The following is a 104776-nucleotide window of genomic DNA, read 5'->3' on the forward strand; positions in this document are numbered from 1 at the left end:
CATGCTATTTTAACTGATGTCAATTGCATAGCAAACTGCTTCCGGGTATGCCCCGGCTCCCTCCAGCGGCGATCAATGGAGTCGGGGCTTGTATTCAGCAGCCCCTGTCATGACAGGAGGCTACTGCATAGTGTTTCCTGTGGAGCCCATGCCTGTAGCAGGTCTCCATAGGAAACTAGTACATTTCTCATAGACTCCAATGCTAATTCATTGGGATCTATGAGAATAGCAATCTAATATCCAATAAAAAGTACAGATCTCCCCACAATAATTTCACACAGCTCTGTACACATAACTACAAAAAAGGTATAGGGGTCAGAATATGGCGATGAAAAAAATATAACAGATTTTTTTCTAAAGGTTTTTATTATTTTATCACTATCAAAATGCAAGAAAAACTATACATATAAGGTATCACCGGACTTGGACTGACCTTTAGAATGAAATTAACTGGTCAGTTTTATCGCACATTGAACGTCGTAAGTAAAAAAAACTGTGGCGGAATTTTTTATTTTTTTTTCAAATTCCACCCCATTTGGAAATATTTTCCTGCTTCCCACTACCTCATATGCAATATTAAATGGTGGCGTTGGAAAGTACAGCTTATCCAGCAAAAAACAAGCCCTCATTCAGCTATGTAAACGGAAAAATAAAAAAAGTTATGGCTCTGGGAATGCACGAAAACACAAAAATGAAAAAAATCGCCGGGGTAAAAAGGGTTAAAGGGGTATTCCGGTTACAGAAAGTTATCCACTATCCACAGGATAGGGGATAACTATTAGATTGGTTATTTCCACATCTCCCCAACTCCTGTATAAATGAATGGAGCGGTGAGGCGCATTTCCAACCAGCTGCTCCCCCCCCATTTCAGTGGGCTCCACAGGTTACAGGTGATCGGTGGGGGTCCCACCAATCTAATAGTTAACCCCTATCGACAGGATACTGCAACCGGAATACCCCTTTAATACTTTTTCTCCTATTATCATCCACTCCTGATTTTGGCTTCCAAAACTGCACCAGGAAACCTGACTGTGTGGCCGTACCCTTAATCTACTTTCACACTGGCGTTTAGGCTTTCCCTTTGTGAGATCCGTTCAGGGCTCTCACAAGCGGTCCAAAACAGATCAGTTTTGCCCTAATGGATTCTGAATGGAAAAGGATCCGCTCAGAATGCATCAGTTTGGTCGCCATTCCACTCAGGAAGCGGACACCAAAACGCTACCTGCAGCTTTTTGCTGTCCGCCTGACGAAACGAAGCCAAACGGATCCGTCCTAGCACACAATTTAAGTCAATGGGAGATGGATCCGTCATGGCTACAGAAGACATAATACAACTGGATCCGTTCATGACGGATGCATGCGATTGTATTATTGTAACAGAAGTGTTTTTGAAGATCCATGACGGATCCGGAAAAAACGCTAGTGTGAAATTAGCCTTAGTTCTGTTTTAAGCAATCAGTAAAAACAGCTACTGTATCTTAGGTTACGGGAAGCGAGTGAATGTACAACATTTGTGCTAGTTTTGTAGTTATATTTTTTAGTAAATACATATTATATTTCTGCCTTTGTATGTGGTCGCTGGCTCATTACCAAATGCTAATTCTATTCATCTCGGCCGGAGGAACCAGACTGGGGTCCCCCAATATAAAATGCTGCTCTTACTGTTAGGTGCACAGGTATTGAATGCTGCAGAGTGGAAGGACGCAAGCACACTAATGTGTTTAGGTACTCCCATAGATACGCTTTGCAATCTGTTTGATTCTTGACTGGGCAGCTTGTTCTCCAGGCAGAGGAGGAGATTAGGTAACAGAAGGGCAGGTAAAGCCAGACAGTCCACTCGTCAGCCCTGTGATACCGTACACACATTCACTCGCAGCTCAGGCTTCTCAGAAGATGGAGAAACTCAGGCTCCTCTATTTCCTGCTTGGTGTCATAGGCCCTGGTAAGGTGGCAATAAATGTCTTAATATAATTATCTTTTAATGATACATGATAATGGTATTTTTGTTTTATAAAAAAAAAAAAAAGACTCCTGTCAAAAATTGATGCAGAGTAACAAGAAAAAGTGAGCTCTTTAAGGACTTGTTCACACGACGGTGGTTTTGGTCTGCATTCGAGCCACATTTTTTTGTGCCGTTTTGCGGACAAGAATTGGCATTTCTATAATGGGCCTCTGGCTCCTTTCTGCAAATTGCGGAAGGCACACGGGGGCAACATCCGTGTTTTGCAGATCCGCATTTTGCGGACCGCAAAAAATGGCACGGTCGTGTGAACAAGCCCTAACATTGTTTCTAATACCACAGTAATCAAGATTTATTTTCTATACAGGTGAAACTCGAAAAATTTGAATATCGTGCAAAGTTCATTTATTTCAGTAATGCAAATTAAAAGGTGAAACTAACATACGAGATAGGCTCAGTACATGCAAAGGGAGATATTTCAAGCCTTTATTTGTTATAATTTGGATGATTATGGCTTACAGCTTATGGAACCCCAAAGTCACAATCTCAGGTGCCCTTTGCTCAGGGGGTATGGAGTTATTAGCTGACTAGAGAGTGATACTTTCAGCCTAGAATAGTGAACCTTTTCACAAAATTCTAATTTTAAGTTGCTTTACTGGAATAAATAACTTTTGCACTGCACGATATTCAAATTTTTTGAGTTTCACCTGTGTGTGTGTGTGTGTATGTATATATATGTATGTATGTATGTATATATATGTATATATATATATATATATATATATATATATATATATAGTATGAAGAAAAGAAGGCAGCACTCCAATAGGTAGTGAAAAGTGGACGATTTATTCACTCATCAGCTCAGCGACGTTTCGGCTCTCACTATGGAGCCTTTTTCCAGCCTTTTGGAAAAAGGCTCCATAGTGAGAGCCGAAACGTCGCTGAGCTGATGAGTGAATAAATCGTCCACTTTTCACTACCTATTGGAGTGCTGCCTTCTTTTCTTCATACTATCTACATTTGGGATCTTGGTCACAGGTCTCGTTGGAGGATTTTTTGCACCCACATACATTTTTTTGTGTGCTGCTTTCCTTTCTTCTATTTTTTATATATATATATATATATATATATATATATATATATATATATATATATATATATGTGCCTCTTTTCATTAATTTGACTGGTTTACATAATTTTTATAGAACCAGAATAATTTTTTCCCTTGTGTCGCTATATCTTGCCTGCTGATTTACAGTGACTCTGCTCTAGTTCTATGACTCTCTGGACTTTGTAAGTGTTCAGTTTCTACTTTTTAAGGCTACATGCACACAAACGTATTTTCTTTCCGTGTCCATTCCAGTTTGTTTGCGGGCCGTATGTGGAACCATTCATTTCAAAGTGTGCACTCCGTTTCCGTATGTCCGTATTTCCTTTCCGCAAAAAAATAGAACATGTCCTATTATTGTCAGTATTACGGACAAGGATAGTACTGTTCTATTAGGGGCCAGCTGTTCCGTTCTGCAAAATACGGAATGCATGCGGACGTCACCCGTATTTTTTGCAGATCCGTTTTTTGCGGACCGCAAAATACATACGGTCTTGTGCATGAGCCCTTAGTCGTCAGCTTCTGGAGAAGAGTTGTCGATCCAGGGAGTGAGGCCTAGTTCACATGACCGTATGGCTTTTATTGTTTTTTGCGGTCCGTTTTTCACGGATCCGTTGTTCCGTTTTTGAGTTCCATTGTGTTTCCGTTTCCTTTCCGTTCCGTTTTTCTGTATGCCATGTACAGTATACAGTAATTACATAGAAAAAATTGGGCTGGCCATAAAATTTTCAATAGATGGTTTAGAAAAAACGGAACGGAAACGGAAGACATACGGATGCATTTCCGTATGTGTTCTGTTTTTTTTGCGGACCCATTGACTTGAATGGAGCCACGAACCGTGATTTACGGCCAAATATAGGACAAGCTCTATCTTTCAACGGAACGGAAAAACGGAAATACGGAAACGGAATGCATACACATTCCGTTTTTTTTGCAGAACCATTGAAATGAATGGTTCCGTATACGGAACACAAAAAATGGCCCGTACACTCGCCAAAAAAACGTTCGTGTGAATGTTTTTCCCCTAAAGTGGGGAAAATTGGCTTCTACCTCAGTTTTCTTTTTTTTTTTACCTTCCTCTGGATCCACTTGCAGGATGACAGGCCGAACTGGATGGACAGATGTATTTTTTCAGCCTTATAAACTATGTTACTATATTATGTTACTTAATGAGCATTTAGTGTGTAGATAATCATTTAGGCGATTAATGACAGCAACGATTTACCTAAAATTCACCTGTTTTACATGGAAAGATCACAATTCTACTACAATTCTATAACGACAGTGTTTGTTCACATAAACGTGTCAGGATCTGTTCAGGGAAAAACTGATTGTTTGGCACGTATGTCTGCGATTGCGTTCAGTGTTTCGCCCGGATGTAATCAGGGCGTTTTTCATGATTGTTTAGGAAAACTGAAAAATAACTCAATATTACATCTGGATGTCTTCTGTTTTTAACGCAAGCCCTATTAATTTCTAAGGGGCTAGAGCTGAAAAATGCACAATATAGAACATGATGTGATTTTTCCTGAACACAAAGAGGATGTGTGAAAAACGCTCATGTACACAGATCCATTGAGATGAATGGGTCAGGATTTCGTCATTTGCTACACACATTGCATCCGGATGGAACACTTGCTTGTATGAAAGAAGTCCAATCAGCATTTAATATAAATCATTGAAATACCAGATATGGCTAAGGCTTAATTCAGACAGACATCCTGTCAGCGTGTTTAACTGTATCCCAGTGTAAAACCCATAACCTTTCCTCGCTACTGAATCGAACTTTCAGCACCACAGAATTTCACATGTGACTTTCTTTTGCAGCCTGATTATTACATCCTTATTCATTATTTGTATTGTACTGTATACTTATTGTGGTATACTGTATCTACTATATCAAATGAAATATAGATACATATGTGTAATATTGAGCTGGTTTCATTTTATTTCTGTATTTTACTCATGTTAAACTCTATACCTTAAATGCTAATAGTATATATATATATATATATATATATATATATATATATATATATATATATTCAGTATTAAACCATGAAAAAGAATTTTGCTGAGAGTGAAGTCTAATAAAAAGACATCGGAGGCCATTTATCAAAGACCGTCATTTTATGCCAGTCTTTGATCGCCCCTGCGCTGCCGGAGGCGTGCTCCTCTTTTTAAATTAGACGCATCCCCTGGCAGTCTGTGCACCTAGTTTAAAGTCTGCTCCAGTCCCTGAGTGAAGTAGATTACAGACGTTATTTACGCTTGGAAACAGGCGTAAATATTAGTGAATTTGCCGGGACTGATGGTCTGGCCCCCTGCCACTCCCAAGTGGTGAGGATGGTGTAAAAACGCCCGTGCAACAAAACTGGGGCCTGGTGACTTTATTTAAGCAAAAAACTGGCATAGTGATCTTAGTAAATGACCCCCTTTTTTCTCTGACCGTTTTAGAGTACAATGTTCTATGTTGTGGCTGTCTTAGTACCTCTCTGACATTTAGGACACTAATGTATTATGTGACTTATGAGTACTGTATTTAAACACTATTGGGGTCATTTACTTTCCCTGAAATACGCCTATATTAGACATATTTCAGGCGCAGATTGTGGCGCAGTGGTTAGTTGCGCTGCATTCTGCGACTTTTCCACATTCACGCCAGGTTTAGGCGTAGAAAATGGTCTAAATGTAAGCCAGCTAGGAAGCTGGCTTACGTTTAGACTGGCAGTGGATGAGCCGAAGTAATGTAGAGGGCTGCGCCTCTTCATAATTTCGACTGATCCACCGCCAAATATAGGGGTTGTTAAGACCAGCATCTTAATAAATGACCTGCTATAACTTGCTAAATCACATATTGCGCTTGGTCAGCACTGTAAAAAATTCCATAGGGGACTTTTGATGAAAATAGCTGGACATGAGGTTTAACTGATAATGTAAGTTAATTATGGTGGTAATTTGTATATATTATGGAACTATCTCCATGGAGCGATGTGTACTGAAAATTTTAGCTATTTTTTATTATATCTTGAAAACATATCTCGAATTACTCATTTTGCTTTTAATATGAAAGAATTACAGTGGGCTGCTCATAAATATGTTCTAGGCAAACAGCATTCGTTTCAGCTATTTATACCCATGTTAAACAAATAGAGAAAAGTCCCCTAATACCACATACATCATTAATTTTACAATTGGTCTAAATGATAAAGCAAGGCAGACACCCCATACAAAAACTGATGATGTAGGCAACTAGTTTTGATAACTATTAGGCTCCTTTCACACGGGCAAGTATTCCGCGCGGGTGCGATGTGTGAGTTCTATAGTCTGCATTTTTCACGTAACGCAGGCCCCATAGAAATGAATGGGGTTGCGTGAAAATCGCAAGCATCCGCAAGCAAGTGCGGATGCGGTGCAATTTTCACGCATGCTTTCTAGGTGACAGTCTATTCACTGTATTATTTTCCCTTATAACATGGTTATAAGGGAAAATAATAGCATTCTGAATACAGAATGCATAGTATAATCGTGCTGGAGGGGTTAAAAAAATATATAAAAATTTACTCACCTTCTCCTCTTGATCGCGTAGTTCCCGGTCTCTTTACTTCTTTAATGATGAGCTGTGGGCTAAAGGACCTGTGGTGACGTCAGATCACATGCTCCATCACCACGGTGATGGACCATGTGATTGGAGCATGTGATCTGACTGTCACCACAGGTCATTTAGCCCACAGCTAGTAAAGTAGAGACCGTGAACTACTCGATCAAGAGAAGGTGAGTTAATTTTTTTATTTTTTTTTAACCCCTCCAGCACTATTATACTATGCATTCTGTATTCAGAATGCTATTATTTTCCCTTATAACCATGTTATAAGGGAAAATAATACAATCTTAAGAACATCAATCCCAAGCAAGTTCGGGTTTGGGTGCCAAACATGCATGATTTTTTTCACGCGAGTGCAAAACGCATTACAGTGTCCGCACCCGCCTCTTATCCGGGCCAAAAATATGATGACGCCCGTGTGAAAGAGGCCTTAAAGCGGTTGTCCACTTTTTACTATTGATGATCTATCCTAAGGCCTCTTTAACACAAGAGTGGCAGATTGGCTCCGGATGCGTTCAGGGTACGTTCAGTGAAACTCGCACCATTTTGCAAGCAAGTTCAGTTGTTCAGTTTTTTCCGCGCTGGTGCAATGCATTTTGATGCGTTTTTCATGCACATGATAAAAAACTGAAGGTTTACAAACAACATCTCTTAGCAACCATCAGTGAAAAACGCATTGCATCCGCACTTGCTTCCAGATGCAATGCGTTTTTCACTGAAGCTCCATTCACTTCTATGGGGCCAGAGCTGCGTGAAAAACGCAGAATATAGAACATGCTGCGTTTTTCACTGAACTGATGAGTGAAAAAAACGCTCATGTACACAGACCCATTGAAATGAATGGGTCAGGATTCAGTGCGGGTGCTATGCGTTCATATCACGCATTGCACCGGTGTGGAAAACTCGTTTGTGTGAAAGGGCCCTAAGTATAGGTAATCAAAATCAGATTGGCAGAGCTCTGACTTCCAGCACCTGTCACGACCCCTGGTCATGGTCGTGACTCCTTGGGAGCCGCATGCAGTTATCCGCGGTTTGGTGTTGTCGCAACCGCAGCTGGGGGCACTTAGTGGTTTGCCTCAGGTGCGGTTGCCGCGAATAACAGGCATGCGTGCGGTTGCCCTTGGCAACGTGTTTTGGTGTGCACGTCCTTCGTAAGAGGGTGAAGCATGCATCCATTGACCGTTGGGGTGCATGCGCGTTCTCCGGAGGGAGAGCGTTACGGGGTTCACCGTTAACGGCGCGGTTGGTGGCTTTTCCCCGCCACCTTGCTAACCGTGTCCGTGTTGGTGACCCCTCGTCCCTCTCAGGGTTCCTATCTCTGGTCGTCTGCTGGCAGCATTCCTTCGGTGTTCCGGCAGGTGTGCTGGTTGGGGAGTGTCTGCTGGCAGCGACCTGGAGTAGGAACGTCCTCCTGAGTTGGACGCGGTGTCCTGTTTTCCTCCTCCAGACTGCTTTGTTGGCTGGCGACCTGGGGACTGTTGTGTACGGTCGAGGTCTGTTGGCGGCAGTTCTGGGGGGAGATACGGGCATCGGTCTGGTGTCCTGTGTTCCTCCTCCGGACTGCTTTGTTGGCTGGCGACCTGGGGACTGTTGTGTACGGTCCAGGTCTGTTGGCGGCAGTTCCGGGGGGAGATACGGGCATCTATCTGGCAGTGCCTCCAGTGTTCTCTCTTCCAGTCTGCTCTGTTGGCTGGCGACCTGGGACTGTTGTGTACGGTCCAGGTCCGTTGGCGGCAGCTCTGGAGGGAGACACTGGTGGTTATCAGGCATTGCCCCTCCCCCCCTCCTTGTTGTTTGGTCCCACCAGCTTCCCTTTTCGGTTGGGGGGGGCTTTGAGGGGAGGGAGTGTCACGACCCCTGGTCATGGTCGTGACTCCTTGGGAGCCGCATGCAGTTATCCGCGGTTTGGTGTTGTCGCAACCGCAGCTGGGGGCACTTAGTGGTTTGCCTCAGGTGCGGTTGCCGCGAATAACAGGCATGCGTGCGGTTGCCCTTGGCAACGTGTTTTGGTGTGCACGTCCTTCGTCTGTGTTTGTGTGCACTTCCTGGTCTGTTTGTTGTGCACGAGGTTGTATGCACTTGGACACCTCCCTTCACCTGCGGTTGTCCGCGGCAACGTCTGGTGTTGTGCATGTGGTGGCAGGGTCTCTGCCTGCTGGTTGTTCTGCAGGACACGGTGGCCACGCATGCCGTTGCCAGCGGTGACAGGTGAGTGAGTGTGTGTGCTATTCCCCTTTAAGTTGGTGTTTTCCCTTCTGTGGTGTAGGAAGGGTTAACTCCCTTCCCAGTGTGTGTGTTGTCACTGGGTGTGTCTGGCCGTTTGGGTGTGGCCACTTGGCCTATATAGCCTGAGTCTCTTGCAGGCTTCAGTAGGTTGCTCTCAGCCATGCTGGCTGGAGCAGCCTCCTGTCTCCTCCATCTGCCTGGTGAGGACCATCCTTCTGGTCATAAAACCTTGTTCATAAAACCTTTGTCAGTAAATTCTATGTTTCACGGTGTTATTTAGGTGTGTATGGGATTGTGTTATTGCAGCCTATGGTCCAGGGTTCCTGTGTGATGTCTGGTGTGTGCTGTGTCCGTTGTTGTCTTGTACTTACAGCACCTGCACATGGGTTCCTGGTTGTGTTGTCTGTGGCAGGTGAGTGATTAGTTGCCTGCCACTGCCATAGCTGTTTTTGTATCCCCCGGTGTTGCTTGGCCGTTGAGACTCCTGCTCCTCCGTGTCTAGGAGGAGCAGGTCGTCTTACTCTGTCCCCTAGTTCAGGGCCGACTTGAGGGCTTGTAGGGACTTTTAGGTTCCGGCATATGAGCCCTCCTACCACCAAGGTCGGCTCATACAGACAGGAGACAGGGTCAGCGTTAGGGATGCTATAGGAGGTGACCTGCTCCCTAACTCTGTGGTCCCGGCCAAGGGGTAACCCTACCATCTCCTGGCACCGCACGGCTGGGGGTTTCCCCCACCGCCCGCCGTGACAGCACCCCCACTGATCAGCTGTTTGAAGAGAAGGCAGTGCTCATATGCATTGGTGATCAGGTGTAATTAGAAGTATGGTGTCCCCATTTACTACAGCAGTAATGTCCTCCTCACTGCCCCACAGTAGTAATGTACAGTGCCCCCCCAAATTGTAATGTCCCCCTCACTGCCATACAGTAGTAATCTACAGGGCCCCTCCAGTAATAAACCTCACAGTACTCTTCTTTCTTCTCAGTAATATCCCCCACATTGCCCCCAGTAATATCCCTCATAGTAGTGCTCACCCCCTCTTGCGTAATGTCCCCCAAAGTACCCCTTCAGAATTATGTCCCCCAAGTGGGCCCTGAAAAATAGGTAAAAAACTAATACTCATCTATGTTCCATTCACCGGCGTTCACGATGAAGACTGCAACCTCTTCTGGTCTACAGCCTGGGATGGTGGTCTGCAGGTGTGCAACCACATCACTTCTCCGTGTCCCAGGACAGAGAGCGTGATGACATTACTAAGCCTGAGGCCAATAAGGGTGATCAACAGGGCAGGGAACTGTTGGCTCCTGTGCCCCGCCACAGTATTCAACTGCAGAGTGGCAACGGGTCTAGTCGCGAATGACGCAAGACTAAAAAGTCTTCCCGCCATTTTGGTCGCCATCTGGAGCATTCCTGTATCTTGGCCAATCACATTTTTTAGATATTGGAAAAGTACAAATAGCAGGCCCATCCTCTATGATTTGCAAACATTTAAGAAAATGTAACATTATCACAGAATGCAAAATGATGTTTACTGTGCCTGATAAGTGTTCACAGAAACAAAAGATAACAAAAGCTCAAATATATAAGAGGTGAAATGTTGTAGGTGGTTGTTAGGCTGTTGATCTTCTTTAGAATTCTTCCACTTCCACATATACAAATGGCCTCCTCTACCAGTAGGTAGATCTAGTATGTTTTACAGCACAGGGACACATGATCTGAGGTCACAGATGAACTTCCCATTGTCAGTCTTCAAACAAGTGATTCATGCTTTGAAAGGACATTTGTAGAAGATTTCAAAGACTGACACACTTGTTTGCTTTGCTAGTTTACACAGTGCTTGGTACACAAGGAGATGTCTTTGTATGAAGCAGCTATGTGCTATTTGATGTATTACTTCTCAGTTATAGTTCACACATCATTTCACATGAATATATTACACATGTAAAATGTTAAGAGCAGAAGTGCTCCTACTTGTTATAAACTCTCAAACAATAAAGCCTCTGCAGCTAAGTTACCATGAGCTTTTTAGCCACTTCCAGACCAAGCTATTTACCCCCCTTCCTGAACGAGCCTAAATTTGTGAATCTGAGTGTCACTTTATGTGGTAATGACTTTGGAATGCCTTTACTTATTGGTAAATTAATGACGATATGTTTTACTTTTATTTATAAAAATTAAATTTGAATCCCTCTGCTTTTAAGACAGATAGTAATGCCTCATTAAATACTTATTATTTAACATTCATCATATGACTATGTTGCCATCATTTTGTAAATGTATTTTTTTTTTATAGGATGTTAGAAGTCTTAGAATTTGAAAAGCAATTTTTAAAATTTTCACTAAAATGTCCAAAAATCTACTTTTTTGAGGCCCAGTTTAGTTTTTAAGTCACTATGAGAGGCTTACATAGTATAAACCACCCATAAATTACCCCATTTTAGAAACTACACCTCTCAATTTATTCAAAACAGATTTTATAAATGTTGTTAACCATTTTAATCATTTTTTCCTGTAAAACAGCAAGTTTACATAAAACAAACCTGCAGTTTACATAAACACCCCATACATGGTTGTAAAGTGCTGTATGGGCACATGGCAGGACACAGAAAGGAAGGAGTGCCATATTGATTTTGAAGGGCAGATTTTGCTGAAAGTCTTTGGGTGCCATATTGTATTTGAAGAGACCAGAGTTACCCCTACAGTGGAAACCCCCAAAAATGACCACATTTTGGAAACTACACCTCCCAAGGAATTTTTATGGGGTGTAGTGAGCACTTTGACCCCATAGGCATTTCATAGTATTTAGAAACTTGGCTGTGAAAATAATTTTATTTTTATTTTTTAACCTGAAAATGGTGCTTTAGGCTCAAACTTTCTTTTTCACAAAGGATAACAGGAGAGTATCACCCCACACTTTGCTACCCATTTATGGTCGCAAAATGCCATTTGTGGATATGTCTGGGCTCAAAAGGGAAGGAGCAGCATCTGGATTTTCTAACTTGGAACTTGCTGAAATAGTTTTTAAGGGCCATAACTGTTTTATTTTTTTGTTGAAAGAGCTGTGTGAATGGGCACTATTTTGGGGTACATTTGACTTTCTGATAGCTTTATGTCTCATTTTTGGGAGGTGAGGTGGGCAAAAATTCAAATTCTGTCAGTATTTTTTATTTTTATTTTTTTATGGGATTTACCATGCGGTATATATGATATAATAACTTGATTCTGCAGGTTTATACAATTATGGCAATACCACATTTTTATATATTTTTTTTCATGTGTTTGTACTTTTGCAAAATAAAATCACTTTCTATAAAAAAATTGTAATATTTTGCATTGCCATATACTAACATCCATAAAAAAAATCTGCTAACATAGATGTCTGAGAGCTTGCCTTTTGCAGGACAAGCTGTACTTTTTATCTGTACCATTTTGGGGTACATAACACTTTTTGTTGCTTGATATTTTTTTTGGGAAGCAAGGTGACAAAAAAATACAGCAGTTCTGGCATCATTTATATTTATTAATTTTTTATGGCGTTAACCTGATGGGTTGGTTCATGTGATATTGTTATAGAGACGGTTGTTACAGACACGGTGATACCTAATATGTCAATTTTTTATTTATTTTTTCAGTTTTAAATAGTAAGAACATTTTTGAATTTTGAGGGCTCTTTTTGTGAGATGAGATGTCATTTTTATTGGTACCATTTGTAAATACGACTATTTGATCATTTGATATGTTTTTTGGGAGGTGAGGTGACTTCAAAATGGTTGTTTAGGCCAAATTTATTTATGGTGTTCACCTGATGTGGTAGGTCATGTGATATTTTTACACAGCCAGTCATTATGGAAACGGTTATACCAAATATGTATATTTCTTAATTTTTCTATTAAGTGCCGGAAAGAGGCACTTTTGTTTTTACACCTGAAACTTTTTTTTATTTTTCTTTAGAAACTTTTTGCCCTCCGTAAAGTCATAGAAGACTTCTGATGGACATTTAACATTATATTTATTTTTTATTTGCTGATCTGTCCTGTAAGTGAGGCTGATATAGTAGTCCCAGTGTCACCAATATCAAACATAAAACGAAAGAGAAAACACAGCCGACTGTTCTCCTGCCTTACCCTCCTATCCTTGCTGTATGTGCACACTGGATTAAATAAAGGAAGATTTTTATGGTGAGTGCCATGCTTTGGATCTATTTTGTTCTGGACTCATCAATATCAGATTGGCAGGAGTCCTACACCATGCACCTTCTTGTTTTAGGCCCCTTTCACACGAGCGAGTTTTCAGCGCCGCTGTAATGTGTGAAGTGAACGCATAGCACCCGCACTGAATCCTGACCCTTTCATTTCAATGGGTCTGTGCACATGGGTCTGTTTCACTTATCTTTTTTGCATTGCGTGAGAATCGCAGCATGTTCTATATTCTGCATTTTTCACGCAGCCCTGGTCCCATAGAAGTGAAAGGGGCTTCAGTGAAAAACGCATTGAATGAGGCTTCAGTGAAAAACGCATTAGTGCAATGCGTTTTCCACTGATGGTTGCTAGGAGATGTTGTTTGTAAACCTTCAGTTTTTGTTTTACCCGCATAAAAAATGAATTGCACTCGTTTGTAAAAAACTGAACAACTGAATGCAATCGCAGACAAAACTGAATTTGGTTGCGAAATGGTGCCAGTTTCACTGAACGCACCCAGACACAATCCGTAGTTTGTGTGAAAGATGCCTTAGAGTAGCTCAGGTGCCAAAATTCAGCAGTGGAACTACAAAGCACTATCCATGTTGTGGTGGGCAGAGATGGTAACTGCAGCTCTGCTCCCAATAAAATTAATGGGAATGGCACTAGAGTTACAAACTCCATCCACTGCAAAATGGACAGAGCTGTATAGTTTTTACTTTTGGTACTGGAGCTACTCTGAAACAGCCTGGTCTTGTTTGAAAGATGGCATTCCAGGCTTTCATATAAGCCCAGGATAAACAGAAGATATCACTGTTAGAAATCGAGTCAGGAATAACTTGGTAAAACCTGCTTTTACTTTCACGTCCTGAATTCTAACAGTGATATCTTCTCATGTAGTGAAGGTAATGCTGTCACTCTGGTAGTGTTTGAAAGCTTGGAATGTCCATATCTCTAGCTGAGAAAGAAGCTGCCCCCCTTCAGTCTTAGGAGCTGACAGCATGCAGGAGGAAAGGAAAAATAAAAAATATATAGAAATGTGGCATTATCATCATTGTACTGACCCACATAGTAGAATTGTTATTTTTACCACACAGTGAATGCCGTAAACACATTTCACTAAATGCCAAAATTGCTGTTTTTTTTAATCTTTCCCCCTAAAATTAAAGTAATACAAGTTATTTACTAATATATTCCCTAAAATAATTCCTAAAAAACTTACAACTAATCCCGTAAAATAAAAAAAGAATATAGAAGAAATATATTAAAAAGTTATGACTGCTGGAACACAATGGGGGGAAATATTGGTCCTCAAAGGGAACCTGTCATGTGGATATTTGATTATAATCTAACTAATTATATACAATCATTAACTACTAAAAAGTGCCTTAGATGTATTCACTTACTAGTGTGACAGATGGTTACCTCATAATATACACACAAAGATGCTGCATGCCACATGCTAATGAGCTGATTTGAGTCCAGCGTGATGTCACTGAGTCCAGCGTTTTTTAAATTCAGAGCCAAAGCCACTCCCCGCCCACCTGCTGCTGATTCATATGGAAAATAACTGTCAATCAGCAGCAGGGGGGCGGGGAGAGTCAGGAGCTCATAAATATTCATGACTCATCATTATCAGCTGGAGCTTTTCAATACAAGATGTTGGCAGATTGACTGGGTCAATTAAAGAAAGTGACCCAGCATTTTGCTAAGTCACTTATTTATGTTGCCCATAGTTAGGACACCATAAAACTGGTGACAGGTGCCCTTTAAGTCTAAAATTAATTATGTCATTAAAGGGTTAATAAATTCAATAACGAGTTGTACGCCAACAAGATTTACTGCAGACACATTAAAAAATCTACAATTAAAACACTGACATTTTTGGGAGGGTTTTTCCAATTTTAATGTGACTTTTAGGATGTTGAGGAGAAAAATCAAGTTAGTAAAAGCCTATTTTTCTCATGAACTTGCATGCTTTCATCAATTTGACAATACCCTAATTGATTACATGGCACTGGTCCATTTGACATGTAACCCAACAGAAGTGTGAAAAATAAATTTTCTCCCTATTGCATATTTTTCACTAGTGCAGGGATCAGAAACCTTCGGCACTCCTGCTTTGAAACTACAACTCCCAGCATGCACAAAGCAAAACGAGTGCTGTAGGTTGCTGATCCCTGTTCTAGTGGTTTTAAAAAAAACTAATTATCAGACAAATAATGGACCTTATTATATATATCTAATTAACCATATTGTTTTGATTATTGAGTTTACTTGCTGTTAAGTTTTACAGATATTCCCCTTAAGTACCAGGCTCATTTTCATTTGCCATATGAGGGCTTATTTTTCGCGCGATAAGTAGCACCACTAATTTACCATGTCTTGTAACTTTTAGTCCCTAGAGGTCTAGAGCCTGGGATCTTTTGATCCCTTGTTCTATTTACCATATTAGAGAACTATAATAGAGAACTATTATGGTAAATGTAATTCTTCCACTCTGCCTGTCCAGCTTTGGAGGCAGACTACCATAAAAGGCCTGGGAACTTTCAGCAGGCCTCAGGCTTCCCTGGCAACTGACCGAAGCCTCCTAAAATCAAATGATCTCTGCAGGACTTCCAGTAATCAGCTGTTATTGCCAATGATACCCTGCACACCACATGTTCCACCATTATAGTGCACTTACTCAAGTGAATGTGTGATTATGTGATAAACTGTCACAACAAGTCTGCCAGAGAGGAAGCCACTCTTCAGTGCAGCACTCCAATCTGGTTTAAGGCCTCATGCACATGGCCGTTGTGCGGCCTGTTCTGTGCATTGGTGACCTCCTCCGTGCAGCAGCCGCGACAGATCCAGACCCATTCAACTTGAATGGGTCCATGATCCGTCCGCACCGTAAAAAAATAGAACAAGTTGTGCTTCCGTGGGGTTCCATGCCTCCGTTCCGCACCGCAGCTCCGGATTATGGACTCATTCAAGTGAATAGGTCCGCATCCGTGATGCAGGGAACACAAGTCGGGTAACCGCATATTTCGGACCCACTGTTTGTGGTCCGCTATACGGGACACGGCTGGCAACGACCGTGTGCATGAGGCCTAATACTGGAGGGGGGGGGGGGGGGGGTAGCAATCCTGAGTAGCAATCCTATTGATCAATATTGAAATTATACTGAACATACTTGTAAATACATGGGAAAGTAATAGTATTAATAACCTGGGTATGCTTCTCACGCAAAATCGTAATCTTGAACATCACATGGAACATATGATAAGGCTTTATTATATGTTCCATGTGATGCTCAAGAAAATGTGGGAAGCATACCCACTACCGCTGGTTGGTTCAGAGATTAAGAAGCTGCGAAGGAGGAACGATAAGGGTACTTTCACACTAGCGTTTTTGTTTTCCGGTATTGAGTTCCATCACAGGAATCCAACACCGGAAAAAAAAATGATCAGTTTTATCCTAATGCATTCTAAATGGAGAGCATTCAGTTCAGGATGCATTAGTTCTGTCCCTTTTACGTTTTTTGGACGGAGAAAATACCTGCAGCATGCTGCAGTTTTATCTCCGACCAAAAATACTGAACACTTGCCGGAATGCCGGCTCCGGCATTAATTTACATTGAATTGTATTAGTGCGTGAATCAGCATTAAGTGTTCCGGCAAAACGGATCTGGCTTTTCGATCTGCGCATGTGCAGACCTTTAAAAATGCTCAAAAAATTAATACCAGATACGTTTTTCATGATGACACCGGAGAGACGGATCTGGCATTTCAATGCGTCTGACAAATGCCATCAGTTTGCGTCCGTATTGCCGGATCCACCAGGCAGTTCCAGTGACTCTGCCGTAAGTGTGAAAGTACCCTAAGGAGGAGATCAGAGGAAGCAGCAGAAAAAGAACCAGTGATTTTTGTGTTACCCCTTAGCTTTCCTTTATTGCAGCGCGGACCCTAACCCCTTTTTATACATTTTGGACTGAAAGAAGTGGGGACCTACTTCTACAAAGGGACTACAGCTAATATCAGCACGTAATCTAATACACAAAACTTTTGTATAATAATAACCTACCAGTTCGGAGTATCTAAGAAAAGATTTCCAATTTCTCAAAACGATCATTTAAACCTAAGTGGGAAATTTGAATATTGTAAGTCTTTATGGGTTTTAAACATTAGTGTAAAACATACTTTTCATATCCAATGATTTTTGAGAATAAGCTGTCAGGTGTGTACATGAGGAATGATACTGTATTGGGTCAAGAAGTGACTCTTATATAGTATTTTTCACAATTTTTCCCTTTTTGCAGGCTCACTCTCATTGCCATGTTTCCCTGAACTCACTACAGTGGACAGAGACTAGCTGCTATCATGTCTCCCATACACAGAAGATCCTGCTCCCCTATTTCTCTTGAGCACACTCAGCATGGAGAGCATAGTAAGGCAGTTCTGTGCAGTATAGCTGTAAATTCAACATTGGGGTGAAATAGAAAACATGCTAGTATCTTCAGCAGCAGCATGGAAAACGTTATACAGAAGTATATCTGTAAAGAATAAATCAAGGCAACTGGACTTACTGTAGATTTCTTTGAAAACGTTTCACTCGTTCTTCCAACGAGCTTTCTCAATTCTGAGTGACTGATCAAGAATTCTCTGGGAATAAATATGTAACTGAATCAACATCTGGTAATTATACCCAGCATGGGGTCAGAGGTGTTGATTCCATTATCCTAATTGGAGTCAGTAGGTGATAATGACCTCCCAGAAAAAGGTGTCAAGACAGCATTGTATGTGGCAGACAATAGATGTCTAACCCCCTGCCTCTATTCAAGCTTGGCTTCTCCATTTTTACGTAGATGGCCTCCTTCACACCTCGTTTGTACTATTCGGCCTCCTTATACAAAGCTGTCTTGACACCTTTTTCTGGGAGGTCATTATCACCTACTGACTCCAATTAGGATAATGGAATCAACACCTCTGACCCCATGCTGGGTATAATTACCAGATGTTGATTCAGTTACATATTTATTCCCAGAGAATTCTTGTACAGTCACTCAGAATTGAGAAAGCTTGTTGGAAGAACGAGTGAAACGTTTTAAAAGAAATCTACAGTAAGTCCAGTTGCCTTGATTTATTCTTTACAGATATACCATGACCTGGATAAATGAGAACCTTCACAGACTTTATACAGAAGTAGTGAGCAGTGTTACTGTGAATCCAGCATTGGAGTGAGAAAAAAAATTACTAGCTCATGGAGATCCCTGCTCCTCCTCCCGACTACCCCTTCTCATAGGTGTGCGCACGGGGTGTGCCTGGGCGCACCCTAATCAAGCCGACTCAAGGTTCTGTCAGGGCCGGACCTCTTCCTTCCTGGTCCTCGGCGCTCTACTATGAAGGCTGCACACAGTGTGAGGCTGTGCTGTGACCTCACACTGTGCACGCCCACACAGCAGACTGTACAAGAGGATTACTGAGTGGGGACGGTGAGGAGCGACAGCATCCGAAGCAGGAACAGTAAGTGTTTTTATTTATTTATTTGGGGGCTGATGGAGGCACTGGGGGCTGATATGAGGCACTGGGGGCTGAAGAGAGGCATCTGGGGGGCTTAAGAGGGGCACTGGGGGCTGATATGAGGCACTGGGGGCTGAAGAGGGGCATTGGGGCTGATATGAGGCACTGGGGGCCTGAAGAGAGGCTACGGGGGGGGCTGAAGAGAGGCTGCTGGGGGGCTGACGAGGGGCATTGGGGGCTGATAGGCACTGGGGGGCTGGTATGAGGCACTGGGGGCTGAGGAGAGGCACCGGGGGATGAAGATAGGCTGCTGGGGGGCTGATATGAGGCACTGGGGTCTGATATGAGGCACTGGGGTCTGATATGAGGCACTGGGGGGGCTGAAGAGGGGCACTGGGGGCTGATATGAGGCACTGGGGCTCTTATCTGAGGTCTGATGGGGGATCATTCACATTGGGGTCTGATCTGAGGTCTTATTAACATTGGGGGTCTTATTGGGGCTGTCAGCTGAGGTCTGATTAACATTGGCGGTCTGATTGGTGGTCTGACCTCAGCTGTAATGAAAAATATTTTTTTCTTATTGTCCCCCTCTAAAATTTAGGTGTGTCTTATGGGCCAGAGCGTCTTATAGGGCAAAAAATACGGGTACGTTTAAAAATGATTTCTTCTCCCTGCGGGTCTGTATGTATATATGCAAAGTGTATTTGTGTATATATACTGTATGTGTGTGTATATAATATATACATACATACACGAGCCGCACGGCATGTGTGTTTGTGCTTTAGGGTGCACACCCTAATGTAATAGGCTGCGCATGCCTATGCCCCTTCTATAGACTTCAATGGGCAACATGTAACCTGATTCCTCAGTTCTCTTAGAACAGAGTTAAGCATTGAATTCAGATTGAATGATCAGTGCAGGTGATAGAGGATGTAAAGAAGTGATGGACTTACAACTTTTTCTAAAATAACATGTATTACAGAGTTTATTTTATATTCACCTGTATAATAGATTTATGCCAAGTTTGTTAAAAGCACAGTGTTGATTTAAGCCACACTTACCAGTCCTGAGGCATGAGGTGTGTAAATAAGTCTGAAGTATGTATTATAAAAGCGATTGTGCTTCTATTTACACTAATATCAAGTATCATTCCTGCACCATTTCAGTATTACAAGGATCTAAGTACCATAATATAAATATAAAACAGATCTACCCTCCTGGTAGCTTTAATTTAAAAAGTCTAATGGCCTTAAAATCCTAAAAGTACGGAGTGAACAGTAACATTTTGTATACTACACAGAATATTTACAGAATTTCATTTACTGGTAGATCTTAATGTTTGTTTTGTCCCATAAAAAGCAGCTTACATGGAGGCGCATGCGCGCATCTTACAGGGAAGACATGCCTCTGTGAGCTCCGCTCCGTGCGCTGAACAAATCCCTCCATTAGCGCCGTCCACACGGCTCCAAAAGCATACCGCATACCTATGCAGAGGACCCAGAAGTTAGCTTGCAACATTAGAAAAACGACATTGCTGGAGATATTTTGGACCACACGACAGGCCATCATGGCAGGCCAGTGTCTCCTTCAGCCAGCCCAGCCTGCTCCGCTGAAAGTGGACTCCTGCTCACTGCGGCCCTAACAGACCCAGGTCAAGCTGACCTATATAAGAGCTTTCTCAAGCAGTTGCTGAGTTTTCCCGCCAAATGCGGGATCTGGGGAATAGAGTATCTGATCTGGAGTCATGTGCTGATGAGATAGCAGACACCATAAGCGCAGACAGGGAGGACATCAACTCCCATACAGCTCAACGATGCGATGGAATAAAAAATTGAAGACCTGGAAAATAGGTCACGAAGGGGAAACTTGAGAGTATGTTGTCTCCCAGAAACCTTTTCGAACCTACCAACCACCATGCACAATCTCTTTGAGGCTCTGCTCCCCCAAACACATCCAAACCAATTGCGGATGGATAGAGTCCATAGGGCTTTGGGAAAACCTCTCTCACAGGACCTACCAAGGGATGTGGTACTCAAATTTCATCACCCCAAGTGAGAGATCAGATACTGATCGCGGCCAGGAATCTATCCAACCTGCAGGGGCTCCCCTCCTCAGTCAATTTGTATGCGGACCTAGCACCGTCTACTCTCCACAAATGTAGAGATATGAGACTGATACAGCAAGCCCTGCTAAAGGCGCAGGTGCGATACAGATGGGGTTTTCCTTTTTCCCTATCTTTACAACTGAACTCTCGCTCTCACACGGTCCATACTCCAGCAAAAGGACTCAAAGCCCTACAATGGGCTAAATTTCCTGGAGAGAGGTAAATTGACTTCCCTAGCTGATTTTCAAGACAAACATGCTTTCCTCGAGATGGAGTTGTTTAACGCCAATCAGATTTTCTCTTTTCTACACTCCCTAAAAATTGCAAACTACACTCTAGAATTCACTCCCTTCGAGCGTTCGGTCACCTATTCTTTATATAAACAGGGACAGTGTTTACTATCAAGGATTTATAGTTTACTCAATGCTCCACCAGAAGGAACCAAATTGTTGTACATGAAAGCATGGGAGGAGAACACACATACAGAATATACACTTTCCAGATGGTACCAGCATTCCCAGACTCTCTAGGGGCTCTTGGCAAATTACCTTAGCAGGAACATCAATAAAAATATGACATAGGACATATATGGTCCCGACTAAGCTATACCGTATTTACCCTGAAGTCTCTCCCAAATGCTTCCGTGGATGTGATGAAAAGGGAACAATGTTTAACATCTGGTGGTCCTGTCCACTGGTGCGGATGTTTTGGAGCAAAATCAGCAACCTATTGTCATCAGTCCTGGGATGTACCTATCCTATGTCCCCCTCTTTATGTCTTCTAGGGGAAAAACCCCCTTGGTTAACCTATGCTAGATTTAAACTCTCGTAATACATACTCCTAGCAGCTAGAATCCACATAGCATTCAAGTGGCGATCAAATTCACTTAGCTATCAAGCAGTACTGGACAGGATTAATAGAATTCTCTTATATGAGAGACTTTCAGCAATCCGTCTGGACACATGACATTTTTAAGAGATTCTGGAAGCCCTGGTTGTCCTCCTCCTACTCCATAGACCTTCATTACTGTATGACATTGTAAAGATGATATACGTTAGAAGGATCTGGCATTATATAAGGTGACAGGATTAACCAGTGATTATCACGGATACTTGACCCCGAAGCGGTTATTACTCTACACTGTAACAATGTCGATACTTTACCTGTATGATCACCCAGTGATGTTGCAATTTTTTATTTTATTTAATATCCATATTTCTTTCTTTTCTACCGTCACTTCTTCTTATATCTTGTGCTACTGCAATTTAGTACTGTATAACCCCAAAAAGTCTAGGGGAGTCTATCGAAGAGTGCTTATTATTAATTAGTTAAAAGGCAAGCTAGTCATTGCCGGGACAAAGGGTGAAGAAATCAATTTGAACATGTATAACACTAACCCCAAAATGTATCTACAGTGTTCCTCCTTATCAGATTTATTTTTTTAAACTTGCTTTATTGACGCATAACAAGTAAGTCATGGCACAGGTACATACTGATCAACATCGTATCAAATAATGTAACGTACATATAAAAAAAATCTAGTGTACATTCCTTGTATAAAACGTTATACATAAATGTGATCGCGGCTTTATCCCATAACGTCTCTTCAATTAGTTAACATTTTTATTCAATGAAGTATTCTCCTTTCCATATTGTGCCAGATATCATGTGGGTGGTCCATTTGTATACATGTTAAAGTTAGATAACGTCAATGGTGATGAGCACCAACTTCCCTATACTTTCAGGAATTTTTCAGGGCATTTCTATTTTGGAATATTATATTCTCTAAAGGAATGACCTGGTTTATCAAAGATTTCCACTGACTCACCGTAGGTGGTCTATCTGCCATCCATCTGCTTTCCTAGCAAGGAATAAGGCTTCCCTCAGAAAAATACTAGTGTGGTGCGTCCGTATCTCATCCTCCAATATCCCTAGTAAACATATTTTGGGGCATACCGACAATGGATTTGGGACCATGGTGGATAAGACATTTATAATTTCCTGCCAATAGTATTTAATGTAGCTGCAGTCCCATATCATGTGTGTACTCCTATTTAGCATAAATAGTTGTGTTAATCTATTGTTAAGTGAGGGTGAGACTGCTATGGGTGCTTTCAATGCCTCCCCACACTCTTCTGAGGTAAGTTGGGGAATGCACGCTCTCCATTTAGCTTCCACAGCCAGTGGGTTCAAAGCCATTCGGTTGCCCAGGAGATATGTGTACAGGGAAGATATGATGCCTTTTGGACCTTCTGTATTAAGTATACCTATTAATGGATATGTGGAAATAGCTCCCTTGGTGCTCTGAAATTGTGCTTGAAGAGCATGTCGTACCTGCAAATATCTAAAGAAATGAGTACGTATGATACCATATTTATCCTGCAGCTGAGTAAATGAGCATAATGTCCCCTTGTAATATATGTCCTTTAAGGTAAGTATCCCATGTTCTTTTCATATTGATACCCCCTCCAGTGTTTGTAGGTGTGGAAACAGTGGGTTGTCCCACATTGGTATGACATCCATCAAATCCCTATATTTTTGGAATTTCGTAGCATTCCATACCTGGTGTGCAAGTCTATGTATTTGTAGAACCTGTTTGGGGAACAGTTTTATATCTTCCAATATTGGCCACATAGTGGTAAGATGCAAGTAATGTTGTAGGTAGTATTCAGTGTTTGGTAGCATAGTCTGTGTCACCCAGGTTTTCAAAAATCTTAACTGTCCAGCTAAAAAGTATAAATAAAAGTCAGGCAAAGCTGCACCCCCTTGTTGCCATGTTCTCTGTAATGTACACAATGCTAGTTTCCGTCTCTCCTTTCCCCATACAAAGGCCGTCATCAGAGCATGTAATCGGTCAAAGAAACTGCGAGGGATAGGTGTACATGCATGCTCTAAGAGATATAGACCCTTAGGTAGCAAAATAATTTTGATTAGGTTTAGTCTCCCCATGACCGATAGAGGGAGAGTTTACCAGGCCTTAAATTTGTCAACAAAGATGGGTTCTACGGGAGCAATGTTTTTAGTGAAGGACAAAAGTGGATCCCTGGTGATGACTATGCCCAATACTTAAATTGCTCTACTACCAATAGGTTCTTGTATATTGAGAGCCAAGCAGGTGACCAAAGCGGCATAAGGGCAGATTTTGTCCAATTTATTCGAAGGCCGGAAAAGTGGCCATAATCCTCAATGAGTTCTATTGCTCTTGGCAGGGATTTCTCTACATCATCCATATACAATATTAGATCGTCCGCATATCATCCTATCCTGTCTTCTCTTCCTCCCATAGCTATTCCTTTGAATATAGAATCTAATAGCTAGATGTTCTATTGCTACTGCGAACAGAAGGGGTGACAAGGGACAACCCTGCCTTGTTCCCCTATTCAGTTGAAACATAGGTGACAAAGATCCATTAACCAATATATTAGCTTTAGGTTTTTGGTAAAGTATATGAATTCAATTAATGAATACATGACCAAATCCAAAGCTTTTTAGTGTTTCTATTAGGCCTCTTTCACACGAGCGTGATGGATTAGGTCCGGATGCGTTCAGGGTGCGTTCAGTGAAACTCGCACTATTTTGCAAGCAAGTTCAGTCAGTTTTGGCTGCAATTGCGTTCAGTTGTTCAGTTTTTTCCACGCAGGTGCAATGCATTTTGATGCGTTTTTCACGGGCGTGATAAAAAACGGAAGGTTTACAAACAACATCTCTTAGCAACCATCAATGAAAAATGCATCACACCCGCACTTGCTTGCGGATGCAATGCGTTTTTCACACAGCCCCATTCACTTCTATGGAGCGTGAAAAACGCAGAATATAGAACATGCTGCGATTTTCACGCAACGCAGAATGGATGCGTGAAAAACAAAGCTCAAGTACACAGACCCATTGAAATAAATGGGTCAGGATTCAGTGCGGGTGCTATGCGTTCACGTCATGCATTGCACCCGCGCGGAAAACTCGCTCGTGTGAAAGGAGCCTTAGAAAAGGCCATTCCACGGAATCAAACGCATTAGCTGTATCTAGGGAGGCTAGAGCCCAATGTTTATTTCCTTCCCATCCTATTTGGCCTATGACTTAGGCTTTCTGATATTGCTGGATGTGGACCTGCCTGGATGAAGCCTGTCTGATCCTCGTGTACTATAGAGGTTATCACTTTATTCAATCTGTTGGCTAGTATTTTGGTAAGTATTTTGTAATCTATGTTTAACAGGGAGATGGGCCTGTAAGATCCACATTCCAGCGGGTTCTTATCGGGTTTTAGTAGTACTACTTTTGACGCATCGTACAATAATTCAGGGAGATGGCCCTGTTGTAGTGATTTTTTTTACATTTTTTTTAATTGCGGTCCCAAAATGTCTATGTACTTGGAGTACACTTCCAGCGGGATACCGTCTGGGCCAGTAGATTTTCCCATATTCAGCCCTTTAATGGCCTCCTTAACCTCCTCAAGCGTTATCTCTTCATCTAGGAGTTCTCTATCCTGAATACCTAGCTGCAGGCACATTATCTCCTGAAGATAGCTATCTAATTCAGAGTGGGTGTACTGGATCGTAGATGTATATAAGTCTTGGTAAAACTCTTTGAATCTATTTAATATACTATTAGCTTCTTTCACTAGCTCTCCGTCTGCAGTGTGTATACGCAACACCGACAGCGCCACCATATTTCTGCGTACTACATGTGCCAGTACTTTCCCAGCTTTATTGCCTAGCTCAAATGTTTGCTGTTTGAGAAAGAACATTTTACGTTCTCATTTTTCTTTAAGGTACCGTATTTCTCGCCCCATAAGACACACTTTTTATGGGGGGGAAATGCCCCTGCATCTTATGGGGCGAATGCTGCCATTTTACATCACAGACTGCGATGTATCAGCTGGAGGGGGGAGGGAGGAAGGGCCGGTGTCATGCAAATGCGGTGGGCCGGTGCGGTCACTGTACTCCAGCCCCCGCCGCTCACTCACTTCCTTAATGCCTAAATCTTTTATAATAATAACTTTAATTAAAGTTCCGATCCCCAGCCCCATCTGTACTACTTACTAAATGTCCTGTAGCAGGCAGAGCAGGGTGAGCGGCCGTAACTTACTGATGTCATGTGCCTGCGCCGCCTACTTCATTCATAAAGTAGGCGGCGCAGGCCGTCGGGGGGTAATAATTCAATTAAGAATTATTAATTATGATCATAAAAATAATTAACCATAAAAAAATAAAATGTATAAAATTTGTCATAAATTCTTAACATCATGACCTGGTGAATTGTAGACAAACTAATCGATACAATTCACATCTGAGTCTGACTATTTCCTCAGATAAATAAGTTCTTTTGACATGAGATGACGTTAATGATAAACATGTAGTTCTGCATTATACAATAATACAGAGGTATAGAAATATGCAGATTTATTGGTTACAAGGTTATACACATATATAAGTAAATAAACACAATGATACATGCAAATGAATATATATAGCGTTAATATAAAGCATTACAAGCATAACAATACATCATACCAAAGATGTGATTAATTGTTACAAAACACACATCTTTACAGGCACTCTTTTAGAGACAAAGATTCTCCTAATGAGAAATATATATAATATACTGGATACATGTTGTATTCATAACATAGAACAATATAATATAAAGTAATATACATATATATATATATATATATATATATATATAAAATGTCCTACTGATTGTCTTATGCTAAGGCTCATTAAATGAATACATAAATATTATATATTTTGCTTCATTAATAAATACCTAATTGTATAGGTAATTATCACTGGCTGCATAGAGCTTATCTTTATCTCCCGTCATAAATGTATAAGTAGACAAGGAGGCCTCTTCTCAGACCAGTACATTAATGAGAAGAATAACACTGAAGAGTAGAAACCTTTTTACACAGAAACCTTTGTGCAACTTTACTTTGGCCTATTCAAGACATACAAAATTGTAAATATAGTCGAGCATGGCTGTTAAAGGCAATGAACATCCATCTTGACTAGAATAATTGGATATCAATGCAGTTACCTATGAAAAGGCACAACAAATTCCCCCTTTTCAGCATATTCAATTTCGTTATTAGAAGGTTGACTAGGCTGAAATGCAATAAAGGGCTAAATGCTCCAAATCATTATGAATTAATGAGTTACAGCCGGCCGCTCTCCCTGCTCTGCCTGCTACAGGACATTTAGTAAGTAGTACAGATGGGGCTGGGGATCTGAACTTCAATTAAAGCTATTATTATAAAAGGTTTAGGCAATAAAGCAGTGAGTGAGCTGCGAGGCCGGAGTACAGTGACCGCACCGGCCCAGCCGCATTTGCATGCCACCGGCCCCTCCCACAGGTTTAGCTCCGGTATATTAGGGCATCTGTGGATGCCACTATTATGGGGTGGGGGATCTGTGGGTGACACATATATAGCAATGCCATCCACAGATCCACCCCCCATAACAGTTGCATCCACAGATCCCCCTCCATAACAGCGCCATCCACAGATCACCCCCCATAACAGTGCCATCCACAGATCACCCCCCATAACAGTGCCATCCACAGATCACCCCCCATAACAGTGTCATCCACAGATCACCTCCCCCATAACAGTGCCTTCCACAGATCTCCCCCCATAACAGTGCCATCCACAGATCTTCCCCATAACAGTGCCATCCACAGATCTTACCCCATAACAGTGCCATCCACAGATCACCCCCCATAACAGTGCCATCCACAGATCAACCCCCCATAACAGTGCCATCCACAGATGGCCCCCATAACAGTGCCCCCTCAGTTCCCTCATAACAGTGCCATCCACAGATCCCCCCCATATAAGTGCCACCCACAGATCCCCCCCATAACAGTGCCATTCACAGATCCCCCATAGTAGTGTCATGCGCAGACCACCATTAGTTCAAAACCCACCAAAAGCACACCTTTTAGTTAAAAATATTTATTTTCTTATTTTCCTCCTCAAAAACATATGGGCCGAAAAATACGGTATATCATATGTTTCCCTTTTTGCATCCACTCCCTCCTATTATCATCTGTAGGATCAGAGGTAAAGCTACTCTCCGCTTCTTTGCATCGGCCACTTAACTTATTCTCTTTACACTGAGTAGCTTTTTTGATATAGGATATAGATGATTAAAGGCATCCTCGTAGATAAGCTTTCAGAGTCTCCCATATTAGTAAGTCGTCCGTCTCTTTGATGTGCCTCCCATCTAATAGCTTGGTGTATTAACAATGACACCCCTCTGGAATACTGTATGAGTTTCTATATGCATTTTCTTTCCATTATACCCAGGGTTTTCCCATCCTCACTCCAGTATCTGCCATCAGATGTGTCTCCTGTAATCCTAGAATGTGAGGGTTATACTTGCGAACATGTGCAAATACCGCCGTTCATTTTCTGTGACCTCCCAGGCCTCTCACATTCCAGGACATTATAGGTAGGGCTGACATGATTCCTGCTTTATATCAATTACAGGAGAAATGCTGCTTAAGATGCTCATATGATTCAATACAATATCCCACATCAATTGTAGGTCTGTTCTGTGTCTTCTATGCCCATTATACTTGTACCATGCCTTATAAAACAGAGAAGTAAACAGATAACTTAACAAATATAACCAATACCATGAGTACTATGTCTGAAGCTTAAAAACTTTTTCAGTAGCCATGTGATCGGGGTCCTGCATAGTGCAGTATGATGTTATACCTATGCAGGTGTCTGATCAGACTCCCGTATTTAATGCTAATGTTTAGTAACTGAAATATGAACTAATGCTGTGAGCAGTGTCAGTTAGCTTCGTATTATGTAAGGTTGCAAGCATATTACTATACCCGAAGTTCCTTGTACATAGTGTGATTGTCAGCATACTTGTTGCTCTGTAAGTCCTTTGCTAAGGAAAGATGATGCAAAACCCCTCTGAGGTCCCGGTATCTCTCAATTAGGAGGTGATCTTCTTGGCCGCGTTGATATCCATTCCTCGGCTTCACAAGGGTTAGTGAAGAATAGTGATTTCCCACCATCTACCATTCGCAGGTGTGCCGACTACGCCATGGATTAAGTTCCCTCAAGCGTTGCTTGACAGCTATAAAGGTAGCAGGTTTCTTCTGTAATTCTGCTGAGAAATCTGGGAACAGCCATATGTTCAAGTTGCCTAATATGATGTTTGGCTTGTTTCTCGCTTGGCTTAAGATAAGGTCTCTGTCTTTCAAGTTAAGCATATGGGCCAAAAGGGGTCCAGGGGGTGCCCCTGGTGGTGGTGGCCACGCTGGGACATGGTGGGCTCTCTCCACTGCATAAGCCATTGAAAAGCTTGCATCTGGGAACATAGACCTAAGCCACTGTTCAAGGAATGTGGCTGGATCTGATCTCTCTGCTCTTTCCGGCATACCTAGGATCCGGACATTATTTCTTCTGGCTCTATTCTCCAGATCGTCACATTTCTGCCTCCATAGATCCACTGAGCCCTCTATGGCCTGTACTCTGGCTGTAAGGGGTCTTGTGAGGTCTTCCAGGGTTGAGACCCGCTCTTCATTATGGCAAACTCTTTCTCTCAGTTGCGCAGGATGATAATCGGGAGCTGGAGCAGACCTTAGATGCATCCGGTCATGTCAGCAGTTGGCCATGCCCCCATCGCTTAGTCAAAAAAAAAATCCTTTTTTTTTTTAGATAAAATACAAATGAGGATACTAAATAGATAAGACAGATAAGGTATTAAAGGCTATGGACACCTGCCGGGCAATTTTTTTATGATTGCATTTTATTCATTTTGTGCTAAAAATTATTTTTTCATTTGGCCCTTATTAAAATATTTTAACCATTTTTGAGATACAGGGGTTAAAATTCAGTCTACAGAGTATCACTTCTCAGTCCACTCATGTAAGCCATATTCTTATGATAAGAGTTTAGCTATAATGAGTGTTAATGAGGTTAGGAGATCAGAAATAAAGCTTCACTTGAGCTGTCAGCTGATGGGACTAGAAGTGGTACTCTTCAAAAAGACAGATTTTTGTCCCCTGTATCTCAAAAACAGCTGACATTTTTTAACAAAAAACAATTGCATTTTATTTATTTTGTTTGCCTAAAATAGGTAAAATACGATCATACAAAATTGCCCCAAAGATGTCAATAGCCTTTAAGGATATATTTAAACTTCTTTTGCATATGTACTCCTTGTCTTGGCTTAAATTATGGATGCAAAATACTGACCAAAAATGCACTGTGTTAAAGTGGCTTTATATGGACAGGAAAGGAGAAGGGGGGAGAAAAAGCTAACATGTTGACCATAGATTTAGCTCATCCCTTTATACCATATTGAGAAAAATATTATTATTATGGTATTTTATTAGCATTGTTGTTTTCATATTGCATATTATCTTTGTTAAGGAGGAGGCACTTTGCTGTTCATCGGACTACCTAATACAACTTCACTGGAAGAGAACCAACCAGCTGGAACAGTGGTCTACACATTCTCTGTGGACTCTACATCCTCCTTACTATTGTCTCCCAAAATAATCAACAGCAATCCACTTACCATTGCCTTCAGAATTGATAATAGCCATCCAAACTATTTGGTAAGAATTTATTTTAAATTACAAATGCTTCTTTCAGGTCCTAAGGCTTACACATTAGTGTATTGTTGGCTAAACCCATCGAGAACAAATGGTTGGGCCAACAATCTAATGTGCATAGGCAGATCCCCATTCTCCCTGACAGATGACGTTGCTGGAAAGGACTGTCCGAACTGAATTTTTCACCCAATCCTTTTGTTCTCCCAGGAGATTAGCTACCGCCAGAAGTCTCTGGCAATGACTTTCTCCCTATTGCCAACATATACACACTTAGCCGAACCAAATGTGTATGTGTATGGGGGAAATGTTAGGGAGTTGAGAGAGATACCCTTTGGATGAACTATCATTCAGACGAAAGCTATTGACTGTTTATTTCCACCGTAGGGGTACGGTCACACGGTCAGGTTTCTGCATGCAGTTTTTAAAGTAAAAACCAGGAATGGATTAAAAAAAGAGAAGTCGTATCTATCCTGTATACTTTCTCTACTTTTATGATCCACTCCTGATTTTGGCTTCCAAAACTGCAGAAACCCTTAGGCCCCTTGCAGACGAGCGTTCCTCCTGCAGCGAGTCCAGTTTTGGAATGTATTGGATAACACTGGCAGCATTATACCAGTGTTATCCAGTACATTCCAGAACTGTAAGGGTTACATAGCATCATAAATCAATATAATGCTATGTGACTCCCGGCAGCGATGGGAGGTCAGGCCGGGAGCAGCGATGCAGACTCCCTGGGGGAGGAACGCTCATCTGCAAGGAGTCTTAAAGTCTGATATTCTGCCTGACAACTGGGCAGTGTAAATGTGGCTTTAGTCTGAAAAATCCTTGTATTTCTAAAATAACAACTAAAAACTGGTGGTAGAGTGTCAATAGGTATTTTAAGTCTAATATCCACCTCACAGACTTCCTTGGCCTGTTTTCTTGCTTGAGATTGTCAGCAAAGTGTGAGGCTATTTTTTTTTACTAGGTTTCCTAGTTTATTTTGTATACATCTTGTGCTCTTGATGCCACACAACACTCAGTAACTGTGCCCCAATGTCTTGTCTAAATTTTAATACATCTAATTCTCCTTCTATTCGTGGTCTTGAGGAGGCTGAGAGGTCTACACGAGCCCATGTATTTGGCTGTTTCCATAACTTCTTTAGAATGTGTATGGAGTAGCAGTCTGCAAGCTTGACCACCTTTCCATAATATATACAGTATCTCACAAAAGTAGGTACAATCCTCACATTTTTGTAAATATTTTATTCTATCTTTTCATGGGACAACACAGAAGATATGACACTTTGACACAATGTAAAGCAGTCAGTGTACAGCTTGTATAACAGTGTAAATTTGGTGTGCCCTCAAAATAACTCAAACACAGCCCGTTCATGTAATATCAGCATTTAACAGGTACATGTTGAACTTGTTACAGGTGGTAACCACAGGCAGTCCAGTACTTGATTTTGAAACAACACCCAGTAGCTTTGATATACAGATTTACATGGTGGATAACACAATGGACACCAACTTGCAAACCCTAACTGTACAGCTCACTGATGTTAATGAACCTCCAGTATTTCTCGACAACCTAGCAAACCAAGGTGAGTATAGGCTATAATCAAAGTCTATCATTCTAACGACATAGATTTTCTGAAAATAAAACGTGACCAAAACTTATATATCAAAAACAGCTAAAATCCATGCATAGGGAGAATTTCATGAATATAAGGAATATTCACACATAGTAATGGTATAGCACAGAGCTTTGCAATTACCGCACTGCAGCAAGTATGGACACGCGGTATCGCTGAGCTTTTTAGATTGAAGATGGTATTTGTATAGCAAGGTACTAGAATTGATAAACAGAAGCATGGTGTAGAAATTGGAGGTCACGAGTGGTAGAGTTTATGCAACACAATATCACAGATACAGTAAAGGTCATGCCAGGCAGCAATTCAGATTCGGCAAGACAGATTTAATAGACAGTTCAGAGCACGTTTATGTTAACAGGGGTGATCAGCAACTGGCATAGAACAGTTTCTTTAAGAAGCTGAAGAACTTGTGCATGCCACCATAAAAATAGATATGTGCAGCACTGAGTGTAGCATTCTAGAGTAAGACATAATCAGACTACACAGGGCTTGTTTGTAATCTCTTACTACAAAGACATATAGGTCTATATAGAAGCTGTAGAATATTTCAATTGTGTCTTTCACAATTATGAAACTTCTAGTTTCTTCAAGTCTTAAAGGGGTTGTCTCACTTCAGTAAGTTGCATTTATCATGTAGAAAAAGTTAATACAAGCCACTGTCACGCTTCGGTGTGGGAGGGAAACACCACAACAAGCATAAGAGGGAAGGGAATCAGGCCTGAGAACTAGGGAAGGACACCTCCTAGTGAAAACCCTAGCCAAAATCCTGATGACTTCCAGTATGAACAGACCCCAGAGGTAGGTGTGTTCATACGCAGGAATGCCTAGAGCCCTATCTAGCCCTATAGGACCCTGTTACTAATGGCAGGGATGAGACTACCTGTTCCTCCAAAAGGAAGGACGAACAGGGTCTCCTTCAGGCCTAATACAAACTATACGGGAAATGCAACACACAGAACCCAAACAAAATGCAAAAAGGAAAGACTTAACTTTAAAGGAGCAATGGAAGCACCAGGAGCTCTGCCAATAGCCCCAACTGAACCTGAATCTATAAACCGCACAGCATTGTGGGAGAATCAGCAATAAATAAGGAAGGTTAAATGACCACATTAGCAACACCTGAGGCAAGGGGTGTGGCCATTACCAAAAACCGCACAGACGCCTAATGATCCACAAGGAAAACCTGTCAGATCAAACCACGTGTTGCCAGTCTAACTGGTCTCCTGCCACCTGTCGCGGGAATGTCCGTGACAGCCATTTACTAATGTGCTGTTATTATCCATATTGCTTTCTTTGCTGACTGGATTCATTTTTCGATCACATTATACACTTCTCGTTTCCATGGTTACAGACCACCCTGCAATCCATCAGTGGTGGTCGTGCTTGCACACTATAGGAAAAAGCATCAGACTCTCTGGTGGGCGGGATCATGGAAGCGCACATAGGCTAGTGCTTTTTTCTATATTGTGCAAGCACGACCACCACTGATGGATTGCAGGGTGGTCTGTAGCCATGGAAACGAGCAGTGTATAATGTGATAGAAAAATACATCCAGTCAGCAAAGAGAGCAATATGGATAATAACAATAAAGTAGTAAGTGGCTTGTATTAACTTTCTCTTTAAATGCCACTTACTGAAGTGAGACATCCCCTTTAAGGTACGGCCATATGGTTGGTTTTCCTGATGCAGGTTTAGCAGCCAAAACCAGGAATGAATTAATAAGAGAAGTCCTATATGTCCTGTATACTTTCTCTCTTTTGATGATCCACTCTTGATGTTGGCTTCCTAAACTGCTTCAGGAAACCTGCCCATATGGCTGTAGACTTAAAATGTGTTAAATGAGAATTATTTATGAAAATGTATTTTGTTCTGGTTGATAATGCTGCAATGTCTCACATATTATTTTTTTTTATTATCTAAGGCTACTTTCACATCAGCGTTTTTGCTGCATCATGGACTAGCAAAAACGCTTCCGTTAGGATAATACAAAAAACGACTGCATCAGTTATGAATTCATCCAGTTGTATTATCTCTAAGGCTGGGTTCAGACCTGAGCGTTTTACAGCGCGTTCCTACACGCTGTAAAACGCTCAACAGGCAAGAACCAATGATTCCCTATCGGAATGGTTCTCACCTGAGCGTTTTACAGAGCGTACGATCGCGCTGTAAAACGCCCGAAGCCCCAAGAAGTACAGGAGCTTCTTTGGGGCGTCTTGTCGCGCGCTCCTGTACATAGACTTCAGCGGGAACGCGCGACATTGGGCGTTCGCTTATCTCTGTATGCGCGATTACAAACGCCCGTACAATCGCGCATACAGAGCGTATGTTCAAGTACGCTCAGGTCTGAACCCAGCGTTAAATGGCCAAGATGGATCTGGACTAAAACCATTGTAAGTCAATGGGTGCCGGATCTGTTTTGTTTTGTGTCTTGAGAAAACTGACATTGTGTTTCGTGCCAGATCCATCTTGCTCTGTATCCCATGACGCACTCATAAATGCTGCTTGCAATGAAGTGGAACGGAATGCATTCGGGATCACTCAGTTCTGTTCAGTTCAGTTTTGTTCCTATTGACAATGAATGGGGACGAAACTGAAGCTTTTTCCTCGGGTTTTGAGATCATATGATGAATCTCAATATCAGAAAAAAAAACGCAGATGTGAAAGTAGCCTAAATGATCCATAAAAAGAGAAGGAGTACTTTTCATGCTTTCATTACTGAACTATGAGCTTGTCCAATGCATGTTTCTTCCAGTGAGTGCCCATTGTCTGCAAATGGTCTTTTATAACAGGCATTGATCTGTTGTTATAGGTTGAATTAGAAGCAATATCAGTAATATATTTAAGACATTGTTATGCATTTTATAAATAACATATTATGATATTATACATTTGTCATATCTGCTTAACCCAAACATATCCAATATCATACAATGTATAGAATAAATATTTTGCCACTTCCTATATATATGTAGAAAAAAATCCCAAATACAGGTACATCCATATGATTCTCAATGAATTGCCTATTACCATACATTTGTGTCCTACAGTTGTGTTAATTTATATAGAAGAAGGAACAGCACAAGGACCCATTTATACAATTCTAGCATCCGATCCTGAGGATAGCATAAGTGCTCTAAAGGTTGGTTTTCTGAACCTGTACATATACAAGCCCACGTGTTTGTTTTTTATTTCCGCTGTACAATAATGTTCTTGTGTTTGAAGTTGAACATACTATAGTTAACCCTTTTACTAAAAAAAAACTAAAACCTTTTTATTTTATTTGCATCATCATATTCTGACACCCATCACTTTTTTTTTAGTGTTTAGTGTTTTTAGTGTTTTGTTTTTAATTCTTTTGAGCACTTTTTATTTTCGTTACTGTAATTTTTAGTCCCCTTAGGGAACATGACCACTCATACCATAGACTGCAGTAATATACCATTGCAGTCTATGGGATTTTTGCTGACTGCCTCAGGCATGTCTTAACAGTTTGCTATGACAGGCCTGGGAGCTTTCAAAAGGCCCAAACTAATTTTGTTGTGGGGTCTCCAATTAGAGGAAACAGGGCCCCTCCTAACTTTGTCTAACCGCTCAGATGCCCTGCACACTGTTGACTGTGGCATCCAAGGGGCTAAATTATGGATGTCAAACTCATGGCCCTCCAGATGTTGCAAAACTACAACTCCCAGCATTCCCTGATAGCTGTAGGATGCCCAGGCATGATGGGAGTTGTAGTTTTGCAACAGCTGGAGGGCCATGAGTTTGACATCCCTGGGCTAAATCATTAGGATAACAGTTTTCTCAAATTCCAGCAATAGTGGCCAGGTGTCAGCTGTATTACATAGCAATCACCAGTCTCGTTAGAGTGGGATCCGCTTGTGAGCCTGCTCCATACAAGTAAAATATACATTATTGTATTGTGCATTTTAAAATAGGACTTTAGCTGTATAGTAATTTTATTATTTTGTACGTATTTATGTGACCAATATATATGTGACACTGACAGCTGCTAACACAAATATGTTTTGCAGTATTCACTGACACCTGCTTCAGATCCATTTACAGTATCTCAGACTGGTATAATAGTGCCTACAAAAACATTTGATTATGAGACTGATCCGCACAGGTAAAAAATGTATATTTCATTAAAGCACCCATATGGATATTTGATTGTAGCCCTAAAAATTTCAATTTTCCTAGAGAAATGAAGAACTACTTTGCCCGCCACTGTTCATCATATCCCTACAACTTTAAAGACCAATCACATAATCATGGTTGACTAGTAAAAAAGCATGCAAATTCACACATTCAGGATTTAATGAGGATTTAGTTGCAGATTTCGCTAACATTATGCATCCTAGTCAAACTAATGTTTTTTGCACCTTGTTCATATGAATTAGGAAAAAATCCATGGATATTTGGTCCCACTGCGGGGAAACATCCATGGGAATGCATGCTACGTATTTCTGCAGATTCTGCATGAAAAAACAGAGGATCATCCTGCTGAGGCCTCATGTACACGGCCGTTGCCTGGCCGTGGCCGTATTGTAGCCTGCAAACAGAGGGTCCACAATATGCAGGCACCGGCCGTGTGCTCCCCACATCACCGATGTGAACCCATTCACTTGAATGGGTCTGCAATCCGGAGCTGCAGTGCAGAACTACGGAGTGCTTCGGTGGTGTTTCTGTCCGTGCCTCGGCACCGCAAAAAAATAGAACATGTTCTATTTTTTTGCGGTGCGGACGGATCACAGACCCATTAAAGTTGAATGGGTCTCGATCCGTCCCGGCTGCCGCACGGACGTTGCCCGAGCACTAGGGACCTCAAATTGCAGCCCCCAGTGCACGGAACGGCCGCACAACGGCCGTGTGCATGAGGCCTGATTGACAATGGGCAGAGATGTCCAATCAGCAGCCCTCCAGCTGTTGCAAAACTACAACTCCCAGCATGCCCAGACAGCCTACAGATTTAAGGGCATGTTGGGAGTTCTAGTTTTGCAACAGCTGAAGCGCCACAGCTTGGGCATACCTGACAATGGGGATCAATGACAATGAAATGATAATCTGTGATACATTATCCATGGCAGAAATCTGAGTTCTGCCTTGGATCCTGTTGTACCGCAAGATGATACAGATCATCGAGCACTAGAGTGATCTGTGCTATGATTATTTTACAACTGTAGATTTGACCTTGGGCTCAAGGACAAATGAAGTGATATACTATAGGGAGTAATTTTGGGGAGTTTGGGGATTTGCGGATGTAATATGGGCTCAGAAGTTTGCCCATATTATGCTGATGTGAAATTTGTGTAAAGCTAAATATATTGCCATATTGTGTAGCTAAAAACAAATGAGAGTAAATTATTTTATTACATATTATTCACTTTAAGTTAGAAAATCACAGACTGGTGAAATTGGAATGTGAATAATTATGAATATATATACACTCACCTAAAGAATTATTAGGAACACCATACTAATGCGGTGTTGGACCCCCTTTTGCCTTCAGAACTGCCTTAATTCTACGTGGCATTGATTCAACAAGGTGCTGATAGCATTCTTTAGAAATGTTGGCCCATATTGATAGGATAGCATCTTGCAGTTGATGGAGATTTGAGGGATGCACATCCAGGGCACGAAGCTCTCGTTCCACCACATCCCAAAGATGCTCTATTGGGTTGAGATCTGGTGACTGTGGGGGGCCATTTTAGTACAGTGAACTCATTGTCATGTTCAAGAAACCATTTTTCCAGTCTTCAACAGTCCAATTTTAGTGAGCTCGTGCAAATTGTAGCCCCTTTTTCCTATTTGTAGTGGAGATGAGTGGTACCCGGTGGGGTCTTCTGCTGTTGTAGCCCATCCGCCTCAAGGTTGTGCGTGTTATGGCTTCACAAATGCTTTGCTGCATACCTCGGTTGTAACGAGTGGTTATTTCAGTCAACGTTGCTCTTCTATCAGCTTGAATCAGTCGGACCATTCTCCTCTGACCTCTAGCATCAACAAGGCATTTTCGCCCACAGGACTGCCACATACTGGATGTTTTTTCCTTTTCACACCATTCTTTGTAAACCCTAGAAATGGTTGTGCGTGAAAATCCCAGTAACTGAGCAGATTGTGAAATACTCAGACCGGCCCGTCTGGCACCAACAACCATGCCACGCTTAAAATTGCTTAAATCACCTTTCCTTCCCATTCTGACATTTGGAGTTCAGGAGATTGTCTTGACCAGGACCACAACCCTACATGCATTGCAGCAACTGCCATGTGATTGGTTGACTAGATAATCGCATTAAAGAGAAATAGAACAGGTGTTCCTAATAATTCTTTAGGTGTGTGTGTGTGTGTATATATATATATATATATATATATATATATAACAAGAGAATTTAGACTATAACCTTCAGAATCACAGGTGCATATCCATGAAGCAAGTATGATTATAAAAAACACAATGGCTGCACACCACTATACATACAAACAATAGAGCTCAGAAATGGAGGTCATTCTAAATAAAAGTGGTACAATACCGACTATAAATGAGTTAATGGAAGCTCTTAGCACACAAATTTGATCAAACTTGTGTCGGGCCCATCTATCAGCCGTCAAGGTGGCTTCCGCAGATGGGTGCCTAACACTAATATACTGCCTCTCTTTGGACTTACCTAAGCCTACAGAATTCAGGGCAGTGTAGAGACCAGCTACAAACGTACTCTGCTCAGAAGTCCCAGGTAGATGGGCATATTCAGTCTAAAAGAGGCACTACCCTCAATATATATTACAAGAGAATTTAGGCTGGGTTCACACCTGAGCGTTTTACAGCGCGTTCATATGTGCTGTAAAATGCTCAACAAGCTCAAACCAATGCTTCCCTATAGGCATGGTTCTCACCTGAGCGTTTTACAGCAGGTACGATCGCACTGTAAAACGCCCGACGCCCCAAGAAGTACAGGAGCTTCTTTTGGGCGCATTGTCGCGCGTTCCCGCACATAGACCTAGCGGGAACGCACGACAATGGGCGTTTGCTTGTTTCACTTGCACAGATGTAAACGCCCGATAAGCACGCTTGTTAACAGTGCTTATCAGGTACGCTTATGTGTGAACCCGGCCTTAGACTAGAACCTTCAGAATTACAGGTGCATATCCATGAAGCAAGCATGAATCTAAAAACAAGATGGCTGCACACCACTATACATACAAACAATAGAGCTAAGAAATGGGGGTCATTCTAAATAAAAGTGGTACAATACCGACTATAAATGAGTTAATGGAAGCTTTTAGATTGAACACGCCCATCTACCTGGGACTTCTGAGTAGAATATGTTTGTAGCTGGTTCCTACACTGCCCTGAATATTGTAGGCTTAAGTAAGTCCAAAGTGAGGCAGTATCTTTAGTGATAGGGACCCATCTGCAGAAGCCACCTTGACGCCTGGTAGATGGGCCCGACACGTATGTGCGCTAAGAGCTTCCATTATTCATTTATAGTCGGTATTGTACCACTTTTATTTAGAATGACCCCTATTTCTGAGCTCTATTGTTTGTATGTATAAAGGTGTACAGCCATTTTGTTTTTATCATAAAAAAATAGAATAGAGTTAATCATTTTTTTTATTTGTTTTCTTTAGCTACTCGCTTACTGTGACAGTAACAGATTCAGCGGGACTGTCGGTAAATGGAAGTTTGATAGTCATGATAACGAACATCAATGATGAAACACCATATTTCACCATGTACGTATGTCGATATTTTTGTAATATATGGCAGTCCATCTTACCTTGCATATCTCTTATTCATGTGATTTTATGATCCTGTGAACAGGCTATGGGCATATTGTAAAGAATGGCCTTCCTAGGCTGGTGCTCTATGTTAGTTCCATGTCCCTAGTGCTGTAAATACTATACATACTGCTTGTCCTGCAAAATGAAAATATCATAAGAATAAAAGTACAGAAGAATTTATTACACCTGGTATGCCAATAATTTTTTTAGGTTTTGCCGTGCACATAGCATGTTTCAAAAATATGCAGATGAAAACGCAGGAAATTTATAGAATGGAAGAAGGTTGGTTAACCTTTTTACATGATAAATTCCTATCTATGCGGTCACCTTGGTTGAGGTGGTACTCGTCCACTCACACTGATTTTGTACTTGTCTGGCAGACAAGACTCAACATCAAAATCACTCTTAGGCCTAGTTCACACGAACGTATGGCTTTTATTGTTTTTTGCGGTCCGTTTTTCACAAATCCGTTGTTCCGTTTTTGAGTTCCCGCTGTGTTTCCGTTTCCTTTCCGTTCCGTTTTTCCGTATGCCATCTACAGTATACAGTAATTACATAGAAAAAATTGGGCTGGGCATAACATTTTCAATAGATGGTTCAGAAAAAACGGAACGTAAACGGAAGACATACGGATGCATTTCCGTATGTGTTCCATTTTTTAACGGACCCATTGACTGCAATTGGAGCCACGGAAGTGATTTGCGGGCAATAATAGGACATGTTCTATCTTTCAACGGAACGGAAAAACAGAAATACGGAAACTGGAATGCATACGGAGTACATTCAGTTTTTTTTTTGCGGAACCATTGAAATGAATGGTTCCGTATACGGAACACAAAAAAACGGCCCGTACACTCGCAAAAAAAACATTCGTGTGAACTAGGCCTTAGCCTTACATTATTTTTCATACAGGATCACTCCAGTGATCATTGGCGAAATAGGCTACATGGTCTCATAGGATCCAAGTTTATGTACATGCACTTTACTTGTACACTTTGTATCCATGCCTTCACGTGACATTGTTCTTTGTTATTCAATGTTTCATTACGTTTCTCATATATGATTATATGTTCATGCTTGTCATTATGAATATACTGCTTAAATAAAGATTTATAAAAAAATATATATATATATATATATGCTGATGCAGGGTTTTGAGCTGCATTTGCCACTTTTAAAAAATTTGGCATCAAGGGGAGAGGAGTAGACGGTGCTTTCTGTCCCTAGGCGGTCCTGCACATTTTATTGTAGTATAAGGCAGATAACTGGCAAAAATTATACCTAAATTATATGCCAACTGAGAGCTGGCATAGATCTCAGTTCTGGTGCACAGACAGCCCGAGATGCACTGCATCTCTTAATAATTGTGGCACATCTGATGCCAAACAGAGATCAAGACCAGCTTAAAGGGTGCAAGTAAGGCGGGAGCACTGGGCATTTGCAACACGCTCGCCGCCCCAGGGCACTTGTGATAGGTAATTTTCATATCTTTAAAACTTCATTTTTGCTGCTTTTGAATTTAAACCAAAGTAACATCATGTATTTGCACCCCACAGAGCTACAGTATATAATCAGTTAAAAACATGTCATGTAAGTGACAGACTCAGGAAGGGTGACCTCCCACATAATAAGTAAAAAATAAATAAATCTACAATTAGAAAATAAAAACTGATTAGAAAAAAAAAGAGATGTTTTGCTATGTGGTTTTAACTGGCAGATAACATTTTTGATGCCAAGTTATCCCCTCCATTTACCAGGCTGAGGCCAAAAGAGTTCCTCTGTCAGGCTGATACAGAAACATCTCCCAAAAAATGTATACAACTTAGTCTTCTAGTTCTATAGACTGAAAACAATGGTTTCGTGTGGAAATATGGAGTGTACAAGAATAACAGTGGCTTCCTACCATATTCCCGAATCTCGATCATGTTCTGCAATGGGCAGTAGATTTATATAGTAATCACTAATATCGTATTAAAGAACCTGTATGTCGAATTGAAGACTAACGTTAACAAGTGAATTGTATTTTATTTATTCTAGGATAGCTACAACATTTACCACTCCTGAGGAAGAGAATCCAGGAAATGTGGTTGCCACAATAACTGCTGAGGATCCAGATGATGCTGGGGTTAAAAGCAAACTGTACTACAGCATCAATACCCCAAACCAGTACTTCTCAATAAATGAAAGTATGATACGTATACTCACATTTTGTACTTAGATATCATATACATTTTTTTAACTTATTTATTTTATTGAAAAATACATTTATAGTGAGCATATGAATTATTGTATAGATCCATACTAGCCGAGTGTGGGGGTCAGCAGGGATGAACTGGGAACTTAAAGTGGCCCTGGGAAAAATAAAATAAAATGGCCACATGCTGTAAGTGGGTCAACAAGGTGAGGCAACACAAGTAGATGTGGAAAACAGAAGTAGACTGGCCAGCAATACCATACTGCTGCACAAAATAGCGTCCCAGCCGGACCAAGTATCTCAGTGCAGCACAAAATACCGCTGCCTCCGCTGAAGTATTCTAATGTATCACCATCCTAAAGACAGCAATACCATTGAACTTAGGAGAGGGACCTGCGGCCTCTGGCCAGGAACATAAGTACGTGATGCTTCTAGCATTAATTAATGCTGAGTGCATCCGATTGTCATGTACGTAGCGGCCGCAAGTCCGCCTCTGGTGGTCAGCTATTTTATGCTTGAATTATTCAGTTCTCGTAAAGGGTATGTCCCATCAGAACAAGCTCTGTCCGTATGTCCTAGTAGGACATATGGACGCTACAGATGGGGATCTTCAAAAGACAGCATCTGAATGTTTATATTTGTTGCATAGTTTGAAAGCAGTTATTTATAAAAAAAAAAACAGATAAAACAGACATTGTTTGCACAGGCCTCTGAGCGGACAGGGCATCAGTCAGCAGATTTGTACCTATGACACTGGCTGACCTGTTACATGGGCGCTTGGCAGCTGAAGACATCTGTGTTGGTCCCATGTTCATATGTGCACCGGTGCTGAGAAAAACGAAGTTTTAATATATGCAAATGAGCTTCTAGGAGCAACGGGGGCGTTGCCATTATTCCTAGAACCTCAGCTCTCTCTGCAACTGTCGTGTCCTCTGCACTCAGAGAGGCTTTAGGGAAGTCAGGACAAGGCACAATGATGTTCTTACTGCCCGTACCTGTCAGTCAAAGTACAGAGTGCGCGGCAGATGCAGAGAGAGCAGAGTCTCTAGGTGTAGCGGCAATGCTCCTGTTGCTCCTAGAGGCTCATTTGCGTATATTAAAACATAATTTTTATCATCAATGTGGGCACATATGTAGGGGTCCACAGTGGCGCTATGTTGCTGTAAAAGTGTGATATTACCGCATGGCGCTTTGTGACAGATTTCTTTGTGGTCAGCTTCTCACTCATGGTTGAAAGGTCACTTTCAGCGTATTCCCCCTAAGAAACCATTGAAACTGCAGTGCATATTACAGTAATGCTGCAATTTTAATGCAGCTAATGGGGTAAACTGTGTCAAGGCTTGCTTTCTAAGGATCCACCATTTTCTTCAAAAACGAAAAGCATACCAGATCAGTTCTACTATAATACAATTTTATACAGGTTTTCTTGTTTTAGTTTTCTATTTTTTTTTTTGCTTTACATTTCAGTCACTGGAGTGATTCAGATTGCCAAGAGAATTGATGTTGATGCTAGAACCCTCAATCTTAACAGAGCCGTAAGTCTAGAAATCAAAGTGAGAGACCTTCCAAGTGCTGGAAACTCAAACACAACAACTATCACCATCAATATTCAGGATATAAACGATAACCCTCCAGTGTGCACCCAGTATGCCTTCAGGTACAATACAATCTTTAATACCATTTATCATTTTCTTATCCTGATTTGTCATTTGAAATAGATAACATATTCTGTGTCTAAGTGTACAAACCAAACTGGGAGAAATACAATTAAAGCCTAAAATAGTATCAAACATAATGAGATCTGTTTCATGCTTTCCACAGCACAGGTCGTGATGTTATGGTGGTAGCTCTGGCGGAAGTTTCATGATATTCCATTTGCACCCATATCATCTAGGACTTTTGGGTACAATCTTCTCACTTGCGAGCCTGCTTTTTATTTCTTAGTTGTGACTTCAACAATCGGATCCTGTAGTATACGGTAGTTATTTATATTAGTGCTCCAAAGCTGCAGCTAGGTAATTCTTCATCCAGGGCAAAGATTCAGTGCGGGTTCCTGGCATACACACACGCACACACAGGGAACTTAAAGGGGATCTCCGGGGAAGAAAAAATAAAAATACTGAAAAAAAAAACCATGTTATTATAAATAAACTATTAAATATCTTTATTTATAATGGCTAGTTTTGTTTAGGGGACAATCAGTGAAGGAGTTAAATTGGCCGCTATCAGATTTATGAGCATGAAATCTGTCCTCCTCGAAAACACTTCTGTGATCTTCACATTATGTAGAGCTTCACAGTGCTGCTGTAGGCAGAGACCGGAGTTTACATAGGGCACTGTGCTCTACATCCTCACCCAGGCCGTCCTGCAGTGTCATTCAGAGGACGGATTTCATGATCATAAATCTGGCAGCGGCCACTTCTTCAATGATTGTCCCCTAGACAAAATGAGCCACAATAATTAAAGGCATTCAGGAGTTTATTTATAATGAGATGTTTTTCAGTGACCGTAACAGTGTTTAGGGCAATAATGGACAACCTTTTTTGTTAACCAAATGCTTTTGCCCTCTTTAATCCATCAGTTTACATTATTTGCGATCACCATATTTCTGCAGACAGGATATGTTTGATTCAAACAAGCATAATATGAGTGCAATCAATGATGCTGTTAGTAGCTATAATACACGTGCAAAAATACACCCATGTTATGCTCATGGGAAACCGGCCTTACTATATACAGTATCAGCATTCAATGGTTTCAAGTATTTTGTTACATATTAAAGTGGATTTATATTTTCATTCTCATCATAGTAGCATGTCCTGGTGTCCAGAGTAGGTTCACAGATGGCAATTTTAGGAACATTGACACCTTTTTTGCTTAGTTTTGTTCAGCATTTTTTTCTGCTTTAAGTCAATAGACAAATATAAAACGTACTTTTGCGTGGTATTTTTGCTCACTTTTTAGTGCATTTTTGGGGTTCATGTTGGTTTTTTTTCAAAACGCAGCATGCTCTAGGTACGACTTTTAGACATTTATGATTACAGACACAAGAAGCTTCTATAGCATATCGGCATTTCTGTCTTGCTTCTATATGTTGTGACTTTTAATGTTTATTCATTTGCAATAAAGTCTGTATTACTTCTTGCCTCTATGCTGGATTAAGCCTACAGTTTTTCATAGGCTTCTCTATGGTAATTTTTTTTTTTAAATGCATAGAAATGCACATAAAAAAGTCACCAAAGAGACGCCTATAAAAAGTCCCTGAATTCATGGCATTTTTTACAAGGTTGAAAAACGCCACAAAAAAAGTGTGTGTACGAAGCCTTAAAACAGTATTTGGTAATAAATTTTGTATTATTTTTAGATACTTACAACTGTATATATCACAGTCTAGTGAAAATTTTAGCTCATGTTGGTTCAGTTGTATTCAGAAGTGAACATTCATATTATTAATTCAATGTTTTAACAGCCAATCGGTACCTGAAACTGCAGTAAATGGCACTCTCATTATGGATCTCAGTAATGAGTGCACGGACATTGATGTTGACCCCATAAACAATGCATTCAATTTCAGTGGACTTTCCGGGCTTGGTAGCAACGAACGATTCCAACTCATTCCGGCGGGATCTGGAAAAATAGTGGTTGGTGGTTTTCTGCATTAATTTATCTGGTACTAAAAAAAAAAAGTGTTACAAGTAATTTGTCAGTTTACCATCATTATAACTTCCATATGGGTTTGCAACCACCTCTCCCTAGATCCCCAAATGGGAAATATGTGTACAATCAGTTATACAGTGATTGATCCTTCTCTTGAACGAGAGCCTGTAATAGTGTTCATATGGGTTGTTCCACTGTTTTTATAGAGACAGAACTAAGAAATGGAAACCTTTTAACTTTTATTGATTCAGTGTTTTATAGTAGTATTCCCATCCTAGACATATATGGCATAGCCACAGGTTATGGCATATATGTCTGATAGATTCTGGTCCCATCTCTAGGCCCCTCATATATCTCCAAAAAGGGGGTCCCTGATCACAATTTCCTGGCTAGTGGACCTTTTGGCTGCCACATTCATGGTTGGAGAAGTGGCAGCTATCTCCATTCACTAATATAGGAGTTACAGAAACAACTGAGCATGGGTAACACATCTACAGTATCATACGTATACATATACATATGTATGGCATATTAATATCTAAGAAGGGAATACTCTTTTTAATATATAGACATAATGAATGACGAACATACTGCTAGTGGATTATTGATAGTGATCCTATGTGGTTGATTTTTTTCTCTATATAATCCATCCCATTAATAACTATATTTTTTCCTTTAGTTGACAGGTAATTTGGACTTTGAAGACCCCAATAATATAGCTGTAGGCAATGAATATAGTTTAAAAGTTGCAGTGCAGGATATAGCCTTTCCATATTACAAGGGTAAGTAATGTAATTTTCTATTTAATCTATATTCCCTCTATAAAATACAGCACAACCAATGCTCTGCTTCTTCTTTATTTTCAGATTATATTTATGTGTATATTAAAACAACTCCAGTCAATGAATATGCTCCAGTATTCAATAGTTCTTCTTATGTGTTCAACGTGTCCGAGCTTTCCCCACGTGAGTAACTACATACAGTTGTAGAAATGTATTGGACTACATAAAAATATACACTAATATGGCATAATGGCATAATAATACATGCATAACTATAAGCAGGACACTTTATATTTCTTAAAGGGAATCTGTTCATGTCCAGATTCATGTTCTCTAACCCCTCAAAAACATGTTTTCATCAATATGCTAATTAGGTTGAAAAGAGCCCAAGGGGCTGTATATATTTTTGCTTGGAGGTGGAAAGAAGAGTGGGGAGGAGTGGGCTCCACAACAGATAAGTACAGCCCCCTTGTGCTCTTTTCCGTCTAATTAGCATATTAATGAAACCATATTTTTGGGTAGTTGGAGAACATGGATTTGGACATAAAGGTATATTTACACATGGCTATAACAGAACTATAGGGCCATGCAAACACTGAAAAAGGGTCTACCGGGGTGACGGATTCCCTTTAAAGTGTGAGTTAAGTTTAATAAGTTCATCTTGCCTGACACAAAGCATTTCCAGCAGCCTTCTTCTCCAGATGAATTTGCAAACCATAAGCTTACACAATAAATGATTGCAATAATAAGAATATTGTAGGAACTTGCTATTTATCTTGTTGTTTTTTTTATATAAAACTTTATTTTAAATAGGAAACCTGCTAAGAGTAACAAAACAGAAATGTTAACCATCCAGTATATTTACCCTTTGAACATCTTCTGTTTCTTGTCACTACATAATGTCACTTCATTTTGAGCATCCATCCAATGACAGTCACCTTGGTTACGTCCCTGCAAATATTACCATGGTCTACTGCTACTGGAGTAGCACTTTTTATCATCAATGCTCTATGCATCCTGGAGTAAGGTCTGAAGTAGACGTCAAACTCTACTCTATTTAAGACTTAGATGACAGCTTTGGATTTCCTTTGTCATGTGTGATATTGTTTTAGATATAAAATAATGATGTACATGTTATTGTTTTTACAGCTGGCTCAATAATTGGCTACATATATGCTACGGACCAAGACTACCCCTATATAGGGATCACTTACACAATTGAGAGTGGTGGTAGCACTTTGGGTGCTACTAGCATTTTTAGGATTAATCCAAGCACTGGAGAGTTGAGCCTTTCTGATTATGCGGATTATGAAACTACGCAAAAATACATACTTACAGTGAAAGCTACAGATTCTGGATCAAAGTTTTCTACAGTTTCAGTAAGGCTCATTAGATTTATAAAAGTAAAAGTGAATTCATCATAACCAACATAGACATTAAGGGGGAAATACCAAAACTAATTCTAAGGAAAGTAGAGGTCTAATTCCAAGGAAAGTAATGATCTCTGACAAAGGAAGGAGGGTTTGACATGAGCATATACTTAGATATTAGAAATTTGACCTAAATGTTATTTTTTTTTAAAGTTCTGATAAAATGTGTGATTCAATTTGTGGGGAGGGGTTGTGGAGTGATAGAGAGAGAGGAGAGAGTGAGAAACACAGAGAGAGACTTTAAGTAATTCAATTATCTCTACATATACTCCATCAGAATTATGGGGTGCAAAATACTGTTACTCATATTCACAATATGCAGTAGCAGCATGTGCTACTTTCATCAGTTTTAAAGAATGTAAATGCCCAAGTCTATGGAGAGTGTTCGAAATACAGATACATCCTGGTATTAATAGTATACCATTCATATTGCTTCTGTACTGTATGTCATCTGTATTGCATCTCTCCCTCTGCAAAAATTCTCCCAAGTTGAATCACGTGAAATTCTCATTCTATAGAATCCAAATGTTTGGAAAAATTTGAGTCAAATTTTGATTCTATAGATTCGATTGCTCATCTTGAATATAGATATTCTGCAGTTAGGTCTTCCACGCATTTTCGAAATGAATAATTATAAGAGGGCAGTAGGATATTGTTATGGGTACTTCCTAATATTTATTACAGCCATATATGAATGAACTGCTTGTATTTTTGCTAAGAAATCTTCTCTGCAAAAGTTATGAACACCTTTGGGGATATAACCTTTGGTCTTTCTTAACGATTTTAAACAGCACTCTGACAAAGAATGTGCAGATTCAGTGAAACTAAAAGCTGTACAGGAAAAAAGTTGCACATTTTCAAATAAAAGATAACTGAAAAAAAAAAAAAAATGATTGTGATAATTAAAAATGTCCCAAAAACTTTCCATGGTCTTTAAACCTCATCAATCAACTACTATTACTGTGGTAAATACATTTTGAGACCTAATAAGCTACTATAAAAAAATAACCCATTAGTGCTGTGGTAGTCCTTGTGGTATATGTAGCATATTCAGTATACCATGACACAGTATATACTTTGGTAAGAACATGAAGGTCCAATTATTATGAGCTATGCCTGGCCTTGTACCAGTACTTACATAGTCTAGCACATATAGGATCAGCAACCTTCGGCACTCCAGCTGCTGTGATACTAACATGCTCGGCTGGTCTCACAACTCCCATAGAAGTGAATAGAGCATTCTGGGAGTTGTAGTTTCAGAACATCTGGATTGCCGGAGGTTGCTGATCCCTAGTCTAGCAGATACATTTGTACTGACCTCCAGTTCTTACAGCACATCTGTGTTTCTCCCACTCAGTTTTGTCAGGAGTGAACTTTATCATATGATAATTTTACCATTTCCAACGGTGTAGCTAGAACTTAGTTGTCCATACCAATCGATCAGATTCCAACTTTCATTTTCCAAAGGAGCTGTGAAAAATATAAGAGCACTTTATATTTAGGGGAATAGAGTAATAGAATGAATGATGAATGGTCGTGTTTAGAAATGTGAAAACTGATTTGGCACAAATTGAATTGAACCTTAATTATTTTAAAATTTGAATTGCAATTGAATCTGGATTTTTGGTGACTGGATTCATTTGAATTTTGGGTTTTGGGGAGAGATGAGAGAGGGACAGGGAGAGAAGAAAGAAATAATAAAAAAAATGAGAGATGAGACATCTTTGTTTGAATCTTCTATTTTTTTATTGCTTCCATAGGTGACTGTGAACATACTGGAAGCTAATGATGAAAAACCGGTATGTAAACCAAATTCCTACAGACTGTCCGTACCTGTAAATCAAGCAACCGGTACAAACATTCAGAATTTCAAGCTTACTTGTACAGATCGGGATTCTGGACCTCAGTCTTTTCAATACTCTATTGATTCAGGTATACAATTAGGGATGAAATGATGCAATATATAATTCTCTTTTAGTTTACATGAAATTATAATACGTTGGAAATCCATTTGGGAGCTTCTATTCAGTGTTAAGATTGGAAGTACCTACCTTTTAGGCTACATTCACATGACCTATTGAAGTCATTGGGGCTATGCACATGGCGTTTTTTAAAATAAAAACATAGGACATGTCAGATGGACCCCATTGAAATCAATAGGACAGTTTGTAACAGCCATTTAGACAGGAGTGCACCCGTCTAATGGGCATTAAAAAGAGGTACACTTGGTCTCCCAGGGGTTAAATTAAACTCACCTCATCCATTTGCACGCGCAGGGACACACTCTTCACTGTATGCAGTAGGACCTGATGTTCCCCATGTGATGATGGCACCATGCTGGGAATGCAGGTCCTTTCCTGCTGCTTCCAGTGAAGAACGAGCGTCCCTGTGCGTGCAAGTGGATAAGGTGAGTATCATCATTATTATTTTTGTGACACAAACGGAATGTGGGCCAAAGGGGGCAATACTGGGAGCCACTAAGAGGAGCATTCATAATACTGGGGGCCACTAATGGAATCATTAATAATACTAGGAGGCATAATCATACTGGTGGCACAGATGGGTGTTTGATATTCCAGGGGGCACCATGGGAGGCTTTTTGAATACAAAAAATTGCCAATTGAAATCATCCATTTTTTTACATTAGTGAATGTGGAAGGGGTCAATGAACTTAAACTGTACACGCTAGAACCTTCAGTCATTAAATGTTTTTTTTTTATGTGACATGGAAGAAAATCATTAAATTGCAGAACCGCTTTGTATCATCTGTGTATTGATGTCTATCTGTACATTACAGTCTTAAAAGACAGTGGTTATCTTTTGCAATAAATGTATTCTGTATGCAAATTCTATCTATCTATCTATCTATCTATCTATCTATCTATCTATCATATATGTTTGACCATAATTGTTCATACCCTTCTAGGCAATATAAACAACCATTTTGCTTTTTCACCTTCTTCTGGCTCCAACGTCTCCAGCCTGATTCTTGCCCTCCCGTTTGATTACTCTGAAGGTGGGGACACTACTTGGAATTACAACCTGAGGGTTTTGATTACTGATGGCAATTTGAATTCCCGGTCTCTTGGAGGACCTGTACAAACTGGGACTGTGTCTTTATTTATTAATGTCTATATACCTGGAACGACCACAACTAAAACAACTACCACAGTAAGCATTTAGATAACCTGATAAAACTGACATGAATGAGCTTTTTACATTGAATGAATATTTTTCACCCTAAATGAACTGTGTATTTTTTTTATTTTTTTTTACTATTTCAGATTAGGTATAAATTCAGTTTACTAGTATACTAGATCTGGACCCAATTGCTGCAGCAATCCATTGTATTTGCTCTGAGATTGTCATGGTAATATGTGTACACTATAGGCCCAATACACATTCTGCTGATAGCTATCTCTCCTGACCTACTCCCAGTTTCCCCCATACACATACACATTCTGCTCGGACAAACGTATCGGTATATGTATATTTTATGGGGATATCAGAGAAAGACGCTGCCAGTCACCTCTGGCAATGGCTTATCTCCCAAAAGGATGGGGTGAAAATATTAATTTGGTCAGATCCTTGTCTCCTCCAGCATCATCTGTCGGGAGAGTCAGGAGCTCCCCACACACATATGAGTGTTGGTCAAACCTGCCTTTCTTGTGGGGTTCGGCCAACACTACTCTAATGTGTAAGGGAACCTTAACTCTTCTGCACTTGGATACCTTGCAATGTAGATGGAGCACATCAGCCATTCCTCATACTAGGCATAACAGCAATAGCGGAGGGTACAAATATATAGTGTGCAACTCCACTATTATGCTAGGGAATCGAAACCACAAGAAACCAGCTCTGTGGTTCCCAACCAGGGTTCTCACACAACTTTTGTGAATAAGAGCTATGGATTCATCCTACACAATCCAGAATTTTGAAATTCCAGATAAAGCTGTCCTTGAAACAATGTTATTTTAAATCGCAAGGTGTTAAGTAATAGCTCACGTCCTTCTATTTGCACAGAAAAGGGGAATACCTGACTGAAAGGTACGTGTCCATACAGATACCTTTTGGATGTTTTTAATGGCAGCAATGCTTGCTTATATTTGCCTTCAGTTTATTTGTCACCTGAAGATTAATGTTCACCGTCTAGCACAATCACATTTTATCTGAGGTTGGATTAACACTTTAAGGATGTGCTTGCTTTTATTGAAACCTGATATGCTGTATTTGTTACTGAGCTCTCTAGGTGACAAAGATAATTATGTTCATTCCACATACCACAAGTCCGCAACCTGGTATATTGAAAAGGCGAAACTAACATTTAAAGGGCATCTGTCAGCAGATTTGTACCTATGAAACTGGCTGACCTGTTACATGTGCGCTTGGCAGCTGAAGGCATCTGTGTTAGTCCCATGTTCATATGTGCCCGCATTGCTGAGAAAAATGTATAGTATATGCAAATGAGGAGCAATGGGGTGTTGCTGTTACACCTAGAGGCTCTGCTCTCTCTGCAACTGCCACGCCCTCTCCACTTTGATTGACAGGGACAGGCAGGGGTGATAATGTTTTCACTGCCTGGTCCCGTCAATCAAAGTGGAGATGGCACTGCAGTTGCAGAGAGAGCAGAGCCTCTAGGTGTAACAGCAATGCCCCCATTGCTCCTAGAGGCTCATTTGCATATATTAAAACTTTATTTTTATCAGCAATGCGACCACATATGAACATGGGACCAACACAGATGCCTTCAGCTGCCAAGTGCACATGCAATAGGTCAGCCAGTTTCATAAGTACAAATCTGCTGACGGATGCTATGTTCTCAATCAATATTAGAACAGTGGTCCGACTCTCTGCGCCCTCTGCTGATCGCCTGTTTGAAGAGAAAAATAGGCCATCAATGTGTATTCCAGTTTTAGAAAATAAATGTAATTTTTTTTTTAATAGTTATACACATATCTAATATACTTTCTACATGGATTCCTCTTGGTTTTCAAGCGCACTATTTGTCATTCTGTAGGACCCTTTCGTTTTTACTTCTAGTAGTTAAAAATCTGTCCTGGCAAGTGATGGACACACAGGTTCTAAATAGAGATCAAGCAGAGATCTTGAAATCCTGGAGTGACCAATAACCCTTGTGAATTTTTAACATTTCTGCATAAATTTGATCTAAAACTACACCAGATTTTCACATAAGTCCTAAAAGTAGATAAAGACAGCTAGGTCAAACAAATGAGCCAAAAACACAGACTCTATCATTTATTTATTGAGGAAAATGATCCAGTATCACATGTCTGTGAGTGGCAAAAGTATGTCAAACCTTTAAGATTAGCAAATAATTTGAAGGTGAAATTAGTCAGATGTTTTCAATGGGATGATCAGGTGTGAGTGTGCGACCTGTTTTATTATGTTTTAGAACATGTATCTAAGGCCTCATGCACACGACTACTACTGCTATATAATACTACTGTTATCTGATGCCACTTTTCATTAGATTTCCACAATCTGTTAATCTGCACATACCTCGATGTGCATTGTCACTAGCTATCTGGCCCTGAATGCTGCAATTCTTAAAAAAGGTTAATGTGGACATTTTATGCTTCCACAAGGGTTTTAGGCAACTGTTTCATATATTTCATATCTCTGGTGAAACAGTAAGCATAAATAATATGAGTAATGCATTTGCTTGACGTCAATCATAGTGTAGACCCTGTTGTCCTGCTTATATTAGTTGATGGCTAAATAAAAAGTGTTTTTTTTTTTGTATTTCCACAGCCTAGTGTTGTGTATGTGGTTACCTCTGAAAATGCGTATTCCCTATTGGCATGGTATATACCATTTGTATGCACAATTGGCGCTTTACTTCTGCTTGGGTTCCTTGGGGGTCTGATTTACCTTCTTGCAAAGTACTTCCCATGCAGAAGACCTCCGAAGCCAGACACTGAACCATTGTGAGTATTATGGAAAACAGACAGTACTTGCCTTTATGAATTTCTGTGAAGCTTTAATGTGCCATCTAATCCACATATGTGATCCAGGGATATGTACTGTAAGGCTCATAAACTACAAACTGGTATTTGTCAGGTGAGCTCTGTATTTCTGCAGCAACATAATGAAACCTTAATCTTGTCTGGTTTTACAATTATGCCCTTCATTTATAATACATGATAATCTTATCTTGCAACACTGAAGGGGGCATGGACTTGTTGAAGGTAGTAGCCATTAGATATCTGGATTCTTAGTAACACTGACATTTTTTGTTAAGTCTTTCATTATATCATGCAAATAATGTTTTTGTATATTATATCTGTCAAGCAATGGGAATATTTTTAGTCAATTTTAACAACTTGACAGAACATAACAACTGTTTTAAAGAGGACCTTTCACTAGAATAAAACATCTAAACTAACTATACAGACATGTAGAGCGGCGCCCAGGGATCCCCCTGCACTTACTGTTATACCTGGGCGCCGCTCCGTTCTCCCGGTATAGCCTCCGGTATCTTCATAGTTAGGCTCCACCCAGGGGAACCTGCCGGCCTCGCCTTCTCCCATGCTGTAGCCTGAGAGGCTTTTTTTTCTCTGAGGCTATGAGCTGAGCGCTGCGATTGGCCAGCGCTACAGCATGGGAGAAGAAGAGGCCGGCAGGTTCCCCTGGGTGGAGCCTAACTATGAAGATACCGGAGGCTAGACCGGGAGAACGGCGCGGCGCCCAGGTATAACAGTAAGTGCAGGGAGATCCCTGGGCGCCGCTCTCCATGTCTGTATAGTTAGTTTAGATGTTTTATTCTAGTGGAAGATCCTCTTTAAGGTTACAAATGCCTACATGCATATTGTGTTTATTAAAACACTGTACAGATGAAGGTCGGAAAATTAGAATATCGTGCAAGGTTAATTTATTTCAGTAATGCAACTTAAAAGGTGAAACTAACATATGAGATAGACTCATTACATGCAAAGCAAGATATTTCAAGCCTTTGTTTGTTATAATTTGGATGATTATGGCTTACAGCTTATGGAACCCCAAAGTCACAATCTCAGGTGCCCTTTGCTCAGGGGGTATGGAGTAATTAGCTGACTAGAGAGTGAGACACTTTCAGCCTAGAATATTGAACCTTTTCACAAAATTCTAATTTTAAGCTGCATTAATGCAATTCCTTTTAATTTGCATTACTGAAATAAATGGACTTTTACACGATATTCATAATTTTCGAGTTTTACCTGTATATTATTAATACCTATGGGTGGACTTTCCCACCATGCAAATTAGAGAATATGGGGCCCCCTGCTGTCCCAAAAAAATAAACCAGGGACGAACATACTGCCTGTGCAGCCAGTTTAGCTGCCAAGATGCCCTGTGTAGGATGGGGCCCTTCCCAGTGTTAGAGCAGTAGCAGACATGCTCAGGCTGTACTGCTAAGCTAAGAATAGGAGTTAGTAGGCCAATGGGCGTGGGGCTTAGTGGTGCAATGTAGGCAGAGATGAGCAGTTCGATGGGGCGGAGCTTAGCTTTGCGACACGGCTGAGCTTAGTGGTGCAGTGTGGGCCCCCAGACATAACTTTTGCTTGTAGCCACAGACATGCCAAATCTGACTCTGTTGATAACTGTTGTTAAAAAATAAATATTTCACTAAGAAATGATCTGTATTGTTATTACTTTATGGTTTACTGCATTTTCTTGTAATAACATGTTTGTTTATTCCTTTCTAGAATAAAACCTCCAGGTATGTACAAATGACACTTAGGTTAATAATGTTTTATGCAGTGCTAAATAATTCTGTTTGTTATTGAGCTATGGGGATTTGGAGTTATAATTACATTACAAAAGTAATATAACTAAAAAGTTATATAAACCTTAAAAGCTACGTACGTACACCATCACAGTCATATTTTTTATTATTATTGAATTGCACCTATTATGGGCATTTTCATCATTTGTCTGCACACAGTGCAGTCTGTCCCTGCTCCGAGAAGCTGTCTGACAATTCCCTCTGCAGCTCTTGTCCCTGGTTAGAACATGTGTTACAAATATGTCAAAACAGAAGAATAGAAGACAGGTTATATAGGCTCTAATGCAGCAACATGTTAGTTAGGGTGCACTCACACGCTGTGGCTTCTGTTGCAGAAATTTCCTTTGACAATCAGTTGCATTGACCTGAATGAGACTTGCAGAAATCCATGAGCTTGCTGCCCCATTCAAATGAATGGAACTGATTTACAGTCATGGAAATTTCTGCAACAAACTCCACAGCGTGTGAATGCACTCTAATAGTAAAATGTTGCTGCGTTACATCCGCATGAAACCAGCCTACATAACATGCTTCTGTTCACAAATAGCCACATTTTTTGGTTTTTATATTTTAACGTATTTCTAACACATGTTCTAACCAGTGTGTGAGTGCACCCTCACACTGCAAAACAAGGATCACCCACTGTTCTGCTGAACCATACATACATCACTCTAGGGGTCTATGGAGACCTAAGCTTAGCTCACTAGATTTGAAACTGGGGGTTTGGGTGGTCTGTTGAAGCCATAATACTGACTCTAAAAGCTGTCCATACATATGAATATCTTTGCTCAATCCTTTTGTTCTCCTGGGAGATAAGCTGCCAGGAGTGTTTTGCAGCGGCTTTCTCCACCTCCCCACAGATTACATATACACGTTCGGCCAAGCTGGGGAAGCTGGGAGGGATTTGGGAGAGACAGGCTACTTTCACACTCTGGTGCGGACTCTGCATTTGGTGCGGATCCGTCATGGATCTGCACAGACGGATGCGTTCAGATAATACAACCGTCTGCATCCGTTCAGAACGGATCCGTTTGCATTATCTTTAAAGGGAACCTGTCAGCGGCAAAAACCACAGCGAAGGGACAAGGAAGGGGACGCGGTTACCTTGACTTGAAGCAAGGAGGCCGCTGCCCGCTTGACTTCAAGAGTGACTCGAAAATAGCGCAATCTCAGGGGATAAAAGATCGTTTTTCCTGCTTTTACAGCATCTGACTGCAGGAAAAAAAAAAATCATCATTAGAAACACACTGCCGGCTACTTGAAGGTACTGCTGGCAGTTTGGGGTGGTTTTTGCTGCTGACAGGTTCCCTTTAACATGGTCATGACGGATCCGTCATGAACACCACTGAAAGTCATTGGAGGACAGATCCGTTTTCTATTTTGCCAGATTGTGTCATAGAAAATTGATCCGTCCCCATTGACTTACATTGTGTGTCAGGAAGGATCCGTTTGGCTCAGTTTCATCAGACGGATACCAAAATGCTGCAAGCATCGTTTTGGTTTCCGCCTCCAAAGCGGAATGGAGGCTGAACGGAGGCAAACTGATGCATTCTAAGCGGATCCTTTTCCATTCAAAATGCATTAGGGCAAAACTGATCCATTTTGGATCCCTTGTGAGAGCCCTGAACGGATCTCACAAACGGAAAGCCAAAACGACAGTGTGAAAGTAGCCATAGCTGTTCGGCCGACAGCTATAAAATGTGTATGGGCAGCTTAATTAACAACTACATAATGGTGGTTTGATTTAAAATATATGTATTTTTCTTTATAGAAACGAAGGTTAAGCAGGAAGTTTTCTGGGTAAGTTTTATATACCTCCTGAAGCAGTCTCTGTGATTAACAGCTGACCCACATTGGTCAGAGACACTGGTGCTGAGCACTGAGGGATCAGGCAGAATCAGACAGGTCTAGACAGGGAGAGTAGGAGCAGACAAATGAATACAGCATACCTTTGTAGGAAGTAGCAAGCTAGGAACCTATTGCTCAGGCACTCATACAGAGGAAAGTGCCTTGAATACCCAAAGTTGCCACCTTAGAATTGAGGTACTCTTGCAAGCTTATCTGGGCTCTTAAAGGGCCAGCGTGCATACACCCTAATTTATGGGTAGAGGGAAGAGGCCTTGCCAGTGAGAAGCAGAGAAAATCAAGGTTCTAGGAAGAAAGAGAAAATGGCTCTGGGGGCTGGGCCCACTGCAAGGAAGCAGTGGAAGGCCGGCGGATCTGAGCCACTGGAGCAGAAGAGGAAGGATGAGTGGAGCGGTGCCTGTGCCCACCTGAGACAGCAGGATGCCTATAGGCAGTGAAAAAGTTGGATAACAAACTAATTTAGGTGCTCAGTATATAATGTTATTTGTAATGCCTTTTCTGCATTAGCCGATTGATGAGAGCAAAAAGTATGTAATAAGAATGTGATAGCTTTATTTCTTAAATATAAGTATAGTAGCAGGTAGTTCAATGTTCTTCTACTGATCAGTTACCAAAAATGTATTATTTTATCTTCCCACAATGCCTTAGTAACAACCACCATGACTGATAATTAAAGGTTTCAAGTTCCACTTATCAATAACAGAACCCAATACTTTTGTGCAGCACATAATAAAAGAGGACAATTGTAGAGCTCCTTTGTATGCAATAGAAAAAGTAGAATGAACAACAGCAATTAAGACACAATAATGCAGAGTAGTACAAATGAGTATATAATGGAGTGCAGGAATTTACAACATTGTATAACCAATGCAATAAATTATTTTAATGGCCGATGGGGAGTCTCTTCTTTTTTTCAATTCTGTTATGAAATTACATAGAATTATTATTATTACAGTGGGCATTTTGTATATTTTTACAGGAAATGACCAAGATGAACACGGTCTTTGATGGAGAAGCAGTAGATCCAAGTAAGCTATAGATAAAACATTCATAGCTGATCTTTGTATTGGTATTTGGTACCACCTTGCTTTGCATTTATGAAAATTAGTCATAGCCCCTCTGTGTGCAGTGATTGAAGACATGAGACACGGCATCTCTGAATACATTTTTACAGTTTTATCCTAATGTATTCTGTATGGAGAGCATTCTGTTCAGTATGCATCAGTTCAGTCCCTCTTACGTTTTTTGGCCAGAGAAAATACCGCAGCATGCTGCAGTTTTTTCTCCGGCCAAAAATCCTGAACACGTGCTGGAATGCCAGATCCAGTATTATTTTCCATTGAAATGTATTAGTGCTGGATCCGGCATTAAGTGTTCCGGCAAAACTGTGAAAAAAAAATACTGGATCTGTTTTTCCGGATGAAACCGGAGAGATGGATCTGGTATTTAAATGCATTTGTCAGACGGATCCGCATCCGGATCCGTCTGACAAATGCCATTCGTTTGGGTCCGGATTGCCGAATGGAACTGCCTGCTGGAATCCTCTGCCGCAAATGTGAAAGTATCCTAAGACTTTTGGCACTTCTATTGAGATGAATTGCATCCCATCAATCAAATGGTTATCCCCTATCCTGAAGAGTATTTAGTGCTTTTACTGTCGTCCTGTCTGGTTGGTTAGAGTTGCTTTAACGTAAGGCCCTTTTACATAGACCATTATTTCAGGCAATCACCAGAAAAACCAAAATGTTTCCAATAATTGCCTGCATCACCTTCGCTATATGGGGATGAGGGATCGCTACAGTGTTCTTGTTCCCATATAGGATAATCATTTATCGGCAACAGATCGCTGTTTATACAAGGTCAATCTGCTGCACAAAAATATATAATTTTAGTGCCTGATGAAGGACATGAGCACCCAATGAGCATTTCTAAAGATGATAATTGTTAAAGGGAATATTCATTATTAATATTTGGAATTAATATTAATATTAGGCGTAACCCGCTATTGCTGACTGTACTGGGCTGATACGGTGATGACTGAAAACTCTATGCGCAGTATTATAGCAATAAAATATATTTCTTAAAACAATATAAAGTTTACAGTCAATTCTTCACAACTATACAAGTGAACCTCGAAAAATTAGAATATTGTGAAAAAGTTCATTTATTTCAGTAATGCAACTCAAAAGGTGAAACTAATATACAAGATAGACTCATTACATGCAAAGCGAGATATTTCAAGCTTTTATTTGTTATAATTTGGATAATTATGGCTTACAGCTTATGAAAACCCCAAATTCGCAATCTCAGAAAATTAGAATATTGTGAAAAGGTCCAATATTCTAGGCTCAAAGTGTCACACTCTAGTCAGCTAATTAATCTATAACACTTGCAAAGGGTTCCTGAGCCTTTAAATTGTCTCAGTCTTGTTCAGTAGGAATCACAATCATGGGAAAGACTGCTGACCTGACAGTTGTGCAGAAAACCATCACTGACACCTCCATAAGGAGGGAAGGCTTTAAAAGGTAATTGCAAAAGAAGTTGGATGTTCCCAAAGTTCTGTATCAAAGCACATTAATAGAAAGTTATGTGGAAGGGACAACTGTGGAAGAAAAAGGTGCACAAGCAGCAGGGATGACCGCAGCCTGGAGAGGATTGTCAGGAAAAGGCCATTGGGGAAGTTTACAAGGAGTGGACTGAGGCTGGAGTTAGTGCATCAAGAGCCACCACTTACAGACAGATCCTAGACATAGACTTCAAATGTCGTATTCCTCTTGTCAAGCCTCTCCTGAACAACAAACAATGTCAGAAGCGTCTTACCTGGGCTAAAGAAAAAAAGAACTGGTCTGTTGCTCAGTGGTCCAAAGTCCTCTGTTCTGATGAGAGCAACTTTTGCATCTCATTTGGAAACCAAGGACCCAGAGTCTGGAGGAAGAATGGAGAGGCACACAATGCAAGATGCTTGAAGTCCAGTGTGAAGTTTCCATAGTCTGTGTTGATTTGGGGAGCCATGACATCTGCTGGTGTTGGTCCACTGTGCTTCATTAAGTCCAGAGTCAATGCAGCTGTCTACCAGAAGACTTTGGAGCACCTCATGCTTCTATCTGCAGACCAGCTTTATGGAGGTGGTGACTTAATTTTCCAGCAGGACTTGGCACCTGCCCGCACTGCCAAAAGTACCAAAACCTGGTTCAATGTCCATGGGATTACTGTGCTTGATGGCCAGCAAACTCACCTGACCTTAGCCCCATAGAGAATCTATAGGGCATTACCAAGAAAAAGATGAGAGACATGAGACCGAACAAGAAGAGCTGAAGGCTGCTATTGAAGCATCCTGGTCTTCCATAACACCTCAGCAGTGCCATAGGCTGATCGCCTCCCTGACACGTCGCATTGAGGCAGTAATTGATGCAAAAGGGGCCCAAACCAAGTACTGACTGAGTATATATGCATGATTATATTTTTCAGAGGTCCTAAATTTTTCTATTTAACATCCTTTTTTTTATTGATTTCATGTAATATTCTAATTTTCTGAGATTGTGACTTTGGGGTTTTCATAAGCTATAAGCCATAATCCTCCAAATTCTAACAAATAAAGGCTTGAAATATCGCGCTTTGCATGTAATGAGTCTATCTCCTATATTAGTTTCACCTTTTAAGTTGCATTACTGAAATAAATACCTTTTGCAAAATATTCTCATTTTCGAGTTTCACCTCTGTGTGTGTGTATATGTATGTATATATATATATATATATATATATACATATAGACGCACACCACAGCACCCTATATAAACACTATAATAACCCTAGCAACACTAGACAATCCCTAGTAATCAGATTATCAATCTATGCGAAAGGACCATGACTAAGTTCTTTAACTATTACTGACATGGAGACTACCTACTACCCTATTAAATAGTAGTGGCAATACCTGGTGATAGCGCCAAACCATCAACAGGCTGTGTGGCTTAATCGCAACATATGTTTGAGCTACCGCAGTTGAGCATTCATTGAGTAAAAATATGGAGGACATACGACAACCCCCGTCCATTGACCCTGTTGGGACTCTGGATGTCTTAGAATGGGGCAGAGGATGGGGGAAGTTTCACCTTGTTAGAGCAGCTCCTGGTCTGGTTGACCTGGTCCATCTGTGCGTTACCATCCAGTGGCTGCTCCATGACAGAATGGCCAGAAGCAGTTTTCCTCTGGCAATAACAGCTTATAACTTTTTAAGATGCAGTTCATTTGATGCATTATCATTTCATAGTTGTGCACTTTAACATTTTATGAAGATTAAGAAAAACTTTAAAAGGTGAAATTGCTCTTTAAGGCTAGTTTCACACTTGCGGCAGGACGGATCCGACATGCTGTTCACCATGTCGGATCCGTCCTGCGGCTATTTCGCCGTGCCCGCGGACCGCCGCTCCGTCCCCATTGACTATAATGGGGACGGGGGCGGAGCTCCGGCGCAGCACGGCGGTGCACGGAGAAAGCCGCCGGACTAAAAAGCCTGACATGCAGTAATTTTAGTCCGGCGGCCTTTCTCCGTGCACCGCCGTGCTGCGCCGGAGCTCCGCCCCCGTCCCCGTCCCCATTATAGTCAATGGGGACGGAGCGGCGGTCCGCGAGCACGGCGAAATAGCCGCAGGACGGATCCGACATGGTGAACAGCCTGTCGGATCCGTCCTGCCGCAAGTGTGAAAGTACCCTTTGAGAATGGACAGGAGGGAGAATCCAAAAAGCACATTATATGGATAGTAATTCGCCTACACACAGAAGCAGCCTATACCAAGGCTAGATAGCTGTGTGATATGTCGTCTATAGGGAATAATTGCAGATAGCCAATGTATAACTTTTGTGAATGTATCCTGTATATTATATCTAATTGTGAAATGAAGCCAAAGCTACAATTCTCATGAGAAACAGCAACAGTCATTTCCATCTTACTAAAGTCTTGATTGATGCTTGTAGTTACAGGAAACGTCTATGAATATAATTCAAAGTCTGGGGCTAGAAGATGGAAGGATACAAAACAGCCAATAATCCCAGGGCCAGTCCCACAGCAATTGCCAGTGAATCCCACAGAGCAAACATCCTTACCAGTACTGTCAAGTGGTACCCCAAATAAGAAGGTAAAAACACCTCCTCAAGCGGCTAAAGCAGGAGACGTGACAAATGCTGCAGTGCCGGGAACACCGAACAGACTGCAAACTCCTAAACAATCAGCACCCAAAGTGGAGCCCGAAAACAAAAGTCCTCATAGCAGGTCCGCAATTTCACCAGGACGTTCTCCTAAAGTATCTCCTAAAATTCCAAAAACGCCTGCTTAACAAAACGAACTGCGTTACCTATATACCTGAATATACCTCGCTAAATCTCCTAGCACTTCAGCTGTTGCTGAGCACTGTCTGTATGGAATACATATCTTTAACAGCTGGAGTACCAAGCTATATGTAAAAGCTTCCAGCTCTCTCTAGCACTTTATTGTATTCTATCTGTATGTTGTTCATACACAGAAGCAACTTGTATATAATATGAAATATACAGGTGAAACTCAAAAAATTAGAATATCTTGCAAAAGTCCATTTATTTCAGTAATGTAAATTAAAAGCAATTGCATTAATGCAGCTTAAAATTAGAGTTTTGTGTAAAGGATCACTATTCTAGGCTGAAAGTGTCACACTCTAGTCAGCTAATTAATCCATACCCCCTGAGCAAAGGGTACCTGAGATTGTGACTTTGGGGTTCCATAAGCTGTAAGCCATAATCATCCAAATTATAACAAATAAAGGCTTGAAATATCTCGCTTTGCCTGTAACGAGTCTATCTCATATGTTAGTTTCACCTTTTAAGTTGCATTACTGAAATAAATGAACTTTGCAAAATATTCAATTTTTTTTCCGAGTTTCACCTGTACTTAATGACAAATAAAATCACATTTTAATTTTGGCAGAAAGAAAATAAAAAATAAAATAAGATGTAAAAAGACTGCTCATTGCTCAATGTTGTAAATATTGACATGTATGACATTGTTGTAAATATGACATGTTTACATTATGAGTGGCCCATGCTCAACCAGTGTTGGACAGGGGTGCCCACCAGAAGAAATTGTTCTTAAGGCACAACCTCTGTATCATCATTCTAAATGAAAAAAATAGTTTGATAGTTTTTGAATCAAAGAAACAGACCGTGGTGGCAGCCAAATAGGTTTTGCTCTCCTGAATATTTGGGGCCTATTATGGTATCAGAGCCTGGGCACACCGAAGGATCCTCTGGGACTCTGGTGGGCCATTCTGACCCGGGTTCAATGTTGATTTCTCCCATTAGAGGACCTGTGCAGAAAAACAACATTTATTTGATTTGCTTATGGAGAGCCAGACATTATCGGTTTTGCTGTCCTCAGTGGAGCTGACAATCTAAGGCTACTTTCACACTAACATTTTTGCTGGATCCGGCAGGGTTCAACAAAAACGCTTCAGTTACTGATAATACAACCATCTGCATCCATTATGAACGGATCTGGTTGTATTATCTTTAACTTTTTTAACATTGCCAAAACGGATCCGTCGTGAACTCCATTGAAAGTAAATGGAGGATGGATTTGCTTTCTATTGTGGCAGATTGTGCCAGAGAAAACATATCCGTCCCCATTGACTTGCATTGGGGGTCATGACAGATCCATCTTGCTCCGCATCCCAGGGCGGAAAGCAAACTACAACATGTTGCGGTTTGCTCTCCTGTATGGGAACGCAACTAAACGGAACGGCATGCACTTTGGAGCATTCCATTCTGTTCAATTTTGTCCCCATTGACAATGAATGGGTACAAAACTGAAGCGTTTTTTCCCGTTATTGAGCCCCTAGGACAGAACTCAATACCGGAAAACTTTAACGCTACTGTGAAAGTACCCTAACATTCCAGTTATGTCTTTGGAATGTGGGAGGAAACCCACAGAAACATTAGATGCATGTCGATACTAACATAATACCATCTAAATATATGAATACACAACCAACAGGGGTATTGAGATATTAATGAGCCCCATTGCTTAACAAGATCACAGCACTGAAAACGGCCATGCTTAGGCCAAGTTTACACTTTAGTTCAGTTAGTTTAGGTCAGTTTCCATCAGTTATTGTGAGCCAAAACTAGTAGTGAAGCCTACTCAGACATCAGGTGTAATGTAAAAATGTGCACGTGTTTTTGACCCGCACCTGGTTTTGGCTCATAATAACTGATTAAAATAAATGACAAAATAACTGAAGTGTGAACTCAGCCTTACGGACACAAGGTTAACGATCAATTCAGTGCAGGACACACACAGACAAGCCATAATGTTATATGAAGGTGGACAAATACTGTAGCGCATCCATTCACGCACCTACAATGCATTCGGAAAGTCTTCAGACCCTTTCACTTTCTTTATATTTTATGTTGTGGCCTTGTGCTAAGATTAAAAAAGAAGTTTTCCCTCACCAATCTGCACTCAATACCCCAACAAAAAAACACACAAAAAATTCACATGGACATACAGTAAGTATTCAGACTTTTTGGTATGATACTTGAAATTTAGTTCTCACCTCCCATTTCTCTTGATCATCACTGAGGTGTGGCTACACCTTCATTGGAGTCCATCTGTGGTACATTCAAGTGGTTGTACATGATTTGTAAAGACACACCCCTATCTATTAAAGGTCTAACATCTGTCAATGCATATCAGAGCAAAAACCAAGCCACGAGGAGGAAAGAACTGCCTGTACAGCTAAGGCTCTGGAGAAACATCCTAAAACAATCTGCTCCACTGAAAGTTCCTAAGAGCATAGTGACCTCTATAATTATTAAATGGAAGAAGTTTGGCTGAGCTCTAAATATCCAGCGTGCAAATGAGAGAAACTTCCAGAAGGTCAACCATCACTGCAGCACTCCACCAATCTAGGCTTTATGGCAGAGTGGCCAGAAGGAAGCCTCTGGCCTAGAGTTAAAAAAAAACTAAAACAATCCTAAAAGACCGTCTAACCATGAGAAACAAGATTCTCTGATTACACCAAGATTGAACATTTTAGGCTGGCCTTAAAGGCTATGTACACCTTTGGGTGCACTTTTGTACTTTCAGCTAAGAATTATTTTTTAAATTGGTCTTTATTATAAATATGGAACCCTTTTTTCTGTACAGAGCTGAGCTACTATAGTAGCAGGATCCGAATTTTCTCTCTGCCCTATCGGCCAGCTCACCGGGCTCCTTATCTCTTATCTCTGACCTTATAAACACTCATTATAGCTCAGTTTTTGTCTTACTGATAAGAATGTGGCTTAAAGAGGACCTTTCACTAGAATAAAACTTCTAAACTAACTATACAGACATGGAGAGCGGCGCCCAGGCATCCCCCTGCACTTACTGTTCTCCCCATATAGGCTCCGGTATCTTCATAGTTAGGCTCCACCCAGGGGAACCTGCCGGCGTCTCATTCTCCCATGCTGTAGAGCTGGCCAATCGCAGCAGTGGAGGTCAGTTAACGGGACCGTACCTTATGGTGAGTGTTAAGGGGCGGGTGCTGTAGAGGTCACTGTTAAGGGGTTGGCCCCTGTGGAGGTCACTGTCAAGGGGGTGGGGCGCTATGGAACTCACTGTTAAAGGGGCAGGCTGCTGTAAAGGTCAAAGTTAAGGGGGTGGGCTGCTGTGTAGGTCCCTATTTAAGGAGACAGGATACTGTGGGGTGGGGGGCTGTATTAAGGGGTGGGGGGCTGTGGATGTCACTGTTATAGTGGATGCTGTCAATATCTTTTAACGACACACACAAACATTAAATGAAATAGATTAAAAATACCCATAGTTTTTAATAAAGCCCAATTGAAAAAATGATTTTCAGCCCAAAATGAGTAAAATGCAATCATAAAAAAATTGCCCCTGAAGGTGTACATAGCCTTTAAATATAAGCATCATGTCTAGAGGAAACCTGCACACAGTCAAGACAACACAGAAGTGGCATAGGAAGAACTCTGCGAATGTCCTTGAGTGGCTCAGCCAGAGCCCTGACTTGAACCCAATTGAACATTTCTGGAGACACCTGAAAATGGCTGTCCACCAATGGTCTCCATCCAACCTGACAGAGCTTGACAGGAACTGCAGAGAAGAATGGCAGAAAGTCCCCAAATCCAGGTGTGCAATTTTTGTGGCATCATAACCCCCAAAAATGAAGACTGTAATCGCTGCCAAAGGTGTTGAGTAAAGGATCTGAATACTTACTCTATGTCAATGTAATATTTTAGTTGTTACTTTTTAATAAATTAGTAAAGATTTAGAAAATATTATTTTCCGGTTGTCATTCTGGGGTATTGAGTGCAGAATGATGGAGAAAAACGTAATTTATTTATTTACTTTTGCACACGGCCGTGAGTTTAGTAATGCACTTAGTGAAACTAAGCTGCAGTGTAAAGCAGGACAAACAATGCATCTCTATATCATTGCATAAAGCTGCCACAGAGACACTTACTGTACCTGAGGACACAGAGCAGGGCGTGGTGGCGTTACACTGTGTCGGTGACTGAGAGGGTGAAGATATCGGTTCATCTGCAGAGCTGAGAGAGTAGAACTCTAGAAATGAGGGCTTCACTTCACACCCAAAACACATATTACTGACAGCACAGTCACTTCTTACGTAAAGTATTAGTTTCCGCAGAAGTCACTCTCATCATCCTCTACACTGTCACTTGCAAGTTGCTTGCAGAGGAATGAAATCCTGACTCCCGTGGCACAGGACAAAGTTTATCTGCTGGGCGCTAGGCAAGCCAATCAGGAGCAGGCTCTGTAAGCACTGGCCAGCTCAGCGCCCAACAGCGAGACAACAGAGAGCGCTAGTCGGGACTCCAGCGGGTGCAGAGCTAGCCACTGATGATGTGCCCCCAAGGACAGGACAGAAGAAGCAGGGAGCTGGAAAGCAGAGCTTGAGCCCCGGACAAGGACTCAAGACAGGAGCGAGAATTAAGTGTGATTAAGAGGTGGGGCCTTTTGTTCAAAACTAGGCCCCTTTCCTCCAGTTGCCCCAAAGCAGCTGCGAGGTTTGCCTCCGTTGGAGGTACACCGCTGACTGTACCTCCTAATTTTTTTATTTTATTTTTTCAGTAGAATCTGTATAAGGCCTGTGTGTCAAGGGCAGCTAGTGCTCGCTGACACTGTTCTACTTAGTGTGGCTGTAAAGCCGATCCGGGCCGGTTCTTATTGGGACCAGCCAAAGAGCAGGGTGGGTGGCTGTTCCCCCTGTCCAGGCCAGGTTTTGGTCTGGGTTTAAAAACCCAGCTAGCAGCTCAGCTGGGTGTGGTATGTTCCTCTAAGTGATAGTGTAAGCTCTGTGGTTTTGGGAGCTGAGGAGATCCGCCATACTGCAAGGCTGAGAGCTGCATGAGAGCCGCCTGCTGGGAGTCAGGCGCCCCAAAGCCTGCTGTTGTCTGCCAGGTGATTCATGTTATTTTGCTGTGTGAACTAACTCCAGGACTCTGTAAAGCATTGTTTTTCTTTTCTGCCTTCTCTTTGTGAATAAACACTGGACTTTTGTTTTTTCAACCGTGTTCTTGTCTCTGAATTGCATCCGCTTACCCTGCCTATCGGAGCAAATCCCCACAATTGGTGGCTTGGAGCGGGCAAGCACAGTGAGGCTGGCGTGATCGCCAAAATATTTTTGGTTTGCACACGGGTTTATGTCGTTTATCAAACCTGCTAGATTTAAACCTGTGTCACGTGACAAAATGGAGGCTGTTTTGAAGGCCCTCATGGAGGCTAATAAGCAGCAGCAAGAGACCAACCAGTTGCTGCTACAACACATGATTGCTTTGCAAACAGCAGGAGCAACCCCAAGTGTCCACGATGCCCGGAAAGCAGTCCGTGCAGCGATTCCTAAAATGACACCCACAGATGACTGTAACGGATCTCCTAGCACCCGACCGGGTACCTCCGTCGATAGATGCTCCTAGTGCTTTCCGAGGACTCCAAGCACTCCACTTGACACCGTACGCCCTGCAGACCCCACGAACCGCCGCAGCTTGGTTGGGGTCTCACCGTCCTCCACCCACGCTGGACCTACGACAAGGCTCCAGGCTCCAGTGGGTGAACCTCTCCTACAGCCAGAGAGCAGGAACAGCTCTTACAAGAGCTAGTAGTTATGCCAGGGGAGTATAGCAAATCTTCAGCGTATAGCAATCCCCCAGTTTGATCAGTTATCCAAACACCAGTCTCAGCATGATGAAGGATAAAACAGGAACCCTTTATTGAGGGCTACCCGCCCGTATTTATGCAGGTCCCCATCTGGTGGCCACGCCCTTAGGGGACCAGAATGGAGACTGCGACACAGTACAGATATGCAGAAATTCAGGATACACAGACACAACACATCCCCACAATGCATCATGGTTTCCTCCTCTCTGCCTGGCGACACCCGAGGAGCAATCCAATTATGTCTCAGGACAAAGGGAAAACACCAATACACATGTGGGAACAACAGGACAGGAATCACCACCAAAATACACAATGGCACACCCCCACAGCAAACACAGACATTTAACATATCCCCAGATAGCTCAAGTCTGAGTGCATATCATTAGGTGAATGGCACTCAGAATACACGAATACAATAATATTAGCTATCTGGGTGCCCTCACATAACATACAATTTAACTGAACGCATAATAACATAAAACACAATTCCAAAGACAGATTTAAGCTGTGCGGCCGGCCTGTTTTCTTTAAAGTTAGTATGGGCCATAATCCTGAGGCAAGAGGCTAGCAACCAGCCCCCTCCAAAACACCGTGGCGAGGTTGGTTTCGTCACACATCTCCCCCTTCCAGGGAAGACTAACCAGATACCTGACCTCACGGTCAGTACCTGAGTTAGTCTGGCAGTCCAACCACAACCCCATACTGGACCTGTTGAATTTTGGGGCCTGGCTCTGTTCCGTATGTCCCCAGCTGTTGAGCGGGCATCTGCGACTCCTTGCTGCCTTGTGGTTCTCCAGCTTGGAGCTGTAGGTACTTGGTGGGCAGAGGCCGACTGCGCTCTGCCCAGATGCCAGCTCTTCCGCTGGGGTCGCTTGTGGGGAGTCCGGCTCTGAAGAAGAGGATAGGGGAGGGCAGAGGCCGACTGCGCTCTGCCCAGAGGCCAGCTCTTCCGCTGGGGTAGCCTGTGGGATAGTCCGGCTCTGGAGTAGAGGATAGGGGAGGGCAGAGGCCGACTGCGCTCTGCCCAGATGCCAGCACTTCCGCTGGGGTAGCCTGTGGGATGTCCGGCTCTGGAGAAGAGGATAGAGGAGGGCAGAGGCCGACGGCGCTCTGCCCTGATGCCAGCTCTTCCGCTGGGAAGAAATCAGTGGGTAGCACAGGCTCATCCCCTGCCCCCAGAACTCTGTTGGGAAGTAGCTGGGAAGGGGAGGGCTCGCTTACCTCCTCCTCCTGGTATCCCTGCGGAGATGGATGGGGATCTGGACCGACTGTCCAGCATCCCTGTAGGACTGGCACCGAGCCCGCGTCTCATCTGCGCCCATGCAGAGGGGCTTGTGTTCCCCTTTTCCCGGTATCTCCGGCTGCTGGTGGAAGGTGAGGCCGGTTGCCTCTCCTCCCCAGGACTCTGGTTGCTGTAAGGCAGAGGGACCCCGCATCTCCTCCCCCTGGAACTCAGGTTGCCGCTGGGGAGAGAGACCGGTTGTCTCCTCTCCCTGTGATATGTACTGCCGCTGGAGATCTGGGCAGGCGGCCCAGCATCCCTGTAGGGCCAGTAGAGAGACCTCGGTCCCATCTCCACCTGCCATCTGTGGGTCCTCCCAGGACCAGTCTGTGAGGTCCCTCAACATTTGCGAGTCAGGATCACCTGCGTCCACACCTGGCAACTCCGGCTGCCGCTGAGGGTCTGGGCCAGCATCCCAGCATCCCGGTGGAGAGCCCTCGGTCCCGTCTCCACCTGCCTGTTGTGGTTCCTCACAGGACCAGTCTATGAGGACCCCTACCTCTGTAGCTGGTACTGAAGCAAGGGATACTTCAGTCGGGTCTTCCCAGCTGTAGGGTTGTAGGTCTGGGACTGCCACCCAGCTCTCTGGCAGTGTATATTGGGACCGAATTGAGCTGAAGAAGTATTGGTAGTCCTGCTCCAGCTCCCACTCCTTTGTGACTAGAGATGCCAGGTCTTGTCTCACCTCTCTCGCTGTAGCCCAATCATGCATAGCCTCTCTGTAGTCATAGATATCCCAGAACCGGGACCCTCCAGCATCTCCGAACTCCGGTTCTGCGAAGGCCTCAAACAACAGGCCAGGGCCATCATAATCCTCACCCTCGGGTCTGTCGTGCTCAGGCATCCAGGGAGAGTGCCGAATCACATACCACCAGAGTGCCTGGTAGGCGTCATCTAGCCAAAGCTCCTTCCATACCAGGCTCTCCAGTTCTGTCACCCACTCATTCAGGGGCTCCTCTCCCAGAAGGGGCATTCGCAGGGCCACTCGCATCCGCAACTGCTGCTCCTCACTGGGGAGACACTCGCCCCGCCGACGCTGTACATCTTCCAGGGCCTCGTGCCAGACGCCTTTCCGGACTGCATCCCTCCAGTCCGGGTCATCATCCTCCTCGTAGTGGAACGCTGTTCGAAGACTAGCCGATTCCATCCTGCTGTAGCCAGGGGCGCTGTACGGATACTAGCGTTGCCCTCAATATACTCCACGAACGATGTCTCCGAGCTGCTTCTCCTCACACTAGGACGCCATCCCACTGCTTGCCACCAATGTAACGGATCTCCTAGCACCCCGACCGGGTACCTCCGTCGATAGATGCTCCTAGTGCTTTCCGAGGACTCCAAGCACTCCACTTGACACCGTACGCCCTGCAGACCCCACGAACCGCCGCAGCTTGGTTGGGGTCTCACCGTCCTCCACCCACGCTGGACCTACGACAAGGCTCCAGGCTCCAGTGGGTGAACCTCTCCTACAGCCAGAGAGCAGGAACAGCTCTTACAAGAGCTAGTAGTTATGCCAGGGGAGTATAGCAAATCTTCAGCGTATAGCAATCCCCCAGTTTGATCAGTTATCCAAACACCAGTCTCAGCATGATGAAGGATAAAACAGGAACCCTTTATTGAGGGCTACCCGCCCGTATTTATGCAGGTCCCCATCTGGTGGCCACGCCCTTAGGGGACCAGAATGGAGACTGCGACACAGTACAGATATGCAGAAATTCAGGATACACAGACACAACACATCCCCACAATGCATCATGGTTTCCTCCTCTCTGCCTGGCGACACCCGAGGAGCAATCCAATTATGTCTCAGGACAAAGGGAAAACACCAATACACATGTGGGAACAACAGGACAGGAATCACCACCAAAATACACAATGGCACACCCCCACAGCAAACACAGACATTTAACATATCCCCAGATAGCTCAAGTCTGAGTGCATATCATTAGGTGAATGGCACTCAGAATACACGAATACAATAATATTAGCTATCTGGGTGCCCTCACATAACATACAATTTAACTGAACGCATAATAACATAAAACACAATTCCAAAGACAGATTTAAGCTGTGCGGCCGGCCTGTTTTCTTTAAAGTTAGTATGGGCCATAATCCTGAGGCAAGAGGCTAGCAACCAGCCCCCTCCAAAACACCGTGGCGAGGTTGGTTTCGTCACAATGACATCGAAACATACCTGGCGATGTATGAGAAAGTGGCCACCAGGGAAAGGCTGCCCCCAAACCAGTGGGCTGAGGTCGTTGCTCCTTTCCTGGCATCAGAGTCTCAGCGCATGTATTTTGATTTGCTGGACGATCAAGCGGCCGACTGCCCAAAGGTAAAGGGGGAGATTTTGGCAAGACTGGGGTTGAATGTGCTGGTTCGGGCCCAGCGGGTGCATCAGTGGGAGTATTATACCCTTCTCAACCTGTTGCAAAAGTGGCTACAACCTGACGTGCTGAGCCCCACTGCTTTGCTGGACCGGTTGCTAGCAGACAGGTTCTGGAGGGCTCTGCCACCCCCTCTCCAGCAATGGATTAGCAAAGGTAATGCGCTGGAGATGGTCGACCTGGTGCAGTGCTTTGAGGCTACCCGGAACTTACAGGGGGGTTCTTTTGGGAGGGGGCACTCAAATCCTGTGTCCCTCCACCCCGGACTCGGTGACTGGTGCCCACCAAACCTGCCTGGGATGTGGCCCCTGTGGACCCCGTTCCAATGGTCTGCTGGCGGTGTCAGGAGCCTGGCCATGTTCAAGCAGACTGCCCACAGCAGGGGGAACCCATGGACACGAACTATGGCTTCCATCATTCATTATATGCCAGGAAACTGTGTGCCATGGGTGCCCTGGAGTCTCTGAATCATCTGTGCCAGGTGGGGGTGGAAGATACTCCAGCGGAGGCTCTGTTGGACTCAGGGAGTCTGGTGACCCTGGTAAGGGCTTCCCTGGTACGCTCCGCTGAGTACACCGACTGTAAGGTCGGAGTCATGTGTATACATGGGGACTTAAAAGACTACCCTACTGCTATGGATGTCTCTGTCCATGGTTTCCGGCAGGTGGACCCACGAGGTGGCTGTCGCAACCAACCTACACTATGAACTTATAATAGGGAGAGACTTCCCGTGTTTCCCGGCACTGTGGCTGCTTACAAGAGTGACTGATATCCATGAGACAGGGGTAACCCTAGCAGAATAGCCCAGCTCAAGGGGGAGACCGGAACCCTGGGAACCTGAGTTCGAAGGGCCAGCGGTAGGGGTGACCGCCACTTCGGTGGAAGAGGGGGAGACAACCCAGCTAAGTGATGGTGGGAGACATGGAGGACTTGCCACCGGGTCCTAAGCTGGCAGACCTCAATATCTCCGGGGATAATTTTGGTACCGTTCAGCACGGGGACCCAACCCTATCCCGAGCCTGGGAAAATGTATTAATAGTAGATGGTGAACCACAACAACCAGGGGCAGAGTTGGTGTTCCCCCATTTTGTGGTTCATCAGGATATGTTGTATCAGGTAAATCAGCTGTGAGGTGAATCCAATGAATAGTTGGTGGTGCCCCAGGCTTATCACAAACTTGTGTTAGAGTTAGCCCACCAGCATGTTCTGGAAATGCAGAAAACACAGGACCGGATACTACAATGGTTTTACTGGCCCAGTGTTTTTAAGGAGGTGGACGAGTTCTGTAAGTCTTGCCCGGCCTGCCAGGCAACTAGCCCCCAGCACCTTTTTCGCAGTCCCTTGGTGTCTCTCCCGATCATCGAAGTACCATTTGAGCGAATCGCTATGGACCTAGTAGGCCCAATGCCGAAGTTCGCTAGGGGACATCAACACATCTTGGTTGTCCTTGATTACGCCATTCGGTACCCGGAGGTAGTGCCACTGCGACATACATCGGCGAGACTTATAGCTAAGAGCTAATGGAAATGTTCTCCGGAGTTGGGTTACCTAAAAAGGTCCTGACTCACCAGGGGATCCCTTTTATGTCCAAGGTCATGAGGGAACTCTTTCAGTTACTGTGAATTAAACAGTTACGGACGTACGTGTACATCCACAAACGGACGGACTGGTTGAAAGGTTTAACAAAACTCTAAAAACCATGTTAAAAAGGGTGGTGTCCAAAGATTGAAAGTATTGGGACCTTCTTCTGCCCTATCTCATGTTCGCAGTGCGAGAGATGCCCCAGGCCTATACTGGGTTCTTGCCCTTCGAATTGCTATATGGCAGACATCCTCATGGTTTGTTGGACGTAGCCAGAACCATGGGAAGAACAACCCACGCCGCATAAAAGAGTCCTTGAATATGTTACCAAGATGCAACAGAGAATAGAGACCGTTTTGCCTCTTATCAAGGAGTATATGGAGGCCGCCCAGCGAGCCCACAGTCGAATCTATAATCGGCAGGCCCGGGTACAGATCTTTAACCCGGGTTATTGGGTTTTGGTTCTGGTGCCGACTGTGGACAGTAAGTTTCTAGACAGGTGGCAGGTGCCCTACGAGGTACGTGAAAAAATTGGAGAGTTAAATTACAAAGTACACCAGCCGGGGAGGCAATAACCGGAGCAGATTTACCATGTTAATTTAGTAAAACCTTGGAAGGATAGGGAAACCTGTATGGAAGATAGCCCGCGGGCGGGCTTTCTAGGGCAAGAGGTTTCGGCTCCTCTGTCTGATGCAAAGGAAGCGGTTGCCACAAAAAAATTGCCTCTCCTCTAAACAGGGTCAGGAAACCAAGGAGCTTGTTAGTCGGAACACGGATGTGTTCTCAGAACCCCCGGGATGCACTTCCATAATCCAACATGACATTGTCACTGAGCCTCAGGCAAAAGTCTGGTTAAAGCCATACCGGGTACCCGAGGTTCGGCTAAAAGCCATCTCGGAGGAAGTGCAGCTCATGTTGCGGCTTGACGTCATTGAGGAGTCTAAAAGTGAGTGGGCCAGTCCTATAGTCTTCATTCCCAAGCCAGATGGGACGTTACGATTTTGTAACGATTTTCGGAAATTAAACGAAATATCTAAGTTCGATGCATATCCCATGCCTCAGGTAGATGAACTTATTGAGAGGTTAGGCCAAGCCAGGTATTTTTCTGTTTTGGACCTCACCAAAGGGCACTGGCAGGTACCCTTGACGGAGGCTGCCAAAGAGAAAACTGCCTTCGTTACACCAGAGGGGCTGTACCAATATAAGGTGTTACCCTTTGGCCTGCATGGCGCCCCACCACTTTTCAACCTCTAATGGATATTGTACTTTGTCCACATCGGCTGTACGCCTTGGCTTACCTGGACGATATCATTCACAGTACCGACTGGGAAAGTCACCTGCCCAAAGTACAGGCTGTAGTGGACTCCCTTCGAAAGGCGGGACTAACAGCTAACCCAAAGAAATGTGCGATAGGCTTAGAGGAGACTAAATACCTTGGGTATGTCATTGGGCGTGGAGTAATCAAACCCCAAGTAAGCAAACTAAAGGCGATACGGAATTAGCCCCGACCTGCCACCTCTAGCCAAGTAAAGTCGTTCCTGGGAATGGTGGGCTATTACATGAGGTTTGTCCCCCATTTTGCCACTTTAGCGGCTCCATTGACAGGGCTCTTAAAGGGACGGAAGTCCAGGATAGTTTGCTGGAATGACCAGGCGGAAGAGGCTTTCTCCGCTTTGAAGTGGGCCCTGTGTGGGTCCCCGTTTTGGTGACGCTCAACTTGAAGAGGGAATTTGTTGTACAGACTGATGCCTCCGAAGTAGGCCTCGGTGTGGTACTGTCTCAGGAATTCAACGGGGAGGAGCATCCCATTGTCTTCATCAGCCGTAAGCTCACTCCAGCGGAGACCCAGTAGAGTATACTGGAGATAGAGTGCCTGGCCATAAAGTGGGCACTCGAGTCTCTCCGCTATTATCTCTTGGGGAGGAAGTTCCGTCTGGTGACCGATCACTCCCCTCTCAAGTGGATGAGCCAGGCCAAAGAGAGGAATGCTCGGGTCACCAGGTGGTTCTTGTCTCTGCAAAACTGCAAAGTTCACAGTAGAACACAGGGCAGGCCGGTTACAGGGAAACGTGGATGCCCTGTCCCGAGTACACTGTCTGGCGTGTGTTCATACCCTCAGGGGTGAACAAAGGGGGGACATGTAGAAAGGAGCAAGGGTCCGTCATTGACGGAAGGTACGTGTCACTGAGGTTCCTGGCCTCGGTGAGATAAGAACTGGCAATTTTATGTGTCAGCGGCAGCTAGTGCTTGCTGACACGGTTTTACTTAGTGTGGCTGTAAAGCCGATCCGGGACGGTTCTTATTGGGACCAGCCAAAGAGCAGGGTGGGTGGCTGTTCCCCACACCCAGGCCAGGTTTTGGGCTGGGTTTAAAAACCCAGCCAGCAGCTCAGCTGGGTGTGGTATGATCCTCCAAGTGATAGTGGAGATGTGGAAGCTCTGTGTTTTTGGGAGCTGAGGAGATCCGCCATACTGCAAGGCTGAGAGCTGCATGAGAGCCGCCTGCTGGGAGTCAGGCGCAATAAAGCCTGCTGTGGTCTGCCAGGTGATTTATGTTATTTTGGGAACTCTTGCTGTGTGAACTAACACCAGGACCCTGTAAAGCATTGTTTTTCTTTTCTGCCTCTGTGTGTGAATAAACACTGGACTTTTGTTTTTTTCAACCGTGGTCTTGCCTCTGTATTGCGTCAGCTTACCCTGTCTACCAGAGCAAATCCCTACAGGCCCTATGCACACAACCACATCCATTTTGCAGTCTGCAAATCACGGATCCACAAAAATATGGATGCGGTCCATGTTACATCCACATTTTTGGCGGACCCGTTAACTTTGATGGGTATGTGGTCTGGAGATACTTTCTGTTAATACAAAACTTTCCTCTATCCACAGAATATCTGGGACCACCACTGATCACGAGAGCTAGATCCTGTGTTCCTTTATCAATGAAGCGGCAGGTCAAGTGTGCACATAGCTACTCTGTTCACTCTCTATGGTACTGCTGGAGATAGCCAAGTACAATGCTTATCTATTTCTAGAAGTTCCATAGACATTGAATTAAGCAGAAGGGAACATGGTTGACCTACTGTATTTTTCGCCCTATAAGATGCACCGGCCCATAAGACGCACCTAAGTTTTAGAGGAGGACAATAAAAAAATATGTATTTTGAACCAAAAGGTGTGCTTTTGGCAGGTTTTGAACTAATGATGGTCTGAGGATGACTCTGTGTTATGGGGGATCTGTGGATGGCACTGTTATGGGGGATCGGTGGATGGCACTGTTATGGGGGATCGGTGGATGGCACTGTTATGGGGATCGGTGGATGGCACTGTTATGGGGATCGGTGGATGGCACTGTTATGGGGATCTGTGGATGGCATTGTTATAGGGGATCTGTGGATGACACTGTTAGGTGGGGTATCTGTGGATGACACTGCTATGGGGGGATCTGTGGATGACACATATATAGCATCTTATGCTTTATATGTGTCACTCACAGATTCCCCCCCATAACATTGTCATCCACAGATCCCCCCCCCCATAACAGTGTCCCTGTGTAAAATAGTGAATGACCCCCAATAGAGGAGGTGGGGACTGGCATCTGGTGTTCTAATGGCAGCAGGGCCCGGGGCAGGTGCTGTATTCTATTACACTGGGCCCTGCTCACTGTAGCATTAATAGGTAATGTGTAGGCATGGGCATTCACTACGTCACGCACCTTCTCCTCCCACTTTATGAATGAAGCAGGCGGAGCAGGCACGTGACGTAGTGAATGCTGCCACCGCCCGCCTAGCCTGCCTACAGGAGTTTCAAGTGAGTACCGTACTACATGGATTTCTCTAAGCTGCTGAGGATTACTATAGTTTAACAGCACCCATGCCTACACGTTACCTATTAATACTACAGTGAGTGGGGCCCGGTGTAATAGAATACAGTGACTGCACCTGGCCCCGCTGCCATTACAACACCAGATGCCTGCCCTCCCTGCTGATACACCACCGGCCGCACTGTGCAGCATCGCGGTCAGCGATGTATCACTGTAAATGGCAGTATTCACCTTATAAGACACACTGCCATTCCCCCCCCCCCACACACTTTTGGGGGGAGGGGGTGCGTCTTAAAGGGCAAAAAATATGGTATATTCCATTTCTTTGGGATACAGGACATGATCTCGGGGGATCCAGCAGTCCCCACCAATCATATACTTATCCCCTATCCCAGTGGTGGCGAACCTATGGCACAGGTGCCAGAGGCGGCACTCAGAGCCCTCTCTGTGGGCACCCACACCCTGGAAAAAGTTTGAGTGTACCATTATGCCTTAGACCTTTCCTGCCATTCATCAGCGCAGGGTGTACTATGAACAGCACAGGCAGCGCACTGAATGTAGACAGGCTATTATAGCTAAATTATAAAGTACATGGAAGATATACTAAAGTGGACTGTAGGATTCAGGTTAACTTGCCGCGTTGGCACTTTGCGTTAAATAAGGGGGATTTGGTGTTGCGGTTTGGGCACCCGGTCTCTAAAAGGTTCGTCATCACTGCCCTATCCTGTAGGTAGAGGATAAACAAATAAGCTGAGCTGTAAAACCAAGAAAGCCCATCACAATCTGATCAGCAGAGGTCCGACACCCTGCACCGCAATCTGGTTGACTAGGAAAATTTAAAAAGAGGCTCATACAAACCTCGTCGACTTCTTAATATACACTGACTTCTTTATTAACTGAAAGGTATTAAATGTACAGTAGATGTTTTTATTAGAAGTCAGGGCATTGGTCTTAAATGTGGCCCTGTTGATGATGGGTATTTGACTCATGAAGAGTAGGGCCTTCAGCACTCAGGAGAGGAAACCCCCCCCAATGGAGGAAACCTTTAGGCCCCTTTCACACGGGTGAGAATTGAACGCATTGCACCTGCACTGAATCTGGACCCATTCACTTCAATGGAGCTGAGCAGATGAGCAGTGATTTTCACGCATCACTTGTGCGTTGTGTGAAAATCGCAGCATGTTCTATATTCTGCGTTTTTCACGCAACGCAGGCCACATAGAAATGAATGGGGCTGCGTGAAAATCGCATAGCATCTGCAAGCAAGTGCGAAAGCAATGCGATTTTCAAGTATGGTTGCTAGGAGATGATGTTAGTAAATTGATAAGTCAATTTACTGTATTATTTTCCCTTATAACATGGTTATAAAGGAAAATAATTGCATTCCTAATACAGAATGCTTACTAAAATGTTGCTTAAGGGGTTAAAAAAATGAAAATAAAATTAACTCACCCCATCCACTTGTTCACGCAGCCGGCATCGTCTTCTTTCTTCTTCTTTCAGGACCTGCAAAAGGACCTTTGATGACGCAAGATTCTTCTATCTTCATTCCGCAGGACCTGCGCTCACGTAACCGCACTCACCACGTGGTGAGCGCGATTACGTCATCAAAGGTCCTTTTAGTAAGCATTCTGTACTAAGAATGCTATTATTTTCCATTATAACCATGTTATAAGGGAAAATAATACAAATGAATAGAACACCTAAGGCTTCGTTCACATCACCGTTCAGCCTTTCCGTTCTCCTGCTCCGTTTAGGGGCAGGAGAACGGAAAGGACGGATAAGGCACATAACTGACGCCAAACTGAGTCAAACGGAGCCCTTAGGACCCTATAGACTATAATGGGGTCCGTTATGTTTCCGCTCAGAAGATGATTTTTAAGCGGAGACAAAAGTCCTGCATGCACAACCCAAAACCGAACTACAGTGAATAAGTCCGGGTTCAGGTCTGGGTAACACAACACACACATGCATTGAAATCGCCGGGAAAAAACTGAACATTGGAGGGCAATCGCAGATAAAACTGACTGTAATTGCGTGCCTACTCATGCAGGTTTCCCGCTATGCACACACGACACATCCGGAGCAAATCCGGGATGCCAGTGTGAAAGAGGCCTTAGGGAACCATGGCTGATGAACTGCCCTCCCCCTAGGCAGTGGAGGAAAATGATGTCACGTGACAAGGACAGTAGATTTTTCCTTGAATCAATAGTAGATGTCAAGTGCGTTGACCTCTTCAGAGACCAAGCCTGGAATCTGCCTTTTGATGCAGTGGGAAACTCACTTCTTCGGTGAATACATCTGACTGCGGAAAGTCCAGTGAATGACAAGTCCAGTGGTGAATGCAGAGACCAAGCCCGGATTCTGCCTCTTAATGCAGCAGGAAACTCACTTCATTGGTGAATACATCTGTCTGCGGTACGGTAAGTCCTGTTCCGGACCTATGGTCATGTGACCGCCGGAGCTGGGTGAGTGCAGGAGCTGTGAGGTCTTCTACAGACCTCGATCAGCCCTGCACTGAGGCTGTACAGCGCAGTCTTGTATGACCTTATGGGGGACGAAAAGGGTAAAATATTTTTTTTTAAAAAAGGTTTCACATGTAAAAAAAAAAAATTCCCCAAGTAAGAAATAAAAAAAATGTTAAAAATAGAAAAAAAAATTATAAAATAGACATATTTTTTCAGCTCTCAGAACATGGACACATTAAAACATGAATTTTTGGTTTAAAAAATGCTATTAAAGTGTAAAACTTAAATAAATAAGAAAAAGTATACATATTAGGTATCGCCACATCCGTAACGATCTGCACTTGACTGAACCCCTCAGGTGAACACTGAAAAAATAAATAAATAAAAACTGTGCTAAAGCAACCAGATTTTTGGTCACCTTGCCCCATAAAGTGTTATAATGAATGATCAAAAAATCATATGTACCCAAAAATAGTACCAATAAAACTGGCACCTTATCCCCTAGTTTCCAAAATGGGGTCACTTCTTGGGAGTTTCTACTGTAAGGGTGCATCAGGGGGGCTTCAAATGGGACATGGCATCTAAAAATCATGTGGCGCTCCTTTTCTTCTGCGCCCTGCCGTTAGCCCATACAGCAGTTTATGACCACATGTGGGGTGTTTCTGTAAACCTCAAAATCTGTGTAATAAATATTGAGTTTTGTTTGGCTGTTAACCCTCGATGTGTTAAAGAAAAAAATGGATTCAAATGGAAAATCTGCCAAAAAAGTGAAATTTAAAAATTTGATCTCCATTTCCCTTCAATTCTTGTGGAACGCCTAAAGGGTTAACAAAGTTTGTAAAATCAGTTTTAAGTAACTTAAGGGGTGTAGTTTCTACAATGGGGTCATTTATGGGGGGTTTCCACTATGTTAGCCCCACAAAGTGACTTCAGACCTGAACTGGTCCTTAAAAAGTGGGTTTTGGCAATTTTAAGAATTGCTTCTAAACTTCTAAGCATTCTAACGTCCTAAAAAAAAAAAAAAAAATATGACATTTCCAAAATGATGCCAACATAAAGTAGACATATGGGGAATGTTAAGTAATAAATATTTTATGAGGTATCACTTTCTATTTTAAAAGCAGAGAAATAAAAATTGAGAAAATTGCAATTTTTTTTATTTTTGGGGTAAATTTGGGATTTTTTCATAAATAAAGGTGAAATATATTGATTCAAATTTATCACTATCATGAAGTACAATGTGTTACGAGGAAACAATGTCTGAATGGCTTGGATAAGAAAATGTTCCAAAGTTATAACCACATAAAGTGAGATATGTCAGATTTGCAAAATTAGGCCTGGTGAGGAAGGGGGCAAATGGCCTGGATGTGAAGTGGTTAAAGAGAGACACACATGGTAGAGTGGACTTGAGTGGAGTGCATGCAGCCCCATGGATGAGCGAGAACCATGAGCAAGCGAGGATCTCTCCTGGGACGAGCAGTAACTCCCTAGAGACGAGCACTGGCTGAGTATCATTAACTCCTATTTCACTGTCCTGCAGGTCCTTTACCCCTGCTTACCTCTTCTGCCCATATCCTTAACCCCTGCATTCCCTGCCCTGCAGAGCATTAACCCCTGAAATCCCTGCACCCCAGTTCATCTGCATTTTCTGTGTGCAGACTCAGCATTCCCTTGCTGGGCTGTATTAACCCTTGATATCCTGGTCCTTTCCTGGGTTACCCCTGCCCAGTTCCCTGTCCCTGCAGAGCATTCCCTGCCCTGCAGAGCATTAACCCTTCCTTACCCCTGCCCCCAGTCCCCTGCTCCCTGTGTGCAGCCCCGGCATTCCTTTGCTGGGCTGTATTAACCCTGTATTCCCTGGCCTGCACAAACCCTTGCAGTGCCACAATCCCATTAATCCCTACAGCAGTAACCCCTTCACTGCTGCTGCCCTGTACTCCTGCTGCAGTACCAAGCAGCAGATTAACCCCTGTATTACGCTAACCTGTACCCAACAGCTACATTCTTATTTATATCCCTGGCCTGCAAGTATTAACCCTTGCAGTTCCACCATTGCGTTAACCCCTTGCTTGACAGTGAGTAGCCAGGCGGGTGGGTTGCTGATATACAGTACAGACCAAAAGTTTGGACACACCTTCTCATTCAAAGAGTTTTCTTTATTTTCATGACTATGAAAATTGTAGATTCACACTGAAGGCATCAAAACTATGAATTAACACATGTGGAATTATATACATAACAAAAAAGTGTGAAACAACTGAAAATATGTCATATTCTAGGTTCTTCAAAGTAGCCACCTTTTGCTTTGATTACTGCTTTGCACACTCTTGGCATTCTCTTGATGAGCTTCAAGAGGTAGTCACCTGAAATGGTTTTCACTTCACAGGTGTGCCCTGTCAGGTTTTTTGGGGATTTCTTGCCTTATAAATGGTGTTGGGACCATTAGTTGCGTTGTGGAGAAGTCAGGTGGATACACAGCTGATAGTCCTACTGAATAGACTGTTAGAATTTGTATTATGGCAAGAAAAAAGCAGCTAAGTAAAGAAAAACGAGTGGCCATCATTACTTTAAGAAATGAAGGTCAGTCAGTCCGAAAAATTGTGAAAACTTTGAAAGTGTCCCTAAGTGCAGTCACAAAAACCATCAAGCACTACAAAGAAACTGGCTCACATGCGGACCGCCCCAGGAAAGGAAGACCAAGAGTCACCTCTGCTGCGGAGGATAAGTTCATCCGAGACACCAGCCTCAGAAATCGCAGGTTAACAGCAGCTCAGATTAAAGACCAGGTCAATATCATAAAGAGTTCTAGCAGCAGACACATCTCTAGAACAACTGTTAAGAGGAGACTGTGTGAATCAGGTCTTCATGGTAGAATATCTGCTAGGAAACCACTGCTAAGGACAGGCAACAAGCAGAAGAGACTTGTTTGGGCTAAAGAACACAAGGAATGGACATTAGACCAGTGGAAATCTGTGCTTTGGTCTGATGAGTCCAAATTTGAGATCTTTGGTTCCAACCACCGTGTCTTTGTGCGACGCAGAAAAGGTGAACGGATGGACTCTACATGCCTGATTCCCACCGTGAAGCATGGAGGAGGAGGAGGTGTGATGGTGTGGGGGTGCTTTGCTGGTGACACTGTTGGGGATTTATTCAAAATTGAAGGCATACTGAACTAGCATGGCTACCACAGCATCTTGCAGCGGCATGCTATTCCATCCGGTTTGCATTTAGTTGGACCATCATTTATTTTTCAACATGACAATGACCCCAAACACACCTCCAGGCTGTGTAAGGGCTATTTGACCATGAAGGAGAGTGATGGGGTGCTGCGCCAGATGACCTGGCCTCCACAGTCACCGGACCTGAACCCAATCAAGATGGTTTGGGGTGAGCTGGACCGCAGAGTGAAGGCAAAAGGACCAACAAGTGCTAAGCATCTCTGGGAACTCCTTCAAGACTGTTGGAAGACCATTTCAGGTGACTACCTCTTGAAGCTCATCAAGAGAATGCCAAGAGTGTGCAAAGCAGTAATCAAAGCAAAAGGTGGCTACTTTGAAAAACCTAGAATATGACATTATTTCCAGTTGTTTCACACTTTTTTGTAATGTATAGAATTCTACATGTGTTAACTCATAGTTTTGATGCCTTCAGTGTGAAGCTACAATTTTCATAGTCATGAAAATAAAGAAAACTCTTTGAATGAGAAGGTGTGTCCAAACTTTTGGTCTGTACTGTACATATGAATGTATGTAAGTGTAATGTATATATAGTGTGTGGGGGTGGAATGGGAATTGTGTAGTGTAGTTAGGTTTGTATTGTGTTTATAAATATATATAGATTATAATTAGACTTGTATTATTGTATTGTGTAATAAATATTTTATTATTCATTATACAGTGTATAGTGTTTTTCGTGACCGCCGTAGTAGCAGTAAGTCGCACATAGTTTAGTTCAGTGGAGTGTATAGACAACAGAGGTAGTTAGACAATTAGCTGACTAACATTGTTAGTTTCTCTATAATAGGTATAAATAGGCGGAGTCATCTCTAGATGTCTCACGCCTATTTATGAATATTAATTATTGGTATTATCCAAAATATCAATAATTAATATCTCCCTTAACTCCTGTAACAAGGATCTTACCTTATTTAGGGATCTTTTTGGTTTTTAAGACCATTACCTTCTAGCAGGGGTCACTGGTGAAGATCAGGAGATGGTTTATTCTGCGCCTCATTTTGTCTCAGACCGCCGGTGATCCGTTCTGCTGCAATTACCTTCTTAACCCCAGACAGTTTTTATCAGTGATCACCTACCCACCTGTCCTGCTGCTACGGCAATCTGGCTGTGTGTGAGTCAGACTCCCAGACACAGTCAGCTCCAGTCCCTGCTGCCGCCCGCCGCCGCTGCGCCACTCGCCAGTTACACCCCCCTGGCCTGACCCTGTGACTGTGTTGCCGTGCTGCCGGGCCCGTGCCGCTCTGTGAGTGAGGGCCGGGGCCGCACAGCGCACGCAGGCTGGGGCGGCCGGCCGGCGGCGCAACTCACAAGTAAGTGATTTAAAAAAAAAAAAAAAGAAGGTTAATTTTTCCGCCCTCCCCCAGGGTGTGCTCTAAGGCAGCTGCTTGGTCTGCCTTATGGTAGCACCGAATCTGTACTGATGCCAACAGGTCTGTGGGTTCTAGACCTGTACCATGGGTCAGTGGTTGTAATCTGGGGTTCGGTAGAGACTGCAGATTTGGTGATGTAGAGGATCTAGGTCTGTTTCGGTAATATCAAACTTCTGGTCAGGGTGATCTCTTGGCCCTCCATAAACTCGACGTCATGAAAGACATGAAGTCACTAATTGATCTTTTTGGGAAAGCCTGTGAGCCTGCCATTCTGCATGCAGGATATTAGATGGTCTCTCATAACATTGTGCTGGAAGATTGCCGTGGGTTCACAGTCATCTGCCAGAAACTCAAAGGCAAATGCTATGGCGAACACCCCATAGTCATAGGTATTTTTCTGCTGATCCACGTTGAGAAATTTTTGATGTTTCAGGGGTTCATGAACCACTACACTGTAGATATTATTAATCTGCTCGCAAACAGATAAAGGCAAATTGCTGGTCTCGATGTTGTCGGCCACTAGGCTGTCACCATTTTTGAAGCAAGTGGTCAGCCAGTGCACCCTGTCCTTGTTGTAGTGGATTTTTACAGCCTTCTTTAGCACACCGCGTACTCTGGAAAGAGAATAGCAGCGGTGGGCTGCAGGCCATCAAAGTCCCCAAACTGATTCTGCAGGAGATCCTGGGCCTTGTTAATGATGTCATCGTCCAGCATGCCTAACTGGCCGCTACTCTTCAGGATGGATAAGTGCTCTGAAGACAAGTTGTCCCGTGCTCTTCAGGTATAAGCCATCTCCACTTGTGGTGTTCCCAGCTCCGGGCTTCCTACATCTTTGGTAGATGGAGCGAATGTGTTTTCTGCAGCAGCTCTTTTGGATAGTGGAAATGTCCCAGACTGACTGTCATTGAAGGTTGATGCTTTCAGTGGCGTAGCTAAAAAAGACTAGGCCCCACAGCAAATTTTTTTATGGGGGCCCCCCCTCCCCCAGAAATTGTTGATGTTTCAGGGGCTCATGAACCACTACACTGTAGATATTATTAATCTGCTCGGAAACAGATAAAGGCAAATTGCTGGTCTTGATGCTGTCGGCCACTAGGCTGTCGCCATTTTTGAAGCAAGTGGTCAGCCAGTGCACCCTGTCCTTGTTGTAGTGGATTTTTACAGCCTTCTTTAGCAAAAAAAAAGACTAGGTCCCAGCAATTTTCATGCCGCCCCCATTCCTGTGGCTAGTAAAGATCGCTCTCTCAGGCCCGGCAGCTGTTCCATCCGTTTCCAACACTGTCTATACTGTCACTGTATATCATTATCATCTTTTAGTCCTCCTCCTCCTGAATGGGCCCCTTTTGGGTCAGGGCCCCAAATCATACACTTCCCCTGCCTCCCTTATAGCTACGCCCCTGAATACTTTCCTTTTAAGACTGGCTTTGGAAGCTTCACGAGATGCCTTCAAAAGGTCTTCATTAGCCATTTTCTTGTCCAATGTTTTAAAGGTCTCAAAATTTATAGAGACATCATCCTTTACTGTTGTGTCTTGTTTTTGACGAGTCTTTCTATTACATCGTCGCTTACAGCTCTCTTTGGTGTTTTTTTAAGCAGGTGCTGCTTTGTGGACAACAAATGGCTCCACAGCATCAGCGTCCCTGGGTCTTTTTTGTGGGGGTTCCCCACTTTCTGTTTTTTCTCCCAGGGACATGCCTTATGGTATTAGGGGCCCCTCAGGTGAAACTTATGGATCAGCAATAAAATTGGCTGGTATCTTCTCAGCTGTGTCATGACTTTTACGTCTTAAGGCAACTGACCTAAAGAAGCTCCTGGTCTGTGTCATTATGGTTGATTTCTTGGCCAGGAAGCTGGAGTTCCTCATCAGAGTTCTCAATTTTTGATCCAATTTCCTGAATCATGTCAGAAGGAATTAGCCAATCGACATGCAGGATGAGAGAGGGTTGACCAGCAGCCGCTGATCAACATATCGCCGACGCCTATGAATCCTCATGATGGTGTCTAATCTTTCTGAAGTTGTATGAATCCAAACTGGAGTCACACCTTCACAAATTCATCACTGTGATGTCATCCAGTGACATCACAGCTGTAGGCCCAGTTCTAGGACATTCTATGCAAATGTGGTAACATCACAATACGCTGCCAGGATGAAGGCCAGATTATTTTAACCGCTTAATGGCCAGAGAATCTAATATTTTAATGAACCAAGTTATATGGATAGTGTTTGTACAATGATTTTTACCTTTACATTTTCCGCTTCACATTTTTAGTTTGATTTGGTTGCTGATTATTATATATTTTTTTTATCTGTATAGTTCCAAAATGTAGGGGTCAGATCTTTATGTTACATGAAACACTATAATACTTTAAATACAAAAGGATTGGGCATGTTAAAATTCAGCAGCATGATCCTTCTGTGATTTTAAATCACATATTAACAAGCTAGATGTGAATATTCTATGCAATTCTTTTTTGTAAATAGTTTTCCAGATATAGTTTGCTGAACTCACTTCCTGTTCTGACTCATTAAAATGGTTTACCGAAATGTTTTAACTGATGAACTATGCTCTGGAGGACAATATTTGGTATTTAATTTTCAAGGCATAGTACTGCCGAAATAAAAAAGAAAAACAGCCAAACATTCTAAAAATATTTGTTTCAGATTAGGGACAAACTTAGTTTAAAAATACCCCTATATGATGTCCCTTTAAGAAACATTTATAATTGACTCACTTACAAAAAATTATAAATAACCAACCTCCAAAATTAGAGTAATTAGAGATATTAGAATCATAAAATGATCATGTATGAGCATCGATTATGTTTGTGAATTCAGTCAGTCACATCAGTAATACCGTACAGAAGAGGCCAGATAAAGACAACCATTTACAGTTCAATACAGTACAAATGATAATTATACAGTGTGTGTATATATATATATATATACAGTACAGACCAAAAGTTTGGACACACCTTCTCATTCAAAGAGTTTTCTTTATTTTCATGACTATGAAGGCATTAAAACTATGAATTAACACATGTGGAATTATATACATAACAAACAACTGTGAAACAACTGAAAATATGTCATATTCTAGGTTCTTCAAAGTAGCCACCTTTTGCTTTGATTACTGCTTTGCACACTCTTGGCATTCTCTTGATGAGCTTCAAAAGGTAGTCACCTGAAATGGTCTTCCAACAGTCTTGAAGGAGTTCCCAGAGCTGCTTAGCACTTGTTGGCCCTTTTGCCTTCACTCTGCGGTCCGGCTCACCCAAAACCATCTCGATTGGGTTCAGGTCCGGTGACTGTGGAGGCCAGGTCATCTGGCGCAGCACCCCATCACTCTCCTTCATGGTCAAATAGCCCTTACTTTAAAAGTTTTCCCAATTTTTCGGCTGACTGACTGACCTTCATTACCTAAAGTAATCATGGCCACTCGTTTTTCTTTACTTAGCTGCTTTTTTCTTGCCATAATACAAATTCTAACAGTCTATTCAGTAGGACTATCAGCTGTGTATCCACCTGACTTCTCCTCAACGCAACTGATGGTCCCAACCCCATTTATAAGGCAAGAAATCCCACTTATTAAACCCGACAGGGCACACCTGTGAAATGAAAACCATTTCAGGTGACTACCTCTTGAAGCTCATCAAGAGAATGCCAAGAGCGTGTAAAGCTGTAATCAAATCAAAGGGTAGCTACTTTGAAGAACCTAGAATATGACATATTTTCAGTTGTTTCACACTTTTTTGTTATGTATATAATTCCACACATTTGTTAATTCATAGTTTTGATGCCTTCAGTGTGAATCTATAATTTTCATAGTCATGAAAATAAAGAAAACTCTTTGAATGAGAAGGTGTGTCCAAACTTTTGGTCTGTACTGTATATACACACACACACACACACACACACACACACACACACACACAGTTTTCATTATAAAAGAGTTCAGAGTTGATTGAATTGTAATCTGTGAATGGGCCTTCAGAAATGTAATGACTTTTTATTGATCTTGTGTATGCTCTGCATAAATCCAGTATGGCGCACTTGTTAATCAGCGTCAGTTTTGTAGTTGCTCATTTGATATGCTCTTTTGACTGGCACTCTTCCTCCTTTGTAATTTGAATAAAGCTCCTTTGTTGATGCTACTTGTGCAGTGCTGTTTGTTTGTGAATATACTTTAAAGTCATGTCTCCGTGAATTGCCTGTTGCCGGTAAATGGGGCGTCTGCTAGCATTTTATTCATCCTATTATAGTCTTAAGTATCTACTTTATCTTGCCATTTTCTAAGCCTAGGCTTGCTGTTTGCTGTTTGGACATATTCAGCAGACAACACAGCACAATAATTAGTGGAGTGACGGCATTTTCCAGAAGAAAAGAAGCAAGAAGTACTAATGGGATCAGGTTACCAAACACTAAATCCTTTTCAGGGAGTTGCTAGCACATAACTGTGCCACTGAGGACAGGCATATCCAGTTCTGTCTCTTCTCGGCTTTGAAGACATGCAAATCTATTTGATGTTCTTGAGATTAATGCTATTGTTCCAGTGCCATATACCTAAATGAATGCAGCTCTGTAGCATGGACAGGCCTGGACGTTCAGAGCAGACAGACTTATGTCAAGAGTGAATTTATGTTCTTATTAAGTTGGTTAGAATTTTTATATGTGAGCGTTACTGGTACTGATTATTCGTAACACCAGTGACACCACTAGAAATAGCTCCAGGGAATTGAAAGGACTCCACAGTGCTGGATTTTCCAACTGAACTCTAAAACAATGGGTGCATTTATCCCCATAACAGTGTGTCATCCACAGATCCCCATAACAGTGTGTCATCAACAGATCCCCATAACAGTGTGTCATCCACAGATCCCCATAACAGTGTGTCATCAACAGATCCCCATAACAGTGTGTCATCCACAGATTCCTCATATCAGTGTGTCATCCACATATTCCTCATATCAGTGTGTCATCCACAGATCCCCCTATAACAGTTTGTCATCCACAGATCCCCATAACAGTATCATCCACAGATCCCCATAACAGCGTGTCATCCACAGATCCCCATAACAGTGTGCCATCCACAGATCCCCCATAACAGTGTGTCATCCACATATTCCTCATATCAGTGTGTCATCCACAGATCCCCCTATAACAGTTTGTCATCCACAGATCCCCATAACAGTGTGTCATCAACAGATCCCCAAAAGTGTGTCATCCACAGATCCCCATAACAGTGCGTCATCAGCAGATCCCTCATAACATTGTGTCATGCACAGATCCCCATAACAGTGTGTCATCCACAGATCCCCCATAACAGTGCATCAGCAGATCCCTCATAACAGTGTGTCATCCACAGATCCCCATAACAGTGCGTCATCAGCAGATCCCTCATAACATTGTGTCATGCACAGATCCCCATAACAGTGTGTCATCCACAGATCCCCCCATAACAGTGCATCATCAGCAGATCCCTAATAACAGTGTGTCCTCCACAGCTCCCCCATAACAGTGTGTCATCCACAGATGCTCCCATAACAGTGTGTCATCCACAGATCCCCCATAACACCAGCGCAACCCACTCCAATGTAATCTATATAGTGATGTTTCCCTGCCTAACTGTGCTTCCACTGCGTTCTCTAAAATCAGCTAAACGCTGTCCCCCGACATGTTTCGCTGTAAAACCAGCGTCTTCAAGGGAACCAGGCAGTGTTTGAGATCTAGCTAGAGTAGACTTAAAGGGGTTCTGCAGTTTGTTTAAACTGATGATCTATCCTCTGGATAGATCATCAGCATCTGATTGGTGGAGGTCCGACACCCGGGACCCCCACTGATCAGCTGTTTGAGAAGGTAGCGGTGCTCCAGCCAGTTGATACTAGTCGTGACATCACTGGGCCAGCGGTAAACAGTGAGAAGGCCGCAGCGCTCCTGGAGCGCCGCTACCTTCTCAAACAGCTGATCGGTGGGGGTCCTGGGTGTCAGACCCCCACCGATCAGATGCTAATGATCTATCCAGAACCCCTTTAAGGCTAGTTTCACAGGAACAACCTGCCAGAGTTCATCGTATCCAGGATAGCTGGATACTACCCATTGACTATGATGGGATCTGGCCTGTTTCCCACATTAATGTTGAGATTCAGCCACAGCTGCAAGCACCATTTTCTGTCCAGCAGAATCCAGACACTACTGCCGGAAACAGGCCAGATCCTTCCAAGATCCCATTATAGTCAATGAGGCCTGGTGGTGCTCCAGCTGTTTCTGGCGATGCCGGGCATGATGAAGATTTTAACGCTAGTGTGAAACTAGCCTTATGGCTTGTTCACATCTCGTTTTTGCTGCATGTCAGGCGGATACGTTTAGACATACAGTAAAAAAAAGTACACAAATGTATGCAGTTTTGTAGTTAGCAATCCTGTATATGTTTGACGGATGTGCATACGTTTCAAAATGTTTCTGTCCATTTTGTAACAAAAAACGTATAAATTTTTGTGAAACCTTTCTTTTTAAAAATAAAGATTTGAAGTCATTATCTGAAAGAAAAAAAAACACATATGTTCAATGGATGGAAACATATATTGTCTTATGTTTCCATCCGTCTCCCATTTACTGCAAAGTAAAAAATATATACATTGTGTGGAATACTATGTTACTTAAAAAACGTACAGAAACGTAAACAGTCACAAACGGAGTCAAAAGTATACTTTTGACCTATGTTTGCCCCATTATAGCCTATGGGTTTGTCAAGCCATACATTTCCATACATTTTTTCTGTTAACAAACCTACCTATTTGACTTATATATAGCAAAAACGAGATGTGAAGAGCCCGAGTCATTATTTACATAAATTATTTTAAATGGGCCAGGTCCACATCCCATCCCCACCATGACCCTATTTTGAAAAGTGGCAAGTGCATTGTAGAAACGCCACTAGTGCCTACATTTTGGTGCAATGGCATTTAAAAAGTTGCAAACCCATGGTGGAGTAGTGGGATGATACATCTTACTTAATAGTTTGGGCTATTTGTTCCATAAGCCCAAAAAAATTAAAATAAAATAAAGAAATGTTACTTTGTTCACATGCGGTATAGGTGCATCTACATGTTAAAATATCTCCCTTCCCCTCCCAAGAACTGAGACCTGTTGAAGCTGGGTGAAGAGGAGCTCTATTTCTATTATCTGATAAGTGAATAATTCCGTCCTTCTAGATGGTGCATGCCACCAGGCTTGTTACCATGGATGAGCTGATACTTTGATAGTAACCATGTAACAGCTATTTGCATGACGTCCTTGACCAACCTTTGTTTGTACGGCTAAACCAATCATACTCTCACACCACAGAGAAGAAAGGACACACACCTTTCAGAGTTATGGGTTAGATGTTTTTACAGTCTATTGTATTTAGTAAAAAAAACTTTTTAATGACAAATAGTATATAAAGCAAACACACAAATGGAGTAGATTCGGTCATTGCAGAAGCTTCTTTCGTGTGTCATGCAGATATTTTAACTGTCTCTAAGCTCGGTTACTCTCTATTGAAAATGAAATATATAGAGTGAAATCTATAGAGAGTGGGGGCTAACTGAAATATAGGTAGAGAGGGGGCCTCTGAGAAAACTTTGGCAATAATAACCGGGTTATTATTGCCAACGTTTTGTCAGTGGCCCCCTCTCTACCTATATTTCATTTTGCCAAAACTCTCTATACATTTCATTTTTTGCCCCTCTATATATTTCATTTTGCCCCCTCATTATTTGCTGCCCCTGCCCTGCGCTCATATGGCCGGCGTGGGCCCCCCTCCCCCCCATTCCTGAATTCAGCCACTAATGTCTGAATTCATAACTGGCACTAATGTCTGAATTCAGAAAAGGGGGGCCCACGCCGGCCATATGAGGGCAGCGGCAGAAAATAATGAGGGGGCAAAATGAAATATGCATAGAGAGGGGCAAAAACTGAAATATATAGGAGTGGGGGCAAAAGGAAATATAGTGAGAAAGGGGGCCACTGACAAAACTTTGGCAATAATACCCATGAGCATGGCCGTGCCGCGTCGGCCACATCAGGGGCACGGCAGTGCTAATGGTTATTATTGCCACAGGGGAGAGGGCAAAATAAAAAATTTGCCCTGGAGCCCATAGAATTCTAGTCATGCGCACATCCCCCACAGCGCGGGGCCGTACAGCGGGAAGGAAGGAGAAGCGTTCCTTCCTTCCAACTGTGATGCCGGCCAGTCACAGCCGCCAATGAAAATGCTTGAAAAGGAGTGAGGCAGGGATTGGTTAGGTCCCACTGACCCACCAATGGAAATAAACATTACGGCCCGGGGGGGGTTGGTGGCATCCAGTTTCAGCTAGTATCTGAGAGAAAGAGCGGGAGAATGACCTGCAGTTCCTCTTCCATGTCACCTTGAAAATATCAGCAGTGAAGCAGAGCCCAGTGCAGCAGAGACCTAGTCAGTTTTGAGTCACATTTAAATAATAAATGTAATAGTTATATATTTTAATATGCACCTTGTGTTTTGTTATGCGCGTGAATCAGTCAGCGCCGACTAGCACCCCTAAGCCCCGCCCCCAGAACCCCCCACCCCACCCGGTCCCTGGGAAAATTGCATGAAACTGGTCCTTGGTGCAAAAAAGCTTGGGGACCACTGATCTATTAGAAATAAACCTGAATGATACAGATATGAATATACATCCCATGTAATGCTTTGTGCACGCTCTTTACTGCTCATAATAAACATGGGCAGGGAAAAGCATATATCCACCTCCCAACACATCTCATAGAATATAGAATAAAATGAGCCATGTTATCTGTACCACATACAAGCTGATATGTAAAATCAGGTTGCGCAGAATAGGGTAGTTTCACACTAGCGTTATTCTTTTCCGGTATTGAAATCCGGTAAAGGGTCTCAATACCGGAAACGCATCAGTTTTGTCCCAATGCATTCTGAATGGAAAGCAATCTGTTCAGTATGCATCAGGATGTCTTCCGTTATGTCCCTTATACGGTATTTGACCGGACAAAATACCGCAGCATGCTGCGTTTTTTTTCTGGCCTAAATCCCGGAACACTACCGCACTTGCAGGATCCGGCATTCATTTCCATTGAAATGTATTAATGCCGGATCTGGTACCAAGCGTTCCAGAAACTACCGCATCGCCGTATCCGGTTTCCTGGTCTGCGCATGCATAGTTCTTTCTAGCTGTGAAAAAAATAAATACCGGATCCGTTTTTCTGGATGATACCGGAAAGATGGATCCGGTATTTCAATGAATAAGTCTACCGGATCCCTTTCCGGATCCGGAATAAAAAGATATCAGTTTGCATACGGATTTACCGATCCGGCAGGCAGTTCCGGCAACGGAACTGCCTGCCGGATTCTTCTAACGCAAGTGTAAAAGTACCCTAAGTGGAAAAAATATTGGTTAAGAACAGGCTTGGTGAGGACAGTAATTAACAGTAAGACCTCACATTTAGGCCTCATGCATACGACCGTTGTTTGCTTCCGCGTCCGTTCCGCCGATTTTAGAGTTTCAGGTGCGGACCCATTCATTTCTACGGAGCCGTTGAAAATGCGGATAGTATACCGTTTGCCATCCGCGTTCGTGATCCGTGGTTCCAGTCCGTCCAAAAAACATAACCTGTCCTATTCTTGTCCGTGGAAAACGGTTCGCGGACCCATTCAACTCAATGGGACCGCTAAAAAACGCGGAGGCACACAAGATTGTCGTCCGCGTCCGTTTTATTCCTATCATTTGCATAGCAAACCTGTCTTGGACTTTTTTTTTTTGCCTTCCTTTATGTCTGGTGGTCCTCCAAAAATAAAGGAAGATACACGGAAACGGATCACGGAACAACGGAACCCCATTTTGCGGAACGGAACACAACAACGGTCGTGTGCATGAGGCCTTAGTCACAGTTACCAATGGGGTGCCACAGCGTTCAGTAACGGGGCCGGACTCCTCTTCTTTTTAATATGTTCATTAATGACCCTGTAGAGGGCTTCCAGAGTAGAAATGTAATATCTGCAGATTAGACTAAGCTCTGTAAAGTAATCAACACAGACGAGGAGAATATATTGTAGTGCAGAGGGATTTTGGATGCTTGGGTGGAGAGATGGCAGATGAAGTTTAATGTGAATAAATGTAAAGGTGAAGGAAACTAAATGCAGAAAAAAGTAGATGAAAGCCACTGATCTGGAGATATTGGTGGACAATAAACTTAATTTTACCAACCAATACAAGACATCTGTTACCAAGGTAAATAAAACCATAGGATGCATCAAAAGAGGCATAGATGCTTGTGACAAACATGGAATACTGTGCAAAATGTTGGGCACCTGTGTATAAGAAGGACATAAACTGATCTAGAGCGGCTGCACAGGAGGGTGACCAATGTAATAAATGGAATGGGTAGATTGCAGTACCAAGACCGGTTATGAAGCTTGGGGTTATTTAATTAAGAAAAAGCCATCTTAAAATGTACAAACATTTAAAAAGACAGAACAGAGATCGTTCTAATGACCTTTTTACACCTAGACCTGTAACCATAACAAGGGCTCATCCTCTTTGCCTAAACAAAGTAAAAGTTTCATCACCATCATAGATAAAGATCCATATTACACATTATACAGTATGTACTAGATTTGTGGGGATCGGACGTTGATCCGGGGATTTAATGCGATTGCCATCGCTTCCCCTGATAAGGTGCAATTGGCATCTACCTCCTAGGAGTTTTTTTTTTTTACCAGATGAACACAGTAGGATTGTCCTGTATCTTTATTCCTATAGAAAATAATTAAATAAAACATGTTAGAACCCCCCCCCCCCCCACCATTATACCAAGATCAATATTACCATCATACAGTATTAGATACCTATTCTATACAGGTGGTCTGTAGAACATATAAATGAATTACAAGTGATGTTATCTCTAACTTGGATAATAAATAAGCCAGCATCTCTTCTGCAGACAGCTGTTTTGGCATGATTGCTCCTCATCAGTGTAGAGCAGAGAGTACGGGCTTAACTGGCTTGTTAAGAACTTATTTACATATCGTCTTCTCAGAATTCCAGGAGGAGTGTTGTCTGGCCTATAAGACTACTCACACCGATTAGGCGTTTTCCATAAGGACATATAGTATCCCCTGGATCTTTGTCTAGGCCTCTCACCCAGTTAAGCCAGTACTAGCTTAATTATTATCAAAGTTATGTCTCAAGGCCTGTTTAAAGGGTTGAACATTGACTTATAGGATAGCTGCCTTACATCTGGTGGTATTAGAGGCAGAACTTGAGAGCCAGAGAGTTATTTGTATACTCTCTTCCAGCCACCACTAATCTCAGCAGAATTTATAGCATCTATGGCTCTTTACTTTTCCAGTACCCTCCTCACCTTATTCACCACCTCTACACAAATTTGCTATCCTTTTGGTGCTGCATCCATTACTAGAATCCTACTTCTGTGACCCACACAGTAATATTGCCCACTTTAGGCTACTTTCACACTAGCGTTCGATCGGATCCGCTCATATTAATGCAGACGGTGGCTCCGTTCAGAACGGATCCGTCTGCTTTATAACTTAGAAAAATTTTGTAAGTGTGAAAGTAGCCTGAGCGGATCCGTTCAGACTTTACATTGAAAGTCAATGGGGGACGGATCCGCTTGAAGATTGAGCCATATGGTGTCATCTTCAAGCGGATCAGTCCCCATTGACTTCCATTATAAGTCTGGACGGATCCGCTCGCCTCCGCACGGCCAGGCGGACACCCGAACGCTGCTTGCAGCGTTCAGGTGTCCGCTCACTGAGCGGAGGCTGAGCGCTGGCAGACGGATGCATTCTCAGTGGAGCCGCCTCCACTGAGAATGCATTAGGGCCAGACGGCTGCGTTCAGGGCCGCTTGTGAGCCCCTTCAAACGGAGCTCACGAGCGGACACCTGAACGCAGGTGTGAAAGGAGCCTAAGGAAGCAAACAGTAATAGAGTCCCTTTTGCACTTCTCATACAGCAATGCCTCCCTTTGTGCCCTCACATAGCCTGTGGCTTATTGTAGTAAGTGGCGAGATAGAGGGCCAATGGCTCGCTGCTCTGCCAGTTTCCTGAGGCAGCCATTGCCTGCTTATATGGGCTCTGGGCTCGAATGCAACACCTGCATCAGTGATGGAACTGATATGTGAGTTGTCTCTGACTGCTGGTAGAGAGTAAAAGATCATAGAAATGTGGCTTTTAAAGGGGCGCTAGCTGACAGTGTCCAGAAAACTGCTGACTGTGTTGTGGACTGTGTGAAATATTAGTATATTAGGACTGTATTTTTAACTTTTATGGAGACCAATGGCTGCATGCTATCTGATTTATAGCGGTGTAGGGGCAGTTTAAAGCTCAACCTCATGCTTTTGCTAACAGTAATAGACTTAGCTGTGGTCACCCGTACAGAGGACCACTCATTTATGTGCAGATAAGCTGGATGGTGCCCAATCACAGCAATAAAGAGAGACAGAAAACAGATAACTACTACTGCTAAAAACTCTGTCTATAAGCTAAATATATGTGTGTGTGTGTTAAAGGCAACTATACTGACATCTAGTGTGCAGGAGATGATTTGCACTAGTAAGGGGATATAATAAGTCTATATGCAGAAGCCTTATATTTGGATCAAAAATGGTATTTGATCTCATAATGGAAAAAGCAGGGAACCTTTCTCAAGAAATTAATTTTTGGCATTAAATTTACTGTTCTAGCAGAGCTATGCTGTGCTTGAATAAAAACACACATTAGCTTATTATGTTCCTAGTGAAATATACAGTTCAAAAGTTTAAAAGGGTTTTCTGAGATTTTACTACTGATAACCATATCCTGATCGGTGGGGAAGGACACCTAGGACCCAGGGCCGGTGCAAGGATTTTTGTCAACACAAGCGAATCTACATTTTGGCGCCCCCCCCCCCTTCCCATTATTTCACATTTCTGCCCCTCATGATTCATGTCCATTTCTTGCCCCCCCATCATTTCACATTTCTGCCCCCCCTGATTCATGTCCATTTCTTGCCCCCCCATCATTTCACATTTCTGCCCCCCCCTGATTCATGTCCATTTATTGCCCCCCCATCATTTCACATTTCTGCCCCTCATGATTCATGTCCATTTCTTGCCCCCCCCCCCATCATTTCACATTTCTGCCCCTCATGATTCATGTCCATTTCTTGCCCCCCACCATTTCACATTTCTTGCCCCCCCCATGTGCCAATATCATAGTGCCATCTCCTCCCCCTGCCCCCTTATGTGCCAGTATCAAGTGCCTCTCTCCTCCTCCCTCCATGTGCCAGTATCAAGGCGCCAAAAGCCCCCCGTACCCCCCTCCCCCGTGGCAGTAAAGTAAGAGTCCGGTATTAAAAAACAACCAAAGATTTGGTGCTCGTGTTCTTATTTAGCCTGTCTTTCAGAAAAGTTTATGATGGGATTTGAACCCATGACCTTCTGTATCAGAGGCAAAGCACTTACCCACACAGCTAGTTGTACAGCCAGTTACTTAAAAAAAAAATATATAAGACTTCTACTGTAGATAACTTTGATACCTAGTGTACATACACATGACAGCTGCCCCAGCACACTGTGTATGGATGTAGCAGGCTGGGTATGTTGGGGCAACTGTCATGTGTATGGTTGTACACTATGTATCAAAGTTATCTACAGTAGAAGTCTTAGATATTTTTTTTTAAGTAACTGGCTGTACAACTAATCTATCTATCTATCTATATATATTACATATATATATATATTTATATATTTTTTTTTAAGTAACGGGCAATACAGCTTTCATAGCTGTGTGGGTAAATGCCTTGCCTCTGATGTAAAAGGTCGTGAGTTTGAATCCCAGGAGATGCTTTTCTGAAAGACATGCTAAATGAGATTTAAATACACCAGGGTCTCGTAGCTCAGAGAGTGTGTGTCTGCCTCAGCCTGTCAGCTGCGTGCCGCTTGTGACTGAGACAGTGAGCGCTGGGGGCGGCCGGGCTGCTCGGCACACAGGCTCAGCGAAGTAAATGTGAGTTAGAAAATTAATTGTTTTCCGCCCCGGCGCGTTTCCCCCCCCTTCTCTGCACCCTCAAGCAGCCACTTGGACTGCCTTATGATAGAGCCGGCCCTGCTAGGACCCCTGCCAATCAGCTGTTTGAGGAGGTACCGGTGAGCATTGCAGCCTTCTCTGTGCCCACCAAGCACAGTGCCATCATTGTATAGAGGCTGCTACTAGGCCACATGACCGATTAATGTGTCGTCACTGGCCTAAGGAAAGCTATGAGAAGACCGTTTGAAACAGCAGATCATAGGGGTTCTCGAGTGTAAGACCCCCACTGATCAGATACTGATCACCTATCCAGAGAAAAGTTATCGGTAGTAAAATCTTAGAAAACTTTCATTGATAAACACATCAAGTTTATACAAAGACTCAATATTTACAGTGTGGACCCTTCTTTTTCAATTCACGCTGGCATGCTGAATATCAACTTCTGGGCAAATCCTGAAGAACAATTATGGCATTAATATGACTAGTCTAATCCCTGCACCCAAACGGGGATCTGCTATTCCCCAGCAGAAGCCATGGCGAAACACGCTGGGTTGCAGAGACCAGACTAGTCGTCATTGACACCATGAGTGTTTGCATAAAGTACTTGGTAGGTATGAAAGTAAAAACATAATATACTCAACTCTCCAAATCTCCAGGACGGCCGTTTCCGATGGTACCCAGACGCATTCCACTTCCTGCTCCTGTCTCGAAAAAACAGGAAAAATCTGGGAATGCCTCTGAGTTGATCACTGGCTGAGGCAGGTCATCTCTGCCACCAGTGATTGGCTTAGTAGCATGCCTGGCCATTTCCTGCTGTGTCAAAACAAGAGCAGGAAGTGGAGCTCATAGGTGATTCAGCAGCACTGCAATTTTCTATCCTTTTCGTGGCTATCAGACTCTTTTTATGCTTTACCTCACACAGTGCAGGTTTATATTTTAGCCAAAGCATGAAAAAAAAAGTATAAAAAAAATACACTACATGCCTAAAACTAAAGTGGTACATACCATGTCATACTCAAACATTCCCTGCTTACCTTTAAACAGCGCCTTGTAAGATTCTGAGGAGCAACACAATTTTACTGGCTGCTATAGGAGACAATTGGTAAATATGATACACACCTCTCTACCAATGTAGCGACACTCCCATAAAGAGTGGTGGAGCACATTTTTCCTATAACAGTGGCTTTACATTGTAGTAATACACCATTCAGGCTGTGGAAATTCATTCTTGGTTTTTCCATGTTGTTTAAGAACCTTGAGAGGAGCAGCTTATATCTTTATAAAGACAGGCCAAACACACTAAAAATCTATACATTAATGGGACATTTACTAATTCGGCCTTAATATTTAAACAGCATAAAGATGTGCCAAATTCATTATAATGGCTCACACTGTATGATAAGTTTGGAGCATCCTGCTAGAAGTTTTTGTCTAACTTTACACCATCAATTCCCTAGCTTACTTTGCGCCACAATTTTGGTGCTCGTTGGGCACATTCTAAGCCATTACCCTTAACGCCAAGCTATTTATGCTTTTCTTTTTTTTTTTTTTTTTGCACAAATTAAGCCAGATCAGTGTCAAAGGATATTTCAAAACATCCTCAAAGGAAAAACTGGTAAACTGCCTCGGCCACTGGAGGTTACAGTATGGGGCCAGTGGACACAAGATCTGATAACCCAGTAAATAGTAATTATAGAAGAGACTGAGCCCTTTTAATTAATAAAACAAACAATCTTGTGATCATAAAGATCCCCGGGAAAGTGTGCAACGACTTGTTTCACATAACTGTCTAGCTGCAAGTATAAATATACGTTGGCCTACTAAGGCCAGATCTTTATTATAAGTCGCAAAATCAGAAAGAATACAGTATTAGGGCTCATGCATCCGATTCACATTTTTTTTGGGTCGCATGCAGACCATTCACTTCAATGCGCCCGCAAAAGAAGCGGACAGCGCACTGTGTGCTGTCTGCATCCGTATGTCCGTTCTGCGGCGTTGCAAAAATATATAAATAAATAGAACATGTCCTATTCTTGCCCACTTTGCAACAGGACAGGTCTACAGAGGGCAGGACGTACCTTTCCGCAAAATGCGGTAGCCAGAATACTGTGAAGGCAACCTGTATAGTTTTCTCTCCAACCACCAGGCTTAGATAGTAGACCATATCCATAAGAGTTATCTTTATTTGTACTGGAATATCATTAGAGAGCAAGTGTAGTCCTGGCTGATCTTCATATAATGCGAGACACCCCGTAACTAATAAGCAAGTGAACCACAAGTAACTTCAAATTTGGAAGGTTGAGGCTACCATCTGCCTTGTACTGTTGTAATTTCTAAGTGCTTCTCCTGCTTGGAACAACTTCTATTCCAATATATTGGCTCTCACAGGTACCCCCTGTATAGTCTGGGTATACTCCGCTGCAGTGTGCAAGTGTCTTCTGCCCAGGGCACTTCTAATTAGAAATTGCTAATAAGATATGTGCATCTGCACTTGTGCTTATATCCTTTGAAACATGAGCTAAGTAGGTAACTCAGTTAGTATGCTTATCCTATTTGACCAGCATCCTTTCCAATTAAAAGATATGGAATTGCTTGGCCAATTTGTTTGTGGCACTTACTAATATAGCTTTGTTAACATTCTGTGCAGTTTTCTAGATTTCATAAACCATGCCCCCTTGTTTGCCAAGTCTTGTGCTGTCCACATGGAGGTCCTGTCCATAAAATGGCTGCTGATGGAGAGTCATGTGATTTGGCAAATCACCTCCATGTGAGGTCTCCTCCATTTAAATACACTGCACCTGCTATCTGCTCTGTTGGGAGTTTAGTACATGGAGGAGGCTGAGTGATGTCTGGTTACATGGCCCTCCATCAGCAGCCATCTTGTGGACAGCACCTCTATGCAGACAGTAACAAGGGGGTGTGCCTTATGAAATAACACGTCACACAATTTTGCCATGCATAAGTATGCCTAAGGCCTCATGCACACGGACGTTGTTTTGGTCCACATCAATGGGGCCGCCAAAAATGCGGACAGCACTCCGTGTGCTGTCCGCATCCGTTGGTCTGTTCCGTGGCCCCACAAAAAAATTATAACCTATCCTATTCTTGTCCGCGCTTTGCAAATCTGACATATGTCACTTTATGTGGTAATAGCTTTGGAACGCTTTTACTTATCCAAGCCATTCAGAGACTGTTTTCTCGTGACACATTGTATTCATGATAGTCATAAATTAGAATTTTGAAGAATTCACAATTTTCAACATTTACATTTTTCTGCTTTTAAAACAGAAAGCGATACCTCAAACTATTTATTACTTAACATTCCCCATATGTCTACTTTATGTTGGCATCATTTTGGAAATATCATTTTATTTTTTTCGGATGTTAGAAGGCTTAGAAGTTTAGAAGCAATTCTCCAAATTTTTAGGAAAATTGCCAAAACCCACTTTTTAAAAAGGACCAGTCCAGGTTTAAAGTCACTTTGTGGGGCTTACATAGTGGATACCCCCATAAATGACCCCATTGTAGAAACTACACCCTTCAAGTTACTTAAAACTGATTTTAAAAACTTTGTTAACCCTTTAGGCGTTCCACAAGAATTAAAGGAAAATGGAGATCAAATTTTTAAATTTCTTTTTTTAGCAGATTTTCCATTTTAATCCATTTTATTATTTAACACATTGAGGGTTAACAGCCAAACAAAACTCAATATTTATTATCCTTATTCTGCGGTTTACAGAAACACACCACATGTGGTCGCAAACGGATGTAAGGCCACACGGCAGGGCGCAGAAGAAAAGGAGCGCCACATGGTTTTTGGAAGGCAGATTTTGCTGAACTGGTTTTTAGATGCCATGTCCCATTTGGAGCCCCCCTGATGCACCCTTACAGTAGAAATTCCCCAAAAGTGACCCCATTTTGGAAACTAGTGGATAAGGTGCCAGTTTTATTGCTATGATTTTTTTGACACAAAAATTGCTTGTTTTAGCACAGTTTTTATTTATACATTTTTACAGCCTGAGGGGTTAGGTCATGTGATATTTTTAAAGAGCTGGTTGTTACAGACGTGGCGATACCTAATATGTATACTTTATCTTATTAAAGCGTTACACAGCAATAGCATTTTTGAAACAAAAAAATGATATTTTAATGTATCCATGTTCTGAGAGCTATATTTTTTTTTTTTTTTTAAATGATTTTCTTACGTAGGGGCTAATTTTTTGCGGGAAGAGGTGACAGTTTCATTGGTACCATTTTGTGGGACATACGCCTTTTTGATCACTTGGTGTTGCACTTTTTGTGATGTAAAGTGACAAAAATTGCTTTTTTTGACAGTTTTTTTTAATGGTGTTTATCGGACTGGGTGGATCATGTGAAACCTTTTTTTTTTATTTTACACTTTGCGTCCCTCATAAGGTCATACAAGATCTCTGGGGGACATTTAACTTCACTTTGTTTTTTCCACCCCCTCCCACGATTGATTTCTCCTGTAACTGGGGCTGACATAGTAGCCCCAGTTACAGGGGAAATACACCCCCCAGAGAGGCTGTACAGCAGTATACTGTGCTGTACAGCTTCAGTGCAGGGCTGATTGAGGTCTGTGAAAGACCCAACGGCTCCTGCACTCACCCGGCTCCGGGGGTCACATGACCGCCGGGCCGGAACAGGAAGCGCTATACACAGAGCTTGGTAAACTGTCCCTGCCTTTGCTCTGTGTTGCCCTGCTGTCACTGACAGCGGGCAACCCGATCTGCAGCTGCGATCTCTGATCTGAATTGACGTTCAGAAACGTCCATTCAGAGATAGAGAACCACCTCACCGACGTTTATAGTCAACGGGCGGACGGGAGTTGGTTAAGGTCCAGTTCTCAAACATGGCGCCTGGTCGCACATGCAGCTGGCGCCATAGCTGCCGGGTTTCAGCAATTTTTAGCAGAGACCCGCGGCACATGTATGCGATCAGCTATAAGGCTGATCACATACATTTTCCCTTTCAGATGCCGTGGTCAAATGTGACCATGGCATCTGCGCAGTCCCCTGTGATCGGGGAACCTGTTACATTGATCTAATAGGCTAAAGCCTCAAGCAGGCTTCAGTGCCCATTAGATGACTATACCAATACAGGCCACTAGGTGGCAGCATTGTATTGGTATAGTGCAAATGAAGTGTTCAATGGTGTCTATATAGACATCAATGAATACAATAGGCAATCTAATGATTGACAGTTATTGTCACTAAAGGTGACTTAATGGCATACGGCAAATGGCGTAATGGGAAAAAAATAAAAACAGCTAATTTGCAGTTTTTTGTCACTTCAACTACCCAATAATTTTTTTTAATAAAAAGTGATCAAAAAGTCGCACACACTTCAAATTGGCATCACTAAAAAAGAACAGATCGTCCCGCAAAAAATGAGCCCTCACACAGCCCCTTACACATAACTACAAAAAAGTTAGAGGTCTGAATATGGTTATATTGTTAATTGGTTAATTATATGGTTAATTATTAAAGTGTGGTATCGTTGTAACCGTACTGACCTGGAGAATGAAGATAACAGGTCAATTTTACTGCATAGTGTACAGTGTAAAAAAAACACAAAAAAAACAACTATAAGAATTGCATTTTTTCCCAATTCTACCCCATTTGGAATTGTTTTCCCGCTTCCTACTACATGGGATGCAACCGTAAATGGTGCCATTAGAAAGTACAACTTGTCCCGCAAAAAATTAGCCATCATAAGGCTATGTGAATGGAAAAATTAAATAGTTAGAACCATAAGAATGTGGGGAGTGAAAAATTGGAAAATCCCTGGGTCCTTATGGTGTTAAATTGTAGATGTGTCAGGTAAATTCCGAGTTCATATTTGGAATCAGCACGCTCATTTTAGTATAAATCACATGTTTTTCTCTCAGTAGCAAAATCATTGTTGTGCACTGTAATCAGGGAAAATTTTTACTAGCATAGAAAATAA

The 104776-nt window shown here is 42.5% G+C and overlaps 1 protein-coding gene across 1 annotated transcript; it reads left to right on the forward strand.

Moving 5' to 3' along the window:
• The first annotated feature begins 1875 nt into the window (after window positions 1–1875).
• Window positions 1876–63136, forward strand: CDHR3 (cadherin related family member 3). Its single transcript, XM_044276769.1, has 19 exons — window positions 1876–1942; window positions 30080–30267; window positions 31682–31850; window positions 34949–35040; window positions 35933–36027; window positions 39525–39629; window positions 41715–41863; window positions 43339–43528; window positions 45341–45512; window positions 46208–46310; window positions 46395–46493; window positions 47460–47689; window positions 49501–49672; window positions 50667–50911; window positions 53513–53688; window positions 55447–55460; window positions 57298–57326; window positions 58372–58420; window positions 62367–63136. The coding sequence occupies exons 1-19, from the start codon at window positions 1894–1896 to the stop codon at window positions 62723–62725; spliced, it is 2685 nt and encodes an 894-aa protein (XP_044132704.1). The 5' UTR covers window positions 1876–1893; the 3' UTR covers window positions 62726–63136.
• The last annotated feature ends 41640 nt before the right edge of the window (window positions 63137–104776 follow it).

The sequence above is a fragment of the Bufo gargarizans genome, chromosome 2 (genome assembly GCF_014858855.1).
Source record: "Bufo gargarizans isolate SCDJY-AF-19 chromosome 2, ASM1485885v1, whole genome shotgun sequence".
Taxonomy (NCBI): domain Eukaryota; kingdom Metazoa; phylum Chordata; class Amphibia; order Anura; family Bufonidae; genus Bufo; species Bufo gargarizans.

Excerpts from the sequence above, each read along its gene's own strand:
- CDHR3 (XM_044276769.1), top strand. The coding sequence starts at position 1,894 with ATGGAGAAACTCAGGCTCCTCTATTTCCTGCTTGGTGTCATAGGCCCT. Across the intron at positions 41,864-43,338 it reads GTACTTCTCAATAAATGAAA|TCACTGGAGTGATTCAGATT; the intron begins GTATGATACGTA and ends TTTACATTTCAG. Across the intron at positions 43,529-45,340 it reads TGCACCCAGTATGCCTTCAG|CCAATCGGTACCTGAAACTG; the intron begins GTACAATACAAT and ends ATGTTTTAACAG.